Raw genomic sequence first — 135635 nt, 5'->3', positions numbered from 1 at the left:
CAAAATTAAGTAATCATTACCAGTATGTTTTAGCACATGTAGCCTATTAATGAATGAGGAAAACATACAGGCAAACAAGATATTTAACAATAGTAATGATGAAGCACAAACCAGGAAGAGGGTTAGGTGCCTTGAAGTCAACGGTCGTAGCGCTGCCTGAAAGGGACGTTTGGGGCTTAAAACACAATCGAGCTTATCATATCAGGCAGTTTCTTTTGGACCAGCGTGCTTCCATGCCTTTATTTTGAAAAGTCACCTTAGTTCCGGTAAGATTATTCCTATATACTATTAACTTTATCCAGGTCTGTTCCCGACTCCCGGTTCTGACTCATGGAAGGCAGTGTTAGCCTCCTCACAGTCCAAAAGAATTTCAAAGGAAGTGATCATAGTGTTTAGTTTGGATATTTCTTGGTATTTTAAAGAAATACTATATTGCTCCACGATGAACTAGCACACCATAGTGTCTGTATGGGAAAAGATGAAGAGGTAGGAGGAAGGGCAGGGGGGCATTGAAAGGTTACACTCAAGCAGGTGTGGGCTGAAGAAAGCAACAGGTAGGCACAATCCCCCTTAGATTATACATCATTAAAACAAATAATAATAATTCTAAGTAGCCTATAGTATTTTTGTTTTCATTTTTCAAAACAATTTTCTTGCGTAATTCTACATTATGAGGTTGAATATTAGCCTGTGGACAGAAGAGACTTCTGAAGCATAAAACCAAAGTAAGGGGTGCGTCAGAAAACCCACATTTTCACGATTGGCTGCCTTCTGCCCCTCACTTCTCACTCAGTCCTATTGCGTATATAAACATGCCTGTGAAACACATGCTGATGAAGCAATGAGACTTGTGAGGGAAACGATAGTGGAGACCCTGTTTGTTATCTATTCTCTGACTAACAGTCCCATGACTTTCAGCTGCATGTCTCAGTATCATAGGATGCTCAAAAAGGGATAAAAGGTTACAATATATGGAAGTGCAGGAATGCCAAGATTAAAGGTGCAGTAGGTAAGACTTATAAAACTAACTTTCTGTCATATTTTCTGAAACTGACCCTATGTTTGAGTAGAACTACATGAATCAGGTAATTTAAAAAACAAATCTGGCTCCTCTGGCACCACCTACAGCCTGTAGTGTGATTTGCTAAAATCCACGGCTCCCTGTTCAGATGCACCAATCAGCCGGGGGGGTTTATTTAATAATGTTTATTTTATTTGATTTTCATGCTTGGAAAAGTGTTTTTTAATATTCTATTGAAAATTAGTGGATTATTTCCATATATATTTTTTGTCATACATGATTTGCACACAAATGACAAATGACATTTCAATTTGACAGAATCATTTTATTTTCATACTGCCAGTCCTTGACTGTCATACACACAGTAATAAACATTAATTGTACAAGAACACAGATGGCAGTAGCAGTAGTCTCTTGATATTTGACCTGTTCATTGCTTATAACTGGTATAGGTGTTTAACATGTGCTTATTTGTATGCTATATATTTATTTAAAAAAAATATATATTTTTGTTGTGAAACCAATTGCCATATGTTTTGTTGGTCTTTTTTGTTTGTTTGATGAAGGCGTTGAGTTGAGTGCTTTTCATATTTAGCAAACATCCCTGTCCCTTATGAATTTCCATTTGTTATGCTACTCTGCATTAATAAGACAATGTGATTCATCATTGCTCAGAGAGATTTCATTCAGGGTCAGTGCCCTAATAGCAGCACAACCTCACTGATCATCAGTAATCTGAGTTGAAGTCTTATTGGTGGGTGGAGGGTAGAGGGTGAAGGTCATATGTTGGCATCAGCAATGTTGACCAGGAGGGACTGATGGGATGAATACAGTGTTTCCGCTAGAATTTTTTCACATCTGCTAATGTAAGCTACCGACCGTTACCTTAAAACCATCCACAAAATAGACGGTACCGTAGGGTGATTTAACGTGACCAATCATTTTACACACAGTTTAACAACAAAACGCTGAGTGAACATTACTAGCTACATTTTTCATGTTGGTTTTGAGCAGTATGCACCCCCACTAACCTATAAAACGGTCACTGTCACTGCTCCAGTTTATGACTTTTCATAAACAGCTGAAGGAGCGGTGGTGCGCGGTGTACATAGCGGAAACCCTGTTGTGCATCTGCCCTATTTCTGATACCGTGGCGCTGGAAATGTTACCATGGCGGACCGCCACTATGCTATCAACATAGAGGAAACACTGGAATAGAAGGATGCAGCTAAATATGAATGGATAAGAGTCACGAGGCTTGACTGGAGTAATGAATGAAGCAATAGGGAAGAGTGAATGAAGCAGTCCTCCTGAGTTAACCCTTACCAAATGGCTTTTTAAAGTAAAATCATTATGCAAACTGTACTGTCTTGGTCTTAGCTGACTAAGATTTCTTTAGTCGTTTAGTCATTGTTTATGCTTTTTTCATGCTGAATGACTTATTTCCACATCTCTGTTAAACACAAAATACAAATTAGTGCTATTGCATAATTTTGTGGAGAAACTCAGTTTTACAGATCTGTCGATTAAATCAACTAATCGATAGGTCAGCATATCATATGAGTGTTAGTCAATCAAGAATTTTTCTTTAGTCGAGGACAGCCCAACCAAATAAATGGTTCTGATTACCCATTTCGAATGTTATCACTCCATTGAATGGCTGTTATCAGTGGCATTTGAACTCTTTTGGCTTCATTCACCACTGAACAACTCTATAGGAATGAACAGGGCCGCTATATCCAGTTCTCTTTCTACATCAATGGTTTCACACAAACACCGGTCTCCGGGGTGAAAGTCCTGTGTTTGTTTGACCAATCCACCACCACAACCCTATGCAGAGTTTCAGCCTTTTAATACTACTCCCTACCATTGTCGCTCTTTCTTACTACGTTATCTTACAGCGCCACAGTCAAGCCATTGCTCTTAGGGGTCTAATGACGTGGATGGTGGATCCAGCTTACCAATAGATGATAGCAGCCTACTGAGAGTGTATGCCCTCCAGCGCTTGCAAAGCAGACAATCGCGGGCGTGTTGTGGCTTCTATGTGCGCATTATGCTTAGGTTTATACACGCAGGTGCCATTCTTTGCCTCTCCCTATGTTTTCTTTCACACTCGCAGCTGCCTGTACAACCCTCGATTGTTGAATTGGCGCGAAGAGTAATATCTGTGTGTGTGAAATGATATAACTTGCTCATGAGCACGTTTTATAGCACTCTCAACATATGACATAATCCTGACGCCATAGAGTAGGGCCATACCACCTCATATCTACAGACTACAGCATGGTAGTGATAAACAACTGATAACACCCATTCAATTGGCTGACAACATTCAAAGCGTATGGTTCTGATACTGGTGTTAAAGGTGGCGGTTCATTTAAAACCAGCTCAAATTGTTTGCTTGGACTCATGATGAAAGCATGTGTCTAATGTTATTTCTGCATAACTGGAATGAAAGTGGCCTTGATCAGACTTGGAGAGAATCTGACCTTAGTAAAAAATAACACCTCACACCATAATCATTATTCTGAAAAGGGTGTGACTAGTGAGGCTATTTTGCTTATAGCAGGACATTATACAGACAAGGCCACGCCACGCTCTTTGAATAAGAATTACAAAAAGCTTCAGGATTCTCTGAAGAACATGTTTGCCGGGACCTGGAGATGTAAATGAGAATCCATTAATCTGAGTCCTGGCTCAGCATTCTCAGATTAAATCTGAGCGCAGGTCTCAGTATGCATTATTGTTTTTCTACCTCTGCCTTACTCTCTGTTATATTGCAAGTGGTCTTTATGAAAAATGCAATTCAATATGAAAGTGGCCTCTGAACTTGGGCTGTTGCAGCCTCGTAGGTACTTCCAGTAACACAGACCAAAGAGCCTTAAAAGGATGATCCTCTAATGTTTACAGTACAGTATGACACGGAAATATGGCAACAACATTCATATGTCTACCATCATTTAATAAAATGCGTGTACAAAATACAAACACACATGAACATGTGCACATATGCATGTTTGTTTACATGTTTAATTCTATGTAATAACTCTGAAAACTGTGATTTATACACTGTGATTCAAATTGTGAAATTGGACTAAATGGCAAGGTTCAGAGAGAGTTGAAAGTTGAAAGAATCTGAAAATGTCTTTTTCCATTCAGCTGATAGTCCTTTGTTGAATTAACAAATAATTAATTTACTTAGGCACCTCTCTCTCCCTTTCTCTCTCTCTCTCTCTCTCTCACACACACACACACACACACACACACACACACACACACACACACACACACACACAAACAAACAGATTGAAATGTACACATTTAAATATGTTAAATGTCAGAAAGTATAATTGGTGTACTTTAGGAGCCGGAATGAGGAGAAAAAGAAAAGGCCCAGAGCTACCATCTTAGCTTCAATTTTAATTTATTTAATAAGTTGTCAATGCAAAACTCTCACACAGTTCTTCACTCGCCCCGTGACTTCATAAAGATGTATCTGGGCAATTCATTTGTAAACACTGTGCAGGTGGCAACTGCAGATCTTCATGATAATAAGACACTTTGTTACCATCTGCTCCATCCAATTAACTTATTTTTAATTTCCCTCACTAATTGTGATTTAAACTCCTTTAAATTTGTGTGTGTGTGTGTGTGTGTGTGTGTGTGTGTGCGTGCGTGCGTGCGTGCATGCGTGCGTGTGTGTGAGAGAGAGAGAGAAAGAGAGAGAGAGGTGGGTTAATAAAGAAAAATAAATTAAATCTTGATCAGAATTATCTGACAAATTCACAGTTTCCTCTGAAAATAGTTTTGAAACTCATTCAAAACCCATTACATACGAGAATAAAAAAATAAAGAAACTATTTATCTGAAAAACTGTCCCGCTGTAGGGTGTCCGGTTATACATTCTAAGAAATCTTGAAAACCTCTCTATAATGTACTTCCACATCTGGGAATCTTGAATAACAGTTCAGTGTAGCCTCACAAACAAAGATGTTTATTATGTTTCCTCCAGCTAAAACAATCTCCAAATATAGATCTTGCCTCCTCCTGGCTGATCTTAAGTCATCATTGGTATTATTGTGATTATTGTCATTAAATCATCATCATTATAGTTATTTGTATTTGAGTGTGCATGTGTGGATGTATTTTCGTCTAGTAGTGAACAGATATTGTTTCTTATTTCAGATGTGATATCAGGCAAAGAAAATGGTTAGTGCCCTTGCTTTATTACTCGCAGCACGCAATCCAACCTTATATCCAATACATACTAACCTTGTAAGAACGAATTTCAGCTAATATGCACTTTTTAAATGGAATAAACTGCAAACTGCCCTCAAACTAGATTATTTAATTTGCCTTAAATATTTTACTGCGTGATGTTTTTTACTGCTGATGTTTTGACTCTTGCAATGGTTTTCCTTAATTCTATTTGTCGTTGATAATCAGGATGGTAATGTGCAATACAAATGCAATATAACCATGTGGCAATAAGAAACCCTGATGCTATAACGCAACTTGTGCACTTTTGGTTGGCTCCTATTTATATAAGGTTAGCTCTTATTCAAATATAAATCTTATATATATTTATACATTTCATTACTCAACTTTTAATTATATTTTAGCATATTTCATTTTATATTATTATCTGATGTTGTTATTTTATAGTATATGTTATTCTAGATAGACAGATATTACAGATTTATTTATATTTATTTAATTGTTCTAGTACTACCGAACATGCATTTTATCACTTTTTAGCGCACCCTTGGGCTGTCACAAAGTAATCTCGTTGTGCTACACAATGACAATAAAGTGCTTGAGCTTGAACTTGATTGTTGGTTGTCTGGCTTTAAACATTGTTCTCATATGTTGTGTGGTTATTTGAACATGAATGTCTGAATAAACACTTTATTACAGATTAATGTAATAGCCACAACAGATGCCTGTATTTACTTGTTGATTTAGGTATTTGTACATGTGTGACAATGGATGAAAGGGACCCATTGAGCATATGTACAGAGCCTAGATGTATGTGCTGCGCCACTGGATGTGGTCGCATGAGCTGTGAGTGAATGAGCAACTGAAAAATATGATTCAATAGAACTGTGATCTGCATATCAATCAGTATCTCTAAAGCTTGAAAAACATCCTGCCTCCTACATCCAAGGCCTCCCCTGGGAAGTAAAATTGGGTTTTTAGTTGTTTCAGGCTATTGCCATGCAGTTTAATATCATTTCATTTTAAGGAAAATCATTTTGTTTTGAATGTAAAGCAACTGAATCTGAAACATAACAGCCATGAATGGGAATAATTTTATGCACATATGCAAATGATCCGTGCTTGTCTTTTTCCGGCTGCCGTATATTCCCCTCCCCCTCTCCTGACATTTCTAAGAAATATGGTTTTACTAGCTGTTTCCTGTAGTGCTTTAATGGCATGAGACAATGTGGCAACAATCTGCTAGTCCAAATTTCCCCAAACACACTTGCATTACTTTTACGCCGGCAAGTAAATGATAACAAAAAGTGGAAATGTAAAGCTAAAGAAAAATGTGAGTAAAATAGAGGAGGAAGGGAGAGGGAAGCAGAGAAAGCACATCATGAAGTTATTAATGGATGTTTCACAGACACACATCACTTCAATTACACTTAAGAAAGAAACCTAATAGAAGTCAGCTTGCATTCATAGACCAGGCCTTTCACACAACTACAGACATGTGTGCCCATATATTTAACATGCCCCCAGAGACATAAATTTGCTTTTTTTCCCAATCCCTCTTATCCTTCCTGACGCTCTCCCTCGCCCACACCTAAAACACACTAATTCACCACAAACAAACACACACACACACACACACACTCAGGGTTAAATGTGTCACACAAGAGGAAACAGGTAATTACACCACACAAACACTATATGTCTCTAAACTCCTTGTCAGTTGTTTTTGATTTGGTGACAGGCAGGGGCAATTTCAGGATTTCCAGGAAGTGGGGGACCAATAATCAGTCAGGGGGGGTCGAGGGGTAGGACATTTTCATCAGAATACAGCATAGAAAAATCTGCTTAGAAATATAGGAAATATAAACATTAATTGGTCATGCGACAAGGGCTGGAAAAAGTATTCTGATTCTGATTCTGAACAGTACTCTGATCCAATGGAAATCACAATTGTCAAGTTGACAGCACTTTAGCCCAATGGATTGGGGGGGGGGCAATCATATTTCAGGGGGGGCTGGTGCCACCCCGCGCCCCCTTTCTAGCCTCGCCCCTGGTGACAGGAGAGTGTGTGTGAGGCTGCGAGTATAGAGGGATTATCGCTCAGGTCATAAATCACAAAGCCTGATACATCGCAGATAAGAGAAGAACTCATTCTGATTCTGCCTGCCTGCCTACACACACACAACACACACTCGGTGTCGGCAAACATCTGCAGCTCCCCCCTTTTTTGTTCCACAGTCAGGCAGAGGGTGAGTTATAACCATTCACATATTCCTCCCAGCAGAAATGTAATGCGAGTGTGTCAGAGAGAAAAAAAAATGTCCCTATTGTACTCCCAATTTATAACGCTGTTTTTTTTGGCAGAGGCATTAGTCTTATTGGTTCTGATGAAATCATAAAAGTGTGAGGGGTGTTCTGGTTTGTTTGTGTGAGAGAAAAAGAGAGAAACTCAGTTACACACTGCCCTCTGGCATTTCTATTATACTCTTTTCTAACAATAATTACTGTACCTCTGATACACCCCCATCCCAGTAGTGTTATATCTGTTATTTAGTTTTCTTCATCTGATCCTGCTAATTTCTTATCACTGTAACAAGGCTCACACATGAAGGTAATGTGCATTTTCAGTTTCGTGAATAGCATATACCAGCCCTCTATCATTGATATTCATAATAGATATCATCTTATATTCAAAAATATAAAAGGCTCCAATTTGTAGCAATTGTTTTGGTAACAATTGCTAGGATTACAATTGAATTGAAGTTTTACGTTTTTACTCTTTTCAAATTGCTGGTTGTCTGAACAATGCTCTGAGTGGGCCGCGAGGACCTGGTTGCGTGAGATGAACTGACAGCTGGGAACCGTTTCAGGAAGGAGGTTTAACAAACTCTGAGTCTAACCCTGAAGTCTGAGTTGATTTACCTTGAGATGGGAAATGAGTTTTCGGTTCCAGAACAGCTGATATGAGTTGGTTCAATCAACTCAGAGTAGGTTCACGCGCGTGCACCACCACAATAAAAAAGGCAGCATGAATGATGCCATGATACTACGATTCACCATGGTAACAACCACAAACAAACGGGTCGGCGGAAATACTCATGCGCACAAACAGCGAGATTGATCATGCATTTTGTTTAAAAAGCAAGACAGCGGCTGCTTTAAAAGAGAGAGAATTGTGGGGGGAAATTGCTGCTCCAGTCAATGCGTAAGCATTAACAGTGTATTCATTTCATATTTAATCCCAGTTAACTGATAATATTACTGGTGAAAACTGGAATTGTATTACACCTATAATTTCATTTAGGTGCAATCCTGCAGTCGAAAAAGTAAGCTATACTAATCCCATTCTGAGGCTGCAGCGCCATGATCATTAACAGAACTATAATTTATAATCATTTATTTCTTTTTAATGGCTCTCACTGGCTTGTCTCCAGGGAACACAACAAAAACGTTTAAAAAATGTTTCAGAGCAAGTCACACTTTTCTGACGGCTCTGAATACAGTGGCTTTACTATTACAATATGACCCGCATCACCAATGTTATAAAGAAAACTGCCGTTTTCAAAAAACGTAATGCGGCACAAATAATCTGCTTGGATGTTAATAAAGCATGTCCACGATGGTGGATGTTAGTGATATAAGGACGGATATCTACATATCTGATGGACTGTGAAAAAAAATACCTCTCGAATCGGTTATGTGGAAATGAAAACACATCTAGTCGGGACTCAATATCATCTCCCGACGTAAACTCTCTGTGAAGTAATACAGCTTTTTCATCAACGGGATCGTCGACAAAAGGACATGACATGTTTGAGAAATAAACGTTTTATAATCGGCCTAACATAAACCAATAAGTTTTTTTATTCATGCAGATAACAAACTGCATTAAAATGTGCCTGATACAGACTGAATGAATGAATGAGGAAATGAGAGAGAAGAAACCGAGAGTTTCTCTCAGTCTCCTCCGTCGGGTTTCTTGAAGAAAACCTGCTACCCGACCAGGTTAGGTTCACAGGCTCAGTTACCATAGTAACTGACTCTGAGGTTAAGTTAACTCTATTTCTGAAACGGAAAACCCAGAGTTCCCCTCATCTCAGGGTTAACAAACTCAGAGTTTTCACTAAACCTGCTTTCTGAAACGGACCCTAGGTATTGAACTTCCATCTCCACAAGTGTCATTGAGATACATGTGTGTGTGTGTGTGTGTGTGTGTGTGTGTGTGTGTGTGTGTGTGTGTGTGTGTGTGTGTGTGTGCATGTGCGTGTGTGTGCATGCGTGTGCGTGTGTGTGTGTGGGTGGGTGTGGGTGGGTGGGTAGTGGCTGAGTAAAAGAAACGAGAAAAACGGGACATTGATTTATTTACTTTGAACTAAAATAATCTACTCCATTAAACATGGAGCCACACTAAACATTATCAACAAAACATTTAGGATTTCACTTCTGAAACTCAATAAAACAGGTTACATCGGTTCTCAAGAACAACTGTCTACAAGGGCACCTTTGACATTTGTCAAAGTTATCCTTTGACAAATGTCTCACACACAAACACACATACATACGTATGTACGTGTGTGTGTGTGTGTGTGTGTGTGTGTGTGTGTGTGTGTGTGTGTGTGTGTGTGTGTGTGTGTTTGTGTTTGTGTTTGTGTTTGTGTGCGTGTGTGTGTGTGTTTCTAAATGTTGTGTGCACACAGTAAACAGCGATTCAATGTTTTTTAAAGTCACTTTTGATCTCCATAATTCTCCAAAGTCCGCTTTTTCTCTTGCTGAAAACTGTGACTGATGGCTGGCAGCCGAAAGAATCAAGTCAATCATATATGTTATACCTAATATACCTTTACAGAAAATCCAGTGGACTAATGCGTCAAATAGATGGATAGTCTTTGCAGACTCAATTGTGATGGGAAACAGAGTCATTACAAGATAATCATAGGGAGGGTCTCAGTGTGTGAGTCATGATATTATTTCCTCTTTGTGTCTCATTATCACACCTGTTTTATCTAACCTTCTGCACCTATATGCTATAATTGATTTCTTTTTTCGATTTTTTGGCCACTTGGGGGAGCGCAACAAGATGTGAATGCAACACTATATCATCACCTTTTAAGATGATACAGCTGTTAGCAAACAGTTTCCTATTTACACATACAGTAGACAAATATCAACATTAGCATCTAGAGTTGGGTCAATTTCCGGGTTTGCCGTTCCGGTGTACGCTTAAATTCAACTAAAAATGTAACAGTGAACAATCAGTGTTGGACCTACAGTCTGTTGAGATGCCTCTCCAAACGCATCATAAAACGTTAAGACACGTTAAGAAAAAAGATCCTTATTTTGCCGTAATCCAATGACACGGGGAAAAAAAGTAATCCACAGCGATCAATAGATCCACAAACAGAGTCACGGTGTATCCAGCAAGGCGTCACATTAACCAGCCAGCTCCAAACAGGTGAACGAGGCCTCTCCACTTCGCCGTTTAAACAAAGTGGAATAAACGTATAAAAGTCCAAATCTACACAAAACCCGCAATCAATTAGTAAGCTGACATCAAATTATATTATATTATATTATTATATACATGGCATTTAGGAAACATTTATTGCAAGGTTGGCATGGCAAGATGTCCAGACTAGTGCAACAGTAATTTTCTTTTTTTGCGTCCTGCTGCTCCCATCGTCAGCCAGGTAATATTTTTTTTTACTTAAGCAGTATATGAAATCAGATGTATTTATAAAATATCTGGTCATGGCAGACGTAATTATTCCACTCATTTTTTAAACAATGCAATTACCCGTTTGAGCCACCAGGGGGCAGTGCTCCTCCTGCCCCCCCCCCCCAGCAAACTCTGCGTATGCGGTCAGACCCATCTGGTAGGGGGGCAGAGACTGAGAGCTACATGGATAAATATGCACCAAACAAGCCACTTTGAAATTTTGCTCTTTTCATGAATAAAAAAGTTGGGTGAACCCCCCCCCTCCGACAAAAAAAATGTTGGTTGACCCTCCCCTCAACAAAGAAGAAAAAGACATGACCCTCCCCTATTTTCCTCCGGTGGTCCATTCCATAAATACCAAACAGTCCCTAAAATCACATGCTTGAGTTATCACAGTAACTTATATTTTACTCCCTTTCTTCCTTACAGAATTAAAACACACACATATATATATTGATCAAACATACCACAACCTTCGTTCTTACCTGTAAAAGGGGGAAATAGCATTAATCACACAATGTGTAATGGACTAGCGGAAGCCACACATTTCCCTACACAGTCCGAACAAGGCATTAGTAATCGAACACAGATTAGCAACTCAACTAGCGCTTAAAACAGGAAACAAATAGAAACTTAAGGAAAGAAAGAAATACTGCAACATGTCATTTCAAGTGCATTTTTCCCCCAAATCGTATAGGTATCTTAGACAGCATTTTAAACACAAATTGTCTTTTTATCCTATTTATCTTTTGAGCGTCTGTCTATTGCGTTCCAAAACAGCCGTGCCGCGATAGGGCGAATTGTTAAAATGTTACAATGTAATTTAAAATCTGCTTTAAAAATAAACATATGTGTTTTGGAATATAATGTTCAGCTTCGCCAGCTTTACCTATGTGCGAAAATATACAATGACAAAGCCTAGTGACGAGTCCATAGCAACCAGTGTTGAATTGTTATTTCCCAGTGTCCTTTGCTGAATGGTCTCAATGTTTTATTGTTTTACTTCATGTGAATACTAGTTTACTAGAGGAGTAACTTAGTATTTGAAGTAATGCAGTAATGCATGAAGTGTGCATTTAGTTTCCATGCTTATTGTGTTTCCACAACTATGTTAGTGAGTAAATCTACTGAAATGGCCACCACACCATAACAGAGGAGTGGGATGTGTAGGATGAGAATGCAGAGGTTAAGTAATTTATGTCATGGCTGTTAAAAATCAAATGGGATCTGTACTTTTTTGCTGAATACAAACTTGTTTAAGAACAATAGTTTTGACTATTACAGTGATAAATGTGCAGAAGCAAATAATTCATGTGTTGGTGCAACTGGAGTAAGATTGTAAATTATTCTGGATTAATAATAAATGTATAGCAGAAGTATTTTGCAAGGTGCAGCTAAGATATATTTTGTTTATTGAAAATACTGTTTCACTGTTACTTGCAAAAACTGTGAGATACTTAGAGGGACATTATTGTGTTGTAAATAGAGAAAATACATGGTTTGTTACATCTCGTAAACCTGCTATTATGATGTTACTGAAAAAATACATTACAACATTGGATGTGAACGAAGCAACATCGTGTCCATGTGATTAGTGCTATTTTCCCCTTTTATAGGGGCACAACAATAACGTACTGCAGGCTACTAGACAAACAGCATGATAAAATACTCACAATGACAATGCCAGCATGATGTCAGCAGATATAATGTTGGTGTCCACACAGCTGGGAATGAGCCATTGGTTGTGAAGTCAAATCATAACAGATGTTATCTGAGGACACTTTACAGATTACAGAGTCTAGACCACATTCTAAAATTTACAAAGCCCTCAAATTCCTCCAAGAGCAAGCCTTCGGTGCGACAGCGGCAAATTATATTCGAAACCACTAATGCCGATCAGCCAATACAAGCCTGACTTCAGTGCTCTTCTTCAACTAATGCTTAATTTCTGCCACAAATATTTGGTACAATGTTATTTCCAGTTTTGCTGCTGTTATTTTATGCTCAAGGTAGTGGGTAACTTTAAAAACACATTCACAACTGCTCTCACCAGCACTCGATTTCGCCTTTTTACACCCACTCACACAAACAGGCCGACGTCAAAACCTTGAGATCATTCATTTTGCTTCTTAGCTTTGTCTGTTAATAACATGAATGGAACAACTGTTTGTGTTTGAAACTCAAAACAACTTTATGTTTTTTACTTCTTTTCGCTCTTTATTCTCATTGTCTCGTTGGGTGAAGGGTGAACTGGAATTAAAACATTTAGAGATGTGATGTTCCTTTAGGCAGAACATGTATAATAAAAATGGGGAAATCATAGATTAAAATACACTTTATGAACACAGCTTAATTACACTCAACAGTCAAAATGTGGCAAACTGTTTTCTGATCCCTGCCAGGTGGAAATTGCAAGCATAGTTATAATACAACCTTGACCTGAAGAAATTCAGTTTTATTTTCTAACCTTCTTTACAGATCTTGAACTCAGCCTATTTGTCTGTATTTGTGCTCTTTGATATAAACTTTGTACCTCCAGCATATATTTTTTTGTGTATGATTGATATGATACTGACAATGGTATTTTGTCATCCCATAAGGGAATATTTCTGTCAGGTACTTGCATACATACAAAAAGCAGCAGTACAACAAATTGTGCAGATGTGAAATCAGAAAACAAATTAGTATTGGCATTTTTGAATATACATAATTATTCATAAAAATATGAAAAAAAGTAATTTAAAAAGTGCATTTAAAGGGGAAATAGCTGTAGGAACAAATTGGTCCATGTTAAATGTAATTGCTGCTGGTTCCTCCTTAAAATCAAAGTATCACAATATGTCTACAGCCTGATTCTCTTTTTCCCTGCACACAAAGGCAGCATGCCTTGACTGCAAAAATAGCAGTCCACACAGAGACATTCGGCTCACAAATTCCTACACAAGCATGTGATGGTAGAGATGAGTGTTCACAGTCATTAACACTTTGCCTGTGATGGATAGTATTAATAAGCATTCAACAGTAACGTTCATCTAGGTGGAGGAACAGAGTCACACTGCCACCATTCATTACAGCTGGATATCACCACTTAACTGTAGATGGTCCTCCCACATGGTGCATGCTGGGAGGCTGTAATTCTTCAAATTAAGAACTGACCAAAGGCCTTTGGGCTGGTGTGAAAGACCAGCCGAGAGCTAACATTGAAGTATGTCCTTGTTCTGATGAGGGCAAATCCCAGAGGGTGAAGCTTGATTCAGTCACAGCCAGCATCATACTATGAGCCTGTGGCAGCAGAAAACACCAAGATCACACTGTTTGCTTTATGACGTAGATTTATGGAGAAACGACAATTATAATTATAGAAAATGGTGTGATTTACAGCAATCTGATTTACTATTACTGTAAAATAAAAGTTCATAGAGGATGAAACACAAAAACACACATTTCCCATTAGTATTTTAATTCCAAAATTATTAGTTAGTGATCTACAAAATACAAATTCACAAACAAACACCCGGAACTGTGGGTCCCTCCAGTTTCATTTCTGTGCATATGAATAAAGCTGGGCTTAACATTACTTACTATGGCTGATAGTGTACAGTACCTCACATTATTGAGGGATTCTTGAGCATAAGAACATGCAGGTTACAGTCATTATCTGAGGTTGCTCTGAGATTGTGGCGCTAGTTTTTTTTAAAATATGCATCCTTGAATGAAAGTGCAGGGCCACACAGGATGCCCAAGAGAAGATCGTTTAAGTTGTTGGAATCGATATCATTCACACATTACTATACTGCCTCCTGGAGGACACATACTGTAAGGCAACACGACTTGAGATCTGTCAACAGAGCAGGCACAGCAAAGAGAATGCATTATTTCACTGAATCAAGGCTAAACAAATGATTAAACAATACCTGGCAAGAGACACAAAACATTACAGACTGGTCTCAATTGGAAACATTACCATCTGAAAACATTTTACTTGTAGAACATGTTATATTTTGCAGCATGTGTTTTTACGCAGCAGGTTAGTCAGTATGAGTCCAGGGATTTTAATAAAGTGCCTTGTTAAACAGAGTAGCATCCTGAGTCATAAAGTCTGACATGCATTCAGCTAAACGAAACAGTAACATTACGGATGGAAATGCTACATGTACACTTGTAAAGTACAGCAGTCCTCTACATGCAGCAGTAAGAACTTTTAAGAGATCAAGTGGTCATACAGAATTTCACTGGAACTGGGAAACTAAAAAGAGCCACTGCCAAGAGCGTCTTCATCAGGAAGTCTGCTCTCTCTCCGTTTCACAGTATCCCTACAAACTCCCTCCTCCTAAAAAACACGAAACAAACAAGCTTGGTCCTCTTCTCTAAAGATTTGACAGAGGAATGAAGGAAAGGAGAATCAGGTCAAAGTTAACAACATTTTAACCTACTAGTTGTTGATTTCCAGTTATAAAACATTAATTTAGTTAAGTAAAAGCAAACAAATGAACTGTTAAATCCAGGGTGCATCACATTTGGTCACCACTGTTGGGAATGATTACTACAGTATGTGTAATTACATAACAGACACAGTCATGTTTTAGTTACGGCTTTTGTCAAATATAGATTGGAAAGATTGGCACTGATGACAAGGCTACACTGTGTTTGTTTGCATTTTGGACTTCTGCTATATCATAAACGGGGTCTAAAGTTAACTTGTTTTGTCCACTAGCCAAATGGCTAGTGAATGTTCAAATAGATAACCATCGTTTTTTGCCTGGTGAGTGAAGCAAATCTACCAGCCACTTGCATATTTTACCAGTATTTGGCTAGTAGATGGTGGTAATTTGGGAGCCTGATCATAAACTCTGTCATGGCCTAATATGACACATCTTGCAGGAAACATCTTTTTAGGCCACAATCGTCGCACATTAGTTTGAAAACACCGAACTACACTGGTAAACTGGGCTTAAGTACTGCTGAAAGTAAAAGATAAATTACAAAATCTGATCTGGAATTAGGTAAAGTCAACATTTAGTCTGTCTGTGAACATGACAGATGAATTCTCAATCTCTGTACTTCTCATTCTGTCATGTAACTAACCCTGCCTGAAATTACACTAAACAACTACATTAAACATCTGCTAGAGCTAATTTGAATATTCTCTCTATGTCATTCTAATAACCCCATTTGAAGCACTGTCATATTGATTAATCTATGCTGATAGAAGATACTGTCCGTTAGTTTTAGTATTTGTCCCTTCTAGAAGTTGGTGCTCATGATAATCAAAGATATTGCTAGCTGTGAGATGGAGGTAGAGCAAAACTAAAAGTAAAACATACAGAAGCCCAAAATAAACTACATGAGTCCCTTTCTCTCCTTGTTTTCTTGTAAATGCCAGGAGTAGAGTGATGCTAGGGTGTGGTGTGGCTGTGTTGGGGGGGGGGGTCGTCTTGAAGAGCGGCTGGTCACACGTCATGCTCAGGAGATGATGCGGATGCCGAAGTTTTTCTTGAGCTGCTCTAGGAAGATGAAGGTGAGCACTGTGTGAGGAATCAAGCGGATCCCTGCGGGGACCAGACCCTGCAACAAAAAAATCTACGTTAGATTACGGTTTGTAGTTTTCTACCATTACATCTGTCAATTTAAAGCCATTAAAATAAGTAATTTTGTATAAAACAGGTACTTCGTCATTAAGGTGGACTGCCAGCGAGCTTTTAATGTCAAGTACAATGTTGCCAAATATCTTTTTGAAGTGATTTGACAGATTTATTGTTAAAACTTTTTCATTGTTTAAAAAGGAAGAATAAAGTTATTTGGAGCTACATCAGAAATGCTCCTCCTTCATGCCTCTGACTGGGCAGGTCTGAATATGTTTTGGATTAACAGCTGAGCTGGCAGAAGCATTGTAGAACAATGTAAAGACATTTGCTCTAGCTTACAAACCACAGGTAGACTGTTTTGTTAGCAGTGGTGTTGGAGAAAAAAAGACCACATCAATTAGCATCACAAACATCCAAACCTGACCATTGCAGCTAAGTTTATAAACTGCACAAAGTGCTACAGCTAACTGGCTGCTGTATAGCAAAGAAGAGACGTGTCCATGCTTGTAGATATCTCTGATTAAAACTGGCACCAAATAACCACAGTGCTGTTAATGTATAGTGTGTAGGACCCTTTTTTTTACCTTGTAAAATGCCAGCGGACCAAGCTTAGCAGTTTCTCGTAAGCAGTGCGTCACCCCCTAAAGAGAGACACCTTGGATTAGAATGAATACTGAGGACTGAAGACGATGGTCAACAGAATGGACAGAAATCCACTCACTGTGTACTCTCCCTTTGAGCTCATCAGCCTTGTCTTTAGTACATCCAGAGGTTGGCACAATACTGTAGCACAGCCTCCCTTCAGAGGAACACATCAGTTTACTAAAGAGTCCTATAATATTCACACGGTCTCAATCGGGCTTCCAGGGCACAGAAATAAAACCTGATACTTACAGCGATGAAGCTGGAAAGAAAGTGTGTGAGTATGTTATCTCCCATGATGCCTGTTCCCAGCACGAGCTGCTTGGCCTGGTCATAACACGCCAACTAAAAGGTAGGAAAAGATAAGGAGAGAATAAATTGTGTTATTTTAATGACCAGTCTAATCTGTGCTGAAGCCCCATTCTCAGTACAGCGTGTCTTCCACATACCTGTGTGTAATGAGCCACAGAAAATAAAGCAAATAGATGGCCTCGTATTACACATGGGGTCAGCTCTCAGACTGAATAATTTACCTCACTTTGTGGCTCCCCTATGTCATAATAATTAACAAAGACTCAAAAACCCACAATCCTTTACCTTCACTCATGGCTTTTGAAAGCCACCAAAGCCCTGTGCATATTGGGGTCACTGTCTGGAATGATGGCATTTTTAATAAATTAAGTGGGTTGGCCTTTATATGGCTCACAAATAAATCAATCAAAAAAATACCCTGAATATCGAGCTGTCAATTTTAAATGAAAAATGTCGGACTTTGGCGTCTCCCAATGGCAGTATTAGAGAGAGAGAGAGAGAAAAAAAAAAAAAAAAAAATCAGGATTCGGTATTGTCTAATCTTTCTATAACTACTCGAGGATCTTGGGTATTAAGTGCACGCGCAGGTCAGAAATATTTTGTCGGCAACTACAAAGCCGCATGTTCTGGCATCTTAAGAAGAAACACTGATAACATATGGATCAATCAAGGGACACTTGACAGTAACGTTTGTCACTTGTCAACATCAGCTTATCAACTAATTCCTCATTCAACACCTTTATTCCCATTGTGTTACAGGTTGTGTGACATAGTCGACGTAATCGATTGCGTAAATGCGTCATCACAAATAATTTGCGTCAACGCGTCACGTGTAGAAAAACAAAAAAAAAACAAAGCTGCCTCCAGCAACAGCGCAAGTATGGATTCATCGCGAGTTCAACAACACAATGAGAAAAAGGATCGCACACGGTCTTCTAAAGTGTGGGAGTATTTTACTCTTAATGCCAACAACAATGTGGTAGTCTGTAGACTTTGTAAAAAGCATCACTGAGTCAGGATAACAGCAGCAAAACACTGTAAGTTCTGCTCACCTTTTTGCTCTAAACCCTTTCCCTCCCAAGTAGAGTTTAGATTCTCTGCCCGAGCCCGAACTTGGCCCACGGGCCGGGTCGAGACAATATTTCCTGCCACTATCCCCGGACCGGGCCGGGCCCTTGATCAAGCGTTTGTGTTTTTTTTAATCATTACTTTATTGGCCTAATTGGGTGAGGAGAAAGCTATGTCTCTCCAGCTTCTCCCGTAGCTCTGGGTATATGTCCTGCACTGACATGAGTGTGAGGTAAACTGTGCTAAATCGTGTCTCCCCCATCTGTAGCACTGTCTTCGATAAATGCGCAACCAGGCCAGATTGTTTCAGATATCTCACGAGTCCTTTATAACGTCAGTTATAACGGCCCACGTATTAAAAAATTGTCAGGTTAAAAATTGGGCTCGGGCTCATAATTCCAGTTAATTTGTCGGGCCGGGCCGTGCTCGGACACAACGTGCACAGGCTCGGGTAGGGTCGGGCTTGATTTTTTGTGCCCGATCTAAGCTTTACTCCCAAGCATGTGCGATTATCAACATAGTGACACGGAATGTGTTCCCAGTAGTAGCCCAACGGTATGTTAGTCCGTTGATTTGGTTTACCATCATCATGAGTGACCCAATCGATTACAGACTATTATATTAGACACTCTGCAACTTGCCTTATGTTGGATTTATTTGATACATCAGATTTCATATATTGCTAAAATTGCACTGTTTTACTGTAAGATTAAAAGGGAGAAGAGCTTGGATGTTAAACAAGAGCTTATTCATTATTTTACATACTACTGTTAAAATCAGCAAATACTTTTTGCACTTGTTCTGTTTACTTTAAGTTTCTATTTTTGTATTCCTCCTGAAAGTGACTTTATTTTGTTGTTGGATTGATCTGGCTTCAGGTTGCACTACAAATTAATTTTACTTGAACAGAGCAGTGTTAAACAGTTTTAATAAATGGAGATTTGAACCTTATTGAAATTGTTTTGTGTGAATTGTTAATAATTGAGCAATGGGAAAATAATTGCGAATTGAAAAAGTAATCGTTAGATTAATCGAAAAATGAATCGTTCGATTAGTCGTTTCAAAAATAATCGTTTGGGACAGCCTTAGTGTACAGTCATGTATCTTAAAGGTGCAATATGCAATACTGACAGCTAGTGTTTAAAATAGTTACTGCAGTACAAATTCAAAATACTGGAGTGTCGTCTCCCCCGCCCCCTCCTCCCCAGATCTGAAGTTCACGGAGGTTGCCAGGCTGATACTGCAGCATCCACAACAATGTTGCTAGACGCTTGTCTCACATAGCCAGACATTACTTCACAGCACAGCGGAGTAGCTAACGTTAGATGCTGGCTATATTGACAGTCATAAAAGCCTGTGCTTACGCGGAGCTCTGTACCCAACTGACAAGCACACTTTTTCGGCTTAGAATTAAAGTAGGAACAGCTAAAAACACAACAACCTCCCCATCCTCTCCATACGCCAGACAGACACACTTCCTCGGCTTATAATTACAATAGGAACCGCTAAAAATAACACTACCATGCCATTCTCTCCACCCGACGGAACACACTTTATTGGCTTAGAATTACGGCAACGATTGCTTCCCGATTTACAGCCTTGGCTTCAAATAACTCACCGTTGTCGGCTACGCCCGCTGAACAGGCTACATGTTGTAAACAGCCGTGGCCCGCCTGACTGGTCCTCCGGTAACGTTAGCAGTTAGCAGGGTTAGCATGGCGGCGTTAGCCCGGACCAGTTGGGATCACTTTACTAGCTGTGTCTCAATTGTTTTTGTGAGTAACCAACTCGGGTACTCTACCTATATAATTCAATGTGAGTAGCTACATAAATGTTGAAGTGACATAAAATGCCTGCCCCTTGTAGCCGTGATAAATTAGCCTGAAGCTAATGCTTACCTGTTATTGAAATTAGCCAACTCGGCATCCTTTTGGGGTCTAAGCTGTCTCCATCTTTCAAATACATCTCTAATATTTACCCGGGGTTTGTTAGCTATGTCTCTGGTCACGCAACCGTTAGAAACATGCTAGGTCGGGTAGAATCTATCTCCGTTGACCCTGTTAGTTTGTTTGCTGCTTTCATGGCTGTACTAACGTTACAGCTGTAGTGCGCTGGGTTTACGTGTTTACAGGTATATCTGGCAACCCGGCCTGGCTGTCAAACTGGGCAGTTGACACACAGGCCAAAACACAAACAGAAATTCCGTCACGGAACAGAAATTTCAAAAGGAGAAAATACTGGCATTAGCATTGTTGTCAGAAAAGATAGAATTTCAACTTAGCATGTTTCCTTAATATCTGATGACAAATTGTGGTCATTTTTGGATTTATTACAGTAAATATATTACATATTGGACCTTTAAAAGGTCTAGTGATGAACATACTGAAGAAGAAAAGACTAATGGTTGTGTTGCACTTGTATTGTAACTGTAAAATCATGGGAGACTCTTCAAAGTTATGTTTAGTGTGCAAGCAGCCTTCAACACTCTACTTATAGTATATTCAGAGCATGCCCAGCGTTGTGCTAAGATACAATGTATTCTATACTGTACCTTATTGTGTGGTCTACAGATAAATACTATTTTACATTTGTGAACTAATTGGATGTGAGCAGTTGTATTAATGCTACAGTCTGAAGTAAATTTCCTCCCGATATGCTTGCCAACACAGACTTTACAAAGTTAAGTGAGGCGGAGATTATATGGATTAATGCATAATGCATTGTTTAAATAGAACCATGTGAACAAGCAGCATATTTATCTAGGATATTGATTCAGCATTGATAAATGAATGTACCTTCTAACTCAATTTAATTCTATTATCTTATTAAAAAGGACTTACAGATGGCCTGGAGAGAGGAAATTATCTAAATTGAGATTGAATAAAGCACAATACAAATATAAAGTAACAAGCATTGCCCCCCACTGGCCTGATGATCCCTGGAGTCTCTTGAATACCTGCAGGCATTTAAAAGGACGTTTTAAAGTTACGCATTGTATATCTGGTACTTGCCTGTCCCACAGTGACCATCGCTCCTCTGCTGGACGCCATGGTGGCTCCTGAGAACAGTCTCCTCACACCCTCTGTGAGACGGGACACAGGTCAGACACGATGCCACTGTGTGCTTTACATTTAGTTACATACACTATATTGCTTTGGATTGACCTTCTCTGAAGACTCTGAAGAGCCCATCAATGGCATGTTTGTAGCTGAAAGGGGGGAAAAAAGGGTTCAATTACAATAAGATATTTAGAACGTCTAAACTGAAATTTTTTAGCTACAGAAGTAACAACACTCACTTTCTCCTCAGTTCTGGAGGTAGTTTCATGTCATTCTGCATCCTAGAAGCAAAAACAAGTACAAATTGGTTTGCTTGTTTGAAATAATTTGAATTGTGTAAATATTATTGAGAGTTCAAATTGTCAATGCATGTTACCTGACATTCACCATGTCTGCCGGCGTGCCAACAAACCCACCCGTGAAACCTGTTGGCAAAGAAACACAATCCTGTATGGGTGTCTGTGTGTGCATTGAGAGAGAAGAAGCAGAATGTGTGTGTGTCTGTTGAGAGAGAAGAAGCAGAATGTGTGTTTGTGTGTCTGTTGAGAGAGAAGAAGCAGAGTGTGTGTGTGTGTGTGTGTTGAGAGAGAAGAAGCAGAGTGTGTGTGTGTGTGTGTGTGTGTGTGTGTGTGTGTGTGTGTGTTCCCACCTCCAAAGGCTCCCAGCAGGACCTTCTGGTAAAAGGGCATGGGGCCCTGGCTTGTGCTGCCCATCATGTCCCTTACTGTCTCATATATGGCAAATCTGGTGAGGGAATAGGACATCTGAGAGGAGAGGAAAAAAGAATGAGTACCCTATACTCTCCTCACTATTTAACATTTTCTTTTTTCAACCACTAGGAGGAGACTTTGGCAATTAATTTATACTTTTTATTGATTGATTCCCAGTTGGGAAATTATAATTTTACACTCTAGAACACACTACACACAGGCCTGAAATACACACACATGCTCAGGTCCTATACATGCACAAACGGAGAGATGTCAGAGTGAGGCAGCTGTGAGTGCTGGAAAGGTCCCCCGAGCAGTCGGGGGTTCATTGCCTTGCTCAAGAACACCTTGGCAGTACCCAGGAAGTGAACTGGCACCTCTTCAGCTACCAGTCCACACTCCGTATTTTGGTCCATATGGGGACTTGAATCAGGGACCCTCCAGTTCCCAACCCAAACACAACCAATATAAAAAAAAATCCTTCGGCCATAAACTAAACAGGATGCATCGTTTACAGGATAAAACTTATCCTATTCTACTTCATCATCCAGTAGCTGTCTTTCATCTTTTCTTTCTCCCTGAAATCATATTGAATCTCCTGCAACATTAACAGCCCTGCTGAACACACTGCTACCCTCCGATGCTTTATAAAAACTAACCCATTGACCTATTTATAGTATCCTGCAGCCACAAACCAACATTTTGGTGTGAGCCAATGGTGACGTCACATGGTCAATATTACCACACGTTTTAGAGCAAATGTGCTCTGTCAAAATCTCTCTTCCTCTCACCAGAAACTAAAGATTTGTGAACACATTATGTTTTACTCAAACGTCCTTTTAGGTTGAGAAACAACTAAGACAAATGCATTCCTTTTTTAGGAAGTCATGTACACTGAAGAAAGCAAAGTGGTGAAATAAGTTAAATCACTTCTCAAAACTTTTTTAATTTAGTATTATTTTGAATTGTCTGATTTTATTTGTCTCATTGCAGTAATAAAAAGTGCTTTATAAATAAAGATTTAAAAAAAAAAAAGATGGGATAACTATAACTGAGTTCAAGCTAAAAAGAAATGGGAAATGCTGTTTCATAAAGTACTTATGAAACCCTCCAAACTACAAATTCTTGTCAGACATCTCTGGTAGAATTCAAGATTATTGTAAACTCTGTCTTAACTGTATTTGTTCTTAGCTTACCTTTAGCTTTAGTAGGGCCTGAGCACGAAAGTGCAAGGCCCTATTGTTTTTTCATCAGATTATTTTTCCGAGTCCTTCATCGCATTTTTGAGGGGGTTAGAATGCACGAAAACTCAAAAATTTGCACACGTCACAACTGGTGAAAATTGCAACGATTCAAAATAATTACTCATATGCACCACTAGATGGCGCTTTTGCAGAAGAAAACCGTTTGGCCCTATAACTCCCAAGCCGTACATCGCACATTCAAAAACCATATATCTTTGCGTTCCCTGGATCCAGCTGAATCTCCTGATATAGGCCACGCCCATTTCTGCCTCAACTTTTGTGTGTGAAAATCGCGATTTATCAAAAACCTACTTTGCCGAACTCCTCCTAGACCGTGCGACCGATCTGCACGAAACTTGGCAGGTAGCATCTCCAGACGGACCTGACAAAAAGTTATCTAAAGATATTTTGGATTTTTATAGGATAAAAATTGCACATATTACGCACAAACAAATTTGTGTAGCTAAGTATGAAAACACCAACGCAAAACTTAAGATTCTTGTTTGCCATGACCCTCAGGAGATGCCCCACACATTTTACAAAAGTTTATAGCTCATGAACGGGTCATCTGATTTTTACAAAATTTTAAGGGTACCATTTAGGGCGACTCATGAGGCCACCCCTACAGTAAGGTACTGATTGGTCAAAGTGGGCGTGGCCTATGGGACCCTAATTGGTTTTAGCCTTTGGGCACATTTTTGACGGCCTCAATATATAAGAAAACTCACAAAAATTGGCGCCCACATAAACACCTGGGAGCTTTGCGAGACAGCAATTTGGCCCAAACCTGTAAGTGGGCTCCATAGCGCCCCCTAATGCCTGGAAGGCCTTAACTTGGATATAGTTGCTCCGATCTTCACCATATTTAATACCCATATTGCTCTAATCATTGCGGACATATTTCCCATTTACCTTCATTAGCTACGCCCAACCGGAAGGCGGACATTTTTAATTATGCATTTTTCATGTGTTTTACATTCTTTCGAACTCATCCTTGGCTGTGATTTCAATCTTCTTGAATCTTTGCAGGTAGTATCTGTTGACCCTCATGACGAAACGTTATCCAGAGAATTTTGATAGTTGAAAAAAATGCGCAAGTTACAGCAACTTCCTGTCTAAACAAGAAGTTGCGTTATCTTGGCAACAATTATTCCGATTGCCCCAAAACTTGACAAGGTTGTTCGTCATGGCTGGTTTAGCATCTGTGCCAAAGTTGGCGTCAATCGGCCATTAGATGGCGCTCTTTTAATTTTTTTTTATTAAATCAGCAAAATATTGATATATGGGAAACCTACTCTGTCTAACTACTCCTGGGGCGCGAGTCCGATCGGCACTAAAACTGGCATATAGACTCAGAGGACCCTCGTGACAAAAAGTTATCAAAAGAATTTTAATAGCTAAAACAATGCACAAGTTACAGAGGACCAACTTCCTGTAGGTGGCTGTTAAAACATGAACGTTGTATCTTGGCAAAAGTTATTCCGATTTACATGAAACTTAGAATGTAAATCGGAAAAGACATGTGATGTTGCGCCGTTCATCGCTGCTTGCAGCTTTAATCTTAGTATTATTGTCTGTTTCAGTAGTTTTATCTGTTGTCCAATTTCCTGTCGTTATGTCTGCAACTTTTTATTGCTATCATCTTGGCAAGGTCTCCCTTGCAAAAGAGGTTTCCACCCTCAGTGTGACTTAGATATAGATTTAAACAACAAAAAATAGAAATGACAAACTATTGAAAACATTAGCATACACAGGCTCAGGAACTGTTTTAGGCATGCACACATACCTGTCTACAAAGGGAGGCAGAGAGGCCATTGTAAAGAGCCAGCACACCATCGTTCTTCACCACATGAACGGCCATCCCCATCATCCTCTTCTTCACCTCCTGCTGTGTCTGCAAGTGTACCTGGAAAGACAGTCATGTATTAGGTCATTGTCGTGACATAAGAAAAGAAAAAATGTGACAGAACACAGACACATTTCTTGTGGTGTTATACCTTAGACAGCAGTTCACAGATTTGGGCAACTAAATGTGTCAAACAGCTACACGTGTCACCTCTTTAATACAGTTGTTGTGTTTATTTATAGCCTCAGAGACCTAGGTGCAGATTGGTAGAGAGTGCACTTGGGGACAAAAGGTTTATGTTTTAAAGGTTCAACTCTAATAATGGAGACCATTTGATGCTGCTGCAGTGTTTATTGATGTGTATGTGAATGCTGCAATTATAGATACTATAATTAAACTCAATGCACACTATAAACATGACTGTAACAGAGTATTCATCAGTTATTTCCCCCCCAGCAAAATAAGGTCAAAAACCATTGAGGTGTCCTCTCCCTGTTGTTTCATGAATGTACTGTAGTCTCAACTATAAAGTTACTGGTCCAGTGAACTCAAGACTATAATTAGGGAAGATTGTACAATAAGGATAGGTTTTTATAATTGTACAATCCTCCCAAATTATAGTCCCAGTTTACTGGAGAGAACACACATTGTGTGCTATGGCAGATAAAATGCACATATACACGATCCTTTGTTAAAGAATACAAACAGAAATATGTAAACAGCAGTCTTCATACAGCAATATAACAGTAGCAATGACTGTCACATGTATAATTATTAAATAATGGTCACAATGTTAAAATAACAGTGCTTAACTGAAAAGCAATATGTACCTGTTGCATTTTAATGCAGGCTAATAAGGTAAAAGCACTGCTGAGTGAACAGAAAACCTCGCCCCCCCACCATATTTGTCTGATCTTCTCCAGCGTCCCACTCCCTCCCGCTCCCTCAGATCCTCTTCCTCCATACACCTGTCTGTCCCCTCCACCCGTCTCACCACCATGGGGAGCAGAGCATTCAGCCGCTCTGCTCCCCATCTCTGGAATTCATTACCACACCAACTTAGAAACATCGATTCATTCCCACATTTCAAATTGCAACTCAAAACATCTGTTTAAAACTGCCTTTTCCACTTAATGTCAATTGCTCTGCCTCTTTCTGTTGTTGTTATTGTTGTTGTATTCTTATTTCTTGCCGTTTTTAAATGTCTTATGTATCCCTGTACGGTGTCCTTGAGTGCCGAGAAAGTCGCCTTTAAATAAAATGTATTATTATTTAGAAAAGGCTCCAGGATTAAATAAATCCTGACTATTATCCTGGTCCAGAGCAGGCTAGCTGCACAGAATAAATCTCCATGGTAACTTAAGTGCCCCTGCTTTTGTGCAACCAAGTCGTCTATCAGTGTTTTAAGCCCCCAATGTCTCCTTCCAGGCAGCGCTGCCTGGAAGGCACTAGGATTAGGCAATGGTTAGGGTTAAAGGTTACGGTTAGGTGCCTTGAAGTCAACGGTCACAGCGCTGCCTGGAAGGAGACGTTGGGGGCTTAAAACACCATCGAGCAACCAAGTCAAGGCTAAATTCGTCCAGGATAACTGGAATATCCTGGCTTAATCCCTTATCCTGGTTTTGTGCAATAGCCCCCCTGAGCTTAGTCACGCACACGCACATTACCCTCACTTTGTACTGCAAGTCATAGGTCATTAAATATGTGTAACAATTACCTTTTCATAATTTTGAACATACAAACATTTCAGTGTCAAACTTACTATAGCTTAAAATTATACCTCAGTTCCCAGTGAATGGAAGTGATACAATATTACATTAGTTATGAAAGGAAGATCACATAGAATAGCCAGAATGTATGTTATTTGGTCAAAGATAGTTCTCAGATACAGTAGTTTTGGGGAATTTTAGTGTTTTTCCACAGGTTCTGCCATGTAATTACCTACAATTGCTTAATACTACTAAACGCAAAGTACTCAATGTTAATGGGAATGTCAGTTTTGCAGGTGTTCAAATATTGACCTGGATGGACTGAAAACCTTGAGTCAGTGGGATTCATCCTCGGGGGAAAATAAAAATAATTTTATTTATATAGCACTTTTCAAGCATTAGGCACGAAGTGATTTCCAGATTAAAAGATTTAGAGGATATGAATTAGGAATCAGAAACCCATGTAAGTACGTTGCACAATAACGTCAGGGAATTTAATCCAAACGTATTGAGTGCTTTGGTATTTTCTCTAAAGCTCTGATAAAGGGAACCACAAAGTAAGTAGTGCAAGCATGTAAAGCCATCAGCAAGCTAATGTGTAAAAATCACGCACACACATCGTGGAGAAATATTACACCCAGATGAGTTGATTGAGAAGTGGCTGGCTACAAGATAGTTTTTTTAGGTGAGGTCAGAAAGATCCTGTTGAGGACAACAATAGAGCAGCCTATCTGGTAGTGTAATGGATGACTGGGTTTACACAAACAAGGAACATGTGATGTGTGTTTGGTTAGGCCCCATTTCCCTACTGATAACCACATTCACTTATTCTCTTCTCTATACTACATCCTTCTAAATGTATATGCCCTGCTGTTAGCTTTAACAGGAATATGCTAAGGGTGCATCATTATGAAGCTATCCACTTTTTAAGCTTTGTAAGTTTCTGTGTGTGTTTTTTACGCAATGAGGGAAAACGTTTTTTAAATGTTCTTCATGAGTGAGGAAAGATCTTTGTCTTGATCATCATAAGTATGGACTGTTTGCTCATAGATTCATTTCATGCTACAATGGTAGCTCTCAGGGGAATCAGAGTGGGGGAATGAATGTTCGGATGGTGAATGAATGAACAACACACAGCACAGCAACACAATCCCTTTTTTTTTCCTTTTGAGTCTGACCATCTCAGCGCCACCTTTCCCTTTTCTTTTTTGGCTTTCCATCATTAGACTCACACACATACACACACACACACACACACTCTGTCTGTTAACGTTACCAATAGACTTCCAAACGTGACGAAGAAAAAAAGCGGTGCTCAATGGCTTTACGTCACAGGCCGACCAGGGCTATGCCATTTGGGGATGGACCGCTCACTGATCCCCCTATATTTCTGAAAATCCTAGACATGGTTGTGACCGTTAGTGCTTTCTGATTAGCCTATGTTTGTATTGAAATAAGAGGCTGCTGCGGCCCGCTGTACGGTTTGAGCAGAGGCTGCACAGTTTGACCAGCGGGCAGGGGCCGGGCACCGGATGGTGGTGCTAAGAACCAGAAGCAATGTATAACTATTATCAGACCGGCCCTCGCGGCCTCGAAACACTACCGGTCTACCGGGAAAAGTCCTGACTCTCCCGATTGCCACTCCGCCTCTGACTGACACATAGGTGCTAATAGCATCTACTTTGATCAAACACCTACTGCAGTGTTTCCCACACAAACTAATTTCTGGCAGTGCGCCACAGAATCAACACTGGCCGCCACATATTGTGCTTTGTTATTCTTTTTTTTTTTTCTTCTTTTTAACGCTATTAAAAAACACGCAGCGTATTCACACACACACACACCTCCCTGGAAGCATGGCCTATTTGGTGGAGAGAAGACGGCTGGCGAAATCAGTAGCGGAGTGGCAATCGGGAGAGTCGGGACTTTTCCCAGTGGGCCGGTAGGGTTTCGAGGCCGCGAGGGCCGGTCTGATAATAGTTATACATTGCAAGTTCTTAGCAACACCATCCGGCGTCCTGGTGTGCGGCCGCTGCCTGCTGGTCAAACTGTACAGCCTCTGCTCAACCTGTATGGCGGGCCGCAGCAGCCTCTTATTTCAATACAAACACAGGTAACACAAGATACTACTGGTGAAATAAGTTACTTCCTTATCTCAATTTGGCCGGCTGTGGCATAAATTAGCTTGGCAGTCAGTTCCAATGCACTACTTGCTTTGGGCTGAACACCAGTTGTTTTTTTTCAGCCACAAACACAATGGACAGCTAACAGACTGTGAGGAGACATTCGTTGAATTTGACAAAAAGTGTATTGGATTAACATTGCATAGTCTACCTTTAAAAAGGTACCTTAAAAACCCTTTCTGCTCGAGTGCCACAATTGCATCAAAATCTGAACATGGACATGATGAACATATTCTTAAATTCAGTGTAACTTAGACTTTCTGAGGATATCATTATCTCTGATGACCATCAGGAATAAACACCCATAAATACATTTGGAAATTATAGAAAAGAGACACTCCTTATATAAGATGCTTGTCTTAATTTCAACATTTTCTATAAATCAAATTTGAGGCTTTCTTAGATTTAAAGAAAATCCTCAGTGTTGCAGATGAAAGCTTTTCATCCCACCGAAGGATGGAAACCATAAACCAAGAGCCCCGCTCACTGGAAACAAGATCCAATGAATGTTAAACAGTAGGTCCACTCCACTGTCATTTAAAATGCTGACAGTGGGTTTGCATTTGTTATTGTCATGTACGGTATAAATCAGATTATGAGAATGTCCACAGACAACTTCAGAACAGTAATATTTATTAAAAGTTCACAATGGAAAATGCTTACTGCTCAGACAGGTTGTTCTTGTCCTTAAAGGATTTTACTTTTTTTAATCTTTTAATAGATTTTGTCAAAACTCCAGGGAATCCACCAAGTACTGGAGGCGACTATCAAGTTTTGTGGTTTTGTAGATAAATGAAAATGAATGAGTGAAATGAGTCTCACCCTCGTTTTAAAGTCAGACTGTTTGACCCAGCTCACGTGCACTCAATCTGGATGTCTAGTCATCTTAAAGGCCTTGTCACAATAAAGAGGTTGCTCAGTCAACATTTAACTGTGGATTAAACTCATTTTTGGGTAATTAGGTATTTGTTGGTAAACCCACTTTTATTATTTCCTGGAAAAACAAAAGAAAACACAGAAGGAAAAACATTGACGTTGAGAATTTACTTTCCAAATCATTAATATTTTTAACAGCCATGATGCTGGCCTCGTTCCTCTGGATAATAAGAATATAGAAAGAGACACTTATGTTAACTGTGCTTTACAACTACACATGTAGACAAAATGATGTATGCAGTAAATGGAAAAGAATTACTTTACAAAAAAGGACTTTATGAGCATCAAAGCAACTAAATCACCAGAGGAGAGTTTTACTGTAATGTAATGATTCCGACCTTGTCCACATAATTACACATCACATGACTGCCTGAGGAGCAGTTTGTGTTATTAGGGTCATGTGCTGCTGTCAATGCAAACGAAAGAGAGGTGCAAGTAAAGCGAAGGATTTTGGCATTATTTAGAGATGTCACCTACTAATTAACTCCTCTGTGCAGCACAGTGAGGCAAAGATTAACAAGAGTGAACATGCATGATCCCACTGACACACAAACACATATTATGACAGGCTGCTTATGAAGGGTAAAACACATATTCCCTCTGGTCAGTGTGATCTAACAATTACCATCTATTTACCTCAACAAAACATGACTACTCATTGTAAAACTAAGGCTTCATTGGGCCATTCTGTGTACTTTAAAATGAATCCAACAATGACTTTATATTATTTGTCCTACATTACAAGCAGTTAGGCTAACCAGCTTGGACTTGTCCTAACCTGTGCCCTAGATATTTGAACAGCCTTACACATCCTGATAGACATTACTTACATTGATGCCATAGAAGACATGTGATACCTCAGAGCATGGCATGCCCACTAAAAGCTCAATGCAGCTACTGCACGCACACATGGAAATCTAATACAGTAATGTGATGAATGGCCAGGCGATAAATAACTGTAATGTAGCCTGTCTTGTAGGACTACTGCTGGAAACAGCTGTAGGGCTCCGGGCCTGCTCTCCTAAAGTACACACCAGCGGAGGGTCACACACACACACACACACACACACACACACACACACACACACACACACACACACACACACACACACACACACACACACACACACACACACACACACACACACACACACACACACACACACACACACACACACACACACACACAGCCTGTTCCCTTCAGCTCACCTTAAGCAGATCTAGCGGATGTGTGCAGCATGCTGCTCCGCAAGACGCCAGCCCACCGAAATACCACCGCGACATCCGTTTCTCCGTCATGGTTCCGTTCTCTGTCGTTGTCCGATGCAGCTACAGCGGTGACTTCCTTCCTCCGAGTCCGCCTTCGACACGCTGCGCGCCTGCTCTGTTCGCTTCCTGGCCTGCACGGTACAGCTGGCAGTATCTTGTGGTCTACAGGACGCGGATAACCTCGTTAATCTTCAAACATTCCGATAAGAGACTGCGCCACGGACCGGGGGACTTTGGGCTCCTGCAGCATCGCGCACACTCACGCCACATAACGTGTGTGTGTGTGTGTGTGTGTGTGTGTGTGTGTGTGTGTGTGTGTGTAAAAACACGGAGTGTATGTGTGTGCGCTGTCTGCTGTGTTTGGGCCACGCGGAGAAGAGCGCAGCCAATTGCCTCTGTGAATGGCGGAGCTGCCTACCCGCCCGGGCTTCGAGATCTAAGGTCGAAAGCCCCGAACAGCACAAACTCACACACGGCCCACTTTCACCTCGACAAACGGTCATGCGGGTTTTAAAGTGATACGCATCCTTCCTGCAGCTGTAGAGAGTGACAATATACACTCCTGTCTCTTTAACAGGATTATAGAGTGGGCTACTTTCTCAAACATGCAGGAACTTCAGTCAGTCGAGATTATTTGTTAAATGTGCTCTAGAAATAAACTTCACTGTTACTTTGTGTCGAAATATGTAACGTCGTATACAAGGCTTTTAGACACTCTGGGTTGTTACATGCCGGACTTAAAACAAATTCATTTGTGAACCCTAAAACAATCAGAAGCGAATAGAAATGATTGAAGATAATCAAGTCTACAGCTTCAATTAACAAATATGGGACACCAAGTTTGTTTTCTATCTCATCAAGAAACTGGGTCATTTGAAAGATTAAAGAAGAAATTTAACACGAAAAGAATAAAATAAAGGGCCTTGCATACTCATTTCAGGTTATTTAAAGAAAGTTAATAAAATCAAAAACAAGTTATTGATAATAGCCTAAAACAGAGGTTTGAACGTGGGCCTATTTTATTTTAGATTATTATTATTATCTCGTTGAAGAATAAAAACAGATTTATAAAATTGGTTGTTTTATTATTGTATCTGAGGCAGATGTCATTTCTCCCATTAGCAGTGAGGTTTGTTGGTAAGAACTATGTTTCACTTTATCTAAAAAATAAAAATTATAAAAGGAGGATTTCTACACACTGAAAATATACTTAGTGTTTAAATTCCAAAGCTAGGTCTTAATCATGAAAGTTACAGAATTGTTTGTTCTTTTCTAAGATATAGGAACTTTTAGCACAGTCCAGAGAGCAGCAGGTCTTTTCATGCAGTCCTTTTGCCCTTAAAACAAGTCTTAATCTGTTCTTCTGTGTTGTGTCTTAGCAGGGCAGAATGCATGCAAGACAACATAAAGACACTGTTGGATGTATATCTTTTCTTTTTCCTGGCTGGCTGTTGGCACCATGCTGTGTCAGTTTCTGTAATAATGTCTACAATAAAGTTGTCTGTTGAATCAAGTGTATCTTTTTGAACACACATCTCATAGCTTTAAAAAACAGGTTATGCAACACTATTGTAAACACATCAACCAAAGCAACTACAAAGTAAATAAGGGCTTACCTTAATCACAGGTGCAACATGCTACATTTTGAGATGAGCACAGATTTTAGCAGAAAGATTAACAGTCATAATATCACATACCACAAACATACATGATAAGAGGTTGACACAAGCTGCAAACTGCAGGCGTTGCTGATTTCCAATAGCCTTGTACTTACAACTGACCTCCATATAACTAATATAATCCTGTTTTATTGTCCTTGAAAACATGACAGGGGGATTACAATGTATAATGAAAAACAGACAACATGCAAAAGTATTGTGCATAAGTGGTTATGAATGATACAATGGCAGTAAATACAAAAAGACTAAAGATGGATAATACAGTGCCACATTTACAGTGTGTACTCAATAATATATACTGTATGATGTTATTAAGTTAATAGTGTAAAAGCTAGATAAAACATAATACAGTGCCACATTTACAGTGTGTACTCAATAATGTATACTGTATGATGTTATTAAGTTAATAGTGTAAAAGCTAGATAAAACATAAGTGTTACATCTCAAGGCTATGTTAGACAATGTATGAACAAGAGTAAATTTGCTCAAAACATTCATAAAAAGTAAGTAAACAAGCATCGCACTGACTGCCCACGTATTTTCAGTGAACACACCAGCATACACAGATAAACTACACTGGCCTTCTGTACACAGACCGCCCACACACACACATACACACACAAGCGCTGGCAGAGTGGAATTTAAGAAATGTAAATCACACACATTAGTAAAGCTCTAAACATGCAATTCCTCCCACAGTTGCTGTCAACTCCCAGTCTAACAGAAAGCTATTAAATAATGTAAATTCTATTAAAACCCCTTTGCTATGTAGTTTATGGTGTACATTTATTAATAATGTAAAACAATCATTTACCAAAGTGTAATCAAATCTGCATTATAATTTAAAGAAACATGTACAAACTCTGCTTCATAAGATATAAAACACAACATAGGCTGAATATCCTCTAATAGATGAACTTGTAGTTTCCAAAAGGTTGTCTGACGAGGTTGTGACCTCTGTGTTTGTTCGTACCTCACATGACCAATAAAATCATCTCATACAAACGATTTTTCCTGTTGCTTCACATCTCTTGCTGGATGTGGGTTGTCCTTAGCTGCTCCTCCAAAAATAGGCAGCGCTCTTCCTCCCGGTGGAGAGGAGCCCACATTCAGCAGGGAGCCCCCCACCAGGAGTAGCACGCTGGCCCCCCAGCCCAGGTACAGCGCGGGCCCCAGCTCTCTCTTAAAAGGCGCGGCAACATTCGGATCATAGAAGTCCCTGATGGTTGTATAGGCAGTCCAACAGATGGGTATCAAGAAGGCCAAGCCAGACACGAGGAAGAGCAGCCCTGCTATCCTACCCAGCCGAGCCTTGGCGGCCTGGTTTCCGTCACCCATGCAGTGAGTACCTTTGGCCCCTGCCACACCGAGCATGAGGGCCAGAAGGCAGAGGAGCAGGGAGAGAACAGTAAGGCCTCGGGCAGCTTGGGCAGACGTAGGTAGGGCCAGAGTGGAGTCATAGGTCTTGCACTGGATCTGGCCTGTGGTCTGAGACAGGCAGTTCATCCACAATCCCTCCCACAACACCTGGGCAATCACCAGCTCTCCACCCACGAAGGCAGACACACGCCACAGAGGAGCCGCACACACCAGCGCCCCGCACACCCAACCCACCACAGCCAGCACCAAACCCAGCAGCTGAAGACCTGATGATGCCATGGCCGCTGAAGAAACTCTCAACGTGAGAAAAATGCTCCTTAGAACAGTCTCAGTCCAGATTATTTGCTGTACTCACGTCGCTGAGCACTCAGTAGACTAAAGCCAAGTCTTCCCACAATTTATCAGTCATTCATTAAGATGTCCAGTGATTGTGAGTTTTTCTTCTCCTCAGAACCCTTTCTTGTTTAACACCTGTAGTTAAGATGAGTGAGAAAATTAGTTTTCAACAAATTTACATAGAAGCAAATTTTAAATGAACTTGTTATTTAGAGTTATTTTAGATCTGAGCTAATGGTATGATAATTACTTTAAAAGCTCTCTAAAACTTACCTTTTAATCACCAATCAAGCAACCAGACGTCCACAGGCAACGTGATGATGATCCCTTGTGTGTTCCTTGGTGGTATAGTCATGTGATGTGAGTAGTTGGTGTCTTTCTTCTGTAATGACTGGCCAGCTTGTCTCTCTGGATCTCATACACAGGGGGGTGGGAGGGCAGCAGTGTGTAATTCTGCATACTAATATACACACACACACACACACACACACGGCTAGTTATGGAAAAAATGACAGCACAAGGACCCTTTGTTACAGACATTGTTGTATGCTACCATGTTCTCATTTCTTGGCGTTGGAGTGGCCATATTGAGGCAATGGATGGAGCTGAGGAGGGGGAGGATGAAAGCAGATTAGACCCTGATGCATTTAGAAGACCTGACAAACATGATGAAAGAACTGGAAATGGCCTCCCAGATTCTAACTCCCAGATTTTTTGGGGGTGAAAAAATGCAGTGAATATAATGATAATTTTAGTGACACTTGAGTTGTTTGGACATGTTGACAGCACGCAGGTGTCTAAATTAAAATGTTGCTCTGTAGAGCCACTAGATGGCAATAGAGTGACTGCCACCATTCCCACACAGGCTTCAGCATCCCCTCGTTTCAGGCGCTGGGGTGCAGTCAGTGTGCTCATTATTTGCATTTTGCAGAAAGATGCATGCTGGTAAATAGCTGCCTGGTAAGATACCTGACAGTACTGAAGCTCGCAGCCGAGTTTGGAATCAAAGTGCATTTAGCTTTGATTGTTACAATGCATGTTATCGGCGCCAAATTTGCATTTGCATTTGCATGCCATGTTTGTTTCCCCTTACCCCCAGGTAGCCAAAAACAGTTATTTGCAGGTTTGATTCTTTTCTATTCCATTGTCTCTGTCTCATTTATACAATTTCTCTGTGACATGGAGGGGTGAAAACTGCATTACATTTAAGTTATGATGCCACGTCTCCTTTAAGAGTTTGTGCCAAAGCTGAGATGTGGGCGTAACCTGCTTCAGCATGTAAGACATTTTCATCTAAGCTTTCTGGAATTTGGAGTTTCACTTTCTGCGAAACCCCTGATGTGGAGACAGAGAAATAAAGGGAGGGAGGGAGGGAGGAGTCTAGCACACACAAGTACAGATGTACTTTGATCTAAAAAAAAAGGTTAAGGAAAACACGGACCAATTTTGTTGTTCAAAGACAGGTTTGACTTGTGTTGTTTTTCTCTGCAACAAGATGGGTTTAAACTCAACTGAAGGTGAGTGTCTTTACTTGTGTGTAGGCATATTCACAGGCTTTTTGCACTCCTTAAATGAGCTGACACAAAACCCAAGAATTCAAATGAACTGTCTCTCTGTCTTTTTGTCCACAGACTCCTCCATTGCTCCAGTTGTCAGAGAGCTGAGGATTGTCCTGCTGGGGAAGACTGGATCAGGAAAGAGTGCAACAGGGAACACCATCCTGGGTCGACAAGCTTTTACCTCAGAGATATCTCCGTCTTCTGTGACAGAGACATGTAAAACAGAAACCTCCCACTTTGATGAAAGAACCGTGAGTGTGGTCGACACCCCTGGTGTCTTTGACACATCGATTAAGGAAGCCATAAAATGTGAAATAGATAACTGTATCACGCTGTCTGACCCAGGACCCCACATATTACTAGTAGTGATCAGACTGGATGTACGGTTCACAGAGGAGGAGAAGAATGCCGTCAAATCAATCAAAGACAACTTTGGTGAAGAAGCCTCCAGTTATACACTGGTGCTTTTCACCAGGGGAGATGAGCTCAAAGGGAAGTCCATTGAGGATTATTTAGAGAAAAATTCTGAACTCAGTGAGTTCATCAGTGGTTATACAGCTGGGTACATTGTGTTTGACAACAAATACATGGAAAATCGCACTCAGGTGGCTGATCTTTTTGAAAAGATAGATAAGACAGTGCAGTTCAATGGTAACCACTATACCAGAAGTATGTATGAAGAGGCCCAGAGAAAGAAGAATTTGAAGGAATGGTGGAGCAAGTGGGGAGGCTATGTGAACACTGCAGGTAATCACTTGATTGGGGCAGCAGTAGTCACAGCTGTCCCTGCTGCTCATAGTGCTATAATAGCAGAGGAAGTAGATGCAGCTACTGCTGTTGTTGCAGCAGCTACATCCATAAGAGCGATTTCAATGGTTGCAGGTGCAGGGATTTCTAAAGCCATCGGGTTGTGGATGAAACGTAAAGGCCCTGACAGTCCAAGTTCTGCCGACGGTGAGCGGATTAATGTTAGATCGGAAGACAGCCCAGGAGAGGGACAGTCTAGTTCGCCATCTCCCGGCGTCCCCTGTCATCCTTCGCGTAGTGAAGCAAAGGGACCGTAGGCTCTGTTTCCTTCTGCTGCTGCTGATTCGACATCCCGTTCTGACTCCAAACTCGTAAAATACGAACAATTGGGCAGTGGCTGTCAGCGTCAGATACGACGTAGTATTAAGAGAGACAATGGTAGCGAGTAGTATGAAAGCCTGAAATTCCACATAGGGAGGTTGGTTGTGGTGGATGGGTCAAACAACACAGGACTTTCACCCAGGAGACAGGGGTTTGTGTCTCGCGTGTCACTTTTCCTAAACCCAACTGGCGCTTTCTTCTCTGTTCGTAAACATACCTTTTATAAGCCCACCCACAATCTTTTCCTTAACCTAACTGCGTCAAAAGTGACGGCAATAGTCCCGACCAAGCACGTTTAGATAAAGATTTTTATTTAGCATTTAGAAATGACACTAAAGGAGACTTTTAGCGTCGTAACAATGCAAGAGGCACCTGACCAAGCATCCGTATTTTACGCGATGGGAGTGAGATTGTGTTGGATTCATGGTTTGTTATGGGTAACATGGCAACGTTTTTATCCGACCAAGACAAAGGCGACGTGGGCCGCCATGAGCGGGGCTATAAGGGCTGCACGGGGTGGCACCAGCCCCTCCTGAAATATGATTGTCCCCTCCTTGTTTTAAAAAAAATGAAAACAAGAGTTGTGTTATGTTTTATTTAGCAGAATTACATTGTGTTGTTCTATCCTATCCTATATTTCCTATATTTGTAAGCAGATTTTCTATGCTGTATTTTGAAAAAATGTCCCCCCTGGACCCCCCTGATTGATTTTTGGTTTCCTGTGCCACCCCCACTTTAAAAATCCTGGAATTGCCTCTGCTGTGTTCCTAGCTGTCAGCTTGGTGTGTCAGGGCCTTAAAACAGACAGCTGATTCATGTCAAGCCATGATCCTTAAAGCAGTTTTTTTTAAGTCATTCTGGTGATTTTCTTTTCATACATGGGCTCAAATTCATATTACATTTCTTTTGTCAAAACCTTATTGCATTCCTTCATTTCATTAATGTACATTTATACATATTAATCACAATTTTCATGCCATGAACGATTGCTGATCCTTTTATTATAAATCTTTTAAATGTTGATGCTGTAAACACTTATGCTGAATATAATTTTGTGTGGAGAACACCATTGTAATGTCTTTGTTTGATTTGTAAGAATGAAATAAAACAATGTGACAACAATTTCAGAAAGTGTTGTTGTGATGTTGTACCAAAATCTGTATTACATAAAAATCCCAGTTATAAGAGTAAGAATTCCAACAAGCTTCCAGGGCTCCACACTTTAGCTCATTACAAGCAGTTTATAATACTTTACTAGGTTTGTTTTACATGACAGGTCATAAGGGTTTCTGAACATCATGGTACTCTCTGTAAGCACAATGGAAAGTAGCTATAGCTGCCAAACTGCCTGAATGATGGCTCATAGTTTGAGTCAAGCAAAGGGAATATTCTGATCACAGTTGATCCTGGAACCACAACTACATTCAATACACTTGGTATGTAAAGATATCTAAAAAGAGAGATGTTTAGCAAAGAGGAAACAGATCCACAGCCTTGTTAAAAGAAAATGTCAAAGTGGGAAAACTGGTTCTACGGGAACACAGGCTGCAGTCACTTCCTGTCTACTTTTTTATTTTTAAATAGAGCTTTATTCAAATTTTACAAAATACAAGTTATAACCAGACAATGAAAACTGTTGACAGGACATTGTGTTAAAGTGCTCATATTATGCTTTTTGGCTTTTTCCCTTTCCTTTATTGTGTTATATATCTTTTTTGTGCACATTATAGGTTTACAAAGTGAAAAAGCCCACCCCAAAGGGATTTACCATCTCCAACAGAAAACACTGTTCACAAACTGCTCCAAACAGCTCTGTTGTAGTCCAGCCTTTACTTCCGTGACGAACGTGCATCACTTTGTAACACGTTATAATGCTCGCCTAGCTGCTAGCATGGCACGCCCTCATACTCTGCTTCTGATTAGCTAGCAGTGCTTACCAAGCTACTGCGCATGTGCGACTCCCAACAAAGATGGAACAGAAGTGAGATGCCTCACTCTGTAGCTAAAACAGAGAGCTCAACACACAGGGTGAAAAGAGGAGCTGCAGCAATGTGCAGTACAACAAAAATATGGTGTTTTTTGAAAATGTAACCATATAAACCTATTCCGGAACAACTTCTAAATACAATTATGAACCTGAACATAAGCATAATATGAGAACTTTAATTAGACGCGGAAACTAGGACGTTGTTTACAAAGAAAAGACAGCATTTGTTTAAATGTCTTGTTTTCAATGCAGGGAGCATTATGCATACAATTGCAGATATTACTAAGTGAATTTGCACTGTTCTGTTATTATTGTTTTTGTTTCTTTCTTTGGCACATCCTCATATGACTCCCTTTGCACTAATACCTCACTTCACTACTACCTTGTTTCTTTGCACTATAATTTTACAGTTATATTACTCATTGTGTGCATGGGTGTGTATGTGTATACTATGTAAATATAGTAAAGTTTGTGTTGTATCTTTGTATTACTTTATTCTACCTTATTCTGTTTCTTTTTATACTTGTCTTTTCAAATGTTATTCTAATTTAATGTCTGTCTCTTATTTGTACAATTTCTCTGCATGCAACACGATGGGGCAACAATTGTTTTTCATTGTGCCATCCTGTATTGCGTATTGTCAATAAACTGTTGAACATTGCACCTTGATTATCAGTGAACGGGGCATATCCGAGGCACTTTCCTGTATGTCCATCCCCCTCTCTCTTCCCTTTCAGATCTAAATTGTCACAAAAGTAAAGGCTTGAATGCTACAAAAGGGCGATGCAAATGAGTTATGATGCCACATCTCCTTTAAGAGTGTGTGCCAAAACTGAGATGAGGGAGTAACCTGCTTTAGCATGTAAGAAGTCTCTATCTAAACTATTTTAATAATGTTATAAACCTCATAACAACTAATAACTAACAGCTTTCTGAAAGTTGTAGTTTCACTTTCCGGGAAACCACTTAGGTGGAGAGAGAAAGGGAGAGAGTTTCACTTTCCGAGAAACTACTGATAAACAGAGGGAGGGAGGGAGGGAGGGAGGATTAACTTGCACACAGAAGTGCAGAAGTACTGTGAGCTGAAAGAAAAGACTTGAAAACGCATAGACAGATTTGCTTGTTCAAAGTGAGGTTTGACTTATGTTTCAATAGTGGCAACAATATGAGTTTAACTTTAAGCTCAACGGAAGGTGATATATGCAGACTTTTTGTACTACTTATGTGAGCTGACCCAAACACAAGAATTCAAATGAACTGTCTCTCTGTCTTTTTGTCCACAGACTCCTCCATTGCTCCAGTTGTCAGAGAGCTGAGGATTGTCTTGCTGGGGAAGACTGGATCAGGAAAGAGTGCAACAGGGAACACCATCCTGGGTCGACAAGCTTTTACCTCAGAGATATCTCCGTCTTCTGTGACAGAGACATGTGAAAAAGAAACCTCCCACTTTGATGAAAGAACCGTGAGTGTGGTTGACACCCCTGGTGTCTTTGACACATCGATTAAAGAAGACCAGTTGAAAAGTGAAATAGAGAAATGTATCACGCTGTCTGACCCAGGACCCCACATATTCCTGCTAGTGATCAGACTGGATGTACGGTTCACAGAGGAGGAGAAGAATGCCGTCAAATGGCTCAAGGACAACTTTGGTGAAGAAGCCTCCAGTTATACACTGGTGCTTTTCACCAGGGGAGATGAGCTCAAAGGCAAGTCCTTTGAGGATTATTTAGACCAACGTTCTGAAATCAGGGAGTTCATCAGTGGTTATACAGCTGGGTACATTGTCTTTGACAACATATGCAGGGGAAATCGCACTCAAGTGGCTGATCTGTTTAAAAAGATAGACAAGACAGTGCAGTTCAATGGTAACCACTATACCAGAAGTATGTACAAAGAGGCCCAGAGAAAGAAGAATTTGAAGGAATGGTGGAGCAAGTGGGGAGACACCATGAACACTGTTGGTAATCAGTTGATTGTGGCAGCAGTAGTCGCAGCTGCAGTTAACGCCCCTGTAGCTGCTGGTGCTGCTGCAGCAGCTACATCCATGAGACCGATTTTAATAGCTGCAGGTGCCGGGATTTCTAAAGCCATCGGGAGGTGGATGAAACCTAAAACAAACAGCTGAGTAAAGCCATGGTCCTTTGAGCAAACTTGTGAAGTCATTCAGTTATTTTTCTTTTGACACATTTCTTTTTTGGCAAGATTTTATTATACATTCATCAATGTACATTCGTACATATTAATCACAGTTTGACTTATTTGAACGATGAAGGGACCCTTTTTTTAAAACATTTTTTAAATGTTGATGCTGTACACTTATCCTGAATATTTTTACTATTGTAATGTTCCTGTTTGATTTTTAAGAATAAAATAAAACAATATGACAACAACCTCAAAAAGTTTCATTTGGTATTGTACCATATTCTTTCTTTATTAACTGAAAATCCCAGTTATGAGAGCAGGAATTCCCACGAAAGCTTCCTCCACATTGTTGCTTGATTGGCATTACAGTAAGCGCACCCACATTCAAAATACTTAATATGTTAAGATATTTAAAAAATTGCCTGTCTTGGGTTAAATTATTTTTTTTACTTATGTAATGAAAATATACTACTTAACTTGTACAGAAAAGCTAAGAATGGACAGCTTGGAACTATGTGGAAACAGTAAATCTTAGTTTCCTAATTCGTTTTTTTTTTTATCTTAAAATGTGTTAATGCATTAATACTTAATATGACAGACCAGCAAACTGTCTGAAACAAACACAGCAAGCAAACCACTCATGAATGCATTTTAAGTGTGTTACACTCATTTCACTGAACAACTATTTCACATTATTGAAAGGCATCAGCGGTTAAGTTTTGAAACTACGTAAGTCTTGAAATCAGCAAATGGAAGTCTGTCATAGTTTTTTCATTGTACAGTTTGTGAAGAAATGGGATTCAGCTCATCACTACATTTAAAAGCTAAAAGTACCCTGTTATGTTATGTTTGGCTGACGCTGACTGGGCTACAGTTCACCATTTTAAGGCCTTTCTTGGTCATGTGGCTGTAGATGGAATGGGCTGGCAGGGATGTGGTGGCTGTATAGTGAGGGTTTGCTCTGTTAAGAATGCTTCCTCAGTGAAATGTGATTGGTTGGGCAGATGTTTACCATTGTCTCTCATTTCCTTTAGGGAAGTGAGCTTGTAATGTTACTAATAATAAAGCGGGGGGGTGAAACAGCATATCAGTTTAAAAAGGGAACGGTTAAACTTCTATGAACATTTTATTTGAGCAATTATCGCAAAAGTTATGAAAGTAGAAATTGTGCAAAAATGTATTTACTAGTACTTTATTAGTTCTATAGCACAATATGTCAATAAGTTCTAACAGTATCTGTTATGATTCAGGTTGTGTTTCTCATAAGCCAGAAAATATCTGTTCAAGTATAATTCATGATGCAAGTTTTATATATACGCTAAGCTCCAAACTAAGGATGCACTGAGACCGATTCCACTATAGCTTAACCACAGTGAAAAAGCCTAAACAGTCTTAAGTGTGGATATATTTCACTGGAAAGGAATCCAACACCATGTGTTACAAATTGAGCATGTCCGTACTTACACTTGATATTTTGAGGACATAGTGCATTCACTCTGACAGAGTACCCGGAGGCTGTGCTCAAACCGTCAAAACGTTAGGTGTAAAACGTCAAAAGTGCAAATCAATCGCCATCTTTGCTACAGAGCAGAAGGCACGGGACCAACAACATATTTTCAAACGTGCAGGGGAGAAAGTTGGAGTGGTTGTGATTAAAACAGCGAACACCAAACTATAAAAATTTTATTTATACACAGCACGGGAGTCCCAGTCCGGGACATGAAACAGTCTGTAGAAGTTTACCAGTGGCCTGAAGCTTCACTTTTCCAGACACCATGGCCGGAAATGCCATATTTTTGCCTCCCCTATGAGTTATGTGAACTAACCACAAACAGTAAATCCTAAGGGCTCCGACGACAAGGACCCAAATCAATGAAAGTAGCCTTTTACTTGTACTTGTACTTGCAAGTATGTGCATCCCTACTCCAAACAATAAATGAGAAAGAAAGAAAACAAACAAAAAGAAAACAAATATTGCATTTTATACCGTTTGTTTACTGTCAGCATTCAATTCACATACTTTTGTTATTGCAATGTTGTGTCAAAACTTAATAATTCTGGAAGCAGAATGCAGAAAAGGCCAAGACAACATCATTCACTAATAAGTCCCTAACAGTAAATAGTAATGTTTGCAATACTTCTACTGATTAGTGTCACATGCTGCAGATGGATTAACATGTCCTTGTCACTAAACCCTAGTTATGCTGGAGCATTTGCTTTGGCTTTGCATCTTATACCCTTCCACATGACAAAGGCAGCTAGACCACACAGCACTCCCAGGATGAGCGCCGGAGCTCCAAGAGCCAAAGCCACTGTGGTGTTGGCTCCCACTGCTATAACCACGCCAGCTATCACCAACACAACAGCAGCGGCCGACACAACGCGTATAGTCTTTCTTTTCACCTTTTTCTCCTTTTCTCTCTCTTTCTCTTTCTTCTCCCTCTCGGCATCCCACATTTTCCTCTCCTCCTCTTTCTTCTCTTCCTCCTCTTGTTTCTTCCGCTCCTCCTCCTCTCTCAGCCTCCTCTGGGCTTTCTCGTACATGTCATTGGTGTAGTGTTTCCCCCCGTTATCCTGTATCATTTCCTTGATCATGGTGATCAGCTCTTTGACCTGTACTTGGTCCTCGGCGTCGTTGTTGTTGAAGGCATGGTACCTGCGTCCAAATGTTATAGAGAGTCTCCGCAGCTCCTTGCACTCCTTCAGAGCATTGTCAGCTTTGGCCTGATCTTTGCATGTAAACAGCATGATAGTGTACATGGAGGCATCATCTCCAAAGTTATCCTGGATCCACTTCACAGCGTTTCTTTCCTCCTCCGTGAACCTTACTCCGAGCCTGATCACCAGCAGGAAGGCGTGAGGGCCGGGCACCGACATCTTGACGCACTCCTCTATTCTGGTTTTTAATTCTTCCTCTGTGATGGCTGTATCAAACAGACCTGGAGTGTCAATCACCTGGACCACAGTCCCGTCCACTTCCCCGCTCTGTGTCTCACAGTGTTTGGTCACAGACACAGGGCTCGGGTCCTCTTTAAATGCAGCTCTCCCAAGGATGGTGTTTCCTGTCGCACTCTTCCCTGATCCAGTCTTGCCCACCAGGACTATCCTCAACCCTCCAGACAAATCCACAGCTGCAACAGCAGAAGCAAAATGAATGTTTAGCACAAGGTAAAAGTGAATCCATTGTTGTTGTTTTTTGCCACGTTAGTATGTGAGTAGGTTCATGAGAACAGGCTGCATTGTGAAAGACCTCTTTGAATGCTGTATATCTCCTTCAATTATAACTTGCTTTATCTTTTTAGTTCTCTTTAAAAGGCAACATGTTAAGTTTTGGACCACTAGTAGCGCTGTAAAACGTTGCTTTATAGCGCTATAGCTAAGTGTTTTTTCTTTTCTTTTTGCATTGTGTATACTTCTGGTGTACTGCCAAAAGAGGCAGGGAAAAGAATGCTGCAAGTCTGTAGCCAACATGGATGTAATAAGAGCTGGATACAGTGCAGCTTTAATGCCAATTTGCAACTGATGGCTAAGTGGATACTGCAAAATAAGAAAAAAAACCCTGTGCCCCCCAATATTATGACACCTCAAACAGTAAATGAAGTTGATTAGTACTCTTTCTATTCCAATTACTTTAGCCTAGAAAAGGTATTTTTATGTTTGTGACATCATCCAAAGTCTATTGGCCGAGTGATCCAACGCCGGCAGGGCCAGCATTTGAAAAACTAAAGCACATAGCGTATGCTTGGCTTAGTGATTCTCATTCAAATGACTAGGTGCCATCCTGCAGTCTGGTATTCAGTTCTTATAATACATCAAATAAAAATATTATAAAAAATCAGCATTGCGAGTGTTTTATGAGTAAGGAAACATATTCAACACATCTGTTAGACCTCAAGGATACATACAGTGTGTTTTGGTGAGAAACGCTGAATGTAGACATAACTTAGGGCAGCTTTAATCCCTCAAGAAGAGCATGCAACTACTCACAGAGCAACTGGACCTGAAATCATTTATCATTTATTTACAATCGCAGACTCTTACTGTATGTTTTATTGTAGTGGAAGAACACTTTTATTAACTTGGTAACATTGATGACTCCACTCCGATTAATAGGTGGTAAAAACTCATAAGTTGTTAATAAGTGATTAATAACAAATGACGTCTATACAGTTGTAGTCATCAATACAGGATTGTGCATTTTTCTTGATAGCCATCAAAATAGAGAAGCTACAAAGATAGAGCTAGTAATACTCAAGAAGAATTAACACCAGACAAAGGGATTTTTCCCATCCTGGCAATCCCAAATATGTAACTGATCTGAAAGCAATAATAAACAAAACATTAATAAAGCCATTCGTTTAAGCCGTTATAAAGTGATCCTTGTTAGAAGGCAGTATACAGATATATATGTAGGCCTATGTCTAATCATACTGAGAGGTTTCATGAGAAAGACAATGAATGAGCTCACCGTCAAAGTTATTCAGACCACACCCATCTGTCCGAGGTAGAGTTTTCTGCTTCTTTTCTCGCAGTGGTATTGCTGTGATATTGAATTATTCCATTGAGACAAAAAGAAAATAGACTATTAGTCACTGACATCATTATCAAGGTCTTCGTTTTTACGATTTCCCTTATGTGCTCTATATCACAGTATCACAGTAAGTGTTAGATCTTACAGTAATCAAAAGATCAACGCTGTTTTTTGTTTGTTTATATAAGTCAGATAGATTGTCTTACCTTCAGCCATTACTTCAGAATTACTTTTTCTAGTTCCCAGGTGGCCAAATGCGTTGTTCCAGGCCTGAGTTGTGATCTCAGACAAACTCTGTGGCTTGACTTTAGACATTGGTTTTCTGGGAAACTTCTGGAAGCCTGGCCTATGCACAGGGGGCTTCCTATTTCCTTGTATTGTCTTTAGTTTACATCTGAAAACGTGCATCCCCAAAGAGGCTGTCCACAGCTCTGTGAATGATATGCTGAAAGGTTTTATGTATGGTCTAGTATGTTTAAGAAAGTGTAACCAACACGAGAACAGCATTCAAGCTCTTAAATTGACAAACATTAGGGTTATCTTACTATAAACATATCAGTGGCTTGGTTTGTTAGAAGGGAGGAAACAACAAAACCTCAGGAGAAAACCCATCACTTTCTCTGCACTTCTATCATACCAAAAACAATGGACAACCTTTTGAAATACGTAGGCCTATTTGCCATCACTAATACAGATGTGTATTTCTCTAAAACACAGATGTTTCTAATCTGGTTAATGCTTGGTGTCCTGAGTGAGTCCTACATACAGTATAGCTGCAAACAGAAAATGAAGTGAAATCAGCAGTGTATGCAGGGAGAAGTAAACTGAACTTCAGACTTTATTGAAAAATGTTTTTAGCCCGCACAATCGCATATAAAGCATGCATACTGATATTTCAATGTAAGACTAACAGGATTCATAGTCATTATTTATTCCCTCTTCCGTGTTTTCTTTTTGTCACAGGTCACATAACTAAACAAACACATTTGTGCAATTATAACCTTGAGTGACTAAAAGTGTTACAGCTGATCCTATGACCAAATTTGTAGGTAAAACAACTCCTGCTGCAATAATTCCTGCGGAAAGCATAGCCAACTTTTTACACCAAGCAATTTTGTTCCTCTCTTCGTCAAGTTTCTCCTGTGCTCTCTGGTATATGTCATTGGTGTAATGTCTTCCTCCACTGAACTTTACCATTTTCTCTATCTTATCTAGAAGTTCTCTGACCTGGATACGGCTTTGTCTCTTGTCATTGATGAGTGAATGGTATCTTCCGCCGTTCTGGTTTATGAGTCGCCGTAGATGTATGCTCTCTGCCACACAGTCCTCCACAGATTTACCTTCTAGTAAGTCAGCATGTGTAAACAAGACAATGGTATAAAGGGAAGAATCCGAGCCAAAATTATCCTCGATCCACTTTACAGCTGCCCTTTCCTCATCAGTGAATCTTGCCTTCAGACTGGTCACGAACAGAAAAGCATGGGGCCCAGGAACTGACTGGTCAATACACTCCCCAATTTTTACTTTCACTTCTTCTTGTGTTTTGTTAGTGTCAAACAGCCCTGGGGTGTCAATGACAACAATGTTCCTCTGACCATCCTTTACCTCTTCTCTGTGACAGCCTCTAGTCACAGATTCAGGTGACATTTCCTCTTTAAAGGCATTTTCTGTCCCCAGGATTGTGTTTCCAGAAGCACTCTTTCCAGAACCGGTTCTTCCAACCAGAATGAGTCTCAGGTCTTCCACATGTGTGTCTGTGGATAATTAATAAAACATGGTATCAATAATTAAAATAGTTAATTTCACGGAGTGCACTGTGCATGTATAGAGGTGTGTTTGTTTTATGTTAAAAAAATTTGTTGTGTGTTCGTTGTTACACTTGACTGCTTTGATTTAAAAACATGAAATGTGTGGTTGGATCCAGAATGTAACTAGTTGATAGTCATGAGGAGCCCAGAGACAGTGCTAGCTTTAAATGTCCAAACACTGATTGCTAGAATACCAGCCTAGCTAAAGCTAACTTGTATGACAAAAACTACACCAGCCAGGGAATGTTATTAATACATACTGATCTGCATAGACTACTACTGTAGCATCAACATTATGGTAACAGTAGCCTCTCTAAAGCATTTTAGCTGGCAATTAAAGGCTAACAAAGTTAGTAAGCGAAGACTGCTGTGGAGATAGGTCTGACAATGTCAGCCTATGAGAACAGAGAGATAACAGTTAATCACACATACCCAGGGAATGTTACAAAGCTAACTGTGTTTGTATTAGCTTGGTGGTGTTAGTGCTTTACTGTAACTGTAGTTTATCCAGTGATGCTAGAGCAGTATGCCTATGCAGTAGCCTACATGGGCGGTTGTGATTTAGGAGGAAGATTGGGTCTCTAGTTCATTAATCATTTTATTTATTCATTATTTTCATTCCATGATTAAAAGTGTGCATTAAATGAGAAGCTTGCATTGCACTTTCTGCAATAAAATTCACAAAACGCTACGCCTGTCTGCAATTATAGATATTTTCCTTTATGGAGGTGAGAAAACCTGGTCTCTTGAATTTACAGGGATCGGACAGGATTTTAGTCTTATGTGAGGTATCAATGAACTCAGCAGAGACTTCCTTTTTTATTGGTAAAGGTTTGCCCCGACCCCTATGCTTTGGCTACGCCTTTCACAGCTAATGAACTGTATGACGTAAAGTCTTGTTTGAGGTATCATTGAACTCAGGGAGTTCCCTTTTCATTGCTGACGATTTGCAGTGTCTGAGTGCCGCGCGAAATGCACGGTCACAAGGAGCGCGTCTGCCATTAACCCCCGACAAGCACATAGGCACGAGGGGCTCTGTCCCAACGCTGCTTGCAGCTTTAATTTTGATTGTTTTTTTTTATGTGTATCCCACAATATGAAGACACCAGTTCATGACTTTCAAATCTATCAAACAAATCTGTTTGAGGAAAGATCAGATAAGCCTGTTGTCAAAACAACTTGGACCAGATCAGCATGACGTTACAAATGACAGAGTCAAGAATTGAATTGATCGTTTTGTAACAAGTTTGTAAAACTGTCATAGCTAAATGTGTTATGGTTGTGTATGTGTTTCAGTTTCCTGTTTTATTTTTTTAGTCAGTTTTTTTCTCCCTTGTCATGGCTTGTTTTATTTCCTGCCTTGTGTTTTACCGCCTTTGTTATTGTCTGTCCCACCCTGTTGTGTTTCACCTGTTCCTGAGTCCTCGTATCACCTGTTCCTTGTTTCACCTTGTTACGTCTTGTATTTAGTCTCTGTGTTGTCTTTTTCTAGTGTCAGATCATTTTACTGTATTGGATTGTGTGTGTGTAGTCTACTCCTTTGTCTTGGTGTTCCTGTTTCTTGTGATTCCTGTTTTTGACTGCTTTTGCCTGCTGTATCCAGGACTCATTTTGTTGTATGGATTTTATTATATTAAATCCTCAAGCTCGCCACTGCCTGCTGTCTCTGCATTTGGGTCCGCCATTCTCTGAATCCTGTTACAAACTACCTGCTTTCCTTGCCTCATTTTCCAAATCAAAGGTACAGACCAAGACTTAATAAATACTGTTAAATGGCCTAAAGCACCTTTCTGAAATAATAATGTATTAACAAAAACAAAAAACATGAACAAAACTGAATCCCAAATTGAAAATAGACCATGTTTGGGAACTTAAAGGTCCTATGACATGCTGCTTTTTGGATGCTTTTATAGAGGCCTTAGTGGTCCCCTAATACTGTATCTGAAGTCTCTTTCCTGAAATTCAGCCTTGGTGCAGAATTACAGCCACTAGAGCCAGTCCCACAATGAGCTTTCCTTAGTGTGTGCCATTTCTGTGTCTGTAGCTTTAAATGCTATTGAGGAGGAGAGAGGGGGGACAAGGTGGAGGGTGGGGGTGTGGCCTTGATCAACTGCCACTTTGCTTGTTTGCAAGCCATGATGTCTCTCTGTTTCTCATGGGCGGGCCAAATTCTCTGGGCGGGCAAAACAGAGAAAGGAGGAGATTCCAGATCGGCCCATCTGAGCTTTCATTTTCTCAAAGGCAGAGCAGGATACCCAGGACTAGGTTTACACCTATCGCCATATCTAGCCACTGGGGGACCATAGGCAGGCTGGGGGAACTCACATTAATGTTAAAAAAACCTCATAAAGTGAAATTTTTATGCCATGGGACCTTTAAATATTGTATACAATACACAAATAAAATCGATAGATAGATAGATAGATAGATAGATAGATAGATAGATAGATAGATAGATAGATAGATAGAGGGAGAGAGAGAGAGAGAGAGAGAGAGAGAGAGAGAGAGAGAGAGAGAGAGCGCTAGATAGATCTGAAACTCTATTGTCTGTCCCAAAGCAGTGACAATGACAGAAATTCCCCTTCGACAAGGCTCATGAAAACAAAAATATTTCAAACATAGCCTACAAAACAGCAGCTGTACAGTGTCTATTTTATGTTGTTCAGAGTGGTTATTACGTATATATAAGCTGTTCGGTGTCAAAATTCAATTTTATTTTATTTCATAAACAGATTTATAGATGTATTCAGTAATATTTGTGACTTTTCTTTTACTATATTTTGACAGTTTAAGGGCTCCCTTTTACTCTCCTCTCATCAAAAACCTGCAGTGCACTGACACTGTTTCATTTTCGATAACATACCTTTGTGTTCATGTTGACAGTGAGCAGTTTCACAACATAATGTGACCAGCACTAGCAGGGTGAAACTTGGGACCCAAGCTTTTCCTCGCAACATATCTGTAACAGTGATCCCTGTCAAAAACCCAACAAAATAATAAAAAAGTTTAAAAGTAAATCTATCAAAGCAGACAGCAATTGAATGTTTTCATTATGGTAAAACAGAAATGATAAATAAATGGTGGCCTAAATGGTTTGGTTTTATTAATGCAAAGCGCTCCTCTTACATTATAATAAAATATATTTTGAACGTACCTGTTCAAAGACTGTTTCCTCAGTTGTCTAATATGTTTGCATGTAGAGAGGTGGAGTGATTATTTTGTCGCACGACAATCAGATTACACCCACTTTTCAAACGTCATGCTGAACCAGTTAAACCGACCAGCATCGGCTGAGTAAAAACAGGTTTCAAAAGTGTGTGTGTGTGTGTGTGTGTGTGTGTGTGTGTGTGTGTGTGTGTGTGTGTGTGTGTGTGTGTGTGTGTGTCTGTGTGCATTCTTAAAAAGCAATGGAAACTTTACATTTTCTGATGTAAACTTGATGGTTTTAGTTTGGACATTTAGGTAGGAAACATATTCATAGTACAAGGAGATGATGATGTTGATGATGAATGATTTGTTGGTCTCCATATATCTATTGTAAAATTGACACAAATTACCATCTAAGTTTTTTAGATTTTTTTTCATTTCATTTCCCTGTCATCTAATTGCGTGACAAGCCAACTGCCTCCCTACATTTTATCTCTGTGGCATGATCTTGCACCAGCGGCTGTGAACTAGTGACTGATTGGACTGTTGACAAACACAGCTCTCCATACACTACGTGTAGACATGCTTCCATTCTCACCTCATGTTTTAAGTCATAGAAAGTCAGGGAATGATGTGATGACAACAGAAGTAGTGGATGTTATGTGCATCAGGAGATCATAGTAGAGGCCTTGACCCCACGTGAGCCAGACAACTCAGGCATATGTGTCTCAGTGGGCTACATTAACATCAGTTTCCAACCCAGTCCAAGGAAAATACCTTAGAACATCTGTGAAAAGGAAAGATAAGAGAAAGATAGATGTAGATGTAGATTATTTCACATTTATTAAAACTGAACAGAAATATGTAACATAGTAAAAGAAATGCAATAGCCGATCGCTTAATCTTCCCCCTGATCCAAACTCTGCTGTCAGACCAACTTGCAATGGATCGGGATGTAGAACTGGGGGCTTGTGATTTTAAACTGCCTCAGCAGAACAACAATGTGTGTCTGTGTCTGTGTGTGTGTGTGTGTGTGTGTGTGTGTGTGTGTGTGTGTGTGTGTGTGTGTGTGTGTGTGTGTGTGTGTGTGTGTGTGTGTGTGTGCAGTGATTGCTCTTTCGCATCAGTTGTTAGCATGTTCAGCTAAATAGCCATAGATGCTTAGGTTATTATATTATTATTGGGACATCCACTGTCAAAACAGCCAAACATTTTCCTTAATTCGCAGAACTAACTAGCTATATATAGTGCAATGTATCAACAATGCTCTTACTGTATTCCCATGTTTTCTATATGGATTGTTAACTGGCAGAGATGGCAAAAGTACTCACTTCCCTTCCCCCTCACTTCACTGGACCACACAAATGTTAGTAGAGTGCAAGCTGAGAAACTTCAGTGGACATGGAACAAAGGCTCTTTATATGCCACTGCCTACATTTTAAATGGATGTCTGCCAATAGGTCTAAAACATCACATATATGATTATTGTAACAGAGACTGGGACTCCAGGGTAATAAGATTCTGACTGAGTAGCAAGATATGAATTCAATTGTGATTCTGTGAGAATTCACAGATCCAGTTTCTCTTTTTTAATCTTCCCCTTAACATTTAAAGGAATCTACATATATGTGTGTGTGCTTAAATATGGCTTCTGGAAAGAAAATAAAGGATAAAATATGAATGACTAAACTTTAGCATTAATTAAGAAGTTCCCCATACTTTTAGAGTTAGTTTAACGTTACCGCCATCAAGCCGCAATAATAACGGTAATTCCACTGAAATTATTTGAAACTAAAGTAACGAGCCAATTTTGTAAAATGTAAGGACTAGAAGTACCGATATTCATGTTAAAAATGTAAGGAGTAAAAGTAAAAAGTCGGCACAAAAATAAATAGTAAAGTAAAAAATATCTGAAAAATCTACTTGAGTACAGTAATGTAGTATTTGTACTTTGTTACTTCCCATCTCTGTTAACTGGTGAGGATGCTAACTTTTGGCCTTGGATATGTAGTTTTTAGGCTATAGGATATCATGCATGAAGCCATCAAGAGCATATTTTAGACCACTTTAAGAGTTTTCTCATTTTAAAACAGCATTTCAACCATTTAATGCAGCTAACATTAGCTTAATTAGCTTGTAGCTATATCTAATATAATAGGCACTATCAGTTGTCATTTCAGCCGTCAAAACTAAGGGTGTCCTGATATTACTGTAATGTGACGATATGTGGTTCTATCACTCTAAATAAGAAGGAATAGCTGGATGGAGACGGACAACTTTGTTAAGCAGCACTTAACTGCTCTTCTTAACACTTCATCAGCTCCACAACAACCACCACACTTCCTTGTTTTACTTAATCACATGTAGCTGAACTAACCAATCAGACGCTTGCAGAACTTAGGCTCAGGTGAGGAAATCCACAGAGGTAGATTCTTAACTGCTGATGTAAATAATAATAATAAACATGTAAATATGCAAGTATTGCCTGTTTAAAAACAAATATGTTAATAGTTAGGTGTATAGACATTGTAAATACAGTTTAGTAAATTAACTCAAATAGACGAATAAACCTGTAAAACTTACAGAACCAAGAAACCTATTTTTGTCTATCTTGGTCTGAAATCAAGGAAACTAAGAACTACAAGTTGTATATCATTGTTATATGCTGCTTAGCCAGAGAGCTTGATAGGCATAGCAGTAACTGTATGGGGCTGGGACCTGGAAATACATGTTTTTTGGAGCAGATGATGAGTGAGTTGCAACCAATATTACTGCTCATCCATTGAATGGCATAGGGGAGGAAATTGTCACAGGTCTTAAGGTGATTATACATTTCATCAGTCTACTGAATATGACATTTTAGTGAATAACAGCCTGATTCTTCCCTACATGCGTTATCAGGAACAATTCTTTTAACTCAAAAAAATAATTTTGTGTGTGGTTCCTAAATCTCTCTGAGCCTTTGCCTCACCTTGGAACAGCCGATATTATTCTATGGCTTTCAGACACCACTATCTATCCCGACCACGCATCAATGGCAACCAATTAGAGCTCTATGAGTAAATAAACTACTCTCACAGATTTTCTTTTTTTTTCTTAGTAAAATACACATTGTATCTCGGTGACATGGTGTGATTATAGCTTGGTGTTAATGACAAATACACCTTACACACATGTATGCCTTTGTAGTTGTGAACAAGCTGGATGTTTTTGCTGTGTGCCGCACTAAGTGAAGGTTGTTCGTTCCAAGTGCTGGAGGTACAGTAGATGTGTTTCCATGGCCACTGCTTTCAAGTTCATGTTCAGAATCATGTGTGCAGCAGACAATAGCCCACTCAGGCTTTATACATTTACAACAGACCTCACATGATTCTCATGAGCAGCATTTGTAACAAGTAAATAAAATAACAGTGCAGTGATAAAAAAAATTCATAACAACACACACCCACTCCATCACCTAAAAATAAGTTTGAAATCTCTTCTTTAAGCATTAAACCTGATCATTCAATGGATGAGCAGTAGTATTGGTTTCTGCTCACTCATCATCTGCTTCAAAAAACATGTATATCCAGCTATCATTCATTAGTGTGTTATCATCTTGATGAACCTGATTAAACTGTATTGTGGCAACAGTCATTACAATGCAACTTTGTAGCGTTTATTTCTTACACAATATTTCATGAAGTTGGAGTTGCATCCTAGTTGTCATGTGTTGGTGCTACAATGCTTCACTTTGGGAGATAAGATGTAAGCAGACCAAAACCCTGTCTCACATCCAATAATAATCTTGTTAAATGCCTTTTACAGAGGGCTCTTAAGCTTCATGAAATTAAAAGTAAGCTGGCGGTTATGAGGCAGCCATTAAGGGCCCACTGAGTAACTGAGTAGTCATTTATAGTGTGTACAGAGTAGTGTAGGATGGAAAGGTATATGCCAACTGGAAACCTCAGCTTTAATCTGATTGTTCAAGATGTGTGGGATTCGGGGTTGTGGACCTTTGGTAATCATGACTCCACGATAACACACAAACACACACACACACACACACACACACACAAATGCACACAGGAAGATAAAAGGAAGAGTGGGCGAGAGAAAGTGTTGCTATCTAATATGTTTCTGAATATTATGCAATAATCATAGATTAATAATCAAGTTCCTGACTCAACATCCTCCCACCCTCTCCTTCACAGTTAGGTGAATGGGTAGCACGTATACATGCAGATAGATAGATAGATAGATAGATAGATAGATAGATAGATAGATAGATAGATAGATAGATAGATAGATAGATAGATAGATAGGTAGATAGACAAGCTATTTAAGAAGTAAATAAATAAATAATAAAGTGGGCATCTCACACACGTGATAATTGCTTTTACTGAAGTTAGACCAAATGAACTGCAGAGTCACCGAAGGAGTTAAGCAATTAAAAATAATTTATTATATATAATATATAAACATCATCTCAACTGCGTGTTACTAAACAACAATAATGCATTTATAGAATAGCAGTGCTTAATTCGTTGTTTTATTCGCTCTGTAACACTTCGTCTCATAGTTATCTTATTGTCCTTACTGAATCGGACATTTGTCCAGTGCTTTGCCGGGCTTTCTTGCCGTACTTGGCCCAATGACTTGTCGAAGATCTGTATTAAAACTCGGCCTACGGGCCAGTGGGTACAGGGCGCCGCACGCATCATCGCGCCCCTGGGTCTGTCTGCCCCTCTCCGGGACACGGCCTACCCGCATTGCCTGGTACGAACAGAGGGAGACTTTGCGGTGCTGAGACGGGCTAGTTTCAGTCGGAAGCCCGCCTCGCTTTGCCAAAGTCTCGAAGACTTTCTCTAGATTCGTGCTTTCCTTTGCAGACGTTTCAAAATAGGCACAGTCATCACTGAGGGCTTGGAGCACCTCTGCATTAGATATTTCTCTCTCAGTCTCCAAGAGATCAACCTTGTTGGCGCAGACCACTAGGGGAACTTGCAGCTGTGCGCACTGCCCTGGCACAGAGGATTTGGTAAGCTTGGATTTAGCGGCCAGAATCTCCTTCCGCAGGGCGCACACCTCGTCGAAAGAGCTCCGGTCATCTAGACTGAATACTAGAAGAAAAATGTCTCCTGCAAAAATGGGAAAGAAAATCAATTATTTTCCTCTAATAGTTGATGCACAGCATTGAGAGAGAGAATTAAGCATTTACGCATGTACCTAACTTGCAATTATTTTTCTGTCATGAACAAATAAATAAACTGACAAACAATTCTTAGTATTTGCAGGACCGAGATTATGACTGATCCAACACGCACCAGTGAGGATAGAGAGCCTGCGCTTGGCTGGAAAATCCCGTTCCCTGGACGCGTCCAGGACGTCAATTTGGTAGGTCTCTCCGCGGATACGAAACAGTTTCCTGAGGAAATCCTCGGAGGTGGGATTGTACTCCTCCACAAATCCGTCCCGGAGGTATCTTCTTAGGATAGAGGTCTTGCCGACCCGTGGCGCACCAAGTACCACGATGCGCTTACAGTTCTGCGGTTTGGTCGGTGCTTGCTCCTGGCCAATCTGGCGCTGCCGGGTTTGACAGTGGAGAAACAGAGATGCCAGCTGATCCAGTGGGGATCTCTTGCAGAGATGGCTGCTGTTGGGAGTGGGTAGTTGCCTTACGGCCGTCCCTGAGCGCGTCTTTTTTTCCTGTTTCCACTGAGACGAGGCCACTTTAAGTATCCCCAAGCCCGCTTTAATTCCCGATGAACTAAGGTGCTGCGACGCGTTTTTGTAAGCCAGTAAGACTTTGGAGGACCCGGCGCACTGTCCGTCCATATTACCATGAAACTGGGGGACATCCATGGTGGAGCTGAGCTGGTGCGCAACAGGGATGGATGTGGTCTGTGAGCCGGTAGAGATGCTGCCTCTTTCCATCGTTTATTTTGGGGATGGCCCGTGGTACCGCGCAACAAAGGGCAGAATCTGTGATCTGACGTTTATGCCTGCTCACGCTAGTCTGTGTAGTCTGTTGTCAGTTTTCTTTATATAGGCCGCCCTCAACCCCCTGATTCATCTGCGTCATGATGATTGACAGAAAGGGTTGTTGTTCTTCAGGAGAACGCCGTGTGTTGAGGAAAACATAATGGGGTCTATGCAACTGAGCATAGGTCATATTTTGACATGATTTCAATCGATCGATCAAGCATGCAATCAATAAATTAATCAATCAAGCAATCAATCAATTAGCCTTTTTGTCACATATGTAATCGTACGAGATGGTGAAATGAAATCCCACCAGCCCCTTTCAACTTGTGCATTATCCCTTGGCATGGTTGGTCCTTGATAACAATTGAAGTGTGCATCCAATAAGATCCATATAGCTGCAATACATTATTTTCATGCTATTAGCCATATAGGCTTAGGCCTACATTTAGTAAACTATTAGGCCTATATGCATGTTTTTTATTCCCAATACTCACAATTACTCGTACACTTTTGCTTTGATATTATAGAGCCTTAAAAGAAAGAATGAAAGAAAGGAAGGAAATAGCCTGTGTTCTTTCTGTCATGTTATCGATATCCCTAAATAGCCTACAGCATGCAAGAGACAGTAAAAAAGAAATTTGGACTTGGGCCAAGTCCAAATTTCTTTTTAACTGCCTCTTACTCTTGATAACCTTTATTTTTGCTTTGCTCCTGTTTCTTTTCTTTTCTTGCTTTTCAGCAACGTTATACGCTCATGCCTCATTTTGTCTTTTTGTTGTTGTTCCATTTCTCTCTCCGTGGTGTTGAGTCTTTCGTTGCCATGGTTACCACTTGACGCTGGAGTACAGTGCTATCTTGATTAGCACTGCTAGCCACGATTAGTTGTTCGTGACAATTGCTTTTACTGTAGTTAGCTAGACCAAATGAACCGCAGGGAGACACCGAAGGAGTTAAAACCTCTAAGTCACTCAGGTCAGCTAACAGCTTTCTGTCTCTCCAATTCGCCTCTGTCCGTCTCTTTGCCCCCATTCTTTTGTGGGCTAACGTTAGCTAGCGTTACATGTGACCTCTTCACCTGTTTTAGGAGCTTCACTGATTGCAATGAATAGAATACGCTACCCCTGCGTGTACGAAACTTGACCTGTTCTTATGCAGTGTTGGAAGAAGTAGGACTCAGACCTTTTACTTCAGTAGAAGTAGCGATAGTGTGACGTTAGTTGCACTGTTAACGTAAAGGTAAATAGTCCATAAATGTAACGTTACTCAAGTAAAAGCACAACTAGCATCAAAATATAGCCCACATACAGTGTCAAACTCAAAGACTCTTAATGAATGAGTTACAATTGTAACTCATTCATATGCTCCTGGGTAGCTAGTTGTAGTATAGTAGTCATAGTTGTATCTGACCTAAATCAATATACATCAAAATGCATTTCTGATTATATTTCGTTTTAATAATCTTAATCATTAATCTGCTTAACTAGTTACTTAAGTAACTAGTTAAATTATAATTAAATCACATGCAGCACTTGTGGAGTATTTATGAAATGTAACGTTACTTAGTTGGATAGTTACATTGCAGTCTATGCAGATCTGATCTTATTAAATAAGAGGGAAAATACATGAGTCAGTTTCATTGGCTTTTGTACGTCCATACTTTTGTGAGATTATTTTGCAAAAACAAATAAAAGCACTGGAGCAATTGTTTTCCTTAAGGGCCAAGGGCATCTTTAGCAAAGCAAAGCATTTATTCGAAAAACTGTACTGAGTCTGTGACGGACAACATGGAGGAAGCAAAGTGAAACACTTACAAAAGCCAAGGATTAATCATTGTTGTTGTGGCCATGGAAACAATAATCAGGCATAGCTGGATAAAGAGAAATTAACAGAATAGCATAACCATGTCATTGTTCCACAGTAATCTCTTTGTGTGTGCATGTGTGTGTGTGTGTGTGTGTGTGTGTGTGTGTGTGTGTGTGTGTGTGTTGTGAGCACTGATAGGCTCTTTTTTTTTAATATGTTGTAATTAGGTAATCACCCATAAACCATATGAATTACTTAATACTTGAACAATGGCTGTAACACTACTACTTCAAACCTCTAATATTGACTGTTGATTTGTGTCTATCCTACTGTCTACTGTATTCCCTTATAATGCCCATATTTAATGCTGTTTTTTTTTTTTTTTTAAAGTTTATCCTTACACTGCTATAGTATTATATTACTATATTTACATTATCCTCTTATATTGTCCATATTTAATGCTGGTCTCTAGACTTGCACTATTGGACCTATTTGCACTACCACTATGACACACCCTCTCATACTGAATCACAGGGTCAGTTCCTGCCCTATCACTGCAAATGTCTCATGCTTATACATCCCTTAGTACATTCATGTGGATTTTTTATTTTTTATTTTATTTTATTTAGTATTTTTTTATTTTATTGTCCATGCTATTCATGTGGATTTGCTTTTCTATCATCCTGTTTGTGATGTATGTGAATGTTGTGTGTGATGTCTTAAGCTACTGGGACCTTGAATTTCCCCTTGGGGATCAATAAAGTATCTATCTTTCTATCTATCTATCTATCTATCTATCTATCTATCTATCTATCTATCTATCTATCTATTATTATTTCTGTGTGTAGATATTACAGAGGGACTTTTAAGTATTGTACCACCCACTTTCCGATAACATGGCATTACTCAAACATACACAAACTGTTGCCATTTTACAGTCTATTTCTTTACTCTCCTCTCCTCCAGAGAACAAGAAGCTAAGAACATCAGAAGAGTTGGACATCTTGGGTGATGACCAGTCCAGGAGCTCTACTCTTTCAGGCAGTGATATCCAGGCTCTGGCCATTCACCCACGGGACCTCAATAAAGTAAACCCGCCTCCCCCATATAAAGTTTTAACATTAGTTGGACATTAAAATACAAATCATGTGTGTGTGGCACCAATGTACTTTTATTTTAAAGCACTTATATGTAACTGAGAATGTGATCATGACTGCAGCTTCATACACCAAAGCCACCCAAGAGCCGTCAACAACCAGTGCTCTTGGCTTGTGTGCGTAAGACACGTCCAGCTGATGAAGTTAGAAATGCTGGCTCTCAAAAGCTGGACTACACTGGTTAGTTGTATTCCTTTGCCCTCATGGACAATAACATACTGTGCAGTAGCCGGTAGTTCATAAGAGATGTTATCTGACTCATAATATGCATGCATAAGGCTAAAATTATGTCTTTCTGTCCATTTACTTTTCTTTTCAGGACCGGAAGGGCTTCGGTTTGATGAACAGGGAAGAGTTCTACCACACAGCATCCTGGGTAGTTTAGAGGATTTCAGAAGTTATCTGGAGGCCAAAGGGGAGACAGAGGTAAATTCAGAACAAATATAATGCGAACACACGAAACAAAAATCTTTCTTTACATACAGTATTTAAAACCTGACAACTGAAAGCAGCTTGCATTCTAGAAATATATTGACTGTCACTGTAAGTCACGTCTTCTTTCCATCCTCTTTCCACTATCCAGTTGGTGAAGCGAATACCAAAATCCCAGAGATATGCTCCATCTGAGGCCCCAGAGAGGCATCACTCTGAGCCTGTGGAGAATGGGCATGGCTACAAAAACATCCAGAGTAATGCCCTGCAGCATTGGTATACACATATGACGCAGCGCAGACAGCAGCAGGACTTCTTATCTGGTGAGCTGATCAGAGAGTACAGCAAACTGGACCAAAAGACATCATTTTTGCATCATATACAACTGCAGGGACGTGGGGGAAGCCACAATAAACTCACTTGCCTGCATTTTTATTAACATTAACTAAAGACCAGTACAACAGGCATTTTAAAATGGAAGAGAACATACTTTATGCATAATCTCAAATGAGGTTTCTCATTGTAAGATATTTGCTCATTTAAAAACAACTATTTGATATCATAAGTATGCATTCATTTCTTATCTCTGTGTCTATCTATTTCTCTATTCATCTCCTGCTCTTTTCAACTCTTTCAAGACTTGCTCTACCGGCCAGTCGAAAACTTGCTGATGAACCAAGCTAACCGTTTCAGAGAAACTCAGGAACAGAGGGAGTTTCTAAACCAAGTCATGCCACTCATCCACTCTGGATATGTATGACACATATTTGCTTTCTCTGTTCTACTGTGTTTTTAGTCAGCTGTCAGAATCATATCTTATATTTGTTATATTTCTAAAGTAAAAATGTTCTCTATAGCTGCGTCATTCATGTGTGTCTTTATTTCTATGTCTTAGGGTTACCGTGTGGGAAGTGAGTTTTGGAGTCTCCCCCAGCGTTATGGAGATGAAATGAGTGGCATCACAGCCACTCTGACTCAGACAGAGCAGGGCAGACGGGAGCCTGTCACACATGTAGGACAACCAGGCAGCATACTCAAGGAATCAGGTACACGCAGACACTTATTCGCTGTGTCCCAATTTTCCCTCTCCGTCTTGTTCTAGAAAACTTGTCCTTCTCATTGTGTTTTTCTTTTCTTTTCTTTAGTTCACCTGAAACCCAATGGTTTCCCAAATAAAAAAATGCTCTTTGACATTTAAACTATCCACTTTTCCCTCCAATTTTTTCCCCCTCAAAGAAGAGTCTTTAGGGGGACTCCAATAAACCGAGAGTAACTGTATTCTTTCTGTGGGGAATTTTTCTTCCTCTAGGAATAACTTATACTGAGACTCTGCGTCCAGCCTCTCGGACTTGGGACCAGAGCGCATACCTGCAGCACCAGTGCCAGGAGCTCAGGGAGGTTCTACGAGACGTGGACATCCAAAAGCCAGTAACACAACATACAAACTATAACAGTGAATGCTCCTTTGGCTTAGTAGCAATTCAAATGTATACAATTGGTCCTATTGTACCATTGTAATAGGCCCCAGTGCAGTCTGATTTGTTGTTTTTTTTGCACATGAAATTTCCTTGAGGAAAATGTGACAGGTTGAGGTCAAAGGTTTTTAACTACAGGTAGACCAATACATGGGCCCAGCCAATTGCAGATGCATCAGTATCAGAGTATATGTTGACCGATAAGTGGCTTGATGGTGTTTTAAGCCTCCAACGTCGCCTTCCAGGCAGCTAACCCTAACCTTAACCCTAAACATAACTGTTGCCTGGAAGGCGACGTTGGGGGCTTAAAACACCAAACACCCGATAAGTAGCAAGAAATTGCTGTACAGAATTGCGACAGATAATGTATGTTTAAGGTAAGTCCACCGGAGACACCTTTCAATTTTGTTTTTCAATTGTCTTTAATCAGGCAACATAACACAGTCCAAATTATTCACATTACACTTTTTTTTTTGTCTCTCTAACAATGTACAAGAACCTAATTTCATGTACACACCACAGATCTAGATTGTGCATCAACAACTTCATGATTTGGACCACTCGTCCAACCACGCAGCCCACTGAAGCTGCTCATGCCCACAGGACATTCTGTCTCTGGCTGCTAGAGCTGCTAGCTGCTCCTGATCACTCTGTATCTTTACAAACAGCCTGTGATCATCCAGCCATGGGCACACTGTTCTGGGTTTTATGTACAAATACTGCCAATATGTGATTTATCTTAATTGATTAAAATGTACATTCAGTACACACATGTGTAATGAGATTAACGAGGCACTGGAGCCCTTCCATAAACATTCATGTTCACATAAATTGCAGTTATGAAATCTGGAGCGTGTCCAGTCATAGAGTAGCACTGTTGAGATCTGTGAGGTAACAGAGGCCAAGGAAATTGACTAAACTTGGCTTTCTGCTCTCTCTGCATTACAATGATTATCAGCAGAGGCAGGAGGTTCTGGGATAAACACGTTGCACACCCAGTTTCCATTAAAACCTATTAACTCCCTAAGTAACAGGTGCTGATTTTGGGTAAGTTTAGTCAAATGATATTTTGTTATCTGGTTGCATTTAGTATCCTCTTTCACACACACACACACACACACACACACACACACACACACACACACACACACACACACACACACACACACACACACACACACGTCTGTGACATAAGAGAAAATGGTAGCAGTGGGTTCTCTCGTGCTGGTGGCTAATGTCATGCTGAGGTGATTTGGGGTCTGAAGTACCTCCTGACCAACACAGACAGTAACAAACCGTCCTGCCAGTGGCTGACTTGTCCATGGCTTTGTGACATCTGTGTAACAGTAGAGAGAGAGATATAATGGGGACAAGGAGCGTTTATTAAATGAGAAAAGAAGAGAGAGGAAGGTCATGTCTCCAGACAGGGGGGGGGGGACAATAGATTGCATTTGTATTTGTTTGTTTCACTCTGACTATCACGCAACGTAGTGGTAGAGCTAAGTTCATGTCAACATTCAGATGTGTAATGAAGGGAGGTAAAGCAAAAACAATACAGTATAAAGCACTTTTTCAAAAGCAGGAATCAGACTATTGAATGGACATACAGAGCTGACCACTTCCTTCATAACCACCACTATGTGTCACTTTGATTACTTACAGGATATCAATGCACTGGAGGTTATTGGCTCTGGCAAGCCATTTACTTTTGTCACAGTGTGTCGTAGTCCCTTACTGGAGAAGGAGGAAGAGGAGACAGAGTCCAAGAAGATAAAGAAGGAGAACCTGTAAGCTGTGCTTCACTAATTTATTAGATATTTGCAATCCTTCCTAACCAAAGTCCAACTTTTTCTAGGCAGAATATCTCAATATCACGATGCTGCCCTATTTCAAAGACACTTTAAAACACAATTGTGTATTCACGAGCCATTCATTCAATGGTGCATTAATTAAGATGGGAAATGCCATGAGACCACGTTGATGTATTTGCGCACTGCTAAATATGTCATTCAAACTGTAATGGAAATAATAGAAAGAAAGCACAAAATATTTGTTCTTATAAGCAACCTTGATATTTATATATATAAAGACTATTATATGGATCTATTTTCCATTAATGTGGGATTCAGTTGTCAGTAATGTAGTGTTGAGGTTAAATGTCCCAGTATGTACTACTATGTGTCGTCAAAATAGTTTCTGTTTATCCCGTTTGAGGGCAGCTTTCTGATGCAACACTTGAAAGATTCAAGTTAAACAGAAACAATTGAATGCATTATGGAATCTAATGGCTAGACCGACTCATTCACTAAATGTCCAACTCATGGACTGAGTGGTACTACTCATTGTCTTCCACAGTGATCCGCTGGCACAGTATGACGATGTTCGGTCAGATGCTCTGCTCATTCCTGCCTTGAGGTTCTGTGGTCAGCTTGCTAGCTGGACTGGAAACTCCACCACTAACCAGGTACAGAACGGTCTTTACACAGTAGTTTGGTTGGCATGTTTCGAACTAGGACTTAGGTAAATTCTCAAATGGTATTACCTACCTCAGAGAAAACCAGGCCTATAGTGGAGACATGCTTTTATTTTTTTCATCCCGAGTTAATGCAACCTCCTTGTTTACCTTTCATCTTGATAAATTGCTTATGAAATCAATTTCCACAGCATCAGTACTTTGCCTGTCTCCCCAAACAACGTTAAGCTACCATGAATGAAACCTGCAGGCGTCCCATTTTAGGTAGGCTTTTAATGTGAAAAGACATCGGTCAAACATCAAATGTTTTGTTGACCGTAGCTTAACATTGATCAGGATGATCACGACTGGACTTAATTATTGAAAACATTATTTGTATAAACAAAATTGAAACTGAGAGCAGCAGAGTGCTGAATATAACATGACTCTGCTGTTGTATTCATTGAATTAGTGCCATAGAGACTGACATTATTCTACCTAGGCTACAGGTCATTTAAATCTCCTCAATCTTTTCTACCTGGCTTTTACAGTATTAGCGGTCGGCCTTCATTTGTACGTCCTGGCTATTATTTGAAATTATTTTGAATACACTTTCTCACTCTCCAACACTCATTGATCAGGGAGAAGTAGGAATCAGTGCCACGATAATCTTTGAGGCTCTGACTGGAGAAAGAGCCTCTTCCCACCTGGAGCTGCACAATGAAGGCAGCACAGCTATCTTCTACAGCTGGCAGCAGCTTCCCGTGCCACACAGCTTTCCTAACCTGCGATCACGAACAAAGAAGCTGCACTTCTACTTCAACTCCTCCTCTGGTACACACAAACATAATCAGACACCTGCTGCCACGTCATACGCTGTTTGTCCCTGTGTCGACCTTATCATACTGTGTCTTTCAACCAGTACTCAGTGCGCCTTACTGCTTTCAATTTTGCTTCCCCTCCCGTCTAGGTGTGATCCGTCCAGGTGACACCCAGCGGGTGGAGATCATATTTAAGTCAGAGGAGCCAGGCATCAATACTGAACGATGGCAGCTCGACACCCACCCTGTGCTGCTGCAAGGAGCCTCCATGCAGGTCACATTAAGGGGAGTGGCTCTGTACCAGGACAAAACCACAGACCAGAGGCTTTTCATAGAGGTGGTGTACAATTAAACTGTGTGTGGTAAAATGTGAGACAGAAAAACATGATGGCACTAAGGTTTTCATGAACAGAAACCAATATGTTGCTTTTTTGTCTGTGTTTCTGTTGTCTGTGCACGAGCAGACAAAGCTGGAAAAGATAGTGAAGGTAAAAATGTGTCTGTCGATTGTGTACGACATGCTGCTGGGTGTCCGCACACCAGAGAGACCCAGCTCTCCTGCAGAACTTTACGTCACTGAAGAACAAGAGTTTTTAAGCAAAAACCCCAAGGTAAATCCTACAAGTGGAAGAATGTTACTTAACACATCTCACACGTTTTAGTCACCAGTGAAGTTGATCTTTTTGTACAAACCTTAAACCTCCTTAGGATTCAGTGTTGCCTACAGAGAATGGTGACTTGTTATTTTTTTTCATATATAGTTTGAGACACATTGGTCATCACACATCAGGGTGGCCTGATTCTGTGTGTCATTTATGTTGTTCAGAGTGTTTTTTTTTAGTCTGAGTCTTAGTCACACCACCTCATGCAGTGTGAGATGACCCGTTAATGGGCCTATTCATTGTGTTGTTTTTTTACATTTCACTGGCTGTAGACAAGAGTGTGATCAGCCCATTATGGTTGCCCTTTCCTAACCTGGATTTGGTGTTAGTCCACGATTATAGTATTGCCATCACAATTCATGGTAGCTCATTAACTAATAATTAGGGCTGGGACGATATGCTTTTGTCCCGATTTGATTCTTTCACGATACATGGGTGCTGATTCAATTTGTATTGCAATTTTCATGTATTGAGATCCTAGGAGTATTGCGATTCGATAGTATTGAGAATTGGGATTTTATTTTCCTTCTTTAACAAAACCAAAAGTTAAATAATACACATATAGAGACAATATATCATGAGACATATTAGAAATCTCATGATATATTGTCTCTATATGTGTATTATTCAACTTGTGTTTGTATATATATATATATATATATATATATATATACAGAGATGGGAAGTAACAAAGTACAAATACTTCGTTACTGTACTCAAGTAGATTTTTCAGATATTTTTACTTTACTATTTATTTTTGTGCCGACTTTTTACTTTTACTCCTTACATTTTTAACATGAATATCGGTACTTCTACTCCTTGCATTTTACCAAATTGGCTCGTTACTTTAGTTTCAAATAATTTCAGTGGAGTTACCGTTATTATTGCGGCTTGATGGCGGTAACGTTAAACTAACTCTAAAAGTATGGGGAACTTCTTAATTAATGTTAAAGTTTAGTCATTCATATTTTATCCTTTATTTTCTTTCCAGAAGCCATATTTAAGCACACACACATATATGTAGATTCCTTTAAATGTTAAGGGGAAGATTAAAAAAGAGAAACTGGATCTGTGAATTCTCACAGAATCATAATTGAATTCATATCTTATTCAGAATCTTATTACCCTGGAGTCTCAGTCTCTGTTACAATAATCATATATGTGATGTTTTAGGCCTATTGGCAGACATCCATTTAAAATGTAGGCAGTGGCATATAAAGAGCCTTTGTTCCATGTCCACTGAAGTTTCTCAGCTTGCACTCTACTAACATTTATGTGGTCCAGGTAGCTTTGCATAAAAAATGGTTGTCATTCGCAAGGCTACTTTTACTTTTATACTTTAAGTACATTTCCAAGCCTGTACTTTGTTACTTTTATTTGAATAAAGAAGTTAAATCTGTACTTCTACTTGAGTACGGGAAGTGAGTACTATTGCCATCTCTGTATATATATATCGATTCCGGGGAAAAGAATCGATTCTAAAAATTCTCGCAAAGAAAATCCCGATACATACGATTTTCGATTTCTTTCCACACCCCTACTAATAATAGATAACTGCTAAAATCTTAAACCAGTCACTGTTACCTCTACACTGTACAAAAGAGTTTATGTTGCCATGGCAGTGTTCAGTATTAATTTAACTGGTTTAATTAGGAGACTGATTTGATTGGTCTAGTAGTGAATATAGAGCAGTATTCTTAATAGACAATAGCTAAAGCAATGGGAGGGATTAACTGGAAACAACATTGGAAAGTTACCAAACATGAAACAGATCTCTCATTATATTCCATCTATTTGGGATAAATAGAGGGCTTTTTCTTTAAAAGTCACATCTCTCATTACCAAATATTAGGTCGATTACAGCTCTCTTAACTTTCATGAGGTCACATTTAATCACCACAAAGGGTGGCACACATTTTTTTGCCTTGACGACAAAAAATGATGACATGCATCACAGTTGTTAGAGGAGAATAACTATCAGTGGCGATGATCATCCTGTGGCGTGACAGTAATTTTTCTTAATAGGAGTCTTGTGGTCTCCTGTTTACTCATGTAAATTACTGCTCCATACATTGTTTTAGTTGCAGTACCTTCATGAGCCAGTGGAGGACCTAAAGAGATTGTGGCAAGAAGTGCATCCAGGAAGCACCTGGGACCTCTCTGTCGATACACTCCGACAGGTACAGTCATTCTGTACTGTTATAGAGCATGAGAACACTTGGTTAGTACAAAGAAAGTACATATAGCAGGTTGGTCCAAGGTTATAGTTCCAAGGGTCTCTTTGAATGCACTGTGCACCCTTCTGTAAAATGTTATACCATGATGATGCATCAAAAACATATTGGTCCATTCGCATATTCTCAACTTCAGGTTGTGCTGTCTCTGCCTGAGCAAGAAGCAGCTCAGGAAAAGAGCCTGGCCCAGCTCAACTCCCTGTTTCTGCAGCTTTCTGAGCCTTCTCAACTGAAACACAACCAGCTAACAGCAGCAGCTATAGGGTGAGGCATGAACACACATGATTCATGTAGCATCTCTATCAAAGCACCTTGGCTGTGTTATACACACACCCACGAGCCACACCTGCACACTTGGTGTAGTAAGCCTACAGGTTACAGTGGTGTGTGGTGCCCCCTGCAGGCAGCAGCTGTGGAGGAAACTGCTGGACACTATGGCTGGCGAGGCCATGTGGCTGAGAAACCTGCTGGGCCTTCCAGAGACAGACACATGGATCGATAAAAAGGAGGAATCCCCCATCTTGGAAGCTGGTGAGACTCACAGACTTTCATTCGGACATAGATTGGTGACGATTCATGCTGCCTACTATTCTGTTATCACATTGCAGATATAGCTGAGAACAAAGATGAGAAGAGTGAGAAAAAGGGAGGAGCAGCTGCTAAAGAGGAGAGGACTGGGGCAAGGTCCAAAATTAAAGATGACAACAAAGGGGAGTCCAAGTCAGCAACTACTGAAAAATCAGTGGAGGTGAGGGAAATAAAAAGTATGTGTTTGTGGAGCTGATGGGCTGTTTTTCCACTGAGTGGCAGCAGATTCAAAAGTGTTTTCATTATTAGCATGAATAAAGTATCAAGACACATCACTTCAGCAGACTTTCAGCTGATCCAATCATGAGTCACCTTCTGTACTTCAAACAAGCTGTCAGCTCATCATTCTTTCATTCATTCATTCATCTGCCATTCATCAAGACAATTTTTGTTTTCTTGTTACTACTGACTGCCTCCACACAACCCGGCCACCTACTGCCTGGTTCTCAGTAGGGGTGTGCAAAAAAGTCGATTCACATTCAAATCGTGATTCAAGCTCTACCGATTCAAAATCGATTCATAGAATTCCAAAAATCGATTCATATTTTTTATTTTATTTTTTTAAACTACTGCAATCACATAGGAAAAGTAACTACATTCACATACTGTGAATCTTTTTTTAATCGAGAATCGTTTTTGAATCTTGAGCCTGAAAATCGATATTGAATCGTGACATTTTCTGAATAGTGCACCCCTAGTTCTCAGTAATGCATATACCTGCAATATTATGTTCTGTTGGCTAGTTTTCTGAAACACTGTATTATATGTCATGTTGTGTGCATGCTGGGTTTTGGTCTCCATAACACTGAAGTTTTTGTTCCTTTATGTGTGTGCACAGGAAGCTAATGCTCTCCATCGTTCTCTTTTGTCCACCAGAGAAGTCCGTTATAGTAGCTTACCAATAGATTATGGTCATGGCCATTCATGTTTTTACATTGTGACTGGTCGGGTGAGACAACGAACAAAACATTTCACTTAGTTCCCATCCATTTTAATGCAAATTATTGTTTTCCTGCCCCCATCCTCATTAGGCCCCACCACTTTGCATCGTCCTATTCACAAATCTGAATTTCAGAAGCTTTTCTTCGTCAGCACTGGGATTGAGAGACGTGTTTTTCAAATATAGACGAGATGCTGTGTCATGGTCGCTCAGACTCGTCACTTAAACGATGTTCTCGGTGTGAATCAGCCCTGAGACCTGTTACATCTCTCTCCTAATGGTTTGTTTCTCCATTATCAGCCATCAAAGGCAAAAAAAAAAAGGACGTAATATTAAAATTAGAAGTTGACTAAAGATGCAGTCTGGTCTGAATGTCTGTGTATTTTGCTGAGTGATTTTCTCCTCTGTGTGATGGTTGAGTCATAGGTAAGGTACAGCCTATTACTTACAGGGTACCATGGTAACAGGACACTGCGCGCAAATGTGCACCTGCTTTCCAACTGTGTGCCCAGGATGTGAATTAATAGCACCTGGACCAGTTCAAGCCATCTGTGGTGCACGCACACACACAGCTAAACGTTAACCTTAAACAGTGCATATCATCCAATGTTAAACACCATGACTATGTGGGAGGTAGTTTTTCAGGATGCAAGATGCACACAACCACATACCAGCCAACTCGTGGAAATGTGATCCTCTCGCGTGGTCAGTAAAAAGTCATTCATCACTAACTTGTGTCTGTTTTTTATGTGTCTGTGTACAGGACAGCAAAAAGAAGGGAAAAAAAAAGGAGGAAGCGGTGAAACGCACAAAAGAAAAGCAAGGAAAGGAATCGGCCCCACTGACTGATACCCCTCCAGACAGCGTCAGTCAACATCCTCCTGGTGACCAAAATGTAGAGGCGGAGGTGATGGACATTTACAGGAGGCTCCTGCACAAAAAGGCAAGTCTTTTAATTGTCTCACAGTTTTAAAGGGGCACTCACACTAAGTTCAGTGTACTCGTCATGAGGAATTCTACTCAACCTGTGAACACATTTGTATAATATCTGCTATGGCTCTGGAGGACTTTTCTTAAGTTTGAAAAAGTAACCCTGATGATGCATTCAAGGTTATCGCAGGTCTCAGGTGTGTGTTTTAAAGAAGTGGACATTTAGGAGGGGGGTTTCTAATGAAAGGCACAATCCAGTTGCATTATGGGAAATGTAGGATCTTGTTTTCTCTCTCTCGCCTCTGCTTCTTAAATGTTTACCTCTCTTGTTCAAAAATCTATCTCTCATGAGCCCCCCAAATTTAAGGAAGTGCAACACCAAATCACTCGAGTAGCCTTTTAAAGCTACATTGTGTAAGAATTTCTCCCATCTAGCGGTGAAATTGTATATGACAACCAACTGAATATTACTTTCTAACCCCTCCCATTCCGAGCGCGTTGTAACTCCTACGGTGGCCATATTATATAAGTACAACTTCGTCCGTGTTCCTTCCAGTGTAATAATAGTTTTACGTTATTTTGGTACCATTTCATTGCTAACATCAGCTATCAGGTTCCCAAACATATGCAAGCTAATGTTAGTAGAGTATCAGTGCTATCGTTATTCTGTATATTGTACGAGATTAATAGTGTAAGACAATGTTTACAGCGCAGGAGAGAAGCAACGGAGGTTTGTGTTTTTAATGAATTTCTCTGAGCAGTATGAACAATGTCAATTAAACCGAAATGAGCTCTTAGTATCTCCATCGTTTACATGCAGCTGTTCTAGCTGTAGCTAGTCTGTGTTACAACTGCACGTGACGTGAGTTGTCTGCCAGGGAAATCACGACATATATGATTACGTTTATGTTACAAGCTAGACAATCCTTTTTCATCATTGACGTGAGGAAAAGTATCCTAGACGTCGTTCTAGCGTTATGCACAACCATGCTATAGTTAGCCAAGCAACTATAAAACTTCGAATTTACACAAATAGGCAGAATTACCTTTTGAGAAGAAATCAGGCAACTTCGGCGTTCCTTCGGCGTCCCATCCTTGCTCCTTATGAGCTCTTTCCATCTTAGAAAAGCCACTCCAATATTAACTTTGGTCTTGTTACTTTGCCTGTCGCATTGTCGTTATAATTCTCTTTTTAACTTCCTTGGCGACTCCGTTACATGTCCTAGAGAATAGGTGTGATCCTCCATCTTCAACCGGCTTTCAAATCTGCTGGCAGTCCCCCTGGCATTCGTCACAGTGCCACTGGTATGTCCCTCTTTGGCTAATGTATTTTAAAGATGGAGGCGCAACATGGTAGAATACATACGAGCGACTCTCTGGTATGTATTCTGAATGATTCTAAATGGCCGATTCTACGCTTACGAGAATACTTTGATTAGTTGGTGGAAGTAATTACACATGAATGAGCACATATTTGTGAAAAAACTAAGTTTTTTTTGCTAAGAATCAATTCAAAAAATTACACAATGTAGGCTTAAGGTTATACCCTAATACATTCATCTATGTGTATCAATCTGTCAGGTGTATGCTCTGATGGAAGACCTGGTGGACAACCTTTGTGACCTGATGGATGATCTTAATGAGGGAGATGAACAGGATAAACACACTACTAACACGTGAGAGGCAGCCACAGGAGCCCACTGAACATATTCAACCAAATATGATATATATATATATATATATATATATATATATATATATATATATATATATATGATATGATATAATATGAACATGTCACATATTCTGAAACTTTTTCTACCTTCATTTGTTGTGAAAATTAATAAACTTTTTGGTGTTCTGACACAGCAGATGTGGAGTTATATTCATTCTGTCTCATTCACATATTAACGCTCAAACGGATGATAGGTTAACAGTACCGCTGACTATGCAAACGGCGCGCCCCCGTCCCTGCCTCTCTCTCGCCGCTGTGATTGTGTATGCTGTGCGTGCGTGGCCTGCCGGTGCTGTATGAGTGTGTGGATGGGGCTGCCTGAGTGAGAGAGGGAGTGAGTGAGCCGTGTGCTCTGGCTTATCCTTGTCCTATGCGGATTTCACCACTGACTGAGCGACTCGCATCATCCAGGTTAGGCCTGGGTTTAGACGCTAACATTCCCATTCAAGGGAACACTCACTGTTCGGCTCCTCTCTCACGTTTGCCGGATATAGGAGCGGAGGGAGATAACTGTGGTTGCTCTGCTTCTTAGCCGATCCTAGCGGAGGGGATATTATCTGGACTTGAAGAGGAGATAGCGGAGAGGCGAGGATGCTCAGTGGACAAGGCGAGAGATGAGTAATGGGCAAGGTAAGCGGCATGTTGAAATGACCGGGGGGGGGTATCTTTTGGCTTTTTTTGTGCAAATAATTCTCATTTTAAGTGAGTATGCAATCTACAATGTAGCCTACTGAGCTGCCGACCTACTACATGTAACAGACAACTCCAGTGGCAGTTGGCCTTGCACAGGAATCTGTGCTACACATGGCAGCCTGCACAGGGAATCCACCGCAAGAGAGAGAGAGTGTGTGTGTGTGTGTGTGTGTGTGTGTGTGTGTGTGTGGGGGGGGGGGGTAATGCATTATGCAGACCCAGCATGAGCGCCCTCCTCCTCTCCATCGCCACCTGAAATACACGGTTCACCTGTTGTCACAGCACGCATGCGCATCCATAAATGTGGACGACGGGATGACGTAGGTTGTCTGAGTTTGAGCATTTTGGCGCATCAGACCAGACCATATCAGTTAATAAACTTAATCACTCTCACTTACTTACTTGGATGTATAACTTTATGTGTTCGTGTATGTATTGTTGTAGTAGTATATGTAGTATTTGAAGTGAAAGCATATCATTTGCATTATTCAATTGGTATCTAGGCCTAGAGACAACTGTAACCTGGAGTTGAGCATCACGACTTCAGTTAATAATGTAATCAGGTGACTCTTCCTGGAGTTGGTCCATCTTGATGTAGTGACGGTGGCTCACAGTGAATGTTTTAAAGTTATTACACCCAGATGAGTCATTTGAATAGAGCAGCTCATAGCTGTGAATCAGAAAATATTCCAGTACAACCACCAAGGGTGCTGTCATACTCACAGAGCAGCTCCACAGTTTGTCCCTGGATGAGTTCATCACCACTGTCTGTCTCTGTGCTGCATGAGTCTTTATGAATTACACAACTGAGCTGTACAATATTTCCTATTTCAGGATGGATTTTACTCTTGTACTTCTGGTTAAAGAACATATGTTGGTGTTTGTGGAACTGTGCACATTCATCTTTGAATGCCGATAATTTATCATATCTTAATCTTTCCAAAGTAACTTATTGGCATCTGAAATATTCTTATTAAAATGATAAATATATAAATATGATTTATACATTTTAGTGTGGTTTCTGATGGCATGTGGCAAATTAATTACAACATTACACAATATAGTATAACATTTTTTATTTATTTTTCAGCTCCTACTATGTGAGCCCCGTCTCTATGCGTAACCTAGAGTTTTTCCTCCGTGCCTCTACGACATGTAACGTTAGATAGCCAATCACAAACATAATTAGATGTCGGTAAAAGCATGCTGCATGCTTATTGGCTCACTGACGCTCATGAGATTTACTCCTTAGGTATTGAAATTGTGTATTGAATGACGAGGCATTTTTCGATACTCGATACTTTAGAGGCAATTCGGTCGGTGCCTAAAAAGTATTGAATTGTCGATTTGATTTGTATTGCGATTTTCATTTATTGTGATTCTAGAAGTATTGTGATTCCTATGTATTTAGTATTGCGATTTTCTTTTCCTTCTTTAACAAAAACAAAAGTTGAATAATACACTTCTAGAAACAATATATCATGAGACATCACAACACTTTTTTTTCTAAGAAGAATGCACATCATATGTCAGTAAGTCTGACATTTATTTCATTTGTAAAGAACATAACATGTATTTTTTGCATTTTCTGCTTTCGGATATGATGTAGTCGCCGTCAGCGGTAGCGTATCAACTCCAAAATCTTTAGGTGAATCATTGGTAAAAAATAAATAAATAGAAAATGTGTGAGGGTCAGACAAAGAAATGAAAAGAGCAATAGTTTCAAACACCTCATGCAGTAGACCGCACTAGCCTTTGATTACCTTTGTGCACGTGTGTGTGTGTGTGTGTGTGTGTGTGTGTGTGTGTGTGTGTGTGTGTGTGTGTGTGTGTGTGTGTGTGTTTGTGTGTGTCAGAACACAAAGCTAAAGATGATTTTGCAGAAAAGTGATACTGGTTGAAGTTGCTGAGCTTCACTTTCTTCTTTATGCCCTTCATTCTCTCTCTCGCTCTCCCTCTCTCTCTCTCTCTCCCTCTCTCTCTCTCTCTCTCTCTCTCTCTCTCTCTCTCTCATATATATATATATATATATATATATATATATATATATATATATATCTATCTATCTATCTCTATCTCTCTTGCACATGTACAAACACTCCCAGGCTCGTCCTCAGACTTTTCTGTCCGCTTCTGCTGATGTTTGCTTTTCAGCAGGATGAGGCATCCTATGACTTGTTTAAGGGTGACAGTCTTTGCAAACTGTTGTGGAGCAGCAGTGGACAGTGGCATTACAATGAAATCAATTAAAAAATAATGCACACATGTCTTTAAAAAGTCAATAATTAATATAATAACAAATATATAAATAAATAAATATAACAATTATTGTAAGTTAAGTTGCCATGAGCCAAATGCATGGTCAAGTTACTGAATGGGCTTAATGGGCTGAAAAAAGCCTCCTGTGGGCAGGTGTTGTACATTAGCATTTCACACGTTTAACACAAAACACAGTGAATCTGGTATGAAATATTGATTTATATTTAAAAAAAATTTATGTCAGTAGTCAACCCATATAGAGATGTTTCATTGTCTGGTAGAAATTACAACCGGACCAGTGCCGATTGTAGTGTATGTTTTTATTTGTATGCCTAATTGAAAAAAGAATTATAATTCATACAGTAATTCATACATACTGTAGGAAATGATCAGCATCACAGAAACAAGTGACTAATAGTTTGTCCGTTTAAAAAAATCTCCTTGGTAATTTTGTTAGCTGCAGATGTTTCCCTGAAGCACTGCAAGAAAAAGAAATCTAAGAAACGGAACACATCAGCTTTACTTTGTGATTCAACATGTAACTTTGTTTAGTGAGTGATGAGAAGAGATTTAGTTGAGTGAGGTCACCCTGGTTCAGCTTTTGGTTTAATGGGTAAAGTGTGTTCTGACAGTGAAGGCTTAGTCGCAGGCAAAGGGAAAAGTATCACAGGAACCGTTAATGATCGATTCCCTTGTGTCCTCTCTGAAATATGAATTTGGAAGAGAAAAATGAGATGTGTGTGTGTGTGTGTGTGTGTGTGTGTGTGTGTGTGTGTGTGTGTGTGTGCGTGCGTGCGTGCATGCACAGGCAGCTGCATGTGTGTGTTGGCCTAAATAAATTAAGCCGCCAAGAAGCTTCATCAGCCACCTGAGTGCCAGAGCTTTTTTATGACCTACTTCCTGAGCGGGCACCAATTGTGTGCCGCTCATTCAGTCATTGCTCTATTTGCTCAGTGTTTTCATATTGACATGAATAGCAAAGAAATAAATCAAGTGCAGACTTTAACTTGACGTGTTGTTTTTCGCCATGCTAGTGATACGGCCCTGCGGATGGCAATGTCTTTGAAATGTAATAATGTAGCATCTATCAGCTGTGGTAGCATCAGGTCAAAACTTGTCCAAGACTTTGGTTTATAACCAATACCTGCAAAACTAGCATAGTATATCTGCTAAAAATCAGCATATTAGCATTGTCATTATGAGTTACAGAAAAACAGATGCCCCTAATGGCTCCAGAACTTACCTGAGAATCAACGTTTTAAAGTTTTCTTTATTATCAAAGTAATCTGGTGATCGTTGTCTGTACATCCATGGGCACATTGCAAACAAGAACTGCTAATAGATAAATCGTTAGACTTTTAATGGTGCCAGTTTGCCAAAATGTAAATGTGTCGATATAGAGTAAAAAAACAGGGCTCAAGCTGTAGCCAACAGCATTACTCCATGAATCCATGGCAACATTATACAATCTTTTTACATTCCATAGCATTGAACTGTAGGTTCAGAATGTCCCATCAATGGGCTGGGGGATTTGCTCATTAGATCAACCCTACAAGGGTGAGAATGACATAAAGTACTAGATTTTATTTTCAGGCATGTATTGTGTCTGTTTCTTACAGGGGTGTCCTATAACTCCTGACAGAGAAGAGGAGCCTTCAATGCCATATACCTTTCCTCTCCTCCTCCAGTCCACGTTCCCCCTTTCACCCCTTCTCTTCACTTGTTGAGTGGTTTCTTTACCCCATTTTCTATCCCTCCACATCCTCCATCACCTGTCACCATGACAACCTCAGCCCTGCGTCGGCAGGTGAAGAATATTGTGCACAACTATTCAGAAGCGGAGATCAAGGTATTATAATTGAACTGCGTTCTCTTCAAGTGTCATTGTGCAGTAGCTTTCATGTGTCAGACTTTGAGGAAGGGTAAACTCCTCTAAATTAACACTGATGCCATGTCATGTCAGAACAAAACTCTCTACTGCCTGTTCTTTTTCTTTGTTATAAATATGCTTTGACACTTTGTAATCTTCTTATTATATTGTTGCTTTGAATAAGAAAGAACATTATATGCATGCAGATATGAGAAGAAATGTACATTATTGTTCCTCTGATGGTGGCGGGTAGGTTCGCGAGGCCACCTCGAATGACCCCTGGGGCCCATCTTCGTCTCTCATGTCAGAGATCGCTGACTTGACATTCAATGTGGTGGCGTTTGCTGAGGTCATGGGCATGGTGTGGAAACGCCTCAACGACAGCGGCAAGAACTGGAGACACGTCTACAAGGTGAACTCATGAAAGATTTCTGTCAAGACTCCTCAGTTTAATCAGTTCAGCTCTCTGTGCATGTGTCTCTCTTCCTTTCTGCTGGCTTACTTTAGCTTTACTGTTGCTTTAGCTTCCCTCTGACTGCTCACCACAGCTTTCCTCCCTCCACCTTTTCCCTCTTTATTTGTTTTTAACTTTCTTCCTATATTTGTGATTCAGAGAGAAATATGTATTGACAACTATTAGATGGATTGCCTTGAAATTTAGGCTACAGCAGATGTTCAAGGTCTCTAGAGGATATATTCTAATCAATGTGCTGATCCTCTGACCTTTCCTCTAACGCCACCAGCATGTCAAAGGTTTCACACTGTCAAATATCTCATACTCTATGGGTTGGCACATAATTTGGTACAGATATCCACAGTGCCTAGACGATGTATCTTGCTAATTTTTGTGATCCTCTGACTTTTCCTCTTGGGCCACCATTGTTAGGATTATTAGAATGTTTCTAACAACCATGAAGTTGACTATTTAGTTTCATGAACAAGTATAGTGGCAGTAAATCATCTGATGTCAAAATCATGACGAGAGATGAGGATCTTTGTTTTAAAACAAATACTGAACTGAGCCCTGTTGGTTTTTAATCCATCTCATTGCAGATATCCCTATACAGTAGATGCATTTAATAATAGTTATGTATTTGTTTCTACAATGTGTAGAATAGATTCATTTTGGAGTATCAGTGTGATAATCAGCATTTGATTCCAGGCCCTGACTCTGTTGGATTACCTGCTGAAGACAGGATCAGAGAGAGTGGCCCAACAGTGCCGTGAAAACGCATTCACTATTCAGGTACTGGACTGCAACAAGAGGAGAACCTCAGCAATCTGAACGCCTCAGGAACAGAGCTGCTTTGTTTATGTGGATCGTGTGTTTAATGTCTTTTTGCAATTTCTGACTAAACTGGAATATTGTCACATTCCTGAGTTTGAGATTATTGAGGTTTTCCAGCATTTCCTTAACCATAACTTGAATTGTAATTTTTTTTTTTAAAGCTCAAGCTCATCTTTAAAAGATCGTTAAAATGTATTTTTGTCCGTGTGGTGTCCAGACGCTACGCGACTTCCAGTACATGGACCGTGACGGCAGAGATCAGGGGGCCAACGTGAGAGAAAAAGCACGCCAACTGGTGTGTCTCCTCCGGGACGAGGAGCGGCTCCGCCAGGAGAGGAGTCAAGCCCTAAAGACCAAGGAGCGAATGGCTGGGGGAGGGAGTGGAGGGGGTGGGGGTGGCGGTGGGGGTGTGAGTGTGTACGGAGGTATACCCCCTTCTTACCACCCAGGCAGGCGAACAAGCCAGCCCAGCATGGCTGTGCTGTACGGAGAGGAGTTCAGCCGATCCAGAGGTTCTCCGTCCTCCTTCAACTGTGAGTATTAAAACTGGCAGCAACTGATTTTTTGGCCACTTGGGGGCAGCGGAAACAAGCTGTGAACAGGATAAAACAGGCAAACAGTTGCTTATTTACACACTTACACAGTTACTGTACAAAGCAACATTATCATACATTTGGAGTTGTGTTTTTGTCCATCTGATGAATGTAAGTTTAATATACATTTTTAGCTATGGTTTTGGTTTCCTCCAGCTCCTGAGCGAAATATCAGGCCTTTTAGCTGCGGAATGCTCCACTATGTTCACCAGCTAGTTGCTAACGGTCTGCGTTGTGGTGCTGAGTCTCATCCACTGAGTAGGAGACTGTTAAAAACCACAAAACATAAAACACTTTTGATAAAGCATAAATCTGACCTTTGTGTGTGTCGCTTTTAAGTTTTTCTAGTGTAGTGTCCTCTTTGCTGCATTGTGGTTTGCTAAGCCGTAATGGTCTCTTTACTGCACTGTGCGTTTTTAGGGCTTTTTTACGGTGGCCCTGAAGTGCAAATCACAACAGCAAATAGAAAAACGCAACAGCAAATCATAAAACACAACGGCAAATAGGAAAACACAACGGCAAATATGAAAACACGACAGCAATTAGGAAAACACGACAGCAAATCATAAAACACAACGGCAAATAGGAAAACACGGCAGCAAATAGGAAAACACGACAGCAAATATTAAAACACGACAACAAATAGGAAAACACTTCAATAAATCATAAAACATAACTGCAAATAGGAAAACACGGCAGCAAATAGGAAAACACGACAGCAAATATTAAAACACGACAACAAATAGGAAAACACTTCAATAAATCATAAAACATAACTGCAAATAGGAAAACACGACAGCAAACAGGAAAACACGACAGCAAACAGGAAAACACGACAGCAAACAGGAAAACACGACAGCAAATATGAAAACACGACAGCAAATAGGAAAACACGACAGCAAATAGGAAAACACGACAACAAATATCAAAACACGACAGCAAATAGGAAAACACTTCAACAAATCATAAAACACAACAGCATTAACTTCTACCGGAAAAGGTAGGGCCTATCTAGCAGAGGACGGACCCTCCTGATTGGACAGACGGACTGTCTCTCTGTTAAAAGTAGGCGCGTTTCTGTGTTTTTCACCTCTCCTTCCTGTTAAAAGACAGACAGTCAGACAGGAGCTGAAGATTTTGGTGATAATTCTCTGTAGTTATTTTATAAGCTGTTCAGTTTTTATTAATTGCCAACTCTTTATAGAGTTGGCAATTAATAAATAGATGAAGCAGTAAAAATATACACTTCTTCTTTGTATTAAGGCTGATCCCTGATGAAATGCATGTTGTGCTGTAGCCCAGCACTTTGGACAATCCACCACATAGATTATCAATACTGCAGCATAGGCCTAAAAATATTCAAATCCGCCCAGCACTTCCTGTGCTCCACGTCTGCTAATGCATCCCCCGCATCAATTGCACCCACCCTCAAATTCCCTCACTTGTTCCCTCTGCAGCCTCGTCATCGTCGCCTCGCGCTGCCTCAGACCTGGAGCAGGCTCGGCCTCAGACCAGCGGCGAGGAGGAGCTGCAGCTCCAGCTGGCTTTAGCCATGAGCAGGGAGGAGAGTCAGAAGGTAAAACAACATATGCACACATAATTGTGATAATGTGTAATCTCCTTTAGCTCCTCGTGTGTGACAGTACCCTTCCTCTAAACACACACACACACACACACACACACACACATTCTTCCTCTGCATTCGAGCCACGCATGTCTCATTGCTAGGGGTGGGACGAGACACCAAGCTCATGAGACGAGACGAGACACGAGATTGGGTTCACAAGATGGAGACGAGATTTTAAAACTATTTTACAGAAAACTTAAATGAAGAAATAAGTCTGGAAAAATAGTCCTTTATTCAATCCAAAGTCACAAAATGAAAACCCGAGCACTGAATAGTTTTGCCACAAACTCAGATAACTGGCTTCTCTTGTTATTATTACTTATTCCATATGTATGGTGGAAAGAGAGTCTCTTCACTCAGAGAACCAAGGTTACAACACAGCAGGGGGGGGAGAGAGAGAGAGAGAGAGAGAGAGAGAGAGAGAGAGAGAGAGAGAGAGCGAGATGGAGAGAGAGGGAGAGCAGCGGTACTCTACAACGTTCTAACGCTGGGTTTTACAGGCAGCTTTTTTCTTCCGCTATCGCTCTGCAAAGTAAACTCGGAGTCAACTTTGGAGAACGGGCGGGGGGTTTTCTATGCTGATTTCAAGGCTGCTGCTCTGCACTTGTGTACTGATATCGCGAGACACTTTTTACCTTGACGAGAAACGAGTTTGACGAGAAACGAGTTCCTCGTCACTTTAATCTCGTGAGAGATCTCGTCACACCTCTACTCATTGCCTCTTGATAATTCAAATAATGAAAATGATGTTACAAATGTTCTGAACATTCGCCCACCTTCATCTAGCTAGCCCTTCCTTCCCCTGTTACCATAGAGATGGATGAAGACACACAACTACAGATTGCTTTGAGCCTTAGCCGAATGGAGTATGAGCAGACACACACACACACACACACACACACACACACACATAAACAGAAACACACAAAAACACACCTCACTTCTTACCATTTTAGCTGTGTGATATGGCTCTTATAGCTTAACTAAAATGCTTTTTTTGTGGCCAGCAAATCACTTTACTTCCTAACTTTTTCCTTCCTCAGCCAGCTTACTCCTTTCCAGAACATCTGCTATATCTCCCACTGGATCTCAAACATACATCTCTCTGTTCTCACACAAGAAATGTTTAAACTTCTACATATAAAACATCTTCTGCATTCTTCCTCTCCATGTTGCTCCAAACCAGCTCTTTGTCAGCTAAATATTTCAACAGCACAAAAAAGCCAACAGCGCTGCATTCCTTTTTTTTGCTGGGCCAAACCAAAGGCTGTTTCACTAACGCTGGTGTGTATGTGCCGCGTGCGTGTGTGCGTCCATGCTCATGGCCGTGGCGATAATGTTGATGATGTCACGATGCCGCCCCTGCAGGAGCAGTGCTGTCGCCAAGGAGACGAGTCTCTGTTACAGAAGGCCCTGGATGAGAGCAGGAGAGAGAGTCAGTCGGGGACGCAGGAGGTGAGTTTTAAAAATGCGTGTGCGCTGTACAGCGTGTGCATGCGAGTGTGTGTTTGCATGGAGAGGTGGACGGGTGCATTTGTAGGTGGTTTTTTGGCAGGCATTTAGAGAATGAAGTGGAGTTTAAAGTGCCGACTGTGGGATAGGGAGGGAAACGACACAAAAAGACATAGATCAGCATAATGAGGGAGGTTTAAGAGAGAAACGGTAGAGAACTGAGAGAGAAGAAAGACGTGCCGGCTGAATGACAATGACTTTGTCTGAGCTAACCTTGAGCTCAGCATGACATTTCCCTGAAAGCATACTTCTTATCTTGTAGCACACCAGCTCCTTTATTCATTGGCCTGTCAACAAGCCAATCAGAGTCACCAGCTGTCTTATGTAAAGGTCCCCATGGCTTGTAATTGCTCATATTATGCTGCTTATCATAGAAATACTGGTACTTTCATGTGCCCATTTAAAAAAAGCAGTGTGGAAATAAAGACATGGGGGGAAAACAGTGAAGTGAGCTTCCCAATGGTTCTCTGACTGATGTAATTCCTGACATATTCACAAGGTCAGATACATGTCATACATCATCATGTCTTGCATCATCACACATTAAAATATGACATTTAATTCATGGCCGCCCTTTTATCTGAAGCTTTAATGTATAATTTGCAATGGGTGTAGCCAGATTAAGCTCTTAAAGATCCCTTTCAGTTACGGTTTAAAAGATATGAATAGAAATAAAAACTATATATATATATATATATATATATATAAATACTCCACTTTAAATAATATCTGTGTCAATTCCATCTATTCTTTCTCCCTCATTGAAACCAGAATTTTATGTATGAGCAAATATTCTTAGTTTCAAAAGTTTAACGGCTGGACGCAAGATGTCTGGTACCTCACAGAAAAGTCCATTCTTAGTGTATGAGACCTGGAGTCTTCAGGTTTCCACATCACACTTGCGTAAGCTGCATAGTAAACCACGATTGGCTTCCAGACTAGTAGTGATGTCATCAAATCTTGCTCATACGTACACGTTAAACCCCGATTTAAGGTGAGCACAGAGAAACTTTCCCCTGTCAGCTGGATGTGAAAACGAACTCTACACATACATCATTCTGCACAGTGAAGCTCAAACATCAGAAACAATAAGCAAAATACATTTTTGACTAGAGGGGGGCTTTAAATTGCTAACATTTACCACAATGTTGAGAAAAACAATTTATCATTTACAAAAAAATGGAAATTTCAGTCTGACAAACATTTATTATTTTATTGAGTAACCAAACCAAATAGAAACCATTCTCCCAACACTTACAAAGTTTACAATAAACTGTAGCTCCATAGTGCAGAGATGAGAGATCCAAGAAGGGTATTTGATTTGATATATGCACATTGTTATGATCAGGATGTTGACACGTGACATGTTTTTTTATGTGAAGGGTGATTAATGTAATTTGAATTAACAGCAGTTCAGAAAAACTAAGGTGCCCATTTTGTTCATGTGCTTATATATGTGCTAAAATGAAATGACCTGATATTACCATTACATGTTCTTACTGTATATGACTCCACATGAGCAATTTTTATGCTATCACGTTTCCAAATACACACTTAAAGGTGCTCTAAGCGATGTTGGGTGACGGAACTTCTTGTTGACGTTCGAAGTATTTTCAAACAAAACAAGGCTAGCTCGCCCCTCCCGACCTCCTCATCCTGTCCCCTCTCCCTCCGTGCTTCCGCGCACTAACCCCCCAACCCCCCACCAACAAATCCTTTTTGTCGGTTATTGGCTAGAACGCTGGAAGACTGTTTGTAATGTTTCGTGGTGCCGTTTGGCGCAGTTTGTTTTTGTTGCCGTGTGTGGAGCCTGGGCTGTCTACAGAGACCGCGTTTTTTTACAGTGTGAGGAGATGTTTGCTGTATGTGACAAAAAATGTTGCAGCCTAAAAAACGCGTGACATCGCTTGGAGCACCTTTAACATGTCATCATAATGCACATACTGTAGTTTGTAGTATTGGGTTATATTTTTTAGGATCACATATGAACCCTCACGTGTCAACCCCACATAGTTAACAAATCGTGTGATATTTGATAGATCTTTTCTCATGTGAAAGTTCTGGTTTGCTTTTAAATCACCAAAAGGCTTGTAATTTATAAGTTAAGGCTGCATGCCATTTCAAATATTTTTAGTTATGTCAACATTTTGTCTATACTGCACTTGACATCAAAGTGTTGTTACAATGATACCATATGTACAGGGCATTTTAAAAGTGCCCAGTAAACAACATGTCAGCAGGCTGCACTGCTGCCTACTCTGCTGTGAGATGCTGCTCTGCCAACTGCTGCAGAGTAATCTAAACAGTGGAGTCCAGATGCAGCCTTACAAACTGTTTGTGAATCCCCTCAAGCTTTGCACTCTTTTCACTGCATTATGTCTTGTAGTCTCATTGCCAACATACTCACAATACCAAACAAAACATAAAGTATATATATGGTTACAAAGCATATCTGATGTCGGGTATTGACCTTCTGATAAATTAATCACACTCTACAATAACAGACCAGTGAATAATTATAAAACTCACAATGACACAAATTGCTCTGGTGTTCTAAATGTGTTTTCACTACAGTGGCTGTAAAACATTATGCATATTCATGCTCAAAGGAAACATTTTTTTTAAAGTGTGCTTACATTTTCCTAGGTAAGTGCACAAAGACAGCACTGTCAGTGTGACTTAAGTAGATTGTCACTGTCAAAACCATGTACCTCCAAAACATCCACTTTTCATGAGTTGGGAAAATGCCCTTTTTCAGGAAATCGTTTGGATTTTTTTAAATGATTCATTGAGCTTAAGAAGTATGATCATTTCCTAAACCTATAAAGAAACACTATCCATCAGGGTATCTGAAAAATTCAAATGTATCAAGATACATGGTTTTAATTAAACAGTAGCTAAGTTTCCATCCAATTGTCGAAAACTCATGCGAATAAAGCTGGTGAAAGTGTGTTTCCAGCCAACGGCTTTAAAGCGAATAAAAACCTGTGTGTAATGACGTCACATGCTGTTTTGCGATCAAATTGGTATAGCGAATTGATTTTAGGCATCTTAAGGTGTTTCCATTCATTTTCGCACTGAATCGCAACAGTTGAAACATTCAAGCAAACATTTGCGAATAAAGTTGTAATAGTGCTTATGTGCCAGCTGATAGCGACATATCAAGCTATAATAAGAAAACAACGACGCTACCAACACATTGCTATGATGATGCAGATGCACGTAAATGCCCGACGACAACGGAGGCGGCCTGTGGTGTGGGAACGACAGCGCTCCAAACAGTTCTGGGAGATCGTGGTTCAGAGACACTTCACGGAAACCTTTTGGTTGAAGCATTTTCGGATGACCAAGACAACATTTGACCTGTTGTGTAATTTTTTTGGCCCGTCCCTTTCCCCAAATGTCACAAGCTATCGCCCTCCGGTTCCAACCGAGAAGCGTATCGCCATTGCTCTCTACAAACTGGCTACATGCGCAGAGTACAGAGTGGTAGGCGAAACGTTTGGAGTCAGCAAAACCACCGTGCACCGGTGTGTTTACGCCGTGTGCAATGCCATACGAACGAGGATGATGCGAAGGTATATATACCTACCTGGAGTGGATGAGGCGCATGATATCTCGCTGCGTAACTCCAGAGCGCACCTTGTGCCACAGGTGTATGGCACAATAGACGTCCCGATTAGACCCCCTGCTGAAGGTTACAGGGATTTTGTCAATAGAAAGAGCTGGCCATCAATCGTACTACAGGCTGTGGTAGACGATCGTTGCATCATAAGGGACATTTGTGTCGGCACTCCTGGTAGTGCGTCTCCTTGTTCGTCCACTTACATCTGTCTTTGTTGACACCCGCCATGTGTGCAAACAGAGCGGAAATACTGGGCGGAAATGAACTAAAACTTCTTCTTCGTTTTGTGGCGGGTTGAAACCATAAAATGACCTAAAACTTAATCGCAATTCATTATTTATTCGGCAAATAACGTTTCCATCAGCGTTTATCGCATAAGCAGTATATCGATCAAGATAAAATCCGATGAGACCAAACGTATTTCCTTTGAGTCGATATTCATGAAATTCAATCGAATTTTACTGTTTCCATAAGGCATTTTTCATTCAATATCACTTAATTCAGATAAAAACGTGTGGATGGAAACATAGCTAGTGATACAGTTTTAACTGACACAGCATGAGGTAGGGCTGGGCGATATAGAGAAAATCAAATATCACGATATTTTTGACCATATACCTCGATATCGATACTGCAACGATATTGTAGTGTTGACTATTGGTGCTGTCACAAAATATTTACACAATGAGATTGTTGATAAATAATCATCAGTAATGTGGATATAATGACCAAGTGGGTAAAGGCAAATAATAGAACAGTTACAACAGTCTGGTAAGTTCAGAAAAGTACATCACTTTACTGTAATGCAGCCTTTAAAACCAGGAAAAGACAACACTTATGCCATATTACGATATTACGATATCCAAAATCTAAGACGATATCTAGTCTCATATCACGATATCGATATAATATCGATTTATTGCCCAGCTCTAGCATGAGGAAAACATTCCAGCATAGTTTCCTCATTTACACCACAAATTCTGTCTCAGCTACTTCATTTAACTCAGATCTGCCAAGCTGAACGTCTCGATAGCGTTTTAAAGTAATTGTTGTGTTTAAATCACACAATCACAATAACTGTATCAGCATCTGCGTACTCTCCTCCACAGATCTCAACAGGGTTGGATACATTTCGTCTGGCTCTTATTAAGAGTCTTGCATGCTTCAAAACCCCATCCAGCAACACCGACATGAGAATGTTTGGCACAGATTTAAGAAAGATTTTCTCTCCCTCTGCAGTCGGCTATGCTGGACCTGGTGGACATATTTGGCCCCTCATCTGAGGCCCCACCTCAGCCTAGAGACCCTTGGAACTCTGCCCAACCCCCCAGTGACATCACCTCTGACCCCTGGGACTCTGTAGGTGGGTGGCTCAGACACACCCATTCTGTGAGTTGGGTGTTTTTAACGCTTCACAATGAGTTTTGTGTTGTTGTTTTTTATCTCTCGTTACAGCGGTTCACTCCAGTACTCCCGTGATTGGTAGCCCGTGGACGGCCCCTCCCTTATCCTCCAACGCGTCCAATCCTTGGGCTCCATGTGCGGACTCACGCACAGACCCCTGGGAAGCAGCGCCTCTCTCCACCAGTCCTGTCAATCATGACTGGGACAGCCCAACAGATGGAGGTGCCTTTTTAAGAACGCCAGCCTCATCAAAAATGCATATACGTTGTAATATATGTCAGAAGATGTAAGCACTGCACTCTGCCTAAGATTGTAATGTTTTCCATTTGACAAGCAGGTGGGGATGAGACAGATCCGTTTGCTGCACAGGAAGAAGAGAATCCTAAACAGGATGTCCCTCAAGTGTCCTCCCCTCAACCTGCTAGTCCCACAGGTAGTTCAATACAAGACAGCCAGAAGTACTTTGGATTTTACTTTACATTTGGATCTTACCGAAGCAATAAGTCTCCTGCATTGACAGTGGTTGGAAAGGAAAAATAATCTTCTTCCAGCATGAGCCCATTGACAGCAGGTAGACTGATAGTACACACAATATATGATGTGCTTTAGATACACAGTACAGTAAGACCAAAGGTAGCCTACTGTGTTCGATTATTTCACATGTAGCATCACGTAGTATTGTACTGCAATGCATTAAACGTCCCAGGTAAGGACACAGCAACAGGAACACTTGTATAATTTTAATGTAATCTAATACAATAGCGCAGTAACAGATCACCTTTGTGACATTTATATTACATTATTGATATTGGAGTATTGTGCTAGCCTGACGTGGTCATACTCAGATTCTAGTCAGAATGTGAGTCTGAAACCGCTCCATAGAGCTCAACAGTCCGGCCCCTCCTCTGAGAGACCTTGGGTTCCGGAAGTAAATTTCCCATTTATTTCTCCCATTGACGTCTGGAAAAATCCGTATATAAAGAGTTTTAGACCATGCCTTAGGCTAACCAGGTGGTACGTGACTCATAAGCATACAACGTATCATTTCGAGTAAAAAAAACGAACAGAAAATCCCCAAAAAGTCAAAGGTACAAGACTGTGTACATATCGTCATCTCAGAGCGAACGAACTACTCATCCCATAAACCACCGCGCACCACTGAACAAAGGAAGCTAACGTTAGTTTAACTAACAGCTAATTCGGCTAACCGCTAGCTGAGACAGCATGTAATAACTTTAAAAGACCCTCAAAATAAAACCTGAAAGTTACATCAGCTGTAGACGGCTTTACCCAGTGTTAAGTTTGAGTTAACGTTATTTTAGACTGAATCAAGCTGTCAGCTAGCGGTTAGCCGAATTAGCTGTTAGCTAAACTAACGTTAGCTTCCCGGCAGAGGCTAACGTCAGAAGCGTGGAACAGATCGTGATTCGTGCAGTGTTGTAAATCCTCGTGACGGATCATGCAGGCAGCACAGATCGGGTACTGACACCCCCCCCCCTAAGTACTTATCCAAGACACCGCGAATAAAAGACATTTATCTCAAAACAAGGGTAGTGCCCCCTGATTTGTGGCGTCTATATGAGCATATACAATCGCTGAGTCATGTCGGCATGCTGGTTTTAAGTCTACCATCGACGGTTACAATTTTATGGCTTATACTCCAATTTGTCAATGGAGAAATTGCATTGTATTTTTTAGTATTTTTGTATCGTTGAGCTCTATTGGGCTGTGATTATGGGGCGTGTTCCAACCGAACCAGGAAAGAAAATTCCTCTGCACTCATTGGATAGATCTACAACCAATCAGAGCAACAGAACTCAACTCAACTGTCAACAGAACTCAACACCGTGTATCGTCTCCATAGCAACCACTCTTTGCCCAATGCATTCGTTCTAACTCCCGACTTTTAGACTTTTTTTGAAGCTGGATATATAATTTGTTGCGTGTAAATATGAATGTGGATGACGTTAGTGATAGTGACATGCTTGCTACAGTTGCATTTCTAGAGATGAATCGGCGAAAACACGTTTTATTTCTCTGATTCACGGCTTTGTTCTAACGCCGCTGGGCGCTCCCTCTCTTCAGTCTCTCTCTATCTCTCTCCACCATATAACGCAACCGTGCTTTCGGGCGGTTGTTGAGGCTCCGCTCCGTCTAAAACTCTGTCATTTCCTAAAGCTGTTTGTAACGCAGAAATAAAATGGATTAATGATCATTTTATTCATATAGTTTATATCTGACTTTACCAACTGACTTCTCTATTGGCCGTTGAAACAGGTGAAGCCTCTTACGTTCTAAAACCAGCCTCTGCCACTTGAACAGCTGAGTCGCAGCCACGCCATCAGCTAGTTTGAGACAGGCCGGTTGAGGATTTTAAAATGAATGCGCTGTCGATATCTTCTGTAACAGACGTGATGGTGGAGTCTACACATCTCAATTCTCCAGCGGCAGCCACCTATTGTAAACAAATTCAACCCAAGCGCTCTTTGGTGACGTGGTTGATTCTGTTACTGTTGGTCATCTGTCCGACAATTTGATTGATCCAAACAGATCTTGTTCGAGCATAATTGCTCCTCAACGGATCATGTCCAGACCGAACTTCCCGACCTAGAATGTTGTGGGCGGGGCTAAGTTCGGCTGGCATCCAGGCTAGTATTGTGCATAAGACACTTCATGTTAACTTCCTTTAATTGATCATCTGTGCATCATATTGCATAATATCCCCTCAATAACTATTTTTTTAATCCTTTTTTTCTGTTCCTGATGCAGATGCAGAGCTGTTTGGGGTAATGGCAGACACTGACCCATTTGCAGATTCTAAGCCAAATCCATTTGGGGCTGACACTCCGGTAAACCCCCTGGTAAATGGGCGAGAGTCGGCCAGCCCGGAGATGTTTGACCTGTCCCGGCTAGCACCCCCACTCAGCGCCCCAACTCCACGTATGTGTCGAACCCCAGAGGCCTTCCTAGGAGCTACGGGGGCCTCGCTGGTCAATTTAGACGCTCTCATACCCTCCAACCCATCTAGCAAGATGCACAGCAACCCCTTCCTCTCAGGTAACAAACTACTATTAAAGAGCTCATGTTCTGTATTTACAAAAACATCATTATGATATTATTAAAAGGTCTCCCACACATACAATTCTGTCTTCTCAGGTCTGAGTGCTCCGTCTCCCACCAACCCCTTCCACTGCGACCAGCCTCGCCTCACCCTCAACCAAATGCGACCATGCTCTACATCCCCACTGCCCCCACACATGCTCTCCTACAGTCCGTCGCTGCCCCTCCCTCTGCCCCACCAGCCACCCATCCTCCCCTCCTCTCTCACACAACCTCCCGCTGGACTCCTGGACCTTCCCTCCAACCTCCCACAGCCCCTGCTCCCCCTTTCTCCGCGACCACCGCAGCGCACTCAGTCACAGACACACAGCCACAACCCCTTCCTCTGAGACCTTCTGCAGCTTTCCAGCTCTGGTCTGCAGAGGGAGACAACAGAATTGACTCTATTTGGATTAATCTATGCCGACTACAATAAAACTAGTTTAAATGAGCCTGAACTGGACTGCGGATCCTGGTCTGATGTCATTGTGCACACTTGAAGCGGATAAAACTCGGACTGGATGTATTTGTGTCTGTCTGAAGACACATCAGCTGCTATATAACCTGAACTCTTGAAGAAAAGCTAACTCACAGAAAAACACACACACGCACTCAGGCGCACTTAAAGGTGCATAGACACAAACATGCACACACCACCAACCTAACAGGGTGTGCCTCCCCTGTCCCTTCGATGCCTTTTCCCCATCAACAGTGACAACTCCGAGCACCCTTTGACCACAGAGCCAGAACTGTTTCTTTAGGAGATCAGGATGAGGCCACGTATTTTGATTTTCCACCAAGATTCACCAGGATCCTTACCCCTGCTGCTTCACCGACAAAAGCATGAATGCATCCCACCCCCAAGACTCGAAACTGTTCTATTCTGCTGAGCACCTGAGACCAGTTCTTCAAACAAATCCTCTTTTTCTGACGAGTCAAATATCTTGAGCTTTGTTGGCACAATTGAATCATCGGAGAAAGCCCAAAAGTGTGTTACTGTTAGATTCAAGACAGCATTCAGCACTGTTCAAGAACTAATGACTCAGGTATTCCTTCCCACATTTACATCATGACATATGTTGCATTGCCTTGTTACCTTGCAAGCTCAACAGCATCTGGTCCTAAGTTACTTATGTTATTTGTTCTAGTGGCCCCTAAAGTATCTAGGTGGATTCAAAACTGGACTAAACCAGCCTAAGCCAAACCTCATTGTCTCAATCTGGACCTAAACTGATCACTGATTGTACCCTATCGGACCTGTGTGCCTGACTCTACAGCTGACCCACAATGCATTCCCAGCTGGTTTATATTGGCACCATAAAGGAGGACCTCAGGGAGTCCCTCCGCCGGTGAAATTCAACCTTAGTCAATGGAAAAGCAGAACGGTTGGGAGGAGTAAAAGAAAGATGAATAGAAAATTAAATAAAGTGATGTGTTGAGCAGTAGCTCCTCTATTGTGCTAAACATTCACTTCTGTGTTTGGAACAAGAGAGGAGGTGTTTGGTCATCACTGCACTGAACCTGGACTGAATGTGAAATCCCTGCCTATAGATACACACAGGCTTAGTACATATGTATTTAACAGAATGATACCTATAAAGTATTATAAAATATATACCAATAAATTAATGGTGTTTGCATTATAATTTTGAAAGTATTCATATGATTGATTGATAAGTTATTCCTTAAAGGTCCCATATTATGCTCATTTTCAGCTCATACTTGTATTTTGGGTTTCTATATACTTACATGCTTTAATGTTCAAAAAACAATATTTTTCTCTTACTGTCTGCGTGAATATACCTGTATTCCCCCTCTGTCTGAAACACTCAGTTTTAGCGCCTGTCTCTTTAAGCCCCCCCTCCTGAAAAAGTCCAGTCTGCTCTGATTGGTCAGCATTTCTGGGTCTTCCTCATCTGCACTCTCTGCATCTCTGTACCGTCATTGCAGCCAGGGAATGACTGTAACAGCACTGTAGCAGCTCTTTCTACCTATATATACAGTAGGTAATGGTCACACTGGCCACTGTTCAGCAAAAGTTGCATAGTCTCACTTTAAGGCCTAGTTAAAAGTTAAAATTGAACATCAGTCACAGATAAGACATTAAAGCATTGTTTACCTGAAAGTTTCAGGTATGTATAAAGGAAAATAAAATGATATAGGATTATTTTATTAACAATACAAAGGTCATCACCTGTTGTCACCTGCTGTGGCCCAAAACGACATTATGAAAGCGGAGCGAGTGAACCAAAACACTAAAGTTTTAGACTTAAACCGCTATAAAGCTCTGTAAAGCGGAGAGGAGCTGCAGCTTCAGGTGATAATTCTGTGTAGGTTCATCACTACAAGCAATCCCTTTTCACATTGTCATTTAATACATTGTTATTGATTATAGCCGCTTTACATTTTCTATTTTCTGAGGGACATATTCATAATGCCACCCATGGTCAACATCTCTGTAAGGTTGGGACTGGACTGGGACTTTCTTTGACGACACACTAAACAACATCACAGGTCAAATGAACTTAAATTGCTATTAAATGTAGAGATCCACCACCATTTATCAAGAAAGCAACACACATGTACAGGAACCGAGGCAAAGGTTTTAATTGACACTATTTTGGTGCTGAAGAGAAGATGGAGTTGAAATGATCAATTTCACTCATTGGCCACTAGATGGTAGCATTGACACAATGTAAAACTGCTTTTGCAGGTTTCCTTTCTAGCTATTCAGTCATTAAGTGTTTTACACCTGGGATACAACATAGATACAATAAGTCTGTTGGTGTAGCAGTCAGCACACTTTAGGTTCAAATAAGCTGTACTGTAAACAACAGCTGTACCACAGTAATTACTGTTGAGGTGTTGCACAGTAACAGTTGATATCTAGCCAAACACTACAGCAGCTGATTTCACTGATGATGGCTACACCTAACATTCTCTAAAGAAAGGTGCATGATGAACTATGCTCATACTTTCACATCTAGCATTTCTGGAGGTACACCGAAGAGAAGCCCAGTGTCTTGTGTAAGGAAAAGAGAGAGTTACCTTACATTGCTCTTAAAACATATATTAAATCAACACATCAAATTAATGTTTCGGTCTCTGAAATCATGGAAATAGGGCTTGTAGTTTTCCAGATACCTTGTCATGGACTAAATTATGGCAGTATTGCCAATTGCTGTGGAGTTTCCTTGCCCCTGACAAATTGTTGAAATTAAAGAAAGACTGATATTGCCATCCTTAGGCCCTGCTGCTGGTAAAACATGGCATCTCCATTTATTTTATAATGGCCCCTTTCAACATACTGTGTGTTTCTTATCTGTGAGTGTCAGCATATTGCACAAGATGAATTAAAACAACCACAAATTCTTTTAAAAGGTTAAATATGCACAATTCCTGAAGCGAAACTAAATGAATCAAGGAAATCCAATCATGCCCGTACCCCCAGACACACTCACACACTTCCTTTCTCTTTAATGTCTGGCTTTTCTGTCCAAACAAAATCAAGTGCACTCTGATCACAGATCTAAACAGCTGCAGTCTCGACCTCCAGATAGTACAGTAACTCAACTCGTGTGCACATTTGTTTTCCAACATGGCCATGTGGTGTTGATTTGCTGGAGGAAAGGATTGAATGATTGTGAGAACAGTTGTGAGAGCAGAATATGTTCTATTGCAAAAGTATATCAGAGACCCCGTGGACCTGCTGTGCAAGGAACTTGGCAAACTTTACATCCACCGTCAGAACAGACTCAGAGGGACTCATAACCTCAACCTGAACCTCTAAGAGCGATACATATGAGTAGTGTGATTGTCTTTTAGTTAATCATGCATGGCTGTCTGCAACAATCAATCTCTATTAGTCAGTGTTATGAAAGAAAGTAACACAGTTAAAGTTAGCTACTTCCATAAGAGTACAGTACAGCCTTTCTCCTAACTACCCTGTTTACAGGTGTGTACACGCTGTTGCATCAGTACAAGTCAGGCCACATTTTCTCTTGATCCCATTTATCATGCGCTCAAGCATGAGAGAATAATTCCTGATCTTGGCCCTGGTCTGTTGCCCCCCTGGAGCTGTTGTTCCTGGCCTGCAGTGAGGCGTTCATCCAGTTTAAAGAAGCATTCAAAGTGATAAATTAAGCTTCAGTCCGATCAAGATGCTGCTGCAATGTGGGAGTGATTATTCTCAAGCGTAATCTCTAAACTACATCCTGCCTGAGTGGTGCCCTAATTAAAGAGGATTGTGTGTCTGTGTGTAATAAAATTCAGGACTTCATTAAAAATAACGCAGAAGTTAAGCAGCTTACGTTCCTTCAGCCTTTTTTTATTGCTCATGAATCGATTTATCAGGACACAAACAAAAAGAACAAATGAGGATTAATATGGCGATAATAGGGGGCCACCTGTACTCTGAAAGTACTACAGATCTAATGGGTAACAGAGTTCGGACATTTCATCATCCAGGACTGATGTTGTTTGATTCCTGACTCAGATCATCCCTGCTTCAGCTGAGTGCTGTGATGTTTATTCATTTTGTTGTTACAGTAACTATGGTTATTGTGAATTTAAATACATGTTAATCACTCAGAATGACTCACACAAATTGATATAACTCCTGGAGCTGGTACAATAGTACAAAACATACTGTTAAACACACCACTGAATCTGCTGCTATTGGTTGGAAACGCCCACACACACACACACACACACACACACACACACACACACACACACACACACACACACACACACACACACACAAAGTCTCTCAGTCATTATTAATTTACTTTCCTTTCTGAGAGGAAATGAAAACGATGTTCAAAAACAATATTTCAACCCATCCTGTTTTTCTGTCTGCTCACTGAGACAGACCTCCCATGCTGCAGCTGCCAACATTGGCATAAAGAAAACACACTGATCTGGTTCCCTATTCAACCCTCTATTCAAGCTGGAGAGAGATTCTCTGTTACATGTTATCAAAAATGAGTCTGACCAAAGGGAAGACAGAAATAGATAAGTCTTTACTTCAATGAGCATTCATTTTTAAAATCCCAATTGATCTGAATTTTACTTCTTTTTTTTTAAATACTACAAACATTACATCAGTGATTTTTGCAGATGAATTGACTCTCATCACAATGTAGTTGTCCTGTGTTTTGTAACTGTAGTTGCTTTTTACATGTGTTAAACTACAGTGAAAGACATTTGTTTCTATATTTCATATGATACATTTCATACTGTTACTTTCTTATGTTGTAAAAAGACAAAAGTTTGTTTTCAATTTAATGAACTAAACCAATAATAATGAAAAATTAAGCCTGAACGCTACTGATCTTGAAAATAACAGTTGTCGTATTCAACCACCAGTTATCAGGTGAAAGAAATGCCATAAATAGGTCTTATAACAACTGAACATTTTCCTTGAGAGCTGAGCAAACTCCACACACTGTTGAAGGCCAAAAGATGTGGATGAAAGCTGTGCAAAATCTCAGGTTAGTGGACCTTGTGCTAAGAATGACTTACAATTGAATAGTGACTGATCAAAATACAAATGAAAGGATACATAATGGCCATTCAAGGGGCCAGGGACACGTTCACGAAATTCCTAACATAATATAAATGTGATAATGTCAAACAATATATACAGTACCAGTCCAAAATTTGAAAAGAGAAGACGCTTCCAAACTTTTGACTGGTACTGTAAATATATAAATTAATAAACAGTCAGTTTTGAAATGAGAATACTCCACATTGTGCTTGTTTTGTTTTTTTTAAATGTCCCGTTTACACATATTTTAGGAGGAAATGTTTTTTATAAAAGTAAGAGTTCATTTTGAGTAAAAGGAAAAACAGTTTTTCCCCTCCAGCTAACACAATATCGGTACGTCACTGTTCCACGTGATTGACAGTGTGTTACAGTGAATCAGGACTCTGTCCGTGTATTCCACGAGCCAATGAGCGTCTAGAAGTCCTTGTTTGCGGAAGTTGTGAAGCTGTAACGCGCGCTGCGAGTTTGGACTGCACGTTTTGCTAAAAGTGTTACTTTGAGCGTCATTACAATGTACAGAACACTTTCAAGATATGTCATTTGTGGACGTGGATACATTTTACATTGAGATCAGTTACAAAAATTGTGCTTACGGACATTTGTATTCACGTGTAGCCCGCGTGGGTCACTCCTCTTCACCGTGACACGTCTTTCTAAAGGTCCGTTAACCTAATTGTTTCCAGCCATTTCTTACATGCCACATTCAATCAGCTAAAACCGAGGTTTCGTTGCCAAGATAAGTAGCGGACTCTCCGGGCAGAGGGACGCGGGTTCAGAGGTTGACATGAACCCGCCGAAGAGGCTCCGCACCACAGGCAATGAAGCAGATGACAGGGGAGCAGTGGATGTGGTGGGTGATAGACTGGCACTCATACACAGATAACATTGATGCACTACTAAGCTAGGGAGGATGTGGCTGCTGCACATTACGTCTAAAAGTGTGTTATTAGGACTCCTTAAGTGTTCACGCATTTATTAGTTGCATTGACTGTATATGTGTGTTTTCTGTGCTCAGAGTGTTGTCATGCCAATGTACAATGCATCCTGTTGGCTGGACGAATGTCTGCAGGCCATATTACACCAAGACTTCACTGGAACCATGGAGCTGTCCGTCTTTGACGACGCAAGCACTGTACGTGTGTTTGTTTGTTTGCATATTTACACATAGATATGTAATTTGTCTCAAAATATAAGACAACGTTCAATTTCTCTCTGTGTTTGTGTCCATTAGGATGACTCAAGGGACGTGGTGGAGCGTTGGAGGGAGAGGCTGGAGGCGAGGGGCATCTCAGTAGTGGTCTCTGGCCACAACTCTGCCCAACCCAGAGGAGGTCAGTAGACTTTTAGGTTGTTGATCAGCAATCAATCCCCCAGTCATTGTATTATTATGATTATGAAGTTATTTTTTTTAGGTGAAGCCAGATAGGCTGAATGAAAGAAAATAATTGATCAGACAGTTATTTTTAGGGAGAAATGTCCATAAAATCTGCCGATCTCTGTGAAACATGTCTATAATTTGATATGAAAGTTCATTCTACTAAAAATAACTCAAAAGTCCACTTACTAGCTTTTTTTCTGGAGCTTTCTCACGTTCTTCGGCTGATGACTCTCCACTACACCTTCCCAGTAGATCCTGTGACGTCTGGTGTTCACAGATTTGTCTGTTATTAGAGTTTATTTAGTATCTTGCTGTGAATGCAGTTGAATGAGGTTGAGAGCTCAATAAAAACTAAGTGGATCTTGAGTTGTCTATATTGTCAAAAATGCAGTGATTTGGCGAGGAAAATGAGTAGTGTAGGTAGGTGTCATGTGGCATATTTGCATTGTCTTTCCGCAATGACTTCCGGTTGATTTTAGAATAAATTTGAAGATTTTACTCCTTACTTTCAGCATCCACTAGTGAGCTTTTGTGCACATACATACCTGGACCCAACCTCCAATCTACAACAACACTTTTTTACTTGCATTTCTGCATCAATTGGTCATTCTGTGTCATAACACCTTAAACCTTTTCTTTGGATTGTCAGAATGATTTCTGCCATTTTAATTTTAATCTTTAATCTATTTTTTTCTGTGAAGAAATTGGTAACTGTGTTGAAGTGAAGAAGCTTGCTTGTTTAGCTTTATTAGTTTACACTTTAGTTTTATACTCTTCTGATTAATCAGGGAACAGTAATGTTTGCCAGAAATGAAACAGCATGGTGGTCTCTGTGACGGACTACTGATCTCATGCATAACGTTTTGAAAATGTCACATTTAATGGTTGAACATGATAATTACTTACACATGGCAAAAATGGAAATGGTTAACACACAGAGGCATACACATGTAAGAGCATACGCACGCATAGACACACACAACATAAACATACACTGTTCATGTGTCTTCCAGTGGGATATGCAAAGAATAAGGCAATATCCCAGAGTTGTGGACAATACTACTGCTTTCAAGATGCGGTAAGTGTGTGTGTGTGTGTGTGTGTGTGTGTGTGTGTGTGTGTGTGTGTGTGTCAGACAGAGCATGTTTTATTTCACTGTCCAGATGTCTTCCATAACACATACAGTAGTGAGTCAAAACTAATTCGATATTGGTTTGTCCAAATATACACGTTGTACTAGGGCTGCACGATATGTGTTGATGACTCAGTGTTTGAGCTGTCCTCCGTTATGCTTTCCATGCAGCTGACTGACCCAGGCAAAGTCACGTGACTACGCACGTGTTAGAATGTTTTAAGGAGAAAGTAGGCCTATCAACAGGAATACATTATCGAAATTATCATCATGGGAAAAATAGGTCGATAACAGCTTCAGAATTTCGATGGCGATACATTTTTGGTTAATCGTCCAGCCACAGACCCAGTGTTTCCTCTATGCTGACCCTCCAGTGGCGGCCCGCCACGGCAAAACTTCCGCCGCCACGGCACCAGAAACAGGGCAGACGCACAACACAGACGCGGCTGCAGTTGTAAGTGCACTAGGGTTGGATACCGAACTCTGTACTTTTTTGGGTACCGACCGAATTACGTCTGGACTGATTCACGCTAAATCAAACTGTACCAAATTTCGGTACTTGAGAGCACATAAGCACAAGCTTATCTGTCCTCTCTGCATATTGACAGAGAGCGCATGCGCAGAGGTGTGGACGGAGTAAACTCGAGCAAACTACGTCGGCTCTGCATTTTTGTTGAAGTCACTGTCCTCTGAGACAAGCAGGCACAACAGTGTTGTTCGAACAGACCTGCCCCCACTGCTAAAAAAATCCTAAAGACTAAACACTGCAGACCTCATTGACTGTTTGACAGACCTGTCAGAACACAAGACTAATGTGCTCAGAGCAGCGTTTGATACTGTATATGTGTTTTATATGTTTATGTTTATATAAGTGGCAGCTCTGTCTTTGAAACAGTGCTTTATAGTCACTCCTGAAGGCAGAATTGTCAGAACTACAAATTAAAGGCTACACCATCTGAATTTGTGATCTCTGGTCGGATTTAATTTTGAACTGCTTAAGTCTTACAATATATCAAAGACTCTTTGCTGCATGTAGAATAAAAGATTCAATGACAATAAGGTTGCTTTCTCAGAAGACATCCAACTTGTTTCCGTTCTACTGCTGGACACTGTTCATATCCTGGTTTGCCTTTTGCTCTTCAACCCCTTTTGTCTTCTATGTATATAAATCAATAAATCTTATACCATTGGAAAGCCTGTTTATTTCCCTTTCAAATGGTGCCCCATTTGTAAGGAACATGCATTTGTGGGATGAGCAGCAGCGTTGAGTATGTGGGTTGCGCCCATGAAAAGTTTGCCAAATCTTCTCTGCCAATGTCAAACAGCTTATTCTGCCATTGATCCGTTTGGTGGATCGGATGATTGAAGTTTGAAGAAACAAGACATATGGGCAATTTAACAATTGATTCATTTCACAAACGGGAGCCTCAGTAGCGTGTGGAAGAACCATACACAGCCACAACAGCCTGGCACCTCCTCCTCTTGCTGATCACCAGCCTGGTCACACACTGCTGTGGGATGGCATCCCATTCTTCAACCAGCATTTGTCGCAAGTCAGCCAACGTGGTTGTGTTGGTCACTCTGGCACGAACAGCACGCCCAAGCTGATCCCACAAGTGTTCAATGGGGTTGAGGTTAGGACTGCTGTCAGGCAATTCCATCCTCTCCAGTCCCACATTCTGGAGGTAGTCTCTGATAAACCCCGCCCTGAGCGTCATCTTGGAGGGTAGAGTTCGGTCCCAGACTGTGGAGATATGGGATTGCCAATGGTTGCAGAATCTCATCTCTATATCTCTCTGCATTGAGATTGCTTCCAATGATGACAAGCCTCGTTTTTCGAGTGAGGCAGATGCCGCCCCACACCATCACACTGCCTCCACCAAAAGGTGTTACACTATCGGTGCAGCAATCAGCATAGCGTTCTCCGCGTCTTCTCCACACGTTGACCCTACAATCCAATTGCCGTAGGCAGAATCTGGACTCCTCACTGAACATAACGTTCCTCCACACGTTCAGGTTCCAGTGCACGTGTTGCCAACACCAGCGCAAACGGGCCTGACGGTAAAGGGCAATGGCAGAAATTGTTCATGGGCGCAACCCGCAAACTCAGCGCTGCTGCTCATCCCACAAATGCATGTTCCTTACAAATGGGGCACCATTTGAAAGGGAACTAAACAGGCTTTCCAACGGTATAAGATTTATTGCCAAAAAGCATTGTTACCACAGAGAAATAATCTACCAAACACAAATTTCCTTACTTTTTGTGCTAAGTTTATTTATATTTTATATTGTCTTATTGTATATTGTTTTAGTTATTGTATTACTCTAATAGTTTCATGTAAACCTTTTTTGACGAATCCTCAGATAACCTTATCTGTTCAAGTGTGTTCATGGAGCACAGTCTCATACAAAACCATTTTCAAAGTGATTTTAAAAATAATAAAAGGTATTCAGAGTGAGAGCCGTCATACTGTACAATAAGCGAAAGAAGCCAAAATAAATCCTGAACTAAACAGATGTGATTTTAATTTTATACTTAAAGGGACCTAGTGTGTACTTGTTACATGATGCTGAATACTTTCTTAATTTTTGCTTTCATTACATGTTGTATGTGTTTAAATTGATATTTTTTTGTTTTCCAGGATGACGTTATGTTACCGCAAAGAGTTCGTCTGCAGTATGAGGCATGTACCCTCCACCCAAACTCTGTAAGTTCTCCCTCAAGTATTTGCTTCCTCTTCCTCTCACTTCCTTCCCTCTTCTGTCGCACTCTGCCTTCACCCTTTCTCCCCTTCTTTTCTCCTCACTTCTTTTCCTCCCCTTCCCTTTCCCTCTCTGACCAATCCCTTCCCTTAAAATAAAAAATAGTCATGTTTGTGAGTGAGTGAGTGTGCGTGCGTGCGTGTGGACTTTCATGCAGTTGGCATGCAGAACAGTGTGAGTATCCGGTGTTGATGCTTTCTGTGGCTTGCCAGGTCAGAGGTCAAAGGTCGTGTGTGTAAGGGAAGTGAGGGAGACAGCAGGCTTGCCGCCCTGCACAAACAACCTGCCTCTTTCTGTTATGGCTGTAATATGTTATGGACCTGGATAAAAAATATGGTCCTCTGTTTTGTTTTTCAGTTTTGTGTAACCTCTCCCTTCTTTAAGTCACCCTTCTTTACTTCTCCCTCTTCTGAGATTTGGCCTGTCCGTCACAATAAGGGTACAACCTATGTGATATAGATAGGTGAAGTCTTAAAAAAATGTAAAGTTATGTCAGGAAAACTGTTTAAAACCTAAAGATATTCAGATTACTGTCATACAAGATAAAGAGATAAGACATTTTTGCTTGAAAATTTAAAGAATGCATTGATTATAGCTGCAAATTAGTTTTATATAGTATATATAATAACTTACCATTATGCGAGGCCTATTATTACGGTGGGTTTTAAACTGGTAATAAAAAGGCCAAATTAAGTGATATATTTCAAAAATAATGTTACACTCCATTGTGTTTTGTCTGATCCGCAGTTACGTAATTGGCCACCGCAGCGTGACGTCGAGTTGCGTTTCTTAAAAAGTTGATTGTGTTTCAGCTTTTCACAGCTGCGGGGTTTTTTTCCGGCATCCCCTGCAGTCCCCAACAACGCAGCCTAAACACACTACCTACATTCAAATGACTGGGAAGACTGGTGTTTTCACCACAACTCCTGATTTGGTGCGAATGCAGCCTTACTACCGAAACCAGAAGGGATCTTTGCAGCCTAACACTAATCTATGACAACCAATCTATTTCCAAAATTGCTGCAAATGTTTTCAGTGGCTTCTGAAAGAAATATATTTGTGTGTGTGTGTGTGTGTGTGTGTGTGTGTGTGTGTGTGTGTGTGTGTGTGTGTGTGTGTGTGTGTGTCTGCGTGCATGCGTGCGTTTCCATGATAGCTGATTGGTTGCAAAGTTCAGAGGGTTCCAGAGGGATCTACGGAGCGTTACACTCGCTGGATCAACACAATCACTCAGGATCAGCTCATCACACAGGTAAATAGCAGCAGCTTGACACAGCATGTGTGTTTGGGCGCACATACTGTGTGTGTGTGTGTGTGTGTGTGTGTGTAAGAGGTCATGTGCCAGGCAGCAGCCAGGTCAGACAGAAACAGGATACGTACCTGCCGCCCGCATTTTCCACGGAAGTGTGGCAGTGGACTGGACAGAGGACGCAGCATTGCTCCTGACCTCTCTGCCCATCTCAACACCACCAAAGGAAACAGGTCACACTGCCAGCTGTCTGCTGAGGGTAGTCCATAGTGGAAACTGTTGGCAGTGGAAAAAAACAAAAGTACCATAAGGTTACTATGCACAATGTTTCTGTTTCAACTGCTCCTGAAGTAGATTTTTTTAAATATAGTACTTCTTGTACTATACTATACGATACTATACTGTGAAAGTTGTCACATAATAACATCACTAAAGACAACACCAATCTTTAAAAGCTCACTATCAGCTTCTGCATTCCACCACATTGGATTTCATAAGACATTCTTTTATGACCAAAAACAGAAAAATAACTGCTGTTCCTCCAGAGCATGTGTAGCCAAAGTTTCCTGCTGTGGCAGATGTTGAAATGAATAAAGGTGAAAAGTTGTGAACGGTCAGGATCCAGTGTGTCATTTGCCAAGTCTGTTAGCCAAGTAAGAGCAACATTTTTGACTCTGTTATCGCCTAATCAGACCATCTCGAATGGTGAACATAATGTCAGCGTGACCCAGCACAAGCCATCCAAACTGATAACATTGTCCCTACATTGGCATAGTATTGGCTTGCTAACTTGGTACGATAAAATGTTTGCTGTAATTGCACTGCAGTAACACAATGCATCTAGCAGTACTGGTGTTTGTTAAGGAAAAACTCAGGAGCAGCAAACTCATACGTGAAGAAATATTCGGGAGACTTTGATTAATTACACAGGAGAATTTAATGAACACTCAATTGAGGAGAATTTCAGATCACATAGTACAGTGTGGTGTCAGCCCAACTCTGAAGTTCCTGTCTTCCTTAAGGTGCATTTAAACTCATGCTGGAGGCGTTAAAGTTAGCTGAACCTTTAAGGTAAACAAAGATATTGCAGCCGCCTAAACACAGATGCTAAAGCCTAGTTCTTTCTCTCTGGGAAGTATGCTGAAGTGTGGCAGGCCCACCGACCTCCAAAAGAAGACAGTCCTGAAACAATACATTCCCTTATCATGCAGCTGGCTAGACTCCCTGAATCTGTAGAGAGACAAACATAATTATACATGAACAGGTTTGGTTATTAAAGACTGGCCGAATATTCTCATCCCCTGACCTGTGACCTATGAATGTCCTGATGTTGTCTAAGCCTTCCCTTTGTCTCATCATACCACAACATGGTGTTTCTGGAAATTCCACCACAGTGCTGATGACATTTTACACATCAGAAAAACCTAGATATAAACTGGCAGGTCAGTGGCTAGTGGTGGTTAGTGAGCGTTAATAACCGTTAATAACCCCTAGGTTCATTTTGCGCCAGAATTGTCCTTTAATGATGATATTGAGTAAAAAATATTTTCAACCAATACTTTCACCCTATTAAATAGTCACATTAATCACTAAATGATAAGTGATATAAATGTGAGACCACAGGCAGTATTTCTATTTATGGATTTTTAGATGGAAGTTTGCTGTTGCTGTCTGAACAAAACACACTGTCACCTAGGCTACGAGACAACCTGGACCCACTCTACTTCTAACACACACACACACAGTCTGCATAACTCCTTAGCAGGCATTCCTGGATATTTATGTGATATTAAGTTTCATGGAGCATGAGAGTGAGCTCATACATTGATTCTGCAGGCTTAGAGTCAGCTCATTTTCCTTCCCGTTTTCTTTATTCACTTTATCTGACTTCCAGTTTCTGGGTAAAGAAACAGAATCTAACTGAGTTAAACCAGAGATTTACTCGGGGTGGGGCTCATTTAACTTGATCCAGAGGCGAACCCAGAGTGTTCATCTGTAGGACATTAGATATGGTTATCCCAAACCTTCCCTACCCCACTGACTCTTCTCACATCCACACCGACACACTCTCACTCTCACTCTCACTCTCTCGCTCTCTCTCTCTCTCTCTCTCTCTCTCTCTCTCTCTCTCTCTCTCTCTCTCTGTCCCCTGGTTTCCCAGAACTCATTCTTATTCATCTTATTCATGCTTTTGGCCACAGCTTACATCTGCAAAATGTTGCAATATTACAACAGAAGGGAGAAAAGATGTACGTAGGTGGACATACACACACATTTTTTTTAATTCTGTCCAGCTGTTCAACTGGCTGAATCCAGATGTTTTCCCCAATTTTCTTCATCTGTGATGCATTTCAGCATGTGAAACACAGTGACATAGTTGGAGGAAGAAACAGCTCAACCTGGAATGACCCTCAGATTCAACACACAATGACACTACTCCACAAAACGCATTCAGACGAAGGGACGAACAAGAAGTAGTGGGGGTCTGAAGGGAGGGGCAGGCAGCAGTGGAACAAATGGGTTGGGTAAATAGAGAAAGAAATATAGGTGCTGTAATGTGGTTCTGGTGTATGAAACGGGTTGTGGTTAGAAAGAGAAGGAGAGGCCAAAACAAAGTCATTAGTCAAAGATCATGTGCGAGAGGATGAAAATGTGTATCCTTCCCCTGCACACTTCAGGAAGCACACGTTTCTGTAAGAGAGCATGCGGCTGCACTCTAACCTATTTTGTTTGCAGGATGAGAAGTTTTACATTTGACATTTGTTCCTAAAAGCCAAATGGGAAATTTCCCCGAGCCATCCGCCAAATCCTGGTCAGGTTGCATCTGATATGGATGTTATGTTCTCTAACCATGACAAGAAGTTCCTTTATTTATAAAGTGGAGCTGAAACAAAATGCTGTTTCCTGCACTCTGTGTGTGTGTGTGTGTGTGTGTGTGTGTGTGTGTGTGTGTGTGTGTGTGTGTGTGTGTGTGTGTGTGTGTGTGTGTGTGTGTGTGTGTGTGTGTGTGACAGAGCTTGTTGAGAGACAAACTGCAGGGGATGAATCTAATTGTCCTGTTAACTCTTGCATGATTTGATTGTGGAAGCCCGGGTGCAGATTTGTTTGTATTTTGTATGTAGTTTACATTAAACATGAAGAGATATTTATATAAATATAATAAAACTATATATATATATATATATATATATATACTTCCAGCTAATAGTAGGTAGTCAGGTTTACTGCTCACACTGTGGTTTCACTTTATTCTCACTTCTACAACCTCATTTCAGAATGGTGCATATCATGTTTTCTGTTTCTCAGTGCACTTCTCAAAATTCACTGTAGAATCACATATTGACTTTTATTCAACCTCAGATCAGTGGCATATTTTTCTAAATCATCCTCATCACTGGTGGATGGACACTTACTGTGTGTCCACAAGTGACAGTATTATATGACACTATGTGCTTTTTGAACTGTATATGCCCAAATGTACTTTGTTATAGTCTGAACTCTTCTTGTGTCTAAGGTGTACACGTCTCATGGGCCCACAGTCGTCATGCCGACATGGTTCTGCTCAAGGAACTGGTACCTAAAGGTCGGCCCATTTGATGAGGGAGGCAAGGTGAGAGTTCACACCCAAACTATTCCTTAAAGCCTTCTCCCTCTGTGTTTGTCTTTCTTTCTTGTGTTTCCCTTTCCTTACTTTTATAGAATAGAATAGATTTGTATTGTCATTGGTGAGGTGACGCTTTATACAGTACATATGGGGTTATTGCACTTTCAGTTTTACTTTATTTCCACTCAAAATAACCATCCATCCTTAGTTTGGCTCCATTTTCTGTTCATGTTCTTAAATATTACTTGGAATATCTTAAATGGTAGCCTGGCTCCACACCTCAGATTTGTTCAGCAATTCAAACAGGTCTGCTGTTGTGTCCATTGGCAGCTGTACCCCTCAGTTACATAAACAATTTACCGATCAGAGCTTGGTATGAATGGTTACGTTATCTATCTACATAGATAGCTAGCTATAAAGCTTTATTCATGTAAAATAGTGGCAGAAAAATAGCAACACGTGGATTAGATCGATAGCTATACAAGTTGCGATAAGTCGATTTAAAGAAATAACTCTTAAAAAGAGCACTCACCTGATGAAAAATTGCACTTCTATAACACTGTCAGATCCACAGTGGACAGTAATAAAACTGGTTCAAAAATTGATGCTGCAGAAGCATTGATATTGTCTTTTTTTACTTATGCGTTCTTCTTCTTGTCAAAATCTGGCGCCTACAGTATATTACCCACATTGCAACGCGACTGCCGACAGTTCTTTCGGAAATTTGGGTGTGTTATGCCTGTAGCTGCTAATGTAGCATTGAGCTGCTTCCTCTGGAGCCACAAAAGGCTTTATACACATTTTTGCAAATGTACTCCCCAAGACTATGAAACCCCCTGCAAATGTAAAATTGGTGAGTTGATTTCACTTCATTTATTGTATATCGTGTCGTTGCCTAAATGGACCCAGCCACCATCACTGTATACAGTAGATCTTTAACCAGTATTTACACTCTGCTTCCACCTCTCTAGGGAGTCCCGGAGGACTTGCTCTTCTTCTACCAGAGTCTTCGTCAGGGAGGGGGCGTGGCTAGGGTCGATCAGTGCCTGCTGGTATACCGTTACCACGAGAAGGCCACCACGCACTCTGTAACAGAGTCAGTCTCAACACACACACACACACACACACACTCACACTCTCTCTCTCTCTCTCTCTCTCTCTTGATCCTCCACTTACTCACAGCTGCCCTCTGGCATCCCAGATTTGCTCAAGGCTTGGTGCTCTCACACACAAATGTTTGTGATGCATGTTTTTTTGAATCTTGAGGTTTTCAGAATATGTCCATGGAGTTTCAGACACTTTCCCAGGAATCAGGAATCTCAACCTGTTTTCTTCTCTCTGTAGAATGTTCAGTATCTCTGAGACAAGTCGGGAGGGAATCGGATCTCTTCATGAACCATGTTTGAGATTGTGTGTGTGTGTGTGTGTTTGTGTGTGTTAGACACTCCTGCGCTTCAGCAAGGTCATGTAGTGTCTGCAGGTGATTGGGAGTGCCTCAAATGGTCAAACATACCAAAGGAGAAGGTCTTTCCTGCCTTCCCTCCCCCCACAAATCCCTCCCTTTCATCTACTCTTTCCTCCTTCCTTCCTTCCTTCCTCCCCTGCATCTATCCACTGCTCGTATATCTGCCCATGTTGACGCACTCCTTCACCGATCATCCTCCTCTCTGTCTTCATCTATCATCTGTCTATTTTTGGATGCCTATTTCAAGCTTGCCTTGCCTACTTTCCACTTTACCCCACTTCTTGTCACCCCTTCCTATCCACAGCCTACCTACTTCCTCTCTTAAGTCAAATGAAACCATCATCTTCTCTCTCTCTCTCTCTCTCTCACACACACACACACACACACACGTAATTGCTCTTTCGGTGATGTGGTGAAGTGTGTTTTAAAAAAAGTTAAGATGGTGCTAAAGAGTAAGTGAGGTGAGAAGTTATTTAACACAGAAAGGCTGTGTTTATAGATGTGAGTGTGTGTACCAGAGTGCATGAAAGTGTTTGCCTTTTGATCTGCAGGGTATTAGGAGGATGAGGGCTTCAGTATGTGTATACAGATACAGTTTAAAGTAAAGCACTGCCATGTTACTGCCATGTCTTAGAATCAAAGCCCGAATAGAGAATGTATAGAAAAGAGAGCTGGAGACCACCCGCACTCCACGATGGCGGTGGGTTTGTTTGTCAAATGAGGCCCACTGTTAGACCCAGTGGGCTCACATACTTTGTGCGTTACTGTTACTGCTCACATAAGGAGATGAGAGTGGATTACCTCCTGTGAATGTGTCCATATAAATACTCAACATCAGTGCATGCCTGTGTGTGTGAGAAAGTGAGTGAGGAGAAAGAGGTCAAGAACATGAATAGAGTGTGAAGACGCATATCTGAGGGTAAGGGGTGTGTGTGTGTGTGTGTGTGTGTGTGTGGCATGTGCACAGCTGTGCATATCAGTCAAAGTGCAGTGCAGGCAACAGGAAAACAACAAATTTAAAACAGGCGCACTTTTTCCAACCACTTGAAAAATCTGATGAATCTAATGCAGTGAAGGCTTTTGGAAATTAGTGTATATGATGTGAATGGTGAAAATGATTCCAATTTATTACTTCATTATTTTTAGTAGTTTACTTTTTCATTTCTTACAGCAGTGATAACAACCTGCTGTAAACAAACCAACAATTTAACCAAATTATCTAAACCACTTCATTTGAACGACAGAGTTATGTAAGTGTTCAATGTTCGTTGAAAGGACTAGATGTTGCAATCCCTAGCATTTGCACCACTTCATATTCGGGAGTTTTTGAAGGATCGCTGCTATAAGGCTTAACCAGCGGGACACATCGTCAGTTGTGTACCACAGCATCACAGGGTGTTTCGGCCAATTATCACAATACACCCTCTGCTGAGGCAGGCCCACCACAGGTTGATCAATCCTGGGTGTGTGTCCCACGGTTAGCTGTTCACCTTAGCAGCCCAGGTTGTATCGCTCCTCTTCAGCCACAGCCAATGGCTCGTCCTCTCGGTGGTGTTGGCCAGCTCTTTAATGGCTTGTCTGTGACCCTGTGTCCCCTGATTCCGACCTCCCTAAGGAGCTTCGCTGTTGTGCTGGCCACAAAGCCCCTACACCCCACCTCCACCGGACGCACCCTAATCTTCCGGCCTCTGTCCTCTGCCTCAGCTGCTAAGTTGGAGTTACGCAGCTTCTTGCGCTCATACGCTTCTTCGAGGGTGTCCTCCCAGGGAACTGTCAATTCTATGATGTAGGCCAGTTGGCAGGAGTTAGACCAGAGAATGAGGTCTGGTCGCAGGGTGGTTGTTGCAATCTCCGGTGGAAAAATTAGCCTCTGGTCCAGATCGACTCGCATCTGCCAGTCTCTGGCTGCATTCAGTGGGGTCACATCAGGGTTTGAGGGGCCAACCCTCAGCTTGTCCCCCTCCCTCCCGAACGATGGTGGGCGTCAGCGCACCTCCTGGTTGTTGAAGGGTTGGGTGTTGATGAATACCCTCTTGCACTCAAGTTTGTCGGCTGGACACCTGAGGACCTGGTTGTGTCTCCACGTGTATCTGCCTTGAGTGAGGTTGGTCCTACAGCTAGCCAGGATGTGCTTGAGTGTTGCAGGGGTTGTACACAGGGGGCAGGATGGGTCCTTTCCAAACCATTGCTGCAGGTTTATGGGAGAGGGCAGTACATCATACGTAGCTCGGACGATAAAGTTCAGCCTGTTGGATTCCATGCTCCAGAGTTCACTCCATGTGAGTTTTCTCTTCTTGACATCCTCCCACTTCATCCAGCGACCCTGTTTGGCTTGTGCTACAGCTTTGGAGCATCTGGCTGCTTCCTCCTGTCGACGCACCTCCTCTACCACCATGCTTCACCGTTCGGTTGCAGATGCCTTTTGCCAGAGAGGTGTTACAGCTCCAAGGCCAAAGCCTCCTCTGCCTTGTTGGACATGGCCCACCATGTCACGATGGAGGAGGGCAGCTTTGGCCTGTACCACTTACTTACTTTTCATTTCTTACAGCAGTGATAACAAACTGCTGTAAACAAACCAACAATTTAACCAAATTATCTAAACCACTTAATTTGAACGACAAAGTTAAGTAAGTAAAGTTTATTGGTAAAGCACAGACAGAGTTACAAAGTGCTTCACAGGCTAAATAAATACATACATTAAAACAGGTCAATAGCCATAAAAAGCACAATAAATTGTAGTAAACACAAAAGTGTAAATACAAAATAATACAGTCAGCAATGTGGCTAAATGAACGCCTGACTAAAAAGATGTCTTTAGCTGCTTTTTAAAAGATCTCAACAGATGCAGTCACTCTTAAACATGTGGCATGTAAAGTTAAAGCTAAAGTGAGTGCACCTAAAATGTCGATAATAAAAATGTATTGCAAGGAACAGTGTGTCCGTACAACTATAATAATAAATTGAATTTATATAGAGCTTTTCACAAACTCAAAGTCGCTATACTAAATATACTAAAGTAAACTGATAAATGTACAGTTTGGGTAGTAATTTTAATGTTTGGCTTAATTTTCTCATCCAAATAAGTATCTCTAACCTTTACTTAAAACTTGTCTTTGCATTTCACCACTCATGTTCTTTGCCTCATCAGACATCTTTTAAGCGATGCCATGTTCCCAGATTTCAGCTAATTCACTTGCTAAGTACAATCTTATTACTTTAAGAAAAAAGAAAAAAATGTAATAAACTGCAATTATCCTTAAAGAAATAGTTTCACATTTTATTAAATTCGCTATTTACATTTTTGCAGAGAGTTAGATGAGAAGATACACAGATATTACCCGTTTTTGTACGCGGTAAGTCCCTGTAGTCTTGTTACCAACGAGAGGTTGCCGGGCAACCAGCACAGACTCAAGGAAATCCCTGCTCCCATCCAAGAAACAGTCCAGGGTATGAGCCCTGTACAAGCCAGGCTAACTGTTTCTCCATTCTTTGCAGTCTTCATGCTAAGCTAAGGTAACTGGCTGCAGTTACACATTCACTGTGACAGGCATAGATGGTGACAAGATTATCAAGCTTCTTATCTAACTTTCGGCAATAAACAGTGAATATACTTATTTCCCAAAATGTCAAACAATTTAATCTTTATAAGTGTGCGGGACTTTTCTTCAATACATTCTATTATTATTATAATAATATTATAATATTCCCCATACAGTATATGTTTATGTGATTAGTTTAAGACCCCATGTAAATCCAAGTAGCCTCAAAAAGCTGTTTATGATCTGGGGATTAACAAAATTAAACATTGTTTTCACACTAAATTAAATAATCTTGATTTAGGCCTACAGACAGCATCTCTAATTTTAAGCTTGTACACTACCTGCTTCTGTGTCCATCCCTTAATCCTCCTTTCATCTCCTCTGTTTCCAGGGAAACCATTTGGAAGCTGCGAGTGGACTTCCTGCAGGAGAGAGTTCTCAGCCAATGGGAGAGCTTCACCATATGGAACGCAGGGAAACAGGGCCGGAAGCTGTACCGAAGCTTGAGCCCGACCAATCAGAAGAAGGTATGCTACCTTCAGCTACGTATGCAGTCAAATGTGAGACACATAGAACTGTTAGAAAAAGTCTTGGTGTGGGATGTGAGTGTACCAGCTTTCATCACCGTTCTGATTCATTTATCAGGTGAAGGCTTTCTGTGACGTCGATGACAACAAGATCCAGAAAGGCTTTTACACATACGAGGAATCCAAGGTGAGATCAGCCACTGTGGATACTAAGTACAACAGGTTTATTGTGATACAATGTAAGCAAGGCCAGGATATAAGCTATGATTCAAATGAATGGTCACCCAACCACTTTATTAGTGAATGAACTTAAAGCTGTGACCGACAATGATATGCGGTTTGTGTGTCTCTCTTTCTCTTGATATCCCTCCAGCAAAGACCTAAGCCAAAAATCACAGTTCTACACTACAAAGACGCCTCCGCCCCCTTCATTATCTGTGTTAAACTGGTGAGCAGAAAACATGTTTGCTGTTTCTGAACGCCTGTCCCTCAGGTCTGTTATCTACGTTAACAACATAATGATCAAGGGCGTGTGCCCAGCACAGGACATAACACACACACACAAACACACACACACACACACACACACACACACAGAAGGCAGTCAGGAAATGGGTAGAGACAGCAGCCTGATCTTTGATCACATGACACTTATACAAACATCTGATGTTTTTGCCACCGTTTAAAATTGTACATTTTGTCCTCCAAGATTTTGCCAGTATTTATAGCTATATATATCCTAAAATAATGGCATTCTCTTTTTATGATTTTTTTTGTATTAATATACAATAACACACACATACACATACTGCTGTTCATGCAGCCAAATCACTGATTACCTATATATTACCTAACTAGATTCAGACACCAAATCTAAAGTGACCCCACCTACGGGGGCTACTAATTGCTCAATTATGGGAAATTTGGAGTAGTAATTATAGTCAGGGGACAACAAGAACTGGACTCATTCTACCTCCCACGTTCTCTATGAGACACACACACACACACACACACACACACACACACACACACACACACACACACAAATACCTGGACTCAATCATACAATTTATTTTATACCCAGATGTCAAATAACCATAATCAACAAATATACAACTCATTTGAACTTTGTACATTTTCCAAGGTTAAACCTAAGTTACTGTTGGTGAGTCTCAATCTCTTAAGCCTGAATATAACCTTTGCCTTTAGTTCAGTGTAGTTAACACACTGAAGACAACAAGGGCCTTCATAAAAAGACAAAGCATTTTGTGTTCCTGATGTTTCTCTCATGTTGTTGTTTCATGTGTAGGACATGACAGGAGGCGTTCTGGAGGAAAACCTTAACTCTCTGCAGCTAAAGGAAGGAATGGATTACTACCATTTCAACTGACAGCTCAGTTTGACTGAGACAACAGAAGGAGCCCTACAGCTTCAACAGGCTCAGAGGAACTGAGTAATAGAGGAACAAGAGAAGAGCGAACTGAACACTGTGACAGAGTCAATGACAATACCATAACCACAGAAAGATATGTTATAATGTATTTTAAGTGTTAAAATATGCTTTGTATGTGTGGGAAAGAGTGTGAAAATTGAACATACTCAAAAGTTGGCAAAGTTGACAACATTTTACATCCCAGCCCTGTTTCCTCTGGCTCCTCAAAACAGCCCTGGGATAGTTATTAGCTATTGTTGTTAGATGAGAAAAACAATACCACTTCCATAGCTGTTCATTAAATATGAAGCTACAGCCAGATTAGCTTAGTTTAGCACAAAGACTGGAAACAGGGGGAAACAGCTAGCTTGACTCTTTCCAAAGGTAACAAAATGTGCCTGCTAACACCTCTTAAGATCACCAATCAACACGTTAAATCTTAATCTGTATGGAAAACATAGTGTAATAATTACTTTTTGAATTTGCCAATTTTCTTCAATAGTCTTTATGCTAAGCTAAGCTAACCTTCTCCTGGCTGAAGCTACATATTTAACTGACATATACATTATAAGAAGGGCATTGATCTTCTTCTCAAATACAGGCAAGAAAACTAATATGCTCATTTCCCAAAATGTCAAACTATTCCTTTTAAAGGTTTGAACATGGGTGTTTAGGCTCATACTGTAGAGTTAACTGTAACCTGACCTAGAGTTAAAAGAGATGGAAAGAAAGTAAACATGGAGGGATGATTTGGTAATTGAATTAAAAAGAAGAGGACAATTAAGCCCTTATGTATTTCTCTTCGGGGGACAGCTATTTATCATGAAAGAGGAAATGACGATTGCCAGTGTTGACCATTGGAGGAATAAAATGTTGTTGTTTTTTTATCTGTGTGGATTGAGATTGGTATTTGGCAGCCTGTACACTTGAACTGGTGTTGAAGTTAAGGGAAGATATCAAAGTCAGCATGTCATCCCAGAAGGTTTTACTTATAAAGGGTGGGATGTTTTATGACCGGATCCACACTGATTTCTCAACAGCTTTCTCTGATGCAAGCATGTAAAATCAGATACACACACACACACACACACACACACACAGCTGCTATAAATGTACAAACATGGATACTGCACGTATTTGTTTTTCTGTCCCTCGGTCTCTTATGAAATCTAAAGAACAATAACCTCTTTATGAGGGCACAGTTCTGATACATAAACACGCACAAAAAGTTTATTTTACCTCACAGAGTGCAGAGTTTTTCTGCCCAAAGGTAAACAGACCTTTCCCCACAAAATCTCCCCCGGTGTTTCCTGGGTCGGCGACGTGGTCTGCCTTACTGTAAATCTGGCCACAGCAGTTTGTAGGGAGGCAGCAGTGGCGGTAAAAACAGGGGTCTTCAACTCTGCCAAAAATGTTGATTGCGCTGCTTTCGTTTATCATAAACTGAACATACAGTTGCACAATGGTGTGAATGCACAGAATCACTTTGTCATATTAGGCTTGAATTCATTGGGTTTGGTCAGGACTGTTTGGGCCTGATTCAGCCTGGGGTTTGAGGTGGAAACCCCAGGCCTCTGCTACCCACAGTATAGTGCTGTGTAGGGGCTGAGAAAAATATCTCATTTACTTAGCACTCAGTCTCCACCTAGACTCCTCTTCCCTCCCTGCGTTTCTGCACACAAACTCTTAAACATAAAGGTGTGTGTAAAAACATGCGTTATGCGATAAGGTTGAATATCGCGATAACGATATTACTTGCGATAAATAAACAGATAAACACCCTGTATAAACACTTCAAGCGTACTCAGTTTTGCGTTTCTGCTGCTTTCAGTATTCAGCTAAAATACAAATTGCTTGTTGAATTAAAAAAAACTGAAGAAAAATAATTTCAAACATTCTTTTATCAAACAAATTGAACATTGAATTGAACTTAAAATGCAGTATTAAAAAAATAACAGTTACATTTTAAAGTGTAGTTTTCTCAACAAACTCAAAAAATCTCGAAGTGTCTTTCGCGATATGTCTCAGCCTTTCGCAATGTGTTTTATCGTGATAATGATAAAAAAAAAGGAAACATTATAATAACTTTGGCGATCTCTAGTGCTTTCATCAGGTCAACATTTTTTAATGACCCAATACCTGCTAAACTATTGACTTTCCCATCAGCCTCCGCTGTACTGTGCTTGGTACTAATTAGCAAATGTTAGCATGTCAGCATATAAATTGGGATGCGAAATATGATCATAAAATGTACTTACCGAACAAAATGAACAGCCAACTCTTGAGTGTCTTTTAGTACAACCAAACGCTGAACAAGATATATTTAGGCAAAACATTTTTTACAATAAACTTTCATGCACATCAATACATATTGCTAAGCCTCTATCATGATTGACAGGTTGCCGTAGTAGCGACTTCTCAATCACGAGGTAGCCGCGCCCCAAAACATCCCCTGCTTCATCCTATATTTTAAATTAAATGGGACCATAATTTACAAAATGAACATCATGCTGTATTGAAGAAGACTTGAAACTAGCGAATGAGACCATAAACTCATTCAAATGTTGGCTTCACTTTTCAGGGCCGGAATTTGCAACTATAATAAGATGGTAAACATGATAAACGTTAAACATCACCATGTTAACATTGTCAATGTGAGTATGCTGACATTAGAATTGATCTCAAAGCATTACCGTCTTTTTACACACACTAAATACATTTATCACCTCTGCTCACCATGCCTGTTGCCAAATATTTGAGTGAAACAGGAGGCGTTATAGCTCTTAGCAACCACTAATATTTAAAGTGTATGCAGTGCATGGAGCTATACGGTGCTTTGGATGAACGGACACCATATATTTTATAATGTAATGAACCAAAGTGATATGTTTAAGTAAGACCACGCTCTGTCTAAATACATCCTGTCTCCTTTACCCACTCTGCCGTCATGATAAAGCACTTGGTAGATGATCAGAGTGAGCTCTAATGGAGAATCTATATAAGAGACTCGGAAAGAGAGTAAACAGAGCTTTACTCAGGGTTTACACTCCATCTCTCTGCAGACATCAGACCTGATAACACAAACACACACACAATGAATGACCCTGACCCTGGAGCCTGCTTGCCCTTGCTGGTCAAATAAACCTGCACGTCTATAGACAAAATGCACACACACACATATGCACTTGCACAGCTGTGTGTTCTCTGGCAGTGCAGCTGATAAGAGAAAGAGATAAAGAGTCGGGTGTGTTTGGGTGAAGAGCGCTCACAGAGGTCAGACACTAAAGGCTTTTTTATTCACCTGGAACTTTACCACATTCCTTTGTTTCAACATCTCTCTCTTTATAGTGGTGTGTGTGTGTGTGTGTGTGTGTGTGTGTGTGTGTGTGTGTGTGTGTGTGTGTGTGTGTGTGTGTGTGTGTGTGTGTGTGAGCAACTGTCTTTCTAGTAACAGGCCCATTCTACGCTGCCCTACAAAGCCCAAGTGCATTAAAGTAAATAATCTTGAAGATTTTCCTTTAAATGTCTGTTAAGTCACTATCTATCGCAGAATAAGGTAACACTTTCTCTTTCTCTTCAACTCATCTGTGTGTGAAGCGGCATACTGTTTTTCCCAGTCTTTGCAGCTTTGTGAGTAAAAAGTTACCAACAAAAGTGCAACTGCAATTACCACTTGTCGCTAGCCTGACAAGCCAGACCCACATCCAGATGTTGGGTCTGGGAACTCACCATTGGCAGGGCTCAATCCGAGGGGCGGGATAAACAGTTGTCTTTCAAATTCCCTCTGCACGCAATAGCCAACCAGAGCAACGCTAGTTGATAGATTAAACTTTTGCCGTATCTGGTCGGCAAAACTCCGAACACATCTTCTTTTTTTAAGAATGACTTCAGTGCTTAACTCCAAGTCTTCCAGAGTCGCAGCCAAAACCAATTTGAAAAACCACTGTTCACCAGCAGCAGCAGCCATCTTCTTTGTTTTCAAGTAGCAGGGAACCATCGCAACTCTGCCATCCTTATGTTAAGCCCGCCCACCGACTCTATACACGACGTGATTGGCCTGACCAGAGTTTGGTTTTTCCAGCTCGCAAGCCAACGGAGAGTTGCTAGACCGACCCTGGAAAAAAAAAGTCAGATTCTGGCCAATATACAGTACAGTATACCCACTACAATACATTAGACTACACCACTGGCTTTAGTGAAATTCACATGACTTAGTGTAGTTAAACAATGCTTTAAATTGTAGATTGGTTTTTATTATTGATTTCAACATACACATATTTAAAGTAAACAGGCAGATACAACTACTAAACAATCAAACGTGTTCAAATGGACAAGAAAGCTCACAGATTTTATTTTGTTTGTAGATACTGTGTTTTCCTCTGAAGTCCGTCTAAAAACAGCATTATTTTAGGTCTTATGTCGGTTCTATTGCAGGTTTAAAATGAAGGTGTTACTATCTCTCTGCTATACACAGTTAGCCGGTCAGCCTGAAAACTGCCAACCATTTTTCTAAGTTTCTCTGCTTTTGTAGTTACTGATCTCTTTGTGGTAGGACATTGTAAAGTTGTCAGTGCTGCGAGCTGAATGAGTGATGTTCTTCCCCTTTTCTTCAAGCTGCTTTTGAGCAAGGCACTCAACCTTCCAACAGATCCTGTGAAGCTGCTCAGTTGGCCCCTGTGGGTAAATAAAGTTTTTTTGTAAAAAAAAAATAAGAGAGAGGAGTGTGCTGTGTGCGAACAATGAGTAAATGAAGGCCATGAAGATTGTAACCAGAGATGCAGGAATGTGTGTGTGGCTCCGCAAGGAAGCAGCGTGTGGACAGACGGAGCGTTCCTTCTGTCAGGCCGCTTGAGAGGAGCCAGGTGACGGCAGGGGGGTAAGGGGAGCAGGTCAGAGGCTCTGCTGCTCTGTAAATACTTCACATGGTGAAGGAGCACATGAGGTCAAACAGTGAATCGGCAGCTCCGACTTCCTCTGCTGTGGTGACAGGATTAGACTAAGGTCAGACTCCCTCTGCAGCCTCCAGGTCTTTGGGCTTCAGTCGTGTGAGGGAAATGTGTTCGTGGTACAGTAATACAGTTGTGATTTGCTTTATGCAGAGTCAGAGAGGAAGTGTAGAAAATCACCCGTGGGGTCATTCAGTACAGGAATTGTTAGCACACCTGAGCTAGTAGTGTTGTCCTTATTATTATTATTTTTTAGTGGCACACATAGTAATCGTGTCATTGATTGAAGTGCAATAATGTACACTTGCTGCATTTAAACAACATCCTTTTGGGTACCACTTTCGAAGATATCACCTTTTATGATGGATTCATAAAAGAGTAATGGCTTTATTAATGATTAATACATCATATTGTAATGCTGTGTGTGTGTGTGTGTGTGTGTGTGTGTGTGTGTGTGTGTGTGTGTGTGTGTGTGTTGCCATTAACTGCCAACTTGTGACAAATCTCTTTGCTGGTGTTCATCCTTTATGTGGTAGTGAAGCAGTATTACATGTTGGTAATCCATTACTATATATTTGGTCCAATAAATCCAAGGGATTTAACCCAAATGTTGTCATTATTAACTGCTTAAAACAGCATTAGGAAACGGTTCATTAAATATGAATAAAGTAATTCTAAACCACTTGATAAATTGTTAGAAAGTGGTACCTAATTTGACTCTGTAATTCAGTTTCCATTTGGTCAGTTAAGTTTAAATGGCTTCTTGAATGAGTAGCTACAACTGCACTCTAGTAATACTGAACTTTTCCATTTCCACAGAGACATAATGAAAGTTGATTTGTGAGGGGAGTGGGGATGGCTGGGATTCTGTGTTTCGGTATTTCTCGAAATGCGTTACATAGCTCTGGCTGTGTGGGGGAATGTGACGACTCAGTAATATGCTTGCAGTTCCGACTGTTTTCTCACGGGAAAACCGCCCGAGAACCAAACAGGCGTTTAGAGCACATGTGTGACTTCTTGTTACGTCAGGGCCTTTCTTTTTCCAAGGAGGTCGACCAATGAAAGAACACAGTTAATGATACATCAATATTAGTTATACTACCATTAAAATATGCTATGAAAGACAAGAGTCGCACTTAAATCCCATTAAAGATTATGTCGAAAAAAACATATTCCTACAATTAAATATATTTTAAGTGTTAGGTATGATAGTTAGGCACTGACTGCAGAGGTTTTGGTGGATGTTTGGGGAAGTCATTATGTATGCTGCTGTTCCAGACCTACATGCTGCTCTAATTTTCACTGCGATAATATGATCCATCTGTTTATAAAGCCAACATGCACACAACTCACGGGTTTGTACTGGCATCTTAAGATTTGACGGACTTATACGGAGCTGACATGCTGAAATTATCCAAGAAAGTTTGGCAAAAAATGTGGACTTGGCTAAAAGGAATAAAACTGAAATATTGGAAAGCAGGCCATTAGCTATTGTCTTTTGTGTTTAATTTTAATCGAATAGCATTTTATTTGTGCATTTTGCAATTGTATACATCCATGGCCATTTGTGGGCCAAGTGTTTTTATTAGGCTATTTGTTTAGTTTTTCTTTCTTTCTACGTTTTAAAACATTATGCTATTCCCTCACAACCAGTATCACGAGTTCTGGTGAATACCAATTAGTAGGCTATATGTTCAATTTAATTTGTGTAAAAGTTCGATGGTATTTGTCATGCTAAAGTGAGAGCTCTGGGGCTTTTCTCTACGCACATCTTTCAAGGGAATGTGTGGGAGTGGTTTGGAGCGAGCGCTCGCGTGTCACTCAAAGCAGAGTCAGCAGCTGGCACGCGCCCCCGGTGACGTGAAGCGGAGCGCAACAGAGCAAACGTTTTTTAAACAGTCTCTTGTCCTGCTGCGCGCGCTCACTGCTTCTTTTACAAACCTCTTGTCAAAATGTTTTTCTGCCACAGACGCGACCTCAGCCTCGACTGAACCCGCCATGTAGCGTGCGCGCGCGCCGAACGGAGCTCTGGGGGATATTTTACGGGATCTTGCGGTTCGGGAGCAGCAGAGCGCGCGGTGCTGGTCTGGTGTGCGGGATTCGTTGACCGCGGGGGCGGACAGGCCACCATGCACCGGCCGTGGGCTACGCATTGGATCACAGCCGTGCTCCTGTGTCGGACGGTGGCACAGTACTCCAGCGACCAGTGTAGCTGGAGAGGAAGGTGAGGATGTTATTATAGGCGACAAAACACACCTAGCACACAACTCAGGAATGTTACCAGCCTAAAAGTTACTTATAAGGAAAAATTATAATTATTTTTTTGATCCTCCACTCTCATGTAGGCTACTTTTGACTTTAATCCATGGATATTACATTCTGGAAATGCAGGGGAGTCATGAAAGGAACTTCAATCTTGTGTGAAAGGGAGGTTGTGTCTTTGAAGTGGCTCTGCTGTGCATACTTGGGCTTTAGAAGTAATCAGACACAAGGATGTTTGATTAAGATTTAATGTAGTCCAGTGTTATTTGACCTTCCAGTAAATAACACTGGAAGGTCAGAGTCATATGCGTGACTTTTTTATTCTGCTGCAGATCCGCAGTGGAAACTAGCAAAGGATGTTTTTAGCCTGTGTTCCATTAGTTATGGGTACTACTCAGACTCAGATCTCAGTAATTCATATGAATATCTTTATTAAAATCTTTTACCGCAATCATTCTTCTCAGAGAGGAAAATGACTCACAAGACCAAAAACCAATTATATGTGGACAGGAGGTGCTTTAGTTCGACTTTGAGAGACTATTCTTTTATAAAGTTTTCCATATAGTACATCTATAATATGCTCCCTTTAAGATTTTGGAAAAGTACTAATGATCAGAGGAATGTCTCTGCTTCAGTTCCTATCTTAAGTAAATACAGCTATATGGCCCCTTTGATCACTCCTCCAAGTCCCCAAGTCATAAAATATGAAAGCCTGTGTTCCGCACTCTGTGTCGTAAAGCTCACTGGCATCAAACTTCTAACAACCTAATGGCCCAATCAGTTCCTGGTGTTGAGGTAGCTTATGCACATCAGAGACAAGCAGCCACATCTGTCCAAAGTGAAAGATTTGTTGGCAGACAGCTGCACCAGAGTTGCAATTAATGAATGTTGCGATATCATTAAAAACCTTCCATATGTTTCTTTAACTCTGTTTCTCAAGCATGTCATTATAGATTGTTTTATTCGTTCACAGTCCTGAATCCCAAGGTTCCTTGCTGTTGGTCATTTTGATGATTTTAGGCATCTTATCTTGTTCCTCACTCTGGATAAGAGAGTAAACTACATGCCTTATATGAAAGATGTCTTCTCATCTGCAGTGGTTTGAGCCATGAGTCTCATCGCAGAGATGTGGAGCAGGTCTACCTACGCTGCTCTCAGGGGTCTCTGGAGTGGCTCTACCCCACAGGAGCCATCATTGTCAACCTGCGGCCAAACACAGAGCCCTCGTCACAACACATGGCAGGTCTCCATGTGTGCATCAAACCCCACACTTACTCCCAGGTAGAGTATACGACACCAGCATATTAAACACTGCAGCATGATGGAATAGATGGAAGGAGCTTACATGTGTCCTCCTGGCCGTCCGTGTTCAGGGTTCTCATGTGTATCTGGAGCATAGCGGGGATCTGAGGATGCTGCTGGCAGAGAAGGACCAGGCTCAGAGCACAGTGCATTGTTTCAGCCTGGCAGAGGGAGCTCTCTTTGTGGAGGCCGTCCCTCAGACGGACATCAGCCGGAGGATCACAGCTTTCCAATATGAGCTGGTGTCCAGTCAGGGGCCCGGGGCACACATGTACCCATACCTGCACCCTGGTTTAGGTGAGAGAATGCACGCACCCATTCTTCAATATATGTTTTCTTACATGTAGGATAAAGAGATTTAAGTATTGAAGTATTGTACTTATATGAAACTTATACCACTATATTCCAGGTAGGTAAAGTATTGTACTTTTTATTCCATTACATTTATCTGACAGCATTTCTAGTTACTAATTTTACACTCAAAACATATGATGAGTTTATAGATTAAACTACCACACAGTATGTGTGAAATAGTTCAAATTAGCTTCACTTTGACCAACATGAAAGTACAGCTTACATATTAATACATCAGTAATAATGATTAAACGGTATATCCATTTAAACTTATTATGGGCCATTCTGCATAATGAGTACTTTTACATTTGATACTTAAAGAACATTTTGTTGCTAATATTTATGTACTTTGATTCAAGTAAAATTATGAATGCAGGGTTTTTACTTTTAACACAGTGTGGTATGACTCCTTTCACGTAAGTAAATGATTTGAACACACCAACAAGCAAATGTTTCCACAAGTGCTCAAGCTTACAACTTCATTATAACAAAAAGGACTAAAAGCATTGTAAAAAAGTCTAAATATTCACGGCAATAGATTTTTGTTTGTTTGTTGTGAAGTTGTTTTCACACTGTTCTGTTCTTGTGTAAATTGATGTAATTGGTTTAAATGGTCTGTTAAACTCCTCATACCTGACATAGGCCGTCCTCTCACTGATATAAAGTGAAGGTGACAAAAGGCCACGTTAGTGTTTCACCCCCGTTTCTTCATCTCTACATGCTGCTCCTCTCTGACACCCTGTCCTCCCCCACTTCCTCACTCCCACACTCCCATGCCTGAGTCAGACTTATGAAAACAAGCAGGCCAATCAAAAGGTCACGTTAGGGTCAAACACAAGGTTCAGCCAATCGTCTCTAAAGTGTCAATCAAGAACAGACCCCCACTTCCTAAACAGGGATTTTGGGTAGCCCACCAGTACGATTAAAGTGGTCTGGTAGAGTAAAGGGGATGGTGGGTGGAGAGGAGGGCTGGACTGCGCTCCTAATGAGACAGAAGAAAGCCTGTCCAAGCCTGTCTGTCTGTGTGTCTGGGCATTTTATAGCTGTTTTTATAGCTTACAGGGTCAAGGGGTAATTCTGTAATTACGTCTCTCCCCTCACCTGCTGTTCTCATTCAAATACTCTCTTGATGTCTCTTTCGACTCATTAACACCCACCAATACAGAGAAAAAGAGAGAACAGGAAACAGACACGAGGTGAAACAACTCGCAGGATGATTCAAAAGCTAACGAGGAAAGAAAGTGAATCCTGTAAGTAAGAACTTCTGTGGTTTCTAAAGTTAAAGTATTTAATGTTTTCTTTTTTCCCGTTTTCCATTTTAGTCACCTGTAAACCCTGTTCAGATGAAGAGGTCCTTATGGCTGTGTGTACCAGTGACTTTGGTAAATACATACACACTAACACACACGTCGCCATTGAAGGAGTATTTTTACGCTTTGGAAAATACGCTTATTCCCTTTCTTGCCAAAGAGTTAGACGAGAAGATCGATACCACTCTCGCGTCTGTACGGTAAATATGAAGCTATAACCAGCAGCTTGTTAGCTTGTTAGCTTAGCTCAGCATAAAGACTGGAAACAAGGGGAAACAACTCGCCTGGCTCTGTCCCGAGGAAACAAAACCGCCCTACATCTAAAGATCACTAATTAACACAATATATCTCGTTTGTTTAATCCGCACAGAAACCCAAGTGTAACAACAACAATTTTCCATTTTGCATGGGGTTATGTGCCAGACTGTTTCTATTTTTTATTTGTCTATTTTCAGGACCAGTTGCCAGACAACCAGCAGAGACTTCAGGAAGTTACTGTTTTTAGTCTTTATACTAAGCTAAGCTAACTGGATCCAGCTACATATTTACCATACAGACAAGAGAGTGGTATCTTCTTATCTAACGCTCGACAAGAAAGCAAATGTACTTTTAACAGTGGCCATTAGGGCAACAAGTGGCAACAGCAGGATAATGGAACATTGAATATGTCTACATTTCCCAATATTCTCTTGAGACTTTAAAGACATCATCATAATGTAATCTGAATGAGCTAAAACATAGTGTAACAGTTACACAAGTAGAGTTAGACTGACTTCGTTACCCAATAGTATCTATCTTAAGTTTGTATCTATCATTGATTCATCGATGTAATGTCCTTCTCTTTATCTCTCCTGTTCCTGTCTCTCTAGCTGGCAGTGGCATCTTTCGAGGTGTGGCATCAGGTACTATCGACCTCTCCCCTGCTGTGGTGACTCTGAGTCGGCTGTTTCGTCAGAAGAGCAGAGTGTTTGCTTGGGGTGGAGCCAGAGGGCGGGGTTGGGCTGGACGTATCAATGTTCCCGCACAGTGCAGTGTGCATACTGGAGGGGATGAGTACCTTTTGACTGGCTCTGTCCATTTTGGCGAAGCCTGGCTTGGCTGCGCTCCTCGCTACAAGGACTTCCTGAAGCTGTACATCAGAGCACAGAAAGTGGAAACAAACCCATGTGAAATAGACATAGATTGAGAGATCTCTTCGTGGTTCTGGGTGAAACAGGGTGGAGTGCTTCTCAAAAAAAAAGGGAACAGGCTAAGGCTTGGAACGTTTGAGGAGCCACTGTTCTGGTTGACTCAGATAAAGCATTGTTACGGACCCCCCCGGCCATCATTCTTTTTAATGCTGTGCAATTTAGTGTTGCCTTGCAGCAGAAAGGACTGTTGCACAGTTTGAACATTTTAGTAGCCAATGTCCCCATTTGACTGTACTTGTATATTGTGTGTGTGTGTGTGTGTGTGTGTGTGTGTGTGTGTGTGTGTGTGTGTGTGTGTGTGTAAATATGTTTGTGCATGAGTGAGACAGCGAATGATTGAATGATGAGCATAAATTCATTTTGTGCAGAACAGGTTAAAGTTTTTATTCTCATGACGATACCGCTTGTGTGATCATTCTTGAAATGAATGTTTGCTTTGTAAAAAGCTTTCTGTAAAACTTCTGACAGAAGTGTACAGTATGCAGCTCTGTGAGTCTTTATGTACTAAGTGTGTGAGTGTGTTTTTGCTAATGAGTTCAGAGGGTCTATATATTTACAAAAAAATAAAAAGCAATCCTTCAGCTTCTCTTTCTGTTGAAAGGTATACATTTGATATTTCCATTCCTCCGTTTGTGAGTGAGCCTGTATATCCTGATCTTGCATTATATTTTATTAACAAACCTGTCCCTATGCATCACATACCGTATGGCACACTGAGGCTGAGTGGGGTTGAGGTGCAGATAATTAAAAACAGATGGCAAGGGAAGTTGATAATGGGACCAAAAAATGAAGTTTCCAGCCTCTGCTGCAAACAAAAGATATTATCCCCAAAAGTAAAAACCATTATGAGTGTGACTGTTATGACTGTGGAGCTTTGAGGAGCCACTGTTCTGGTTGGCATCCTCCTTGCCTGTGTATGTGGGTGTGTGTGTGTGTGTGTGTGTGTGTGTGTGTGTGTGTATATTTTCCAACATAGCCAACCATGTCCTATTCAATAACTAATGTTGTGTTTTTTTCCCCCCTTGAGTTTCATGAAAGCAGACTCCTGTGGCCTGAATTATCCTACAAGCTTAAATTATGAGCACAACCAAACTCAGACCAGCATCCCACATTTATTTATTTTACTGAGGCATTTACAGCTGTCAAAAAAACTACTGTCAGATGGATGGATGTTTGAGACTAAGAGCTCGATGGGTGGAGAGACGATAGAGGAGGCGATGTGTGAACGACCTCAATGTGCACTTCTCTCTCCGCCTGCTGTCAGCAGTTGTGTGTGTGTGTGATGCTTTCCCTCCTTACTCAGGAAGAGCAAAAATGGATGGAATGTCCCCTCCCACACACAAACACTCACACCCACCCACACCTCCATCCCAAGAGTCAAACCATGTGTGGTGTACTACTGAGTAAAAAACAACCGTAAATGTTTTATACCTGACAAGCATAATTTTTAGCAGGTGTGTGAAACTCTGTTTTTTTGTCTCCAATTTGTATTAATGCTACCACTAGCACAGGGAGTTGAAGTCAAACAGATTACATAAAGAATGGTCAACATGGAAGCAGCAAAGGCTGAGATTTCCTGACTTTAAAGATGTGTTCAGACAAAGAGCTTCCCATAATGCAACTAATTTGCAAATGTTGTTAGACCCTCCCTGCCTGGTTAATATCCAACATCTTTCAAACTCCATGCGTCCAGTTTGTAACACAGGCTTTGATAAAAAAAGAAAGAAAAAAAAGTGTAGCCGTAGATGTGGTCATGAATTTGGTGAGGTAAAATTGTTTTCTCTTATGGGAAAGCTTTTGCAGAATGAATAAGTGAAAAAGAGAAGGCAGTAGATAAGACATAGGGAGACATTAACACATAGCTTGAAGGTTTAAGATAGACCCTAAAGACTTGTGAGGGTCACCTATATATAACCGTCCCCCCTTTTCATACTGTGTGTGTGTGTGTGTGTGTGTGTGTGTGTGTGTGTGTGTGTGTGTGTCTTAGGTAGTTTGAGAAGACCACAACACACGCGTCCTGCGCACTGCCGACATGCAAACAGGCCACACGGAAGAAACCCAACCCACCATAGCAGCACCCAACACCCCTTGGCAACAGCTCATCTTGCCTTGGCATCTTCGCTAATTCGGGACACACTTATCCCTCCGCACAGGGGTCTTAATGTTAACCTTTCGGTGTGAGAGTGTGTGAGATATGGAAACGGTTTGTGCTGCAGTATGGGAGAGGCACAGCTGAGTGGTCAGCTGGAGTCGAGGGAATGGCTGAGGTCAGGGAAAATATATGCATGCTTTCACCCACATATACCACCAATGGCATTTTATAATGCGCTGGCCAGGGTGGGGTTGGTAGTTTTAAACGGTGGTACAATATTTTAGGTTGTAAGTATGTCTGGTTTCTACAGGGGGTCCAAAGTAAAAAAATATATATATTTCAGATCAAGATGTCTTGACAGAGATTGATACACTCAACGAAGTTGACATATAGACATGAAATAGATATTTTAATCGCAGATCTTAAATCATTTTTATTGTATACTACTAGAATGACAACTATGTGCCACTGTAATAATTACTGACATTTTCAGTGTTTCTGTCGTTTTATTAAGTTACTAAATATAAGTTTAGTTTTCAGTGCTACTGGAATTTCAGGAACACTATTTAAAAACATAAAAAACATCATTAGAGGTGCCATTTAATAATTGTAATACATGATGGACATATAGATAACATAAATGGATTTATAAAATTATGGATTTATAAAATTATATTTAAAGTTTTTAAAAATGACTTTTATTGCCAAATTAATAAATTGAATAACACAATTTATATATATAAAAGAGTAACTGTTATTGACTTTTGCAGTTAATATTTGAATAAATCTGTTTTACGGTTGGTGTGATGTAATGATGTATTAGTTAGTTAGTTGATATCAGAAATTAAAGGTGTACAACCCTAGAGAAGACTGTTACTGCCACACAGGGAAAATAAGAATTACAAGTTTTTAATATTCAGTATGTATTTCATTGTAGGCTGCTTTTACATTTTGAGTACCTTCTGAATAATATTTATCCTGCTTCTAGAAGCACAGAGTAGACTGAAGTTATAGAATAGAATAGAATACACTTTATTGTCCCAGAGGGTAAATTTGTCTTGGACATAGTGCTACAATCTGTTGCTTCACAACATAAACAACATGTAACATAAAAACATTCTAAAATCACATTTCAAAAGAACTTTCTTTCGAAAACGAGAAGGTCACCACTTTATTCGTGTGTACTGTAATGCAGACTTGTGTGTGCTGAATCTCTTTTATTTTGAAAGTGACGTGCCTGTTATAGGAGTAAATGCTCCAAAAAGAACCAAGCGTCTCAAGCACTGTGAAAATGATATCTGCCAACCAAGAAAATATATTTAATTATTTAATCATAGGGCATATTTCATATTATGAGTAATGTTAAATGAGGTAAACATTCATTATCATCATCATTCATCATGTACCATGAACCTTATTAGTATATTGAGGTATGAGGTTGGATAGAGTGCCCCTTTGTAACTGGAATGATTGAACCTCTGATTTACTTTTATGAATAACTATAAACTAAAAGGAACTGTTTGTACTTCATACAAATATTAAATCATACCCACCTAATTCGAGTGGAAGTGAATTTGTTTTCTTTGTACCCTCTTTTACAGTTTCATAGCAGTCACTGCAAGTTTGTACAAGACAGGAAATTCATTTGTGATCGTTCAAGGTTGATAAACATGATCTAAATGAAGAAGTGAAAGGGTTTGCATGGTATGCTGACACATAATGTGGGTGTAACATTTTCTATATTGGCACCACTGCTTTTGCAGTTTCTGTTTCTTTGAAACTGTAATGCAATAAAATGAGGCGGTGGAGACATCAAAGCCTGCTGTTCACCCTGTGCAGTAAGTTCTTTCTTATTTCATTTGTCATCTGTTGTTTTCTAATTCAATATGGCAGATTACTACACCTTGATACTGGTGGTCTTTGCAATTTCATTATACAGCTGTAACACAGCTAGCATTGATTTATGTCTACATGAAACGATAAAAATTATATCATAGACTTCTTATCACATTAAAATGCATGTTATATGTTCAGCGATGCTGCCTAACCCTGAAAAAAAAAAACATTAAAAGTTTTAATGACGTCGCATTTCCAGGTTGTTTTTTATTTCATGTTGTCTTCTCTTTACAGTTGCTCTAAACTGTGTGAGGAGTGCAGCAGAGTTAATCCGTGTGTCTGGGTATGAAGGGAGAGACGGTAAAGTTTCTTGTCCCTATGAAGAGGGTTATGAGTCTTATGAGAAGTACCTGTGCAAGAATGACTGTAGGAGTGATGATGTTCTTATTAAGACGACAGACGCAAAGAAGAACAGATACTCCATCCATGATGACAAACAGAAACGGGTCTTTGCAGCGACCATCTCTGATTTGAGTCGTACGGATGCTGGGAAATATTGGTGTGGGGTTACCAGAACTGGAAAGGATATCTACACTGAAGTCATGCTGGAAGTAGGACAAGGTACGCGCATAAATAAATAAGCCTCATTTTTAAATTTCCACGTTGACAAGTAAAAACTTAATTATTGCATTACTTAGCTAGACCTTATTGTTGTTTAGTTGCTAAGAGTTGTCACCATAATGTATTATGGTAGAACAAACAATTGGACACATTTACAGTGGTGGACTGTAGCAAAGTACAATTACCTAAGTACTGTACATAAGTAGAATTTTCAAGGTACTTAGATAGTAATTTACTTGAGTATTTCCATTTTCTCCTACTTTACTCTTCTACTTAATTTCACTTCAGAGGCAAATATATTACTTTTACTCTACTGCATTTATCTGACAGAATTGGTTACTTTGCAGATTCATTTTTATATACAAAACATATGACTGTCTATAAAATTGATTCAGGGTTTTAGTAATTTTGAGTAAATACAATATTTTTTAATAGCTCCATATTAACCAACTATGCTGTTACACCTACATGAGAGGGGTAGTTCTGCCTGCATAATGAGCACTTATTCTTTTGATGCTTTCACTACATTTAGCAAACAATAACATAACATTTTACTTTAGTCAATGTTTTAAAGCCAATACTTTTACATTGTGATATTGCGTCTTTGACTCAAGAATCTGAATTCTCATAAATGTGCTTTTAAAAGTCTGTGATGTTGTTCATTTTACTGACAGACAGCTGTTGTGATCATTCCACCAAAGTCCAAACTTATGAGGAGAGTTCAGTGTCCTTCAGTTGTCCGTATGAGTCTGAGTACCAGAACAGCCTGAAGTACATCTGCAGAGGAAACCAGCCCTCTGTGTGTCTGCAGCATGCACTAATCTCCTCTGACAACAAACAAAAGGGACAGTTCACACTTACAGATGACATGGCATCGAGGAAATTCACAGTGACCATTACCAGTTTGACCCAAAATAATTCTGGGTCGTACCTTTGTGGTGTCCATGGAAACACTGGCCTGGATGTTTTCTCTGCTTTTGAGCTAGAAGTCAAAGGTAAAAGATCTACCTCATCATATTGTAGTAAACTGTTATTTTTCACAGAATGTAAATGAGCTAGAAAACACTTTCTGTAAAATAGGTATTGAGAAAAAAATACAAAAGGTTTATGAAACAAAGGTTTGATTTGACACTTGGATGATTTGTCAAAATATAACAAACAGTTATGTTTCTATTCTGAGCTGAATACAGGCTGCAATGTTGGCTGATCTTCTTTCTGTTTGACAGAGTGGTGCTGTGTGATGTCACACAAACTTAGCGGCATTGTGGGACGCCCAGTACCTATGCAGTGTCCCTATCCACCACAACACAGGGATAACAGGAAGTTCCTCTGTAAGGGAGACCACCGCAAAACCTGTAAAGACATGATGACGAGTCAAAGCAGGTTCATTCTGCAAGATGATGTTACATCCAGCTCTTTCTCAGTGACGATACCAGAGCTGAAAGCAGGGGATGCTGGGACATACTGGTGTGGTTCAGACTCACAGTGGAGTGTTGGTAATTACACCAAGATTCAACTGTCACTAGGTAAGATATTGAAGAGTAAGAGAGATGGAGAACATAGCTCAATATATGACTGAAAATGACTGTAGCTGTAAGCTCTATCAAGGTTTGATCTCCACTTCATAAACTTGGTTCAGCTTAGGTATGCATCATGACACCATGGCATAATGGATTTAATCCCTCCTCCTTCCTTCTTGATTCCTGAAACTATAGACTATGAAATAATAGCAAACTGTATAGCCTTTAGCTTTTATATTCCATCAAAGAAAGGGTATATAGTGTTTTAACCATACGTAGTTTGATGACTCAAAGCCTGATTTGCAGAGTGTGTAGTTCGCAGGTGTAATCTTTACATAGTTTACCACAATGTCAGCATGGTAATATTCACTAATTAGCACTAAACATAAAATATGCTGCTTAAGGTTTGCAGTTATTTGGTCATACAATAAAGGATAATTGGAAAATTGGACCTAATAACGGCGCTGGATGAATAGTCAGGGGTTTGCATTATTGAATTTTTATTCTCTGGGGAACATTAATCTCTATAGAAGAAAAAATGTAATCGTGATCCTTCCAACAGTTGTTGAGATAACCTCAAAGTAGGGAAGATTCAGAAACAAACCTTTAATTTTACACTTCTTTGATTTGTCAAAATATATCAAATTCTTGAGCTACTCTGAGCTGAATACAGGCTGCAATGTTGGCTGAATGTCTTTCTGTTTGTCTGTTTTTGACTTTGTTTGCCAACAAGATATTGTCTTACACAAACTGCTTCTCTTTATACTGAAAGTGTTATATGTAGAGCATGTATTTCACATATGTAATATAAACGTTGTTTACCACCATAGTTTAGCATGTCAGCATGCTAATATCCGTTAATTAGCACTGACCATGAAGTACGCTGAGGGACTCTGGAATCGGGAATTTATTTTGCTAGTATCTGGAAACATTGGACTTAATAATTAAGCTTGATGAAAAGTCAGGAGATAACATTATTATATACATTCATTGTTTCCTCTGGGGAACATCAATGTCTATGTAAAAATGCATAGTGATCCATCCAACAGTTGTTGAGACAAACTAAAGGTGGGCTAGAGGAAAAGTCAGGGAGATCACTAAAATTATTAGAAAACATCATCTGAGAACCTGTATAGTATATGGTTTGTGCCAATCCATGCAGTAGTTTTTCATCCTCTGTTTGGGGAAAGAATATATGTACCAAATTTCATGTCAATTCCTTTTGTTGAGGTATTTCACTTTGGACCAAGTTGGTGGACCGACCAACTGACCGACAAACATTGCTATCCCCAGAGCCCAACTGCTACTAAAAGTAAGAATATTTCCCAAGTGTACTAAGAAACTTTCTCTAACAGACTTCCAGCAGACCAGCACTGTGATGTCTACTATCAATGTGGTTCCTACCTTCACTATGGTGGAACCTGTCAGATCACAAGCAACACCTATCCCTGGAAAAGAGATCAAAGGTGCGTGCGTGCGTGCGTGCGTGCGTGGCTGTGTGTTTTCAGGAAGTGTATATTTTTACTCTGTTCTGTTTTTTTCCACAGATGCAACACTCTTTTACTCTGTGGGTTTCATTGTGCCCGCTGTGCTGCTCATACTGACATCTGCCCTGGTCACAGTTTATAAATACAAATGTTACAAAGTGCGAGGTATGTTTCAACAAATGCATGCACAGAACCATGCACACACAGCAACACACATACACATGCAAACTAACTGTTTAACCAGTTCTAGGTAGGAATGTGGCCATCACATACAGCTTACTAAACAGGCCTATTCTGGTGTGTTCTTCTGTTCCAACTGGCTGAATGTGTACCTAAGCAAGCAGATAGATTTTTGTATTTGTAGTCCCGAACTGCATACTACAAAAATCTAACCGCAGTCTAAGCTACCACGAGCTAATTTTAGCTAACGTTAGCTAACATGTCAAACGGGGCTAGTCTTTCAATGGTTTTGGGGCTAGTAAATCAGCATGTAGGAGAATGTAAAGTCGCACGTCAACTATAACATAGCAAGGTGACCAGTAAAACTACAGCAGACGACTACCCTTGGCTAAAAATAACTTACTTTAAGATGCTTCTTCAGGTTGGAGGTGGAGTAATTTGAACGCTGAAAGGAAGTTGGTTGCTGGCAAGCAGATGTTGCACTGCAGTTATATTTCGTTCTCCCTGTTCTTTCTTTAATGTGAAATGCTGTTTGAATTTCCAAGATAGAAACGCATTCCTGCCCTGGCTCTGTTGTGAAGGTTCCGACTCCATCTTTACCTCTATCAGTGATCACGCAAATAGCAAATTTTTTTGTTTTCATATTGGGGCTTCTGGGAAATGCATGGAGTTGGAGAGTGAATAAACCCGTGAAACAGAGAAGTATCGTCATCTAATCCATTGATTTCAACAATGTAACTGTATTCTAAATACCAACTATTTAAATTGTAACTGTAACGGAATACAGTTACTCATAATTTGTATTCTGAATATGTAACGCTGGTACATGTATTCCGTTACTCCCCAACACTGCACATATGCATGCACACAAGTTGTTTAACCATTTCTTATGCTGTGTGTTTTCAAGGAGCTGGAGGCAACATGAACAGAAACAAAACCAAGACAGCAGAAACAGAGGAAATGACAGGTGTAGCAGATGTAAGAAAACTAAAATACAAAGCCTTGTTAATAGACACAAGAGGCTGCAATGTTCATTATGGTCCACATTACAAACGTGTGGGACACACAAAAAAAAAGATGATTTTTTTCTATTAGTGGGGCTCAATATGTAAAGTTTGTTTTTAGGGTGGGAAAAAAGTGGGATCATCAAAATCAAAAAGTGTATGTCCAAAAAACAATGTGCTTAACACATTTCACAGCAGACTGCAGTGAAGTCTAAATAGTCCACATGATAGTCTAATGATCTGATTATCTTAATACTGCTTAGACAAAATTGGCTCATGGCGGTGGTTGAGAAAAGATCGGGATCTAAAACTGAAGGGGTTCGTCCTCTTGAGAGCATGAATGTGCTCTGAGAATTTGAGGATAATATGCCCATTAGATTTTGATATTTCTTGGGCGCAAGTGGACATTCTGGCCACATGACGGCATCAGAAGAAAGGTCAGGATGTGAAAATGATTTCTCTGGTTGCCATTTACAGGAAAATTCATGGCCAAAATTATTCGTAATCATTTGGCCAGTGAAAAGTCACACCAAATTCCATAACAATCTGACCTTTAAATGGAAAGGTGTTTTGCTCTGAGACAATTATTGAGCCAATGCAATGACCAACTTGCTGATTATTTGGCCATTTGTATGTGCATATTTTTTTTACAAATTCTTATCTGAGTAACCTCACCCTCTTGTCTGTTTATTTTTGCTGATTCTTTTAGATTTATCAAAATCAAGACGTAGCGTGCTCAAAGCAGCGGACCTCCAAACCACAGAGCGCCTGTCAACACCATGATGACGCAGGTGAAGCCGAACAAGATTCTGTGTACCAAAACGTCACCACAACAGATAATATCTACTGTAATCAAATTTTCATTAAAGCCAATAGGAGATGAACAGCATGCACATCTGTGATCAAACCTTGCATTTCCGGGTCACATCTGTACCCAAATGATCCTGTTTGTATCTCAATTAACAGTTATCCAGCACATAGTCACATACCGCTATGGTCCAACCTTTTCATTGTCTTACTGAAAACTACAGTAACATAATTATTTGTACAGATTTGTTTCATAATTACCATCAGTTATATTAAGTACTTAATGTCAATGCTTATTTAATTTCTTCAACTTAGATTTTACATTTTTGCTTTTACTTTTACATTCATTATGATTGCTTATTAATATAACTGTTGCACACCTGCAATATAAGAATTGTAGGCATGATAACCAGTTCCCCTACAAGGTAAATACCCCAAATGTAAGTTATCTTCATGAATGCACCTTTTAGTTGAAGTGAATAAATAAACAAAATGAAACAACTGACCGCTATTGTTTTTTTTGCACTATATAAATAAGATATAAAAACAACATCGACACATAGTTCCAAACATTTGATGAACTGAAATATTCAAGTGAGTCATTTTAGCAAATTAGAGCATGACACTACTGTATATTCCAGTAATATTCACAGAGAGACAACCCATTCTCACGGCAGTTTGTGAAATGTTCACGTAATTTAATCTATTGATTCGTATACACGTTTTTTTCATGATGGTCAGCAAGTTTTTCAGTTTTCTGAAGTTGTTGCATTAAACTAAATGTTTTTACTACAATGCATTTTTAATAAACATAATTTGACACTCACTTGGTCTAACTGACAAACTGAGCTGTAGTTTTCTTCAGATTAACTCACTGATCAAGTCCATTTACTATTACTAAACTCACAGTCAAACACTTCTGGTTAGTGAGTGTCACAGTGAGCCCTCTGCTGGTGCTGTTTGATTGTTACACTGAATTTATTATTAGACTTGATCCTACAGATGGAAGAACTAATCTGCAATATATTCCAGATTGCACAGCCCATCAATAACTATTTATCAGTCCATACATACTGTTGACTTCATCTGTATTCATTTTAAGAGAAAATGTTTTTATTTGTTTGATTCATTTTCCTATAACTTGTTTTCAGATTTTACTTTGTCTATTTCCCTTTTTATCACTGCAGGATGTAGAACACCAACTAATAATGTATAGGCATATTAATAAGAACAAATGCAAATTTTTATTTAGAGAATAAATTATTTGAAGTAGTTAGGTTTCACCCTGTGATTGACAGGCGACCTGTCCAGGGTGTACCTCTTGCCTAATGTCCACTGATGTCAGATAATGGATGGATGGATGGAGAGTTATACTTGACTTCATGGCCGTTTTTGACTTTCTTTGCCAACAAGATATTGGCTTAGACAAACTGTTTCTCTTTTTAGTAAATAAATGTTTGCTTGACATTTTGAATCTAGTTGCATGTTTAAGACATTTTTCAATAACATTTGAAAGTAGTTGAAAATGTGGGCAAACATACCTCAGGAGATGCAAATTGTAAAATATATAATCATATTTAGAAAGAAATCATGGGGCGACCTCTAGCTCACCCATTAAGAGCGTGCGCCCCATGTAGGCTGAGTCCTCTGCAGCGGTCCGGGTTCAAGTCCGACCTGCGGCCCTTTGCTGTGTGTCATCCCCC

The 135635-nt window shown here is 40.4% G+C and overlaps 12 protein-coding genes across 13 annotated transcripts; 7 read left to right on the top strand and 5 right to left on the bottom strand.

Moving 5' to 3' along the window:
* Positions 1-14398: 14398 nt before the first annotated feature.
* slc25a10b (solute carrier family 25 member 10b) lies at positions 14399-32015 on the bottom strand. The gene is made up of 11 exons (XM_078278051.1): positions 31459-32015; positions 25362-25481; positions 22271-22385; positions 21998-22046; positions 21861-21902; positions 21727-21770; positions 21574-21644; positions 17435-17527; positions 17262-17339; positions 17125-17181; positions 14399-16520 (listed from the first exon to the last, which is right to left on the bottom strand). Exons 1-11 carry the CDS (start codon positions 31546-31548, stop codon positions 16419-16421), a joined length of 861 nt encoding a protein of 286 aa, XP_078134177.1. The 5' UTR covers positions 31549-32015; the 3' UTR covers positions 14399-16418.
* A 1300-nt stretch (positions 32016-33315) lies between these two features.
* On the bottom strand, positions 33316-35458 carry LOC144535528 (claudin-4-like). Its single transcript, XM_078278062.1, has 2 exons — positions 35187-35458; positions 33316-35048 (listed from the first exon to the last, which is right to left on the bottom strand). The coding sequence occupies exon 2, from the start codon at positions 34854-34856 to the stop codon at positions 34194-34196; it is 663 nt and encodes a 220-aa protein (XP_078134188.1). The 5' UTR covers positions 34857-35048; positions 35187-35458; the 3' UTR covers positions 33316-34193.
* Positions 35459-36272: 814 nt separating this feature from the next.
* On the top strand, positions 36273-38722 carry LOC144535511 (GTPase IMAP family member 9-like). The gene is made up of 2 exons (XM_078278039.1): positions 36273-36430; positions 36545-38722. Exons 1-2 carry the CDS (start codon positions 36313-36315, stop codon positions 37534-37536), a joined length of 1110 nt encoding a protein of 369 aa, XP_078134165.1. The 5' UTR covers positions 36273-36312; the 3' UTR covers positions 37537-38722.
* Positions 38723-40644: 1922 nt separating this feature from the next.
* LOC144535503 (GTPase IMAP family member 4-like) lies at positions 40645-41977 on the top strand. Its single transcript, XM_078278026.1, has 2 exons — positions 40645-40780; positions 40871-41977. Exons 1-2 carry the CDS (start codon positions 40753-40755, stop codon positions 41710-41712), a joined length of 870 nt encoding a protein of 289 aa, XP_078134152.1. The 5' UTR covers positions 40645-40752; the 3' UTR covers positions 41713-41977.
* Positions 41978-43396: 1419 nt separating this feature from the next.
* Positions 43397-46863, bottom strand: LOC144535495 (GTPase IMAP family member 4-like). The gene is made up of 3 exons (XM_078278012.1): positions 46467-46863; positions 46198-46269; positions 43397-44860 (listed from the first exon to the last, which is right to left on the bottom strand). The coding sequence occupies exons 1-3, from the start codon at positions 46765-46767 to the stop codon at positions 43929-43931; spliced, it is 1305 nt and encodes a 434-aa protein (XP_078134138.1). The 5' UTR covers positions 46768-46863; the 3' UTR covers positions 43397-43928.
* Positions 46864-47068: 205 nt separating this feature from the next.
* On the bottom strand, positions 47069-51329 carry LOC144535488 (GTPase IMAP family member 7-like). Its single transcript, XM_078278000.1, has 3 exons — positions 51223-51329; positions 50932-51042; positions 47069-48014 (listed from the first exon to the last, which is right to left on the bottom strand). Exons 2-3 carry the CDS (start codon positions 51023-51025, stop codon positions 47233-47235), a joined length of 876 nt encoding a protein of 291 aa, XP_078134126.1. The 5' UTR covers positions 51026-51042; positions 51223-51329; the 3' UTR covers positions 47069-47232.
* A 4303-nt stretch (positions 51330-55632) lies between these two features.
* On the bottom strand, positions 55633-57197 carry rasd2b (RASD family member 2b). Its single transcript, XM_078268579.1, has 2 exons — positions 56522-57197; positions 55633-56335 (listed from the first exon to the last, which is right to left on the bottom strand). Exons 1-2 carry the CDS (start codon positions 57129-57131, stop codon positions 55791-55793), a joined length of 1155 nt encoding a protein of 384 aa, XP_078124705.1. The 5' UTR covers positions 57132-57197; the 3' UTR covers positions 55633-55790.
* Positions 57198-58105: 908 nt separating this feature from the next.
* On the top strand, positions 58106-72386 carry mycbpap (mycbp associated protein). The gene is made up of 19 exons (XM_078268567.1): positions 58106-58154; positions 59952-60073; positions 60205-60322; positions 60462-60568; positions 60726-60897; positions 61213-61328; positions 61470-61620; positions 61884-62002; positions 63712-63836; positions 64405-64513; positions 65143-65335; positions 65472-65659; positions 65787-65933; positions 68066-68164; positions 68355-68482; positions 68622-68749; positions 68827-68966; positions 70510-70689; positions 72258-72386. Exons 1-19 carry the CDS (start codon positions 58106-58108, stop codon positions 72354-72356), a joined length of 2490 nt encoding a protein of 829 aa, XP_078124693.1. The 3' UTR covers positions 72357-72386.
* Positions 72387-76990: 4604 nt separating this feature from the next.
* Positions 76991-90731, top strand: epn3b (epsin 3b). The gene is made up of 11 exons (XM_078268553.1): positions 76991-77212; positions 77487-77645; positions 78396-78479; positions 78739-79054; positions 80572-80690; positions 82110-82196; positions 87118-87241; positions 87334-87504; positions 87620-87715; positions 90052-90339; positions 90439-90731. Exons 1-11 carry the CDS (start codon positions 77144-77146, stop codon positions 90729-90731), a joined length of 1806 nt encoding a protein of 601 aa, XP_078124679.1. The 5' UTR covers positions 76991-77143.
* Positions 90732-96354: 5623 nt separating this feature from the next.
* Positions 96355-113908, top strand: qtgal (queuosine-tRNA galactosyltransferase). 2 transcript variants are annotated; one of them, XM_078277979.1, is made up of 12 exons: positions 96355-96782; positions 96948-97064; positions 97164-97263; positions 98324-98388; positions 101085-101150; positions 102362-102457; positions 105969-106064; positions 107030-107154; positions 111454-111589; positions 111708-111776; positions 111963-112037; positions 112899-113908. In XM_078277979.1, the coding sequence occupies exons 1-12, from the start codon at positions 96717-96719 to the stop codon at positions 112977-112979; spliced, it is 1092 nt and encodes a 363-aa protein (XP_078134105.1). In that variant the 5' UTR covers positions 96355-96716; the 3' UTR covers positions 112980-113908. The 2 variants fall into 2 exon arrangements, with proteins under 2 accessions (XP_078134105.1, XP_078134113.1); XM_078277987.1 differs by lacking the exons at positions 96355-96782; positions 96948-97064; positions 97164-97263 and adding an exon at positions 102018-102139.
* Positions 113909-119793: 5885 nt separating this feature from the next.
* LOC144535464 (meteorin-like protein) lies at positions 119794-124971 on the top strand. The gene is made up of 5 exons (XM_078277968.1): positions 119794-120191; positions 121327-121510; positions 121603-121828; positions 123208-123267; positions 124065-124971. The coding sequence occupies exons 1-5, from the start codon at positions 120097-120099 to the stop codon at positions 124379-124381; spliced, it is 882 nt and encodes a 293-aa protein (XP_078134094.1). The 5' UTR covers positions 119794-120096; the 3' UTR covers positions 124382-124971.
* A 3159-nt stretch (positions 124972-128130) lies between these two features.
* On the top strand, positions 128131-134435 carry LOC144535460 (polymeric immunoglobulin receptor-like). Its single transcript, XM_078277955.1, has 8 exons — positions 128131-128315; positions 128608-128934; positions 129609-129929; positions 130161-130460; positions 131810-131920; positions 132002-132106; positions 133029-133099; positions 133835-134435. Exons 1-8 carry the CDS (start codon positions 128273-128275, stop codon positions 134006-134008), a joined length of 1452 nt encoding a protein of 483 aa, XP_078134081.1. The 5' UTR covers positions 128131-128272; the 3' UTR covers positions 134009-134435.
* Positions 134436-135635: the final 1200 nt, after the last annotated feature.

The sequence above is a fragment of the Sander vitreus genome, chromosome 2 (genome assembly GCF_031162955.1).
Source record: "Sander vitreus isolate 19-12246 chromosome 2, sanVit1, whole genome shotgun sequence".
Taxonomy (NCBI): Eukaryota; Metazoa; Chordata; class Actinopteri; order Perciformes; family Percidae; genus Sander; species Sander vitreus.
Note: the sequence above shows the minus strand (reverse complement) of the source record. Positions and strands in the feature narration are given on the sequence as shown.

Bases quoted from the DNA above. Each gene is read 5' to 3' on its own strand.
- slc25a10b (XM_078278051.1), bottom strand. From the start codon at position 31,548: ATGACGGAGAAACGGATGTCGCGGTGGTATTTCGGTGGGCTGGCGTCT. The intron at 21,645-21,726 runs GTCAATCCAAAG...CCCGTCTCACAG, and splicing joins CTTCAGAGTCTTCAGAGAAG to AGGGTGTGAGGAGACTGTTC. The intron at 16,521-17,124 runs GTAAAAAAAAGG...TTTTTGTTGCAG, and splicing joins GTCCGCTGGCATTTTACAAG to GGTCTGGTCCCCGCAGGGAT.
- LOC144535528 (XM_078278062.1), bottom strand. From the start codon at position 34,856: ATGGCATCATCAGGTCTTCAGCTGCTGGGTTTGGTGCTGGCTGTGGTG.
- LOC144535511 (XM_078278039.1), top strand. From the start codon at position 36,313: ATGTACTTTGATCTAAAAAAAAAGGTTAAGGAAAACACGGACCAATTT. The intron at 36,431-36,544 runs GTGAGTGTCTTT...TTTTGTCCACAG, and splicing joins GGGTTTAAACTCAACTGAAG to ACTCCTCCATTGCTCCAGTT.
- LOC144535503 (XM_078278026.1), top strand. From the start codon at position 40,753: ATGAGTTTAACTTTAAGCTCAACGGAAG. The intron at 40,781-40,870 runs GTGATATATGCA...TTTTGTCCACAG, and splicing joins AACTTTAAGCTCAACGGAAG to ACTCCTCCATTGCTCCAGTT.
- LOC144535495 (XM_078278012.1), bottom strand. From the start codon at position 46,767: ATGCTGTTCTCGTGTTGGTTACACTTTCTTAAACATACTAGACCATAC. The intron at 46,270-46,466 runs GTAAGACAATCT...TCAATATCACAG, and splicing joins TTCTGAAGTAATGGCTGAAG to CAATACCACTGCGAGAAAAG. The intron at 44,861-46,197 runs GTGAGCTCATTC...CTGCTGTTGCAG, and splicing joins TGGTCTGAATAACTTTGACG to CTGTGGATTTGTCTGGAGGG.
- LOC144535488 (XM_078278000.1), bottom strand. From the start codon at position 51,025: ATGTTGCGAGGAAAAGCTTGGGTCCCAAGTTTCACCCTGCTAGTGCTG. The intron at 48,015-50,931 runs GTATGTTATCGA...AATTATCCACAG, and splicing joins CTGTCAACATGAACACAAAG to ACACACATGTGGAAGACCTG.
- rasd2b (XM_078268579.1), bottom strand. From the start codon at position 57,131: ATGGAAAGAGGCAGCATCTCTACCGGCTCACAGACCACATCCATCCCT. The intron at 56,336-56,521 runs GTGCGTGTTGGA...CCATTTTTGCAG, and splicing joins CAGGCTCTCTATCCTCACTG to GAGACATTTTTCTTCTAGTA.
- mycbpap (XM_078268567.1), top strand. From the start codon at position 58,106: ATGAACCGCAGGGAGACACCGAAGGAGTTAAAACCTCTAAGTCACTCA. The intron at 68,165-68,354 runs GTACAGTCATTC...TCTCAACTTCAG, and splicing joins CTGTCGATACACTCCGACAG to GTTGTGCTGTCTCTGCCTGA. The intron at 68,967-70,509 runs GTGAGGGAAATA...GTCTGTGTACAG, and splicing joins CTACTGAAAAATCAGTGGAG to GACAGCAAAAAGAAGGGAAA.
- epn3b (XM_078268553.1), top strand. From the start codon at position 77,144: ATGACAACCTCAGCCCTGCGTCGGCAGGTGAAGAATATTGTGCACAAC. The intron at 78,480-78,738 runs GTACTGGACTGC...TGTGGTGTCCAG, and splicing joins AAAACGCATTCACTATTCAG to ACGCTACGCGACTTCCAGTA. The intron at 87,716-90,051 runs GTAGTTCAATAC...TTCCTGATGCAG, and splicing joins TCAACCTGCTAGTCCCACAG to ATGCAGAGCTGTTTGGGGTA.
- qtgal (XM_078277979.1), top strand. From the start codon at position 96,717: ATGAACCCGCCGAAGAGGCTCCGCACCACAGGCAATGAAGCAGATGAC. The intron at 96,783-96,947 runs GTGGGTGATAGA...TTCTGTGCTCAG, and splicing joins ACAGGGGAGCAGTGGATGTG to AGTGTTGTCATGCCAATGTA. The intron at 98,389-101,084 runs GTAAGTGTGTGT...TTTGTTTTCCAG, and splicing joins ACTACTGCTTTCAAGATGCG to GATGACGTTATGTTACCGCA.
- LOC144535464 (XM_078277968.1), top strand. From the start codon at position 120,097: ATGCACCGGCCGTGGGCTACGCATTGGATCACAGCCGTGCTCCTGTGT. The intron at 120,192-121,326 runs GTGAGGATGTTA...TCTCATCTGCAG, and splicing joins CAGTGTAGCTGGAGAGGAAG to TGGTTTGAGCCATGAGTCTC. The intron at 121,511-121,602 runs GTAGAGTATACG...GTCCGTGTTCAG, and splicing joins AACCCCACACTTACTCCCAG to GGTTCTCATGTGTATCTGGA.
- LOC144535460 (XM_078277955.1), top strand. From the start codon at position 128,273: ATGAGGCGGTGGAGACATCAAAGCCTGCTGTTCACCCTGTGCA. The intron at 128,935-129,608 runs GTACGCGCATAA...TTTTACTGACAG, and splicing joins CATGCTGGAAGTAGGACAAG to ACAGCTGTTGTGATCATTCC. The intron at 129,930-130,160 runs GTAAAAGATCTA...TCTGTTTGACAG, and splicing joins TTTTGAGCTAGAAGTCAAAG to AGTGGTGCTGTGTGATGTCA.